Source organism: Pinus tabuliformis, chromosome 1_1, assembly GCF_031772625.1.
Source record: "Pinus tabuliformis cultivar Carrire ecotype Pingquan chromosome 1_1, CPIR1, whole genome shotgun sequence".
NCBI lineage: Eukaryota > Viridiplantae > Streptophyta > Pinopsida > Pinales > Pinaceae > Pinus > Pinus tabuliformis.
The window spans coordinates 243045632-243189810 of record NC_142297.1 but is presented as its reverse complement, the minus strand read 5'-3'; the positions used below and the strand labels follow the sequence as shown (position 1 = coordinate 243189810).

Below are 144179 nucleotides of genomic sequence, written 5' to 3'. Positions count from 1 at the left end.
TCTGTGTCATAGATGTGGGATTCACTAAGGCCCTCCTATGACGGATCACTTCTTGTCGACATCAGCTCATTATCCAGGAAATCGATCTAGGAACAACCCTTTCAATACTTTGAAGCTTGCATGCCTCAATGGCAAGTTTCTCACTTATGGCGACAAGTTTACATCAATGGCCTTTGACCGAAAGATTTTGCATGGTGTTGGACACCAAGTCCCTTATTTACACCACGTGAATTGTACTGTAGTACCTTGAGGGTCATCATCATTATCGGTGATTCCTCTCGCGCTTGTTAACATATTACATTATTGGCTGGTAATCAGGCGATGTCTTTCCATGTTCGACTCCAGAACATCTCTCACATGGATTGACTTGTACTTCGAGTGAAGATCGAACAAGATTGAAGACCCCAGATCTAGTTTCATCCATCCGGGCTGCGATATATATTCAGGAAAATAAAGACATCAAATGTATATCATTGCTGCACAGATAATCATCCAATCTAAGGGATGATGGCTCTACCAGAATCATCAATCTGCACACAAACGATTGTCTGTCTTATGTACATGAAAATGAATTTATAAAGCTGAGCATGGGAATGCCCGCCTCAGCTAGATCATGAAAATATTATGAAGATAATGTATTGTATTATATCTTATTACAGGTCGCCTTCCAGCTCGAAAAAACTTCGGATCCTCATGATAAAGCATTTCACCCGACATCAAAAGAATAACGACCTCATGCTTTAGCGGGCAACTATTATAGACTTTTTTGGGCATTGCAACCCCAATCAAATATGTCCATAAACCGAGGGCTCCTAATTCCCTAAAAGTTTTGTTCCATCCCCTAAAAAAACAAGGTCAGCTGATTACATCATCTCCCAGAAGTTCTCCATGAAAAACTACTCAGAACTGGTCAAAACTGGACCATCTCACCTGCTCCATGGTCAAAGTGCACTGCATCCCACCTAAATGCACACGGGAGTGCGATGCATACTGAAAAGCCCTTCTATGGGGTGCGATGGGCGAGCGTGGACAAATGGCAGAGTCAATTTGCGAGGTGGAAGATCATGGAATCTTCCATAAACTTCTCCTGTGACACTTGCCTCTCTGCATTCACCGAGGGATGAGTAAGAGATCATCAATCTCGAAGTGGAATCAAGAACTATCAGAGAGAGGACACTAATCAAATCTTAGAAGCTGACTCACCCCCCTTACAAACATCTATATATGGATCCTTCATCCCAGAGATCCGGAGGCTGGAATTTTGTATCTTGTAAGAAAATGATGTTGGTTTCTTGGTGTAACATCATAGTGTTGGGTGATCTAAGCTTTTCATGAGGTGAAGAAGGGCTTTCTTGCTGAGAGGATGATGCTAGGTCAGAACAATTGGTTGTAATCCTCTTTGCTTTTCTTGCTATTAATAAAGCTATTCAAGTTTTCCTCCACATTCTTGTATGATTGATGATATATGCATTTGTGTGGTCAATATATATCTAGTCCTATATTGTTTATGATAGTAGATCTTTGTTCTTGGATAGTGTTATGCTGCTTTGATTCCACAGGTGCTCTTTGAAGCTGGGTAGACGAGGAAGCGAGTGGAAAAGATCTATCAGAAGGGAGAGGAATCAAGCAAGGAACCAAGCGCAAGACATAGGTTGGTCTCCTTTGTTCCCCTCTTATCTACTTCTCATAAAGGAAAATGAAAGTAGTTTTAGTTTGTTTGTTTCTAAGATAGCTACCAGTCTTAGTGGGACTAGCAGTGCTGCATAGACACTAGTTTTCCCGATAACATTGGCTTTCCTTCTCTGCTTTGATAGCTCTGCTCTGATAGCTCCTCAGCTTCATATTTCCATTAATGACAATCTAGATCAACAGACTCTAACGAATTACATTTAAAATCTACCTAATAAAATCAATCAGCAACTCTTTTTAGAGTAAACACACATTAGTTTAGGCTAGGATCTTGGGATAGGCAGTGTGAGTTAATTGCCCAAGATCATACACCGAAACTAGTGTCATTAAAGAGAGAAATCCTTCTGCACTCATACTATCTGGGACCACTCCAGTAAAATAGGAGCTAAATACGAGACAACATCGGACTGTAAGTAAAGGTAGCCCGCCTTTGCTTACATCTCCTTTGGGTATTTTGTGTATCGCGGATATCGAAGCTGAATCGGGGACTCGGGTATCCTACCCACACAGCATACTGTCTGCGACTATGTCCCCCTCGGTAGTGTCTGTGATTTGACGTATCCTTAGTGGCCATATTTTTAGCGACGAACACAAGGTGACTCAGGCGAGTTGCCCTACTACCTAACATAAATGAACCTACTATGTCTTCGGTTTTTGGGAGGGTGCTCATCTTCACGAGAGTACTTGGCCCCTTAATCTGAGGTTCAGGCAAAGCTCAAAAGTAATCGTAACTGTACATTTGGCCAACTTTCTATGTTATTCATTGTGATATTGGGTTTGATCTCTAGTGATCGGTGCTCATCAGGCAGGGTCATTTCCCTCTGCTTGTTGATTGTTATCACCGAGACTTTAACAAATATCACTGTAAAATCTATTGATAAAATTTATCGATCTACATCAGGCCCTCATCATCAATCTAAATGGTTGTTAAGTCTTCCCCCACTCATTGTGGAGGATCTAACGAGCCCCAGTGAACCAGATCCTCCGTCTTTGGGCAATCAGTCTCCAAGATCTAACACAGAATAAGTTTTGACATCCCATGATTCAAGCTCACCGGAAGATTTCTTTACTGAAGGATTCCTTCCTCCATAGAATCCTCCAATCGCGAATCCATTGGGACCACTCTTAATTCCTGTTGCATTTGTACCTCCTTTGTCTTATGTTGGAATTGCACCACTCATCCCATCGACGACTAACGGGTTGTGGGATTTTGTGGACACTTTTAGTCCACCACCACCTCCCTAGTCGACAGTAAGTACCGCACCTCTAATGGCAAACCACGCTATCCCATTTGTCCTAGGTTCAAACCCTATCATGACACCCACCACGAGTGGAACCCGGTACATTTCAGGTTCCCCCCTTTTGTGTCAGCTCCCGGACCTTCGACAAGTGCTACATATAACACTCCTTATAACGCTCAATATAGCACGGTTAGCAAGGGTCCCATCAACCACCCCTATGGTTGGCATCCATTCTTTAGTTTTAACCCCCAGGTTTAAATGCCTGGGGGCACAGTTCCCAATATGCATATACCGGTTGGGAATGTAACATTTCCCCCTCCGTTTACAAGACTGCAGGGGCAGTCATTGATTGACATGAACCCTCCTTATGTCAGTCAAGGACCTATAGTTAGTTATGTGGTGAGCGAGAACCCTCAACAAGGTCCCAATCAATCCATATGGGCACCCTACTTTCAACCTCAAATGAGTCAAGGGGGCACTCCTTATCCTGGGGGCACTTACAACCCCCAGTCTAACAACCCCTATGGAAACCCACAGTACACGACTGTACCCCAAGGAAATTACTATTCCACGCAACCTATGTATAATATTGGGAACAACACGATGGGAGGACCACAAGGATCCTCAAGTCATATGTCATCGCCTTGGTCCGATTCGGGGGCATCAAACACCTTGCCTTTCTTGGAAACACTTGATATACCCGACTTGTACAAACTCACAAATGACCCCATCTATCACAACTTACTTTGGCGCCAATCCTGCATAAAATCCCAACAGACATCCCAAAGTTCGAAGGGAAACAAGGGGAGGATCCGGGTACACACATCACCACCTATCATTTATGGTGTGTTTCTAACTCCATGGTGGATGATAGTATCTGGCTATGGCTCTTTCCCCGCACCCTTACTGGCAATGCAGCCAAGTGGTACATTAAGTTACCACGCGCGTCAGTCAATACCTTTGGCGCTTTAGCGATGGAATTCTTAAAGCACTTCCAGCTACCCATCCACTATGAAACTAGGACGAAAATCCTCACTTCATTACGTCAGAACACCACCACCCACATCTATCATCATATACATGAATGGAGACATAGGCGGAGGTTGGTCAAAGCTCCCCTCCCAAACTATCTATTAGCGGATTGGTTCTGCAAGTTTCTACTCCCCCAAATAGCTAAAGATGTCGCCTTAGGTGGTGCGGTCACGGAAGACCAATCCATTTGTCATGCCCAACACTTAGATTTGATATATTTGTAGCCTGACACTTTATACGACATCATTCCCAACGCCCCTTGCAACTCCAATGCTTCGGCTACTCAGCAACCCAGAGCGCACGCCAATGGGATTATCGGCGCTACCTTCGAGGCTACTGTAAAACAACTCAGCGGTCACATTGCCTAGTTTTCAATTGACCCCTCTACCAAATCGACTGCTCTTCCTACCACCGCGATAAACTCTGTGCAATCTACACAAAAACCTGGTGGTAAGAACAAGAAGAATAAGAAAAAGACCGCTCCTTCTGAAGAGCAATCAACAAAGCAGTACAACCCAAAGCAGAAGGTTGTTGCGCCTTTTGACGATGGAAAGGAAAAACCCGCCCAATTCCCTTGCAAAATGTATGCGGAAGACCACATGACATATCGTTGTCCACGTCTTCAGGAATGCACAGATTTCATCGCTAAAAAGGACACCATCAGGACCCCTGCAGTCCTAAATAATCCTTTCCCTGCTCAACAGCAGCAGCACCTTGTTGCAAACCAACCCCAACCCTCGCAAGGGGGCAACGGCGGTTCACATCATCCTTCAGCTGGTGAAGGACCATCTACTGTTTACACCTTTGAAACGGTAGATCTACAAACTAGAGCCAAATCTTATGGAGCTCCAGTCGCTAATGTTGATGAAGCCTCCTCGAGTCAAAACCCATCACCACCTAACGATCTTCATATCGAAAGGTCAGTTGCTCATCTTGTGGTTCACCCACCAAAAGGGGCACTTGGTCACACAACACATAATACATCTGCACGTGCTTCCCAGAACTACAGTATTGTAGAATATTTGGCGCAAGCACCATCAGCTATGTTAATGCTCTAAGTATTACAAACCTGTCCAACACAAAGGAAAGCTCTTCTTTGGGCAATTGGTGGCATCAACCCTCAGGATTCCATGCTTGCAATTTTCAACATGGACAAATATAAACCTCCCCTTTCACACCAGCTTGCATTTCAGGTGCAAATATCTTCGAAAGGGCGAGGCGTACATAGCACTGTCATTGACCAAGGTGCTTCAACCTACGTCATGTCGGCTTCATATTGGCTCGCCTTGGGTTCTCCAACCCTATCTCTGCCATCGAATTCCATCGAGGCATTCGATGGCCACAAATCCATCCCAAAAGGTTACCTTATCGACTACCCCATCACTCTAAGTGGGAAAACGGTAACGGTGGACATTAAAGTCATAGATCGTAGACTTGACTATAATCTTCTTTTGGGCCGCAGTTGGGCTTATGCCATGAATGCCATTATGTCTTCGGTCTTCCATCTCATCCTCTTTCCATTGGATGGGAGAATTTTCACAGTGGACCAGCTGTCCTTCTACACCCCAGATTACTCCTCGTTGCCTAGCAGCACTGTACCTTTAGTGTGTGGCATACCTGACTCTTTTGTCAGTATCGGTATTGGTATCGGTTTATTGAAGGGCTCTTCCCTGATGGGTTGTTTTCCTCTCAAGCCGTTCGCGGTTCCACAGACAGTCTCTATGGTCTCATCTATTCCTCATGAATCGACCAATCCTTGGATCCTCCCAACCCCTTCAGACATTGACTCTTACGAAGAACAACAGTCGTTGTCATCAGCTGAATTGGCCTACTAAGCCATTCAAGCTGCATCTGAATCTCCGGTCACTTTGGTCATGACCAACGTTACCACCTCCTCTCCCATAAATGCTCCTTCTAGCGATCTCCACAATCAAGTCCTACCTTCGGACGACGCTATTCGAGATATCATTTGTTTATAAGAGCGACCTTGGGAGGACTCTCACCATTGTGTTTCAATATCTGATTCGAACACAATGCCCATTCAAATCTTGTCTTATGACCCACCTGAAATCGTTCCCTCGCCTTATACGACTATCCAAACTTTGGATTCAGAATGGAACATGGGAAATCTTACAAAAACATTGCTCATCGATATTTCTGTCAAGATAGGCATTGTGGAAAACATCCAGGTTGGAGCCGATTGCAATCCTGAGGAAATTGCGAGCTACACCTACCCTTTTAAGGACTTCCACGATGTTTTCCCTTGGTCTTATGAGGAAATTCATGGCATAGACCCTTCTATTGTCAAGCATGAGATCAAGAAGTATCGAGCATTTTTTTTATGGTATTTTTCTTGCTCATTAATCCAAAAAATATTTGAGTCTCCTTCTTCAAGCTCGTTAAACTACCATGAAGAAGAGTGTGCATTATTTTTACAGTATTTTTCTTGCTCGTCAATCTGAAAAACCTCGAGTCTCCTTCTTTGGGCTCGTTAAACTATTACAAAGAAGATATGAGCGCTTTCTTTTATCGGATCTTTTCTTGCTCTTACACTGAAAAATCCCCAAGTTTTTCATTGTTAGGCTCGTTAAACACTTACGACGATGGTCTGAGCAACTTGTTTTCTCTCTTTTTCTAGCTCACTAAACTAAAAAAGATCGACTGAGCATTGTTTTTTGGGACTTTTTTTCTCACTCATAAAATTGAAAAAGCCCCAAGTTCCTTCTTCAAGCTCGTTAAAAAGTTATGAAGAAGCTTCGAGCATTCTTTTTAGGAAATTTTCTCGCTCGTTAAATCGAAAAAACCCCGAGTTTTCTTCATCGGGCTTGTTAAAAACCTACAACAACGATATGAGTGCTTTCTTTTTTTGGACTATTTCTTGATCTTAAATCAAAAAATCCCCGAGCTTTTCCCTTCTTTGGGCTCGTTAAATCTACAAAGAAGGAATGAGTAGTTATTTTACCTCTTTTTCCTCACTCATTAAACTGAAAAAGATACCTCGAGTTTTCTTCATTTGACTCATTAAAATTCGATGAAGGTCTATTGAGTTTGTCGTCGCGCGACTCATTAAAATTTCACGACGAATATCGACTTTAATCCGTCTCCTCGTATTCATAACAAAATGAGGCAAACATCTATTGAGCATAGGTTTCTCTTTATTCGGGATCAGTAGATTAACTCACGGAAAAGGAACCTTTCCTTGTATACTATTAAACTTTCGTCACACCCGGTTAACAACTATAACAAAGAGACCACCTTGGAGTTGTTCTTTACAATCTTTTCAGACTCTTGAAATATGAAAAGACCACCGAGTTGTCTTATCTAGACTCATTAAATTACACAAATGAGGAATAGAGTCGCTCTTTTTACGATCCTTTTTAGACTCTTAAAACATGAAAATATCGATGATTTTTCTTGTTTGGACTCATTAAACTAATCAGACAAGGCATAGAGTTGCTCTTTTTACAATCCTTTTTAGACTCTTAAAACATGAAAAGATCGATGAGTTTAACCATCTGGAATCACTAAAATAATTAGATGGGGAAAGTGGACAATACAATTGCTTTGTGTTCAATATTGTAAAAAGAGTTTTTTGCAAAAGCCGCTCCCTTGAACATGGCACTCTCTCAAATAAACCTTCCTTATGACGACCTCTCAATATGAATCTTACCATCCTATGAGTTCAGCCTATATACCCCAATGTTCTTGCATCTCTGTATCCTAACACTCTTTGGTGTTCATGAGTCTAATGCTGCATGGTTAAAACTGTTGTCGTGCATTCTAGTGTTCAAGGGAAAACCTTTATCTTCTGTTTCCTCCATCAAACCATCAAGCATATCCTATCATCATGCCCTTTATAGCTTTGACCCAAAGCTCAAAAGATTCCTAAAAAAACAATCATTCTTGTCATGTTTCGTGTCGATTGATGTAGGACACCTTACTGCCTACATTTTGACAAGTCTCTTCCTATCGACTTCAACACTCTATCTAGGAAGAAGACCCGGAAACAATTCAGTGCCTTGGTACTTGCAGACATCAGTGGCAGGTCACCTTGTGTTTGGTCAGGGGTTGTCATTATTGGCTATTGGTTAAATGATTATATGAGTGTTTGACGACAAAAACACTATTCACACTCGCTAGATTGTACTTTGCATCTTGGAGACCATCACCATTATCGGTGGTCATTCTCGCGTCTATTAACGGTCTCCATTATTGACTGGTAATTAGACGATTTTGTGCATGTTCGACCTCAACGCCTATATTCACATGTATCGATCTATGTTGTTGCGGTGAAGTGGAAATCAAAACCTTGGGTAGAGACTTGCATCACTCAGCCTTGTTTCCTCTCCCAAGTTGTGTTTATTGTTTTTTGGAGACAGCGCATCAAAATGATCTTATTATGACACAGGTCCCACATTGTGCTTATCGGCAGCCAACATTGTCATATCTCTGTATTGAGAAAATCACTCTGACATATCTATTGAGCGTGGGAATGCCTGACTCAGGACATGATTTTAGTTGTTTTATATATATATGTGTGTTGTATCAGGTTTCTCGTACCGCTCGAAGCTGCGATCATCTCTCTCTTTTCCAAAGAAAAGGACAGTTAAATATAAAGTATTTCGGCCATCATCGTAGCCTCTACTATCACACTTTAGGGGGATATGTTATACAGAAAAATGACCTCCTCACCATCCCAGAGGAGAAAGACATCATGACTGAAAGACTAACCAAGCTCACAAGCCCAGTTGTCAAGCTAGCGTTGTCTAAACACTAGCAACCTGCTTTATAAAGCTTCTTAGCAAGCATAAGGTTGTGTTAGTGCCTAGGGTAACTCTATCTGTTATCTCGAGAAGAGAGTTAGTGAACCTTAATGAGTTTCTATGGGTCAAGGGAACAAGTTGACCGAGAAATATCCCAAGATTCTCTCTTATGTCAGCTCATAAAAGCAAGAAAACATTAGAACTCGACATGTTTGGAGGAATTACTAATTCCTAATGGAGTATACAAACAGGAAAGAGCACAAAGGCATGGAAACATCACTACTTTTGCCTAATGGAACTCATGAAGGACTTGGAAACCCTATCCTCACATGCTATATATGCAAGGCTAAGGCCATTGTGAAAGTGGTCGAACCATTTGAAAGTATTGCCTATTTGACTATCGAGCAAAGTCTCAAACAAAGGCATTAGAAGAGGCTAAGAAGGGAGAGAGAGAGAGAGGAGTTGGAGGGGTAAGGGAAGGCTGATACAACCAGTGGTTGTAATCACTCTTTCTACATCAATATAGAACTACAATTGTGTTGTCCACTCCGTGTTGTTGGTAGTATAACTTGTTTATATGTTTATGCAACATCGTTAGCATGAGTGGCTTAGATATATGAAACTAGATATCTTTATATGTTCATGCATTGTTTATCAAGTTTGTATGTTGTGATATTACGCTTGTCTTTTCTATGTGCAGGTTTTGATCTGCAGTTGGCTTGGGGGTCTTCCGCCTAGCTACATTGCGCTCTCTAGCAACACCACATTAAGACTTGAGGTAATAAGTCCTTCTCGTTTTGATATCCATTTGTTAAGCATAGTGTTAGGATATTCCGACACATAGGAAATAGTTAAGTATAACTTGGTCTAGTGTAGAGTTAGGTAAAGTGTGTTTCTTTACTATGTACTTTTGTAACTTACAATCTGACGGTCACGATATGTAGTGATCCGTTGGTTCATTCTCTCCTTGGTATTACTGACACTTGATTCATGGCTTAACACCCGATTGGTCCATGATCTCTATTAAAAGAACATGCAGGGTCATTTGTAGGGTAACCATTCATGAGAGAAGCTTATATAAATTTTCATTCTTTTATTAATAAATTGCCTGAAGTGGCCGTGTTGGCTCAGGACGTGGACTATTTCCCTCTTTGAGAGTTTTAACCATGTAAAGAATATTGGTGCACTGATCTATGATCTGTTTGTGAGTGTTGTCCTTTGGTGTTCTGTCTGAGGAACTTACCCTGTAAATTCCTACATGGTATCAAAGCTATTTGAGGGCCGCATTCGTTGGTGATCCAAATCTGAAGCCGGTAGAACTGCATCCGACTGTCATTTCCTAGATCTATTCTTTCTAACTGCTTTCGGGCCAAGAGGACTGCTCTATTGTGTTAGGATTATCTATTCTAGTAAGGAACCCCTTTCGTTTCACGCGAAAAGGTTTCTAGTAGCCCTAGCAATGTCATTTTTAAGATCTGGAGGTATACATTGTTTATTTGCAATTTTTAGTTATTTTCTCTCTCTTTATTTCGGTTTATTTATCTCTTTGTTTTTAATTACCGGATCTATACCTTTCATTTCTGCGTATGCTCTTTACCCCGCGACTCTATGTGATCTGGGCAAATCCGAAACAGAAAGGAAGGATTTTTCTCATGTGTATGCTCTTTTCCGCCACGCCTTAGTGTGATCTCAGAAAATCAGAAACATTGAGGAAAATTTTTAGTTTTCGGGTAAAGCTAACTTCAAACCATAAGGTTTGTTTTTTTTGTATGACCCTCTTGGATTTTGTGGTTTTTGTTTTGTAAGCAAAAAAAGAGTTTCCTCAAGCAAGCACGCACCCCAAAGCTTTAGTGACTTACAACAATATAAACAAACAAAACAAGAAAACCCTTCCTCTTTTCCAAAAATTACTAACCTTTTAAACTAACTCACTTGTTCCAAAGTTACTTTACGAGAATAGAGGTCTTGGGTTCAAGTCTTTCTTTTTGTTGAGTTACATTTTCAAAAAGCACATGTAGCTTATGTTTTAAAGTTACTTTATGTAAAAGTGTTCTCACCCATTATAAAAAGTGAGTCACTTATAATTTCAAAGTCTCTTTATATTTTATTTAAGTTACAATTTAGTGGGTAGCTCATAAAGTACCATTGTAAAAGTGACTTTCACTTATTTATAAAAGTGAGTCACATATTTTTTTTTTAAATAAGCTAATTAGATTTATGTTTGGAAAGGGCGAGGGGGGAAGGGGTTTTAAATATAACATTATCATTCATTTCGGCACATTCACGCACTTTGTCGGCATCTTCAACAACTTTTCTTCAAAAAGCCATAACTTCTTCATCCAGAAGCCGTTTTTAGAGCCGTTTTTTTTTAATCAGCTTAATTTTTCAAGATCTTTCACTGGAACACTTAGTTTTAGCATCTACAGCTTCAATTTCTGTTAAAATGGAAATTCCATGCCAAGTTATTCTTGACAGCACCAACTACTTCCAATGGTGGTCCTACATTGTGGACTTACTTAGAAGTAAAGGTCTTTACAGAATAGCCTCAGGCCAAGAAACCAAACCTCAAGATGAAGATAAGGCAGCCAAATGGGAAAATAGGCAAGATCAAGCACATGGTTGTTAGGGATGTCTATTTCTCTAGACCTTAAATTCCATATCGCGGAACTTGATACTCCTAATGAAGCAATGAAACAACTCACTAAAGTTTTTGGAATTAAAAATGAAATTAGAGCCCATCAACTCGAAAATGAGTTGCTTACATTGGACCCCAATATTTTTTCTTCCATTGAAGATTTTTTGTCCAAGTTCAAGACCCTTAGACTTCTCTTGGAAGGTGTTAAGGTTAAGAAAGAAGATGGTAGCCTTATCTATTCCATTCTTACTAAGTTGGGACCAGCATACTCCGTGTTTGTTTCCACCTTCCATTATACTAGATAAGCCTTTATTTCTCAAGGACAAGACAACAAGTCCCCCTCTTTTGATGCCTTTTGTGATTCTTTAATAAGAGAACAAAAAAATCTCTTATATCTTGGTCTTCTTAATCATGGAAACTCTTCTAAGAAATCGTTCGCTGCCCAGCAGCAACCAAATTCAAAGAATCCTAAGAAGCAGTATCCTAAAAAGAATGGTCCTAAATCAAACAAGGGTCCTCATCAATTTCAGCGTCAAAATGAAAAATCATTTCAACAAAATGATAAGGCAAATAAAAACAAAGGGAAGAAGACTGACAGACATTGCCACTTTTGTAATCGAGATGGCCACTTAGAATCCAATGCTTTAAAAAGATGGAAGCCTTGGAAGCAGCAATGAAGAAGCATAACATCCATTTGGAGCACTCTTCAACTTCAACTTCATCTTCAAGAATAGCACTTTCTGCATGTGGTTGTCGAGCATCTCAGTCTGGTTATGCACTAAATGTATCTTCTTCTTCTCATTCTCATGAGTGGCTCATTGATTCTAGAGCTTCTTATCACATGGCCAAAAACAAAGCCATGTTTTATTCTTTAAATGATTGTAACACCAAAAATATATATGTTGGTGATGATAGATCTCTTAGTGTTGTAGGGACTGGAACTGTTCTTCTAGGCAATGGTTAATTTAATGATGTATTATGTGTTCCAAGCTTATCTTGCAACCTTCTATCTGTATATCAAATAACTCATTCAGGTGAAGGTAAAATCTTTGAATTTTCACCTCACGATGTTGTAATTAAGGACCTAAGAGATCCTAGACAGATTTCAGCTACTGGCATTGCTGATGATTCTATAAGGTTGTATAAGTTTAACAACTTTGGGTTATCAAATCTTCCCTCTTATCAAATCTTCCCTCGATATTTGTTGTTCATCATGGTGAAGTGAGCAAACTTTGGCATGAGTGATTTTGTCACTTAAACTATCGCTCCCTTCAGAATCTATGTAAAGAAAATATGGTGACAGGTCTTCCAATGGTATCTTGCAAAGATGGTGTTTGTTCCGGATGTGTACTCGGAAAACATCGTCGGGATAGTTTTGAAAAACGTGTCTCTTGGCACGCCTCAACCTCTTTACAGCTTGTGCATAGTGATTTATGTGGTCCACTTCCAGTTGTTTCATTCTCTAGCTACAAGTATTTCTTAACTTTCATTGATGATTTCTCCAGACGCACTTGGGTGTACTTCTTAAAACTCAAGAGTATTTAACATGTTCTTGGCCTTTAAGGCCTTTGTTGAAAAACAATCTAGACATCAAATTCTTAAGCTAAGATCTGATAATGGCGGAGAATATGTTAACAACAAATTCATCAACTTTTGCATTGAGAATGGAATTAAAATGCAACATATTGTTCCATATACTCCACAACAAAATGGTGTAGCTGAAAGGAAAAATCACACCTTAAAGGAAATGGCTAATTATATGCTTCAATCTAAAGGACTTAGTCTTAATTTTTGCGCAGAAGCAATTAACTATGCAAATTACATAGTAAATTGCACTCCTACTAAGGTTTTAAATAATATCACTCCAGAAGAAGCATGGAGCTCAATTAAACCAAATGTAAGTCACTTTCATGTTTTTAGAAGTGAAGCATGGGCCCGTATTCCAGATGAGAAACATAAGTCTTTAGAACCTAAGAGTGAAAAATGTATTTTTGTTGGATATTCTGAAGATGTCAAAGGATATAGACTTATTCCACTTAAGTCCAAAAATGTTATCATTAGAAGAGATGTAAAGTTTGCTGAAAATATATCGGCCTACGAGCCTAGTTCAGCGGATGTGCCACCTCTCTCTATCGCTTCTACTTCTGACAATATTTCTTCTTCAGATGATGACAGCGAGGATGACAATCCTCCCCACCTTATCAAGATCCTCCTTTAGCTCCTCAGCTTCCAAAATGGGTCTGTGCTACTCAGGATGCAGCAGGTGCTCTTGTCGGTGATCCTACAGATCAACGACGTACACGTTCTCAGTTCGATAGAGCCTCTTATTTACTGGCTCAAGATTCAGCGAATTATGATCCTAACACCTTCGCAGAAGCTTCAGGCCATCTATATTGGGATGCAGCTATGAATGAATAATATCATTCATTATTGACAAATGATACATGGGATCTTGTTCCTCTTCCAAAGGGACGAAAACTTGTTAGATGCAAATGGGTTTACAAAACCAATTATGGACTAGATGGAAAAGTTGATAAACATAAAGCTCGTATTGTTGCCAAGGGTTTTTCACAAGTTGAAAGCATTGACTACACTGAAACCTTCTCCCCTGTTGCCAAAATGAACTCTATCCGCCTTGTGCTTTCCTTTATTGCCTCTTTCAAATGGGAAGTCCATCAGATGGATGTTAAATCTACCTTCTTGCATGGGGACTTGCATGAAGAAATCTATATGGAACAACCTATTGGCTTTATACAAACAGACTCCAGTCTTGTATGTCGGCTTAAGAAATCCCTTTATGGTCTCAAGCAAGCCCCCCGGGCTTGGTATGCCAAAATGGATAGCTTTCTTTTAGAAACTGGCTTTTCTAGGTGTCATTCTGACAATACTGTCTACACCAAGAAAGTGGGCAAGTCCCTTATCATTCTTGTTCTTTATGTTGATGATCTTATCCTTACTGGTAGTGATCCCAACCTTATAAACCATGTGAAGTCCAGCGTTAAAAAGAAGTTTGAAATGACAGACTTAGGACACTTGCCTTATTTTCTTGGTCTTCAAGTCTTGCAATCCAAGGAAGGTATTTCCCTTTCCCAGTCCAAGTATGCCTGTGATATTCTACGACATTTTCACATGGAAAACTGTAAGCTAGCCCCTTCTTCCTTTCAGTCTAGAGCCAAACTTTCAGTCACTTGTACTTCCCCTGAAGTTGATGCTACCTTATACCATCAACTTGTAGGAAAAATTTGGTATCTGACGCATACTCTTCCTGACCTTTCCTTTGATGTTGGCCTTATTAATCGGTTTATGCAAAACCCACATGAAATTCATTGGAAAGCAGCTAAAAGAATACTTCATTATGTTTGACGTACAGTTCAATTTGGGATTCATTACAGTGCAGCAGCATCTCCTCTATTGGTTGGTTTCATTGATTCCGATTGGGCTGGTGACCCTGATGATCGGAAGTCTACTACAGGTTATGTGTTTACTCTTGGTTCAGGACTTATTACATGGGCTTGCAAGAAACAAAGTGCCATTTCTCTTTCTTCAACAGAAGCAGAGTATCGTGGTGTCGTAGAATCTAGTAAGGAAGCCCTGTGGCTTCGTCAGATCCTGTCAGAGTTTGGCTTTCAGCAGCAGCATCCGACTACACTTTGGTGTGATAATCAAAGTGCCATTCAACTATGCAAAGATCCAATCAACATCAGCGCAGCAAACACATTGAACTGCACATGCACTTCATCGGAAATCTCATCCATGACCATGTTCTTGAAGTGCAATATTGTTCAACGGATGATCAAGTTGCAGACATCTTTACAAAGGCTCCCACAGAGGCGAAGTTTACTAAACTTCGATTTATGGTTGGAGTTCACTAAGCGGGGATAAGCTCTAATGCCTCCTTCCTTCTCCTATTGTGTCATATTTGTACATCCTTTAATCCTATCCCAAGTTGTTCTTAAGGGGGGATGTTAAGATATTCCGACACATAGGAAATAGTTAAGCATAACTTGGTCTAGTGTAGGGTTAGGTAAAGTGTGTTTCTTTACTCTGTACTTTTGTAACTTACAATCCGACGGTCACGACATGTAGTGATCCGACGGTTCATTCTCTCCTTGGTATTACCAACACTTGATCAGTGGCTTAACACCTGATTGATCCATGATCTTTATTTAAATAGCATGGAGGGTCATTTGTAGGGAAACCGTTCATGAGAGAAGCTTATGTAAATTTTCATTCTTTTATTAATAAATTCTTTGAAGTGGTCGTGTTGGCTCAAGCCGTGGACTGTTTCCCTCTTTCTGGGTTTTAGCCACGTCAAGAATACTGGTGTACTGATCTGTGATCTGTTTATGAGTGGTGTCCTTTGGTGTTGTGTCTGAGGAACTTACCTTGTAAATTCCTACACATAGATATGCATGCATATTTGTGATAGTTGCAGCTAATCTGACTGTCTGCCAAGGATCCCATGAAGACACTTGAGGGTTTCTACATCACCAAACACTCGTGCATTAATCCCTATAGCAGTAACACAGTTCAGAGGCAACTAGTCTCCACGTCGCTTCTCAAAGATAAGCTACCATCACCCGAGCTAGTTTATTTCGATCATGTATGTAAGCATAGTTCAATATTTTTCTATTAATGAAATGAAGTGTTTTTTTGTAACATAAAAACTATGTTGTAGTATGAAGGACTAATACCTTGTAAACTTGAATGTTAAAATACACAGAAGGTATTTAAAAATAATAATTTTTTATTATATATAAAATGTATAAGATGATTTGAATGTACAATGAGGACCCTGCTTTTATACCTCAGCAGGTGACCTTTCGTGAATGGGCATGCCTTTTAGACATGCCTATTCACTTAATTAATGACTTATTTAACCTAACCAATATTTAATTATTTAATATTTAATATTTGTTTTAATTAGCTAATTGTTATTAATTATATTCATAGCATAGCCTCTCCCTTTGGAAGCTTTGTCCTCAAAGCTTTAATACTGGGGTTTTCTTCACTTAGCCGTTGTCAATGTATACAACTTGGTCATTGATTCATCAAGTAGCTTATCAATACTATTTCCTTGGATTTTTTTTAATTTTTTTTAATATATATATATATATATATATATATATATATATATATATTAATAAAAAAAATTAACTCTCTTTTTTTTTTAATAATTCTAACAAAAAAATTTTAGTAACTCTATTAAATTTTATTTTTTTTTAACTTCTAATAAAAAAAATTTCTTTAAATTGATTTTTACGCAATGATAACGTCGTGATGGTTCAACGCTGACCTGTCCCATTGCTTACCCCCATTATGAACGGCCCAAAAAACACTGTGTCCTCGGACGAATTTCATCCAATGTCACAAATCTGAAAAACATCACAACATAATTTGAAACTAATGGGTTCTCCATGGTAAGTCCGTTCTTCCACCTTAAGGTACCACAAATTATAGCCAATAACATCTTCTGATAATTTTAGATTAACTTCACTTAAAACAACATACATAGATGTATTTGAAACATCTTCAAATTGAATCATTGGAGCAATGGGGACCAAATCCTCTGTCAATTGGACATTAGTTCCTGACTGAGATATCCTCAACAGCAGATCATCTGCTTTTTCTATGGCCAAAGCACAAAGTTTCTGCACCTCATGGCTAGAATAAAGTCGACTGACAATACCACGGGCCATCTTGGTAGGCACTCCACTCACTGGTCCCACCTCCTCTTCAAGTTTTCATGTTGCCCTATCCACTATGTCATGCGGTTCTTTGTATTGAACAATACCACTAAGAAGCCTACGGCTGAGAGAAATGCAATAGCAAAGAACATCAACTTGTCGAGCATCTGTCACAATCAGTAACTATTTTCTCCACCATAGGTTAGTGAGGTTACGGTTAACACCAGCATGGTTTTGCTGTTCCAGAACGTGGTTTCCCGCACAGCGTGATTTTGTTGTTCCAGAACGTAGTTTCCCCAACGTGATGTCGAAAGAAATAGCTTTGGGAGAACAAAGCCATCGCATGAGCATAGCGCACCCGAACAGTAAAGTCCCTCCGCGTCTAATTCCTTGATGTGTCGAATGGTCACTTACTGTTTGACCGTCGACCCTTCGTGCGGATATCATCGCAGAGCCCACCGCAATGGAACCGCAGGTCACCACAGATGAAGGAAACGACGTAGGCTTCCCCGGACACGTTGCGTGGTTTAGTTGAAGGCTTAGTGAGCTAGTCGGTGGAAAAGCGATAAGTGATTCATCAAATTTTACAGCGTTGTTTGGTTGAAGACTACGACAGCAGGAGATGCCACACGATGATTTGGACGAGGTTTTAATCACCGTACTTCTTTTTACGAATTGAACACACACAGCCCTCTCTGTATTTACCATCACATCGTACTCATCGTCAACGCCCAAGACAGCTCTGTCTGCGAGTCTGAGAGGTGCAGTCACCTCGTCGGGAAAATTAACCTGGCCCGGAGTCCTTCCGAGATAAGAATTAGCATTGTCGTCTTCCAAAACGAGGGACATGGTATTGGTATACCGCGGTTGCTTCTTGCTGTTAACATAAACTGTCGCAATATGAAGGGTTTGCTCAATCAGCATGTCCATGAACAGGGTTTTTCCATGTTGAAGGTGCCCGACAAGTGCCACACTTTTGACCAGAGTTTCAATGCCCTCGCCATAGACTCCCTCTGTAGTTGGATAGTATTTCTCTGAAAACATTTTCATATATATAAACAGCAATTCTTGATCTGGATCGTACACGAGACTACAGCAATTCACACGGTTGTTAACTTTGGGCCTAACTTCATATATTTCCCTGACTTCATATATTTTTTTTGGTTTCTCGCCGCTGATTTCAGAATTACTCTGCCGAAATTCACTGTCCCACTTTTTCTGGTTGGTCTCAACAAATCGATGAATCGATGATTCATCTTTACCTCTATTTTTCCACCAGTTTGCAAGGATTTTGTGTATGAGTTTTCCACCTCTACATGAACTTTTCTGTCTACTGGTTTCCCCATCTTTAATGGGCTTGGGTATTTCAATTTTATAACTCTTGGTGCTGGTTTGAGATTCTCTAAGTGTGGGCTTTTCATCTCTATAATTATTATGGTTGACATTTGAGTCTCTATTGGTGGGAATTCCATCACTATCCTCATCATTGTCACAGTCGTCACTGTACTCTTGACAATATCCACCTAAGACAGAATTTTTAGACTTCTCATCTCCAGTTTTCATTATCATTCCAATTAAACCCTCAAATGGATTTCCTTCATACTCTACATCATAGGTACTTAGGAGTGTTGAATCATTTGTTATATTTCCCATGAAGGTGTAACCAATGTAACCCAGGTCTTGAGGTAATGAAAGATCAGAATTACAAATCTTCATCCAATTTAATGGTTGAAATGACCTTCCTACTAAAGGCGGCCTTGCTGATTGCTGCTGAAAAGCATCATTACAATTATCTTTACCATTATAATCTTGAAGATCATCTTCATTCTTATCATAATATGAAATTGACATAACCTTTTTCTGATCTTCTGCAGAATGTAGTGATTCTTAATCATCATTAATGTCTTCTTTAGCATCTTCCTCGTTGTTATGATATTGTTCATCTTCTTGTTTTTCGAGATAGTCCTCATCCACATTATCTTCATCCAGATCATTTTCCTCTCGACATGCTTTAACTTCTGCAATTGATTTTTTTAAATGTTGAAATGCTTCTTGAATACTAAATTGTTCAACGTAATCAGGATATGAACGTAATGGCACATTGTGCGGAGAACTACGTTCAAAGGCATGCATGATTATATCGTGTGCCATGGCTCTGATACCACTGTAGCATAAAAACTATGCTGAAGTATGAAGCACTGATAGCTTGTAAACTTGAATGTTAAAATACACAGAAGGTATTTCAAAATAATAATTTATTGTTATATATAAAATGTATAATATGATTTGAATGTACAATGAGGACCCTGCTTTTATACCTCAGCAAGTGACCTTTTGTGAATGGGCATGCCTTTTAGACATGCCTGTTCACTTAATTAATGACTTATTTAACCTAATCAATATTTAATTATTTAATATTTAATATTTATTTTATTTAGCTAATTGTTATGAATTATATTCATAACATTTTTTGCCGCATCTTTGTATTTATGATATATCTGTAATATTTTGCGTTCCTATTTAAGTTCGCATCACTCGGCCTTTTTCTCTCTAAGGCACTTCAAACTTAACTCACAGCGCACAGGCACTTCAGCCTTGACTCACTGCTGCACAGCACTCGGGGTCTTTTTACCTATGCATAGGCAACCTTTGCCTCTCTCTACAGAACAGGCTCTCTCTTAGCCTAACACAACAGTGAACTCACACAAAGCTCTTTTCACTTGGCTCTCTGACAACTATGTTTCTTTCCCCCCACATGCTCATTCGAGCTCCTAGGTTTTGTTCCTATGTTGTCTTTGCGATCAATGTTGTCACATTGTCTTGGGTCAACATTGCGCATTGTACCTTGGCATGGCCCTTCACTCTGTTGTTGCGTCAGTCTTGGTCTTTGTCACTTCATTCACCATGAGAGTGGGCCTCTGACCATTTCAGCGTACTAAGAATTAATTCTTTGTCCACTTGTTTACTCAAACCAGACACACTCCTCTTTTTCTGCAGCTCTCCTATCACTGAGGCTCTTTGCGTGAGGTAGACTCTGCTACCAATCCTCTGGCTCGATTGTCCTTCAGCATGGCTTCTCAACAATACTCAGGCATTTCCTTCCTTTCCTTTGTTGTGTCTGCTCTTTGTTTCTTGTCATAGTGCAGAAAAAGTGATTGGTCTTGCAGTCCTTCATTCCCTGCCTGCATGGACCTCCATACTGAGAAATTAATTCTCAGATGACCTTATGGCAGACCCAACACTCTTTCCCTAAGATCGTGGTCCTTGCCCTTGACGCATCGATCTCTGACAGTCGCCATTCATTCCTGAGATCAATTCCTCCATTCTGCATTCAATCCTGCAGCTGCCGACCCATACACCTTCAATACTCCTTTGTACTTATATATCAAAGCTTTTCCATCACAACTTCACAATGGCGTAATGTTACAAACTACCTATTTCCGACCTCTGATATTCAAGCCCCTTTTGATTTAGCTCCTTCTTGTATCTCCACCATAGGACTGGGTGTTGTGATCAGACGCTTAGCCTTAAGGCACTAAGTCCTTTAACACTCCGTTGGGGACCTTTCTCCTCGTCTTATGCTCTATGTTCTACACCCTTGGTATTCTAAGTTTCTCCTAGACCATGCGCCACCCACATTGAAGCCCCATTAACCACATTTTCAATTGTTTCCCATGTGCCAACAACCAAGTTCCCTTATAATATTTGTGTGGAGGACCACATGACTTACAAATGTCATTGCCTTCAAGAATGCACAAACCTTCTTGCACAAAATGACATTGGTCATACCCCTACGGTCCTCAACAACCCTTTCCCTTATCAGCAGTATAAACACCTTATATCGAACCCACCGCAACCCCTGCATGAGGGAAACGATGGTTCACATCCTCCTTCCTCTAGTGAAGATTCGTCAATTGTTTACACCTTTGAAATGGTTGATCTACAAACACGAGACAATAATTATGGAACTCCAATCACTAATGCTCTGGAAACTGCCTCGAGTTTGAATCCACCGCCACCTAAAGATATTCATATCGAAATGCCTGCCACTGACCTTGTTGTTTGTCCCACCAAATGGAAACTTTTGTCACACGACACACAATACCTATTCATGTGATTCCCAAAACTACAGTATTGTAGAAGATTTAGTGCAAGCATCGTCTGCCATGTCTGCCTTCGAAGTATTACAAACTTGTCTAGCACAGAGTAATTCTTTGCTTTCAGCAATTAGTGGAATTAACCCTCAAGATTCCGCTTTAGTAATTTTTGACATGGAAAAAAGTAAGCCACGCCTTTCCTATCAGCTTGCATTTCAGGTACAACTTATATTGAAAGGCAAAGCTATCCATCGAACTTTCATTCACGAAGGTTCTTCAACCTCTGTAATGTCCACTTCATGTTGGCTCACCCTGGGTTCTCACACTCTGTCACCCTCGTCAAATTCCCTCAAAGCATCCGATGGCCACACTTTCATCCTGAAAGAATACCTTGCCAGCTACTCCATCACTCTGAGTGGGAAAACGGTAATGGTTGATATTGAAGTCATAGATCATCGTCTCGACTATAATCTGATTTTAGGCCATAGTTGGACTTATGCCATGACTGCTCCACACGTGGGGCTAGTCATGGAAATAATTTAACACACACCCAACATTCTCCCACTTGTTTTCTTTCCACTGGGGGCCACAAGATAGTGTAGTCATTGGTCCAACCCTGCAATGCCCATTATTTCTCTACACCAATAAAACTTCTCAGTGCTCACAGACTTCATCAATGCATCTACATAATTCTTCAAAATGTCCACCTTTACCAGCAACACCTTTTTGTACTCAACCATATCCCTCACAAAGTGATATTGAACATCAATGTTCTTTGTCTTTAAATGATAAGCAGTTTTTTTTGCCAAGAAAACTACACTTTGGCTGTCACAGTCTATCCTTATAGCTCATTGTACCAACCCCATACATGAACACAAACTCTACAACCAAACTGCTTCCTTTCTTGCATGAGTGGCGACTATGTATTCTCCCTTTGCAGTTGAAAGTGTCACTACAGACTGTCTCTTGCTAATCCAATTGACTGCACCTCCAAACAGGTTAAATACATGCCCAATTGTAGATCTTCTCTAATCCAGATCTCTAGCCCAATCTACGTCAACAAATCCATGGATGTCCAAAACTCTATCCAATCCTCGTATTCCTTGGTATCACAGACCATAATCACTAATGCCACACAAATACCTGAAAACCCCACTTCACTGTTGTCCAATGCTCCTTCCCTGGTTTTGACATAAACCTGCTAAATACTCCCACTGCATGTGCAATGTCTGGTCTAGTACAGACCATTGCATACATCAGTGTACCGACTGCACTTGCATATGGAACATGGTACATGGCTTCTTCCTCTTGTTGTGTCTTGGGACATTGTTCAGTAGATAACTTTACACCGACAAGAATAGGAACCTTCATCGGTTTACTATCCTGCATTTTAAACCTCTTCAATATTGTCTCGACATACTTCCTCTAGTTTAACCAAAGCTTCATTTTTGCCCAATCTCATTTAATTTCCATGCTCAAAATATAGTTTACAACACCAAGATCTTTCATGTTGAATTTGGAAGACAATTGGGTCTTCAATTCCTAGATAATTTCTTTGTTATACATATCATCCACATACAAGACCAAATAAATAACATGGTCACCAATTAATTTAAAATACAAAGTGATTTTCTTTGCTTCTGGTGAAGCAAAGTCCCCGTATATATGTATCAAATTTTTTATACCACGTCCATAATGACCATTTTAACCCATACACCGACTTTTTTAACCTGCATACCAGTTCTTTCTTACCCTTCACCACAAAGCCTTCAAGTTGCTTCATGTAGATCTCTTTTTCCAAATCCTAGTGACAAAATTTTGTCTTCACATCCATCTATTCTACCTCAAAATCAAAAGCAGCAGCAACAGATAAAAGTAATCTAATAGAAGCTACCTTGGAAATAGGAGAAAAAATATCACCAAAATCAATTTTCAGCGCCTGGGAATAACCTTTTGCTACCAACCGAGCTTTGTATTTCTCCACCTTTTCTTTTACATTCATCTTCTTCTTAAACATCCATGTGCTACCAATGGGTTTCCTTCCATCCGGCAACTCCACTAGATCCCAAGCCTCCATCTTGTGCAAAGATGCCATTTTGTTAACCATGGCCCCTTTCCAGAGTTTTCGATCCTCTAAATCCGTTGCTTCCCTGACAGTTATAGGATCTGTTGGCTTAGGGGATTCTGACCAAGTTTCAAAGTTAGTTGCGCCAACCAATAAATCCCTACACCACTGGCCCTTTCAGCAATAACCCGTGTAGCGCAGGCTGTAATCTCACCCAAAGCAGTATGGGGGGATGCAAGAACCAAGTTTTTGCATCCAAAAACGAATGTGATGTCTTTTAGTGCCTCAGATCTGCCTTTGCGCAGATTGATAAGCCCTTAGGGCTTGGTACTGCAACTCTACTAAAACAGCCTTATGACCTTCACAAAGGTCTACGATCAGCATTTGTGGACCCTTAATAGTAGATTTATCCACTTGCGCGCATTAGAGAACAATCCTAGATTAGTGTTTACGCAGATCTACTAAAGTTATTTAGTAAACATAATAGAATTCATCAGAGTCTTCGCGAAAGTACTTAACATGCATTGTGTACATTTATTAAGAATTATTCAAGAGAAGTGTGTATCATTAGATCAATATTTCATAAACACATTATTCATCCACAACATCTATCGTAAACAGAAGTAAACAGAGATAAACAAATATACACCGTATTTATTCGGTAACTTTCTTTATTTATCTTCAATTCAGCGTTACAGACTTGGAACTACCGTGTACACTCAGCTGCAGGGGTCCGTGCACTCAGCGACGGACTCTACCTAGGCCTCTGCACACTCAACTGCAAAGCCTTTCTCTCATATCTGACCCACCTCTCCGTGCTATCACTTCTAAGACTCCATCCGTGATCCACATAGACCTGCCTTAGACTCTCTAAGACACCTATTTATAGCAATTTTTCATACAATCCCATGGTCCGCGAACCATAGGTGGATCTCAAAACCGACTCAAACTTTACACAAACAAGGGGCTAAATCCCCTTTGACTCCTAATCATTTATGTGCTCCACATCCATAAATCGCAGAGACTTACATTACTTTATAAATATATCAAAACTTTGGTTATTTTAACCCCAAAACTGACCCAAGGGACCCCATCCCAACAGGCCCCCAACACAAAGATAGTGATTGTCCCTCGAGTCACTCCGTTGGTGCGGCAATCTTGCTGCGAAGATCCCCAACTCCACCTGAATCACTACAACCTCGACAGCGCTCTACGTAGCTGTCTGCTTGACCTCCTCAACTAACTCTTTTGTAGCTAGTCCTTCTGCAACCAGCCTCATTGTTCACTGTGTCTGCTGCAACCCCTTTAGCTTATCTTGAATAGTGGTTGTGACCTGATAAGCCTCCTCTAACCAAGGATGTTTCCTAGCCTTCAGCAAGGCCTCCTTCTTTTGTGTTGCCTCTAACTACGCGAGGAGCTGCTTCCCCTCTTGTAACTTAGCTAGGCGTTGCACTGGTGCAATGGAGTGCATTGTTGCCCTAACTTTGTCATACTGCCGCTACAGCGCCCTGATCTTTGTATTCAGTTTCTGCAGGTTTGGATCTTCCTGGAGATTGGTCACCAACTCTATTTCTTGCTCAAATAATTTTGTGCAATTAGCAACTGTGGCATCCAGTGTAGCCATTCCTTCCTTGATCACGGCTTTGCGCTGCTCCTGAACCTCCGGCGGAGTCTTGGGCTACAACTTTAATTGCAGCTCGGTGATCTTCATGTTGAGTTCAAACTGAACTCGGTTAACCTCAGCTTTGGCTTCGCGCACACAAGCAGCGAGTTTTCTGATCTTTGCTTCTGGTTATGCGTCCTTGGGGATATGAAGCTTAAGCACTATCATGCATGCCTCCGCGACTGCTCACTCAAGTTGTGAACTGTGCACTTGGAGCGTCTCCTTTTCCTGCGGAACTTGCATCTCTTTAGCGAACAGTGGTTGATTATTGACTTTGATTTCGCTGACAGCACTAAGTGCTCGTTGTTCCCTGATGCGAAGCTCTTCCACGACTCCTTGTAGTGATGCATGCAATGACTTCAATGATATCGCGGCAAGGTTCAAGCCCATATTTGGGACCTTGTCAAGGAGGGTGTGTTGTTCCTCGGTGTCAGCGCAGACTAAACCTGCAGGCAAGGGGAAGACTCGCACATCTTGCGGTCACAGAACCATCTCCACAGCTGTACTTTTACCTCATGCCAAACTACCTTGTGCGTCGCTCGCCTTCCTGACATCTTCTTGGATCTTGGTTTCTTGGAGTTACAACTCTCAGAGATCCTTCTATACTACTCCCAAATTCTGCATGTATTGTTGTTCAAATTGCTACAGTACTTATGTTGCGGTGTCCCTAACTTTATCACTGATTTCATCCAGATCGCTTTCTGCGAGCACCATGGGATCAACCTGTGTTTTCTCATCTTTCTTCTTCTTCCCCGATCCAGCTTGCTCCTCTAGTTCACGCCTTTTAAGAATGAAGGGGGTGTGCCCTTCCTCACCTCCGCCGCCTTGTCATGTAAGGTCTTCTGTCTGTTTTCAGCGAAGGTGACTTTCCACCTTTCTGGGTCTCGCTCTGCTCCTATTCTGCCTTCTCCTTGGCAGCGCGTTCCTTTTCAACATGGGCCTTCTCCTTGGCAGCATCCTTCTTTTTCTGCACTGCATGGTTCTACGCAACCTGCTTAGCTGCCTCCTTCATTTTCTTCACAGTAGCACTCTTTGCACCTGTGCTTGGCCCAGCAGCGAGATCTGAAGGGGCGCGCCATTCTGTAGGGCATCTTGCTACCACCTCTTGTACATCCGTTTTTGTCACCAAATATGGCAAATCATGCCACTCTTGAGCTGGATCCTTCCGCGCCTGGATATACACCCTATGGAAATCAACCTTGAATGTTGCTCAAGCTGACAGCTGTGTGTACAAGGTTGGGGACAACCTTGGACATTGGTTAGCGGCCATGCGGAGACTTGCTTCCATAAGGACTCAACATATTTTTGTCTCTGTGATCCGTGCAGGGTACTTGGTAGCCCGTAGGGAAGCAAACCACGCTACTTCCGGTAATCCTTCTTCAAGTGGAGGAAATTGGCTATCCTCCGGCAGTTCCCATGCAACCAACACAATAGACAGCAACAGCCAAGCGTAGGGAAGCGACTTGGTTTCATCATGGACCTCTCGAATTTCGCAAGGAACTCCTGATAGAGGTATCTAGACCAATTGAACTACACGCCCTTCGCGCACTGTGCAACTAAGGACACTATGGGCATCGGAACTTCATCCGCGCCACATTTCCTCATCACATTTCCTGCTAATATCTGCGCGGCCAATTGAACTGCAAGGTCTGAGATAGATAAAATTGAGTACCCGCGCGACTTCTTTACGAGTTCGTAATCTTTCTTCATTCTTTCTGCAAGCTCCTTCTACCCCGTCTTTCTACCAAACTCCTTGGCCGAGTTCAAACCTTCATATGGCAGGTTTGTAATCCTGTGAATGAGCATCTCTATGATGGGTATTGGTCCTCCTAGCCATTGGCACCCATCGTGTAGCAATGTAAGCAGTTGGCGTATACAAATTGTGTTAATGAGGGTGCGATAGTAATATGGCACCCATAGCAAGTTAAGCAATCGTGATTGCTCGACACCGTGGACCCATTACTCTGTTTCCAACGCTGTAACACTCGTTTCTTCATTGTAAACTCTCTTCATGTATTTTTTTGTCGCTAAGTGTGGTAATTTAGCGTGGTCTGCGAGGTCCCAATCCTCCATCTTCAATAGTGGGATTCGCGCAAGCCACGAACCTTCAAAAGGAACCTACTCAAGTAGCAGGGGCGTGGAAATGGTGAATTTCTCCGAGTCTGGGTCCTTTGTAATCTTCTCCTTTCCCTTTCTCGGAGGGATATACCCAGGTAGCTTCGTGATAGGTTCCATGCCTTCAGCGTCAATATCTTTTGTTCCCTTGCCTTCTTCCGCCTCCAAGTCTACAACCTTTTGCGTATCTTTTGTTCGTTGCGTATCTTTCTTTTCTGCTGGTGTCGCGGTATGCTTCCTTGGGGAAGCGCATATCTGTACCGGCTTTTTCTGCTTCTCCTTTGCTGCAAGTTTATTTTCTTTCACAACAGGTTGTTTGTCTTTCACCATGCACTGTTTTGGCCTTGGTGACCTCGATGCAGGGGGCACCGCAGGCGTAGCCTCAAAACTAGATATTTCAGGTCCTGGAGCGTCGAACACAGCGGCTTCCAAACTCAAGGCTTCGGCAGGGTTGGCGGCAGTCATCCTCTCCATAAACAACTCACTGGCTTCACGAGAAACATATGTGTGTGCGAAGAATTCCTCCCAAAACGCCCAAAGCATGAGTGACAGACAACAAATTTCAACAACTCCTCTAAGGGCGCAAAGTGTTCATTGTTGGGCCGGCATGCGGAATTTATAGAGGGTTTTGAATTCAAGTCCGACAGTTCCCCCAAAATTTTGACAATTAATGATGTTTTGGCGGCAGATCTTCAAATATTTATGCCTTAAATGTCGCCAATCCACTCCTCTTAACCATCTTTTGGCTATCAAGTCATGAACAGTGACTCTAACGATCACTTTTCTGCTGCGCTGCACAGTGCCTCCCTCCATGGCACAGTTTTCTGCGCACAACTTCTTATGTTGCAACTTCACCATTTTCCACGCAGCCACCTGCTGCGTAGTCCTCCGACCCTAGCAATGTAGTTTATAGTCTCGTGCTACCTTGCAACTGCCTGGAGCACTAAGACTGTCCTGCCTCCATATAGTCATTGCGCAGGATCCCCTGTATACAACTTCAATCAGCTCCTATTCACCCTTCTCGGAAAAGGTTCTCCATTCATCTTCACGCGCTGAATTGCGCCTCCATCTGTAATTTCTTTGATAATATATGGCCCCAGCCAATGCATTTGGAATTTCCCAAGAAATTTAGTGAATTTACTATCATATAATAGGACAAGATCATTTACCTTGAACATGTGAAGCTTGATGTGGCAATCGTGCTGTTATCACTCAAGAAAAAATAGTTTAAATTCTGAACATCAATTTTTTAAATTTGTCAAAGGGTTGGTGTCAGTTTTGGGTCTAGTCTTTTCATCTTGTTTTAGAGTCTTGTTAAGAGTCTTGCTAGTGTGTCAAATGGGGTCAATTCTCTGTTTTAGTCCATCAATGGTCTCACACCACACCTAAGCTCCATATGTCAATCCTATTTCAAAGTTCACAGCGCAGAAACCTCCGTCTAGGTGATTTCGTAGCGCAAAACACCGATTTTGCACTAACTGCGCTATGAAATCGGGAATTCGTGCTGATCCATAGCAAATCTCACCCCAGCTGTCATATATTCTGCAAGAAGTTTACGGGGATAACATGTGCAGGGTCTTACATGTCGGTCTTGACGCGTGTTCTGTAACCTTCAAATTTGATTCTTGCCTGTACCATTCAAATCGGGACTTCCATCCAAAACCAAATCCGAAAATTCTCTATTAAGACCGAAACTTCTTATTCTGGTTTCGATTTGTGATCAATCTGGCAGTATCACTTCTGAGAAGAACGGGCTCTTGCCACCTTCCTTTGTTTCTAATTTGCAAAATGTCTTGAAGAACAGAAAGATAGAAAAACCCCCAGAAGAAGCGAAAGCTGGTCTGTATTTGGAACAGTGTTTTGTCTTTAGAGGCCTAGGTGAAACTAAGTTGCTGCGGCGTAGTTTGCGATCTGCACGCCAGCACGCTTGTCGAGTCCATGAAAAGATAGTATTTTCAGTCTGGCTGAGGTATGAGAAACGTGAAGAAGAACTTGATGATATGTCATTAATGACTTGTAATGGTAGGGCGTTGGAATGCCCTAAAGCTGCGCTGGTTGATGGATATTCACCCGTTACTGTTTTTGATCCTTGTCCTTGTCGAGAAACCTTAGACAACAGGGAAATGGCATCGGAGGAATGTTCTACTTCATCTGTCACTAGAGATGACGTTGTTTTTTGCATAGATGAGGAGGAGGTAGTTTGCAATCGTGAAAACATTGCTGCTCTTTCAAGTCCTTTTCATACTATGCTCTTTGGATGCTTCACTGAATCACAGAGAACAAAAATAGGTTTTTCCCATAATGGGATCTCTGCTTAGGGCATGAGGGCTGTGGATGAGTTTAGCAAAACAGGTTGTTTGGAACCATTTCCACCAGAGGTTGTGTTGGAGCTGCTAATATTTGCCAACAAGTTCTGCTATGAAAAGATGAAATCCGCCTGTGACAAATGTTTGGCAGCCCTGGTTCTAAATGTGAATGATGCAGTGATTTTTATTGAGTATGGTCTCGAGGAGAATGCAGAATTGCTGGTTGCTTCCTGCCTACAGTTTTTTCTCAGGGATCCTCCAAGGTCTTTACACCATCCACAGGTTGCAAGCTTATTATGTAAACCGGAAGGCAGGAAAAGACTGGAAATGATTGGGCATTCATTGTTTGCTTTGTACTCCTTTTAAAGTCAAGTAGCCATGGAGGATGACATGAAGTCAGACACCACAGTGCAGCTTTTAGAAAGATTGAGAGAATGTGCCACTTCTCATAGGCAGAAAGCACTTGTATTGCATCAACTGGGTTGTGTGATGCTAGAAATGCCAGATATCGAGATTTGTTCAAGATTCACATTCTAGGATGCCCTACGGTGATATCGACGGATCCAGCTCTCAACAGATATATCTTATTGAATGAAGGCCGAGGACTAATTCCTGGATACCCGCAGTCTATGCTTGACTTATTGGGAAAATGGAACATTGCTGTTGTTCAAAGCGATCTTCATAAAACCATGAGAGGAGCCATGCTAGCATTGATCAATCCCTCCATGATCAAAGACCACCTGCTTTCTGATATCAACGAGTTCATGGACATATATCTGCAAGACGGAAAAAGGACATCCGAATTTACTACCCTGAAAGAGACCATCCAGAATCTGTTGAAATTTGTCTCTCTGACATGGAATCCCTGGCTCCCTTACAATTTTTGTCTTCAGCAATTATAAACTTCTACATACAGTACCTCCAAAGATCTGAATTTCTACGTACTGAGCACAAGCATGACTATCACTTCTTTAACACTTTCTTTTATAGTAAACTCGAGGAAGCTTTGGATTCTAAGTGTAAGCAAGAAGATGGGAATTCCTTTCCAAAGCTTCGGAGTTGGTTTAAAGGAGTAAACATATTTGAGAAAGCGTATATCTTTTTGCCAATTCATGCTTGTCAGCATTGGAGTTTGGCAATTATCAGTATTCCTGCCAGAGAAGATGAAGATGGTCCCATTATTCTTCATTTGGACTCATTGGGTTTACATACTAGTCGGACCATCTTTGAAAATATTCGGAGCTACTTGAAAGCTGAACGGGAACATTTAAATCAGGCCGATGTCCCTGTACAAGTTCCAATTGCAGAGAAAATATGGAAAGATTTGCCACGCAATATTCAAGAGAAGAAAATTCAGGTACCTCAGCAGGAAAATGATTACGATTGTGGTTTGTTTGTTCTTTTCTTCATGCAACGTTTCATTGAAGTAGCCCCGCCAAGACTAAGAAAGACAAATTTGGATAGGTTTGGTAGAAAGTGGTTCCAACCTGCTGAAGCTTCACATTTGAGAGATTCAATTAGAATCTTGCTTGAGAAGCATTTCAAAGAAGCAGAAAAAAGCATTCAGGATACTATGGATAATGGTTCACTTCCAGTAGTTCTAGAGGACTTGGAGTGAAAGCAAAGTTTATTGAGGATATGGTACAGGATGTTCCTATCAATTCTTTAAAATCCATTTTGAAGAAGCACCTTCATCATTTTATAGATGCCTGTGTGGTGGCTTGAAAGACGGGATGTCAAAATTGCTGTAGAAAGTATTTAGGGCCTTGATAACCGCAGAAGACCATTCTCTTGCATTATTGCAACAAGGTGAAATCGTTTGGAGCAAATTCAAGACACAGCACTCATTCCAATGCTGAAGTTATCTTAGTTCTCAGGTTCTTCAAAAATATTTCAGATAGCTGAGTATGCCCCTAGTGGTACTGAGCTGACAAGTTCTTGATGCTGATTGTTTTCATTTCCAGATCATGCATATCTCTTATCAAATAAGAGAAGTAGATGAGGACCAGGGACCATTAAAGATACAATAGAATATATTATGCATATTACAAGACTGTGTCATGACCAGTGGCGATCATTTAGCTATGAAAGGAAGACTGTGTTTTTGAAATTACACAGCAGTTTCGTAGCGCGCTACGAAACTGCTGTAGCTGCATGTTACAATTGAGTTGATCAATTATGATTGACAAAGCGGCAAATCTTTTTGAAAGGTTTTGTCATCACACAGGTACATGGGAAAGGCTTACAGCACATCAAAGACGTGGCAGTCTGCTCCATTTTGGGGTAATTGAAGGATAAAGGATATACTTCATTGGATCCGGACATGTTAAGGCAGACTAAAGACCGGTACACAGGGGCAGTTTCATATGTTTCAGCGTATTGGAAAACATGTGACATTGAAGACAGACATGAAGCATTAAAGGTCCATCACAGCCACCGCCAGAAGGGAACCAGATGTCAGAGAACAAAAATAATTATAGACCAAGGCTGTTATGGAATTAGAGTCCCATTTGATTATGGAATTAGAGTCCCATTTGATTTAGATGTCTAGAAGATCTAGTGGAAGTTTGTTATATTTAATAGGCAGTTAAAAGCTTAATAGGTGTCATTAGAAGTAGTTTTCGAATTCCCCTCATGCTGGAGGAGGAATCTCGATCAGTTAGAATAAGAGCTCTATATATAGCAGAAGAGCTGATGTACAAAGGGTTGGAAACTTTATAACAGAGCATAGTATTTGGCTTATGTAAAGACTAACTTTTCAGTAATATAATTTTGATTTTACTTCTCAGGATTCACTAAGGATTTCTTATATTCAGAATGTGTGATGTTTTCCTTTTCTTAGTTTTGTCTACAGTAGTATGGATGTATAATCACTCAGAATTCACTGAATGTGCTCTGATTTCCTGTATGCATCTGTAAACTGTGTGGTTCCATATGAGTGTGTGTTCTGAATATTCAAATGCTGAATGCCCTGACTTCTATGTAAGGTCAAGATATTTGTTATTTTGAGGTGTAGTTGACTCCATAGGCCCAATGGATACTTGTTTAATGTATTTCCAACATTCATATTTGTCACAATTGTTCTACAAGAGTTAGCCATCTTATTTTAAATCAAAATCATTATTATACCCAGAGAGAGCCCTCTCAGGTTGAGGAGGCTAAGCCTCAACCTAAAGTAGGTTTGAAATAGTTACTTAGAGTCAACTTGACCAGCAACCTATCAGGGTCTGATTTTGAGATAACATTTTGGTGCGTCTGCCGGGAGTCTGAAGATTACTCATTCCCGAAATCATGAAGCTGAACTTCTGAAGGTAGCAGGAACTCAGAAGGTTTTTGAGGCTGCAAATCTACCTTCGCGACTCCATTGTTGAAGAATTCAAAATTCATACATTCATGGTGATTCCACTGGAGTTATGAAGGACCGAGATGCTACCATTCTTATTTCAAGGGAAATGTAAGCTGTGGATTGAAAGCTTTCCTGCCAAATCCATCAAGTCATTTGAAGACTTTTGGCTTATGTTTTTGGAGGAATGGATAGATAGATCAGATGTGGTGGCAAACTCTCCTTCAATTCAAGGTTTCAAACAATGGAATAATGATCATAGTAATGGAGAAACAAATGAAAATTTTTCTTTGTCCTTGTCCTCGTATCTAAAATCATTTGAGTGTAAGGCAGAGGATAAGATGAAATTTTTGGATGAAGTTGCTGAGGACATTGAGAAAGACATTGAAGGTTTACAAGGTCAAATTCAGGCATATAGTCTTCATAACCATGATCATTATTTTCAGAAGCTCTCTATGGCAGAACACAAGGAGAGACTGTTGCTTCCTTTCTCTTTCACGATTGAGGAACTGTACACTGTTGTTGAAGATCAGTTTGCACAACCAGAAAGTTACGAGAACCATCAAGCTGATCATGTATTCTGGGATCCTATAGCTGACTACATGGAAGAGTTTTACTCTCCAGTGTTTCAGTTTTTTTATGAAGATCAGAGGCAATCTCAATGGCAGCGGTCATCACAATATCATAGTGGCTCTAAACTCTGATGCAGTCAAAAAACTCAAATATCAAATAAGACAAATGATTGGCTACATTGGAAATTTCACATTGATTGAGCTGAAAGAAGTTTGAAATTGGTACGGTAGGTAGGTAGGAAAATGCAAATAAGCTCAAGGTTGACTGAGCATTTTTTTAGTAGTGGTAGATTTCTTTCTCCTACAGTGATCATCAAGCTTAAGCCCGAGGTGAAGGCTCAAGAAGCTTGAAAGGGACGCTTGACAAGAAAATCTATATTTGTTATAAAGAAGACAAAGCACTAGACCTGCATGTTCTTAGTGTACTACAGGGGCACACTATCCCAAGTGGAGCCACCTGTTATCACTCAAGAAAAAATAGTTTAAATTCTGAACATCAATTTTTTAAATTTGTCAAAGGGTTGGTGTCAGTTTTGGGTCTAGTCTTTTCATCTTGTTTTAGAGTCTTGTTAAGAGTCTTGCTAGTGTGTCAAATGGGGTCAATTCTCTGTTTTAGTCCATCAATGGTCTCACACCACACCTAAGCTCCATATGTCAATCCTATTTCAAAGTTCACAGCGCAGAAACCTCCGTCTAGGTGATTTCGTAGCGCAAAACACCGATTTTGCACTAACTGCGCTATGAAATCGGGAATTCGTGCTGATCCATAGCAAATCTCACCCCAGCTGTCATATATTCTGCAAGAAGTTTACGGGGATAACATGTGCAGGGTCTTACATGTCGGTCTTGACGCGTGTTCTGTAACCTTCAAATTTGATTCTTGCCTGTACCATTCAAATCGGGACTTCCATCCAAAACCAAATCCGAAAATTCTCTATTAAGACCGAAACTTCTTATTCTGGTTTCGATTTGTGATCAATCTGGCAGTATCACTTCTGAGAAGAACGGGCTCTTGCCACCTTCCTTTGTTTCTAATTTGCAAAATGTCTTGAAGAACAGAAAGATAGAAAAACCCCCAGAAGAAGCGAAAGCTGGTCTGTATTTGGAACAGTGTTTTGTCTTTAGAGGCCTAGGTGAAACTAAGTTGTTGCGGCGTAGTTTGCGATCTGCACGCCAGCACGCTTGTCGAGTCCATGAAAAGATAGTATTTTCAGCCTGGCTGAGGTATGAGAAACGTGAAGAAGAACTTGATGATATGTCACTAATGACTTGTAATGGTAGGGCGTTGGAATGCCCTAAAGCTGCGCTGGTTGATGGATATTCACCCGTTACTGTTTTTGATCCTTGTCCTTGTCGAGAGCCCTTAGACAACAGGGAAATGGCATCGGAGGAATGTTCTACTTCATCTGTCACTAGAGATGACGTTGTTTTTTGCATAGATGAGGAGGAGGTAGTTTGCAATCGTGAAAACATTGCTGCTCTTTCAAGTCCTTTTCATGCTATGCTCTTTGGATGCTTCACTGAATCACAGAGAACAAAAATAGGTTTTTCCCATAATGGGATCTCTGCTCAGGGCATGAGGGCTGTGGATGAGTTTAGCAAAACAGGTTGTTTGGAACCATTTCCACCAGAGGTTGTGTTGGAGCTGCTAACATTTGCCAACAAGTTCTGCTGTGAAAAGATGAAATCCGCCTGTGACAAATGTTTGGCAGCCCTGGTTCTAAATGTGAATGATGCAGTGATTTTTATTGAGTATGGTCTCGAGGAGAATGCAGAATTGCTGGTTGCTTCCTGCCTACAGTTTTTTCTCAGGGATCTTCCAAGGTCTTTACACCATCCACAGGTTGCAAGCTTATTATGTAAACCGGAAGGCAGGAAAAGACTGGAAATGATTGGGCATTCATCGTTTGCTTTGTACTCCTTTTAAAGTCAAGTAGCCATGGAGGATGACATGAAGTCAGACACCACAGTGCAGCTTTTAGAAAGATTGAGAGAATGTGCCACTTCTCATAGGCAGAAAGCACTTGTATTGCATCAACTGGGTTGTGTGATGCTAGAAAGGCCAGATATCGAGATTTGTTCAAAATTCACATTCTAGGATGCCCTACGGTGATATCGACGGATCCAGCTCTCAACAGATATATCTTATTGAATGAAGGCCGAGGACTAATTCCTGGATACCCGCAGTCTATGCTTGACTTATTGGGAAAATGGAACATTGCTGTTGTTCAAAGCGATCTTCATAAAACCATGAGAGGAGCCATGCTCGCATTGATCAATCCCTCCATGATCAAAGACCACCTGCTTTCTGATATCAACGAGTTCATGGACATATATCTGCAAGACGGAAAAAGGACATCCGAATTTACTACCCTGAAAGAGACCATCCAGAATCTGTTGAAATTTGTCTCTCTGACATGGAATGCTTGGCTCCCTTACAATTTTTGTCTTCAGCAATTATAAACTTCTACATACAGTACCTCCAAAGATCTGAATTTCTACGTACTGAGCACAAGAATGACTATCACTTCTTTAACACTTTCTTTTATAGTAAACTCGAGGAAGCTTTGGATTCTAAGTGTAAGCAAGAAGATGGGAATTCCTTTGCAAAGCTTCGGAGATGGTTTAAAGGAGTAAACATATTTGAGAAAGCATATATCTTTTTGCCAATTCATGCTTGTCAGCATTGGAGTTCGGCAATTATCAATATTCCTGCCAGAGAAGATGAAGATGGTCCCATTATTCTTCATTTGGACTCATTGGGTTTACATACTAGTCGGACCATCTTTGAAAATATTCGGAGCTACTTGAAAGCTGAACGGGAACATTTAAATCAGGCCGATGTCCCTGTACAAGTTCCAATTGCAGAGAAAATATGGAAAGATTTGCCACGCAATATTCAAGAGAAGAAAATTCAGGTACCTCAGCAGGAAAATGATTACGATTGTGGTTTGTTTGTTCTTTTCTTCATGCAACGTTTCATTGAAGTAGCCCCGCCAAGACTAAGAAAGACAAATTTGGATAGGTTTGGTAGAAAGTGGTTCCAACTTGCTGAAGCTTCACATTTGAGAGATTCAATTAGAATCTTGCTTGAGATGCATTTCAAAGAAGCAGAAAAAAGCATTCAGGATACTATGGATAATGGTTCACTTCCAGTAGTTCTAGAGGACTTGGAGTGAAAGCAAAGTTTATTGAGGATATGGTACAGGATGTTCCTATCAATTCTTTAAAATCCATTTTGAAGAAGCACCTTCACCATTTTATAGATGCCTGTGTGGTGGCTTGAAAGACGGGATGTCAAAATTGTTGTAGAAAGTATTTAGGGCCTTGATAACCGCAGAAGACCATTCTCTTGCATTATTGCAACAAGGTGAAATCGTTTGGAGCAAATTCAAGACACAGCACTCATTCCAATGCTGAAGTTATCTTAGTTCTCAGGTTCTTCAAAAATATTTCAGATAGCTGAGTATGCCCCTAGTGGTACTGAGCTGACAAGTTCTTGATGCTGATTGCTTTCATTTCCAGATCATATATATCTCTTATCAAATAAGAGAAGTAGATGAGGACCAGGGACCATTAAAGATACGGTAGAATATATTATGCATATTACAAGACTGTGTCATGACCAGTGGCGATCATTTAGCTATGAAAGGAAGACTGTGTTTTTGAAATTACACAGCAGTTTCGTAGCGCGCTACGAAACTGCTGTAGCTGCATGTTACAATTGAGTCGATCAATTATGATTGACAAAGCGGCAAATCTTTTTGAAAGGTTTTGTCATCACACAGGTACATGGGAAAGGCTTACAGCACATCAAAGACATGGCAGTCTGCTCCATTTTGGGGTAATTAAAGGATAAAGGATATGCTTCATTGGATCCGGACATGTTAAGGCAGACTAAAGACCGGTACACAGGGGCAGTTTCATACGTTTCAGGGTATTGGAAAACATGTGACATTGAAGGCAGACATGAAGCATTAAAGGTCCATCACAGCCACCGCCAGAAGGGAACCAGATGTCAGAGAACGAAAATAATTATAGACCAAGGCTGTTATGGAATTAGACTCCCATTTGATTATGGAATTAGAGTCCCATTTGATTTAGATGTCTAGAAGATCTAGTGGAAGTTTGTTATATTTAATAGGCAGTTAAAAGCTTAATAGATGTCATTAGAAATAGTTTTCGAATTCCCCTCATGTTGGAGGAGGAATCTCGATCAGTTAGAATAAGAGCTCTATATATAGCAGAAGAGCTGATGTACAAAGGGTTGGAAACTTTATAACAGAGCATAGTATTTGGCTTATGTAAAGACTCACTTTTCAGTAATATAATTTTGATTTTACTTCTCAGGATTCACTAAGGATTTCTTATATTCAGAATGTGTGATGTTTTCCTTTTCTTAGTTTTGTCTACAGTAGTATGGATGTATAATCACTCAGAATTCACTGAATGTGCTCTGATTTCCTGTATGCATCTGTAAACTGTGTGGTTCCATATGAGTGTGTGTTCTGAATATTCAAATGCTGAATGCCCTGACTTCTATGTAAGGTCAAGATCTTTGTTATTTTGAGGTGTAGTTGACTCCATAGGCCCAATGGATACTTGTTTAATGTATTTCCAACATTCATATTTGTCACAATTGTTCTACAAGAGTTAGCCATCTTATTTTAAATCAAAATCATTATTATACCCAGAGAGAGCCCTCTCAGGTTGAGGAGGCTAAGCCTCAACCTAAAGTAGGTTTGAAACAGTTACTTAGAGTCAACCTGACCAGCAGCCTATCAGGGTCTGATTTTGAGATAACATTTTGGTGCGTCTGCCGGGAGTCTGAAGATTACTCATTCCCGAAATCATGAAGCTGAACTTCTGAAGGTAGCAGGAGCTCAGAAGGTTTTTGAGGCTGCAAATCTACCTTCGCGACTCCATTGTTGAAGAATTCAAAATTCATACATTCATGGTGATTCCACTGGAGTTATGAAGGACCGAGATGCTGCCATTCTTATTTCAAGGGAAATGTAAGCGGTGGATTGAAAGCTTTCCTGCCAAATCCATCAAGTCAGTTGAAGACTTTTGGCTTATGTTTTTGGAGGAATGGATAGATAGATCAGATGTGGTGGCAAACTCTCCTTCAATTCAAGGTTTCAAACAATGGAATAATGATCATAGTAATGGAGAAACAAATGAAAATTTTTCTTTGTCCTTGTCCTCGTATCTAAAATCATTTGAGTGTAAGGCAGAGGATAAGATGAAATTTTTGGATGAAGTTGCTGAGGACATTGAGAAAGACATTGAAGGTTTACAAGGTCAAATTCAGGCATATAGTCTTCATAATCATGATCATTATTTTCAGAAGCTTTCTATGGCAGAACACAAGGAGAGACTGTTGCTTCCTTTCTCTTTCACGATTGAGGAACTGTACACTGTTGTTGAAGATCAGTTTGCACAACCAGAAAGTTACGAGAACCATCAAGTTGATCATGTATTCTGGGATCCTATAGCTGACTACATGGAAGAGTTTTACTCTCCAGTGTTTCAGTTTTTTTATGAAGATCAGAGGCAATCTCAATGGCAGCGGTCATCACAATATCATAGTGGCTCTAAACTCCGATGCAGTCAAAAAACTCAAATATCAAATAAGACAAATGATTGGCTACATTGGAAATTTCACATTGATTGAGCTGAAAGAAGTTTGAAATTCGTAGGATAGGTAGGTAGGAAAATGCAAATAAGCTCAAGGTTGACTGAGCATTTTTTTAGTAGATGTAGATTTCTTTCTCCTACAGTGATCATCAAGCTTAAGCCCGAGGTGAAGGCTCAAGAAGCTTGAAGGGGACGCTTGACAAGCAAATCTATATTTGTTATAAAGAAGACAAAGCACTGGACCTGCATGTTCTTAGTGTACCACAGGGGCACACTATCCCAAGTGGAGCCACCTGTTATCACTCAAGAAAAAATAGTTTAAATTCTGAACATCAATTTTTTAAATTTGTCAAAGGGTTGGTGTCAGTTTTGGGCCTAGTCTTTTCATCTTGTTTTAGAGTCTTGTTAAGAGTCTTGCTAGTGTGTCAAATGGGGTCAATTCTCTGTTTTAGTCCATCAATGGTCTCACACCACACCTAAGCTCCATATGTCAATCCTATTTCAAAGTTCACAGCACAGAAACCTCCGTCTAGGTGATTTCGTAGCGCAAAACACCGATTTTGCACTAACTGCGCTATGAAATCGGGAATTCGTGCTGATCCATAGCAAATCTCACCCCAGCTGTCATATTTTCTGCAAGAAGTTTACGGGGATAGCATGTGCAAGGTCTTACATGTCGGTCTTGACGCGTGTTCTGTAACCTTCAAATTTGATTCTTGCCTGTACCATTCAAATCAGGACTTCCATCCAAAACCAAATCTGAAAATTCTCTATTAAGACCGAAACTTCTGATTCTGGTTTCGATTTGTGATCAATCTGGCAGTATCACTTCTGAGAAGAACGGGCTCTTGCCACCTTCCTTTGTTTCTAATTTGCAAAATGTCTTGAAGAACAGAAAGATAGAAAAACCCCCAGAAGAAGCGAAAGCTGGTCTGTATTTGGAACAGTGTTTTGTCTTTAGAGGCCTAGGAGAAACTAAGTTGTTGCGGCGTAGTTTGCGATCTGCACGCCAGTACGCTTGTCGAGTCCATGAAAAGATAGTATTTTCAGCCTGGCTGAGGTATGAGAAACGTGAAGAAGAACTTGATGATATGTCATTAATGACTTGTAATGGTAGGGCGTTGGAATGCCCTAAAGCTACGCTGGTTGATGGATATTCACCCGTTACTGTTTTTTATCCTTGTCCTTGTCGAGAGCCCTTAGACAACAGGGAAATGGCATCGGAGGAATGTTCTACTTCATCTGTCACTAGAGATGATGTTGTTTTTTGCATAGATGAGGAGGAGGTAGTTTGCAATCGTGAAAACATTGCTACTCTTTCAAGTCCTTTTCATGCTATGCTCTTTGGATGCTTCACTGAATCACAGAGAACAAAAATAGGTTTTTCCCATAATGGGATCTCTGCTCAGGGCATGAGGGCTGTGGATGAGTTTAGCAAAACAGGTTGTTTGGAACCATTTCCACCAGAGGTTGTGTTGGAGCTGCTAATATTTGCCAACAAGTTCTGCTATGAAAAGATGAAATCCGCCTGTGACGAATGTTTGGCAGCCCTGGTTCTAAATGTGAATGATGCAGTGATTTTTATTGAGTATGGTCTCGAGGAGAATGCAGAATTGCTGGTTGCTTCCTGCCTACAGTTTTTTCTCAGGGATCCTCCAAGGTCTTTACACCATCCACAAGTTGCAAGCTTATTATGTAAACCGGAAGGCAGGAAAAAACTGGAAATGATTGGGCATTCATCGTTTGCTTTGTACTCCTTTTAAAGTCAAGTAGCCATGGAGGATGACATGAAGTCAGACACCACAGTGCAGCTTTTAGAAAGATTGAGAGAATGTGCCACTTCTCATAGGCAGAAAGCACTTGTATTGCATCAACTGGGTTGTGTGATGCTAGAAAGGCCAGATATCGAGATTTGTTCAAGATTCACATTCTAGGATGCCCTACGGTGATATCGACGGATCCAGCTCTCAACAGATATATCTTATTGAATGAAGGCCGAGGACTAATTCCTGGATACCCGCAGTCTATGCTTGACTTATTGGAAAAATGGAACATTGCTGCTATTCAAAGCGATCTTCATAAAACCATGAGAGGAGCCATGCTCGCATTGATCAATCCCTCCATGATCAAAGACCACCTGCTTTCTGATATCAACGAGTTCATAGACATATATCTGCAAGACGGAAAAAGGACATCCGAATTTACTACCCTGAAAGAGACCATCCAGAATCTGTTGAAATTTGTCTCTCTGACATGGAATGCCTGGCTCCCTTACAATTTTTGTCTTCAGCAATTATAAACTTCTACATACAGTACCTCCAAAGATCTGAATTTCTACGTACTGAGCACAAGAATGACTATCACTTCTTTAACACTTTCTTTTATAGTAAACTCGAGGAAGCTTTGGATTCTAAGTGTAAGCAAGAAGATGGGAATTCCTTTGCAAAGCTTCGGAGATGGTTTAAAGGAGTAAACATATTTGAGAAAGCGTATATCTTTTTGCCAATTCATGCTTGTCAGCATTGGAGTTTGGCAATTATCAGTATTCCTGCCAGAGAAGATGAAGATGGTCCCATTATTCTTCATTTGGACTCATTGGGTTTACATACTAGTCGGACCATCTTTGAAAATATTCGGAGCTACTTGAAAGCTGAACGGGAACTTTTAAATCAGGCCGATGTCCCTGTACAAGTTCCAATTGCAGAGAAAATATGGAAAGATTTGCCACGCAATATTCAAGAGAAGAAAATTCAGGTACCTCAGCAGGAAAATGATTACGATTGTGGTTTGTTTGTTCTTTTCTTCATGCAACGTTTCATTGAAGTAGCCCCGCCAAGACTAAGAAAGACAAATTTGGATAGGTTTGGTAGAAAGTGGTTCCAACCTGCTGAAGCTTCACATTTGAGAGATTCAATTAGAATCTTGCTTGAGAAGCATTTCAAAGAAGCAGAAAAAAGCATTCAGGATACTATGGATAATGGTTCACTTCCAGTAGTTCTAGAGGACTTGGAGTGAAAGCAAAGTTTATTGAGGATATGGTACAGGATGTTCCTATCAATTCTTTAAAATCCATTTTGAAGAAGCACCTTCACCATTTTATAGATGCCTGTGTGGTGGCTTGAAAGACGGGATGTCAAAATTGCTGTAGAAATTATTTAGGGCCTTGATAACCGCAGAAGACCATTCTCTTGCATTATTGCAACAAGGTGAAATTGTTTGGAGCAAATTCAAGACACAGCACTCATTCCAATGCTGAAGTTATCTTAGTTCTCAGGTTCTTCAAAAATATTTCAGATAGCTGAGTATGCCCCTAGTGGTACTGAGCTTACAAGTTCTTGATGCTGATTGCTTTCATTTCCAGATCATGCATATCTCTTATCAAATAGGAGAAGTAGATGAGGACCAGGGACCATTAAAGATACAGTAGAATATATTATGCATATTACAAGACTGTGTCATGACCAGTGGCGATCATTTAGCTATGAAAGGAAGACTGTGTTTTTGAAATTACACAGCAGTTTCGTAGCGCGCTACGAAACTGCTGTAGCTGCATGTTACAATTGAGTTGATCAATTATGATTGACAAAGCAGCAAATCTTTTTGAAAGGTTTTGTCATCACACAGGTACATGGGAAAGGCTTACAGCACATCAAAGACGTGGTAGTCTGCTCCATTTTGGGGTAATTAAAGGATAAAGGATATACTTCATTGGATCCGGACATGTTAAGGCAGACTAAAGACCGGTACACAGGGGCAGTTTCATATGTTTCAGGGTATTGGAAAACATGTGACATTGAAGACAGACATGAAGCATTAAAGGTCCATCACAGCCACCGCCAGAAGGGAACCAGATGTCAGAGAACGAAAATAATTATAGACCAAGGCTGTTATGGAATTAGAGTCCCATTTGATTATGGAATTAGAGTCCCATTTGATTTAGATGTCTAGAAGATCTAGTGGAAGTTTGTTATATTTAATAGGCAGTTAAAAGCTTAATAGGTGTCATTAGAAGTAGTTTTCGAATTCCCCTCATGCTGGAGGAGGAATCTCGATCAGTTAGAATAAGAGCTCTATATATAGCAGAAGAGCTGATGTACAAAGGGTTGGAAACTTTATAACAGAGCATAGTATTTGGCTTATGTAAAGACTAACTTTTCAGTAATATAATTTTGATTTTACTTCTCAGGATTCACTAAGGATTTCTTATATTCAGAATGTGTGATGTTTTCCTTTTCTTAGTTTTGTCTACAGTAGTATGGATGTATAATCACTCAGAATTCACTGAATGTGCTCTGATTTCCTGTATGCATCTGTAAACTGTGTGGTTCCATATGAGTGTGTGTTCTGAATATTCAAATGTTGAATGCCCTGACTTCTATGTAAGGTCAAGATCTTTGTTATTTTGAGGTGTAGTTGACTCCATAGGCCCAATGGATACTTGTTTAATGTATTTCCAACATTCATATTTGTCACAATTGTTCTACAAGAGTTAGCCATCTTATTTTAAATCAAAATCATTATTATACCCAGAGAGAGCCCTCTCAGGTTGAGGAGGCTAAGCCTCAACCTAAAGTAGGTTTGAAATAGTTACTTAGAGTCAACCTGACCAGCAGCCTATCAGGGTCTGATTTTGAGATAACACGTGCCATGAATTTTCACATTCCTTATGTACTTGTTGATGGAATCCGTCCAAGAATCAGTGCTCTTCACACTCCATCAGTTGCACGAGCCGTTCCTCCAAGGCTTCACGATCTACCATACCTGTGAGAGATGTTATGCATAGACTAGGCACAATATACTCCATTGTCATTACAGCGTCTACCCCATAGACCAATCTGAATGGTGTTTGTCCTGCCAGCTTCTTGCAAGTGGTCCTATAAGCCCCCATAGTACTGCAGTTACACGCACATCCCAATGATTTCACTGCGCGTTACAAATCTTTGTCAACGCGTTCTCCAAAATTTTGTTGAAGGCTTCAACAGTTCCATTGGCATGTGGGTGATACGGTGTACTCTTCTGATGGTAGACCTGGAATTCTTTTGTCAACGCGCTAATCGTTTCGTTCATAAAGTGTGTACCTTTGTCACTCATCAACACTTTCGGGCAGCCAAATCTAGATAACACATTTTCAAACAAAAACTTTGTTGTTGTAGCCCCTCTACAATACTTAACCAGTTGTGCTTTTTCCCATCTAGTTAGATATTCTGTCGCAGTGATGATATAGCGTGCACCAGTTTTCTTCCCTATGGGCTAAATTGGTCCAACGAAGTCAATCGCCCATTTTTCAAATGGTTGCAAAGATACTTGAGGTTGTAATGGCAATTCATCCCTGCGCAATGGTCTGCCAATTCTTTGACACGCATCGCATGCCTTACAATATGCTTTAGAATCCTTGTGCAACATTGGCCACCATAGACTTGCGCGCAAAATATTCTGTGCAATCGCATTTCCTGCATAATGTCCTCCCGCGGCCCCTCCATGATCTTCAGCGAGAATGTTATTTCTCTCAAAATATGGCACATATCTTCGCAATATTTCATCAGCTTCCATCTTATACAAATGTCCCGCAATAACTGAGAAGTCTGTCGCGCGCACTACTAGTTCCTTCTTTTGCTGACTTGTATACCCTTCTGGTGTCATCCCTATAGTCAAAAAGTGAATAATATCTACAAAATGATTATCCGCTACATGCACCGCGAAGAGTTGCACATCTGGCAACCCTTCCTCCAGATTATTGGGCTCCTCTCTTGTTTCAATCCATGATAGATTGTCAGGCCCTACATTTAACCTCCATGGCTTCACAATTACTTCGAAGTAATACTCTTGGAATAGTAGCAACCATCTGCAGATCTTCCCCCCCAACACAAGCTTATTGACTTGGTATTTCAAGGCAAAATTATCTGTGTACATTTTGAAGTGCCCTTGTAATAGATAGTGCATGAATTTCTACAGCGCGTACACCACTCAGTCATTGAGTAATTCTTCTCGGCCTTCGATAACTTCCTACTCGCGAAGGCTATAGGGTGGTACATTTCTCCTTCACCAGCTTGCGTTAATACTGCACCCAATGCAATACAAGAGGCATCCACATGTACGTGAAATTCCTTCTTCCAATCAGGGAATACCAAGATTGGCATGATGACCATATTTTCTTTCAAAACATCTAAGCCGCGCTCACATTCTTCGTCCCAACAGAACGTGTGTCCTTCTTCAGCAGCTTCTCCATAGGCGTAGTAATTTGAGCATATGCTTTGATAAATTTTTTGTAATATCCCGTATGTCCCAGCGTCGCGCAGTTGCTTAACATTTCTCGGGGCCTCGAGATTCACTATCACCGCAATCTTGGCATAAAATATATGGTTTGACCTACCCATTCAATGCAGACTCTCGAAAGCAACTTGAGTAGATAGACTTTTGGCTGCTACATTAGAAGTTGTAGCCAGACCCTGAAGCATTCTCATGACCTCCACAGTATCATCTAAATAATACTTCGCTTTACTTTGTTCTTGGTAAACGGTACAAGCAAACACTTCGAATATAGAGGCCATAGATGGTTGTGCCATTGCACTTGCAATACTCTCAAACATATCTTCATCAAATCTGTCATCTCCTATGCACAAAACAAAATCTGGTTGCTTTCCTCTTTCAACCATTGTTGACAGAAGTTGTTGTGCTACCAAACGCTTACTAACACCCTGGGGTTTGACTTCAACAATATGTTGGCGACTTTTGACCTCCACAGGCTCATTTGCGAGCACACTCTCTAGATGTTCTAAAAGCTCCTTGGATAAGCATGATCCAAAATTTGGATCAACGTCCTAATGATGCCAAACCAAAGCAATTTCATTAGCTTCTATGGCATAACCATCAGTTGTTTCAGTATATAATTTCATAACAGGGTCTGTTTTTTTCTTCCAGTAAAAGTCTACAGTGGGTAGCATTGTTTCGCATTTAGAATCTTGGTTCCACCTAATGAAATAGCCATGCTCTGCTGCAATCCCTAACTTATGGCAAGGTGAAAACCATTCACTGAGAGATTTCTGACCTCTTCCACTCACAATAAAGACAACGTTTTTAGGGTCATTGCATAAGTTGTTTACAACAGATATTACTTGTGGACTTGGTGTTTTGTTGATAGAAGTCTGAGGCATCATAGTACCATCATAATCCAACAAAATTGCCCTGTTGTAGGTTCTCTTGTATGCAGAGGCAATATGTTCTGTAGAAAGCTTCCTAAAGCTTGGATTAAGTGCTACAACCCTGAAACTCAATCCAAATCCAATACCCCAACACCTTCTCTTAAAGTGATCCTGACATACTCTCTCCAAATCCTGCTCAAAGTTGTGAGCCCAATAATTTACACCATGTGTGCTCACATACTTGTAATGTTTTTCATGCCGTAGTTGTTGCTCAGCCTCAGGAATTGTCAGGGATACATTCATGGCATCAGCAACAGCTTCTATGTTTTAGGGATTGACCCTGATGGCTCCACTGAGAGAAGGAGAGCACCCTATGAACTCACACACAACTAACACACTCTTCTTTGAAGTTCTTGAACTTAATCCCAAGGCTTCATCTACTTTGGAGCTACCCTGTCTACAACCAACATATTCATAAGGAGTGAGATTCATTCCATCCCTCACAGTGTTCACCACACAACAATCTGCAATTGTGTGGAAAGCATATCTCTCAAAAAATGGAATTGCTTTGTCTACTAACATGACAAGGTCACAGCCAAGGTGCCCAAATGTCTCATTGATTCTCTTGGTAATTGAATATGTCTCATTCTGTATTTCCTCAACATCCTTTCCCTTGCCCCTTGCAGGATTTGCAATCTGAACTAATACCACTTTGCCCTTCCACTCAAGATGTTGCTTAAGCAACTGTTCCAATGTTAGTAGCTTCAAACTAATACCCTTGGATATATCCATGTCATCAACACCCAACAGCATTTTATTCCCCTTGAATTGTTCCTTCAAGGTGGGAGACAAAGTATGGTTACAATTAAACAAGGAGAGGCTACAATGTCCCAGTAAGAAAATAAAGCCTTTGTGGTGTGGTCCCTTTAAGATACTAGAAAAAGTGGGTGATAATTCCTATAAACTCAGTGTACCCCCTTACATGTTAGCCTTTGAAACTCTGAGTCTTCCATGTTAGGTCGAGAAGCAAAATAGATCATACCTTCTATAGAGGATTTGGCACCTTTTACTCCAGCAGAGTTCACAGAAGATATAGTTATAGAAGAGGTTCAAAACTATGACACATGGGCAACATGGCCTTTGGCAGACTGGGTTGAAAGGGCAACTTCCAAGAAAAGTTAAATGGTACACCCAAGAGAAGGTGGAGGGAAAATTTCCTCACCTCATTGACTAGAAAATTTTGAGGACCAAACGCCTCCCAAAATGGGGAGGTGTGATCCACATTGGATCATTATATTGTTTGTCATCCATCTCGATGCTTTCGGATTGGAAAAAGTGGAAGAATCGGCTCATAAGACCATTTGTACTAACAGGACTCAAGTTTGGCAAATTAGGGTTTGAAACCTTCCAGGAGAATTTTAAGGCTTCAAACAACGTGTTTCGAGGGAAAAACTTTGTCGCTTTAACACCACACCTTTTTTTCCTATTCTACACACAAATACCTTTCCAATGACACAAAATTGTGTTAGGATATTCTAACACAGAGGAAATAGTTAAGTATAACTTGGTCTAGTGTAGAGTTAGGTAAAGTGTGTTTCTTTACTATTTACTTTTGTAACTTACAATCTGACGGTCAGGATATGTAGTGATCTGACGGTTCATTCCCTCCTCAATATTACCGACACTTGATCTGTGGCTTAACACCTGATTGGTCCATGATCTCTATTTAAATAGCATGGAGTGTTATTTGTAGGGTAACCATTCATGAGAGAAACTTATGTAAATTTTCATTCTTTTATTAATAAATTGCTTGAAGTGGCCGCATTTGCTCAGGTCGTGGACTATTTCCCTCTTTGAGGGTTTTAACCACGTCAACAATACTGGTGTATTGATCTATAATCTGTTTGTAGCAGTGTCTTTTGGTGTTCTGTCTGAAGAACTTACCCTGTAATTCCTACATGGTATTAGAGCTATTTGAAGGCCGCATCCGTTGGTGATCCAAATCTGAAGCCAGTAAAACTGCATCCGACTGTCGTTTCCTAGATCTACTGTTATTGACTGCTTTCAGGCCAAGAGAACTACTCTATTGTGTTAGGAGCATCTGTTCCAATGAGGAACCCCTTTCGTTTGACGCGAAAAGGTTTCTGGTAGCCCTAGCTACGTCATTTTTAAGATCTGGAGATATACAATGTTTATTTGCAGTTTTTAATTATTTTCTCTCTATTTATTTTGATTTTTTTAGCTATGTTCTTTTTATTACCGGATCTGTACCTTTCATTTCTACATAAGTTCTTTGCCCCACGACTCTGTGCGATCTGGGCAAATCAGAAACAGAAATGAAGGATTTTTCTCATGCATAAGCTCTTTTCCACCACGTCTTAGTGTATCTCGGAAAATCAGAAACATTGAGAAAAATATTTAGTTTCCGGCTAAAGCTGACTTCAAGCCGTAAAGTTTGTTTTTTTGTATGTCCGTGTTGGGTTTGTCTTTTTTGTTTTGTAGGCCAAAAAGAGCTTTCTCAAGTAAGCACGCACCCCAAAGCTTCAATGACTTGGAAAACAAAAACCCCTTCCTCTTTTCCAAAAATTACTAACCTTTTAATCTAGCTCACTTGGTCCAAAGCTACTTTATGAGAATAGAAGTCTTGAGTTCAAGTCTTTCTTTTTGTTGAGCTAATTAGATTAAGTTTAGAAAGGGGGCGGATTTTTTTTTAATATAACATTATCATTCATTTCCGCACATTCTCACACTTCGTCGGCATTTTCAACTTTCCTTCAAAAAGCCATAACTTCTTCATTCGGAAGCCGTTTTTTTTTAATAAGCGTAATTTTTCAAGATCTTTCCATTGGAACACTTAGTTTCAGCATCTATAATTTAAGTTTCTGTTAAAATGGAAAGTCCATGCCAAGTTATTCTTAACAGCACCAACTACTTCCAATGATGGTCCTACATTGTGGATTTACTTAGAAGTAAATGTCTTTAAAGAATAGCCTCAAGCCAAGAAACCAAACCGAAAGATGAAGATAAGGCAACCAAATGGGAAAATAGACAAGATCAAGCAAGTGGATTGATAGGGATGTCTATTTCTCCAAACCTTAGATTCCATATCGCAGAACTTGATATTCCTAATGAAGCAATGAAACAGATCCCTAAAATTTTTGGAATTAAAAATGAAATTAGAGCCCATCAACTCGAAAATGAGTTGCTTACATTAAACCCCAATATTTTTTCTTCCATTGAAGATTTTTTTGTCAAAGTTCAAGACCCTTAGACTTCTCTTGAAAGGTGTTAAGGTTAAGAAAAAAGATGGTAGCCTTATCTATTCCATTCTTACTAAGTTGGGACCAGCATACTCTGTGTTTGTTTCCACCTTCCATTATACTAGAGAAGCCTTTATTTCTCACGGACAAGACTACAAGTCCCCCTCTTTTGATGTCTTTTGTGATTCTTTAATAAGAGAACAAAGAAAGCTCTTATATCTTGGTCTTCTTAATCATGGAAACTCTTCTAAGAAAACGTTAACCGCCCGACAACAACCAAATTCAAAGAATCCTAAGAAGCAGTGTCCTAAAAAGAATGGTCCTAAACCAAACAAGGGTCCTCAGCAATTTCAGCCTCAAAATGAAAAATAATTTCAACAAAATGGTAAGGCAAATAAAAACAAAGGGAAGAATACTGATAGACATTGCCACTTTTGTAATCGAGATGGCCACTTTTGTAATCGAGATGGAGGATTGTAAATCGCACTCCTACTAAGGTTTTAAAGAATATCACTCCAGACGAAGCATGTAGCTCAATTAAACCAGATGTAAGTCACTTTCGTGTTTTTGGAAGTGAAGCATGGACCCATATTCCAGATGAGAAACATAAAGCTTTAGAACCTAAGAGTGAAAAATGTATTTTTGTTGGATATTATGAAAATGTCATTGGATACAGACTTATTCCACTTAAGTCCAAAAATGTTATCATTAGAAGAGATGTAAAGTTTGCTGAAAATATATCGGCCTACGAGCCTAGTTTGGCAGATGTGCCACCTCTCTCTATCCCTTCTACTTCTGAAAATGTTTCTTCTTCAGATGATGACAGCGAAGATGACAATCCTCCCCCACCTTCTCAGGATCCTCCTTCAGCTCCTCAGCGTCCAAAATGGGTCTGTGCTACTCTGGATGCAATAGGTGCTCTTGTCGGTGATCCTACAAATTAGCGACGTACACGTCCTCAGTTCGATAGAGCCCCTTCTTTACTAGCTCAAGCTTCAGCTAATTATGATCCTGACACATTTACAGAAGCTTCAGGCCATCCAGATTGGAACGCAGCTATGAATGAAGAATATCGTTCATTATTGGAAAATGATAAATGGGATCTTGTTCCCCTTCCAAAGGGACAAAAACTTGTTAGATGCAAATGGGTTTACAGAACCAAGTATGGACCAGATGGAACAGTTGATAAACATAAAGCTCCTCTTGTTGTTAAGGGTTTTTCACAAGTTGAAGGCATTGACTATACTGAAACATTCTCCCTGTTGCCAAAATGAACTCTATCTGCCTTGTTCTTTCCCTTGATGCCTCTTTCAAATGGGAAGTCCATCAAATGGATGTTAAATCTGCCTTCTTGCATGGGGATTTGCATGAAGAAAGCTATATGGAACAACCTACTGGCTTTATACAAACAGACTCTAGCCTTGTATGTCGGCTTAAGAAATCCCTTTACGGTCTCAAGCAAGCCCCTCGGGCTTGGTATGCCAAAATGGATAACTTTCTTTTAGAAACTGGATTTTCTAGGTGTCATTCTGACAATATTGTCTACACCAAGAAAGTGGGCAAGTAAAGTGGGCAAGTCTCTTATCATTCTTGTTCTTTATGTTGATGATCTTATCCTTATTGGTAGTGATCCCAACCTTATAAACCATGTGAAGTCCAGCTTTAAAAATAAGTTTGAAATAACAGACTTATGACACTCGCATTATTTTCTCGGTCTTAAAGTCTTGCAATCCAAGGGAGGTATTTCCCTTTCCCAGTCCAAGTATGCATGTGATCTTCTACACCATTTTCCCATGGAACACTGTAAGCCAGTGCCTTCTCCCTTTCAGTCTGGAGCCAAACTTTCAATCACTTGTACTTCCCCTAAATTTGATGCTACCTTATACCGTCAACTTGTAGGAAAACTTTTGTATCTGACCCATACTCGTCCTGACCTTTCCTTTGTTGTTGGCATTATTGCTCAGTTAATGCAAAACCCACATGAAAGTCATTGGAAAGCAGCTAAAAGAATACTTCGTTATGTTCGAGGTACAGTTTAGTTTGGGATTCACTACAGTGCAGAAGCATCTCCTTTATTGGTTGGTTTCACTGATTCTGATTGGGCTGGTGACCCTGATGATTGGAAGTCTACTACAAGTTATGTGTTCACTCTTGGTTCAAGACCTATTACATGGGCTTGCAAGAAACAAAGTGCCATTTCTCTTCTTCAACAGAAGCAGAGTATCGTGGTGTCGTAGAAGCTAGTAAGGAAGCCCTGTGGCTTCGTCAGATCCTGTCAAAGACTGGCTTTCAACAGTAGCATCGGACTACACTTTGGTGTGATAATCAAAGTTCCATTCAACTATGCAAGGATCCAGTCCAACATCAGCGCAGCAAACACATTGCGCTGCACATGCACTTCATCAGAAAGCTCATTCACGACCATGTTCTTGAAGTGCAATATTGTTCAACAGATGATCAAGTTACATACATCCTTACAAAGGCTCACACAAAGGCAAAGTTTACTAAACTTCGATTTATGGTAAGTTCAAGAAGTTGTCACTAAGGGGGGATAGGCTCTAATGCCTCCTTCCTTCTCCTATTGTGTCATATTTGTACATCCTTCAATCCTATCCCAAGTTGTTCTTAAGGGGGATGTTAAGATATTCCGACACATAGGAAATAGTTAATTATAACTTGGTCTAGTGTAGAGCTAGGTAAAGTGTGTTTCTTTACTATGTACTTTTGAAACTTACAATCCGACGATCACGATATGTAGTGATCCGATGGTTCATTCTCTCCTCGGTATTACCGACACTTGATCCATGGCTTAACACCCGATTGGTCCATGATCTCTATTTAAAGAGCATAGAGGGTCATTTGTAGGATAACTATTCATGAGAGAAGCTTATGTAAATTTTCATTCTTTTATTAATAAATTGCCTGAAGTGGTCGTGTTGGCTCAGACCGTGGACTGTTTCCCTCTTTGAGGGTTTTAACCACGTCAACAATACTGGTGTATTGATCTGTGATCTGTTTGTGAGCAGTGTCCTGTAGTATTCTGTCTGAGGAACTTACCCTGTAAATTCCTACAAATTGTCTCAATCAAAACCCGTATACAAAAGTTATGCAACTCAAAAGTTGACCACCTTGTTTTGCTCGCAATAATTCAAGAGGATGGCACATCAACCCCTATTATTCTTGGCAAAAGGGAAATCCTCGTGATCATGATGAAGAAGACTCTTGAAGAATCCATATTGTAAATCTGGTTAAGATTTGAGAGAGCCAAACCTAACCATTGGTAAGTTATCGAGCTCTATTATTACCCAAATTTGAGACAGCCAAACCTAACCATTGGTAAGTTAACAAGCTCTATTATTACCAAGATTTGAGACAGCCAAGCCTAACCATTGGTAAGTTATTGAGGGTTCCATTCTTTTCGAGTGCACTTTGTTCCATAGAGAAATAGAGTATCCAAGAGGAATAGAGAGAAACCACACAAGGAAGATATAGGAAGTAAGGTCCGTTACCTATACCCATGCATCCCTTACCTAGACCTTACTTGTACTCTCAACCATTTTCTATTTAAAAAAGAGAGTAGAGTAGTCTCACCTTCCAACTAAGGCTTCTCCCAAAAGGGTTTCCCAAGTTATATCTCGTGTCAAATCGCAATTTGTGAGTTTTATTTTATTTCTTTGTACTCTATTTTATGCAAAATTATAATTTGCATGCATATGCAGTAATTTGGAGATCCAAAAATCTAAAAAGAAACAAACCCTTAGTGTGGGTTTCGGATTTTCATGTGTAATTTATCATATCTAATGTGATAAACTATGCAACGGAATAGCCACAACACTTTACAAATCACCCATCATAGAGGATAATTTCCCTATCATATTCGTAATCAGTCTATCATGCAACATTGATATAAAATTTGGTTTTGTGAAAAGAGTTGGGTTTTTGTTTTTTTTAGTCTCTTTCATACTCAAATGTTGATCAATAGCTCAAGTTGTTGGCTTATCATTGCTCACTATAATGCTCTTATGCATCATTTGTTTTTGTTGCTCCTATCATCACCCTTTAATATACAATTGCTAAAATTGATTGAAAAAAGTGAACATTTTGCATGATTAGCTATAGTATATCAGGCATATATGTTCAAGACTTTTTGGGTTCCAGAGGCATCGAATATGCTCTATGATATCCATGTTATAAAGCAATATTTATAATTGAAAGGTAGTAACTGAGTACAATTCTAAATATATTATTTTCCAATATATATATATATATATATATATCCAATATGTATATATATATATATATATATATTATTTTGGATATGTATATCCTTATCATTTTCCTAATTCCGGAATTGTGCTCTAATTTTTAAGACAAAGAAATGATAAAGACTTCACATCCATGAAGTCTTGGCATTTAGGAATTTCGGATATATCTCACTTTAACTTTAAAGGTCAAACTTCCGTTTTTGTCATTAAAAAAGGTCAAACTTGATAGAATTATTGATTTTTATTCCATAATGGCTCTCATTTAAAGTTTATTGCAATATGAAACATTCACCATCACATAAAAGATATCCAAGACATCCACATTTATTTGTAATTGTATAGATGGAACAACATGTTAAACTCATTCCATTGCTTAGGAAATTTGGCTACTTTAGTCCTCTTGGATGATTTTTTTGTCATCTTATAAGAATAAATCCCACTTCCAAAAGCAAATTTCTATGTATGCAAACCATGTATTTTTTAAAGTTTGCAGTTCAGTTGTAATGAATGTAACAAGCCTCCCTTTGGCATCTTGTGTTGTGATTTTGATTCTCATTCTATTCTTTGCAATTTTTAAATTAGTGTCATATTCACTAAGGAGCAATCCATGTTTAATTTCAAAGTGCCAAAGCCTAGCAAATGTTTTAGACTTAATGCATGAAAATATTTGGCGCAAATATGTTTAATTCAATGGCTGCTAATTATGATACTTAACTGGGATTTTCCTTCAAAAGTGGAAAAGCATTTTGTCATACTACATATAAAAAGATCTTATCAGCAGGGAATTGAACCAAGCAGGGCATCAAAATTCAGAAAATTAATCACCATCTTGAGAAAATAAACCTAAAAAACTAGGTCACCTCTTTAGAACACAGTTTAATTCGCAACACTTTGGTCAATGCAACAAGCTTTTATGTCAGGTTAAACATCCTTTGAAACTCCAATGGTTGCCATTCAATATTCAAATAGAAAATTCATTAATTACTAGACAATGTAGTCAATATGATAAGATATGTATTCTTTCCTCTATTTCCATATATTTCTCCTATATTGATTTATAGTAACAAGAGAATCAACAAGAAATGATTTGGAAGAAAGAGATGGGTAAAAGGGCAAGGTAAAATCTTTGAGCTGTTTTATGAACAAACTGAGTAGCATAAAATTCACCACATATTGCACATCCTCAGGGACATGAACAAAGTTGACTAAGATTACTAAGAAAGCATGAGATCATTATTTCAACTAAATTTTCTACATAAGAATCTATGTGACATCCAAAAAAAAAACTGATGTATACTATTAAGCTACTATTTATAGGAATATTTGGTAGCAAGTTTACAAACAAAAAGTAATATTACTGGATTAGAGGAACTCTCCTTCCTCCCTAAAAACAACTCAAGAATAGGCATATCCAGATTTGGAAAGCCTAGATATTTTCCTTGATCATGGCAACAAATTGACCACTTGAAGAGGGCCCAGAAAATTTCTATTTAGGAACCAAGTCGAGTCATCCACTAATATAGTTTTGATGATCTTTAGTTTACCCTAATATCCTTGGGACCTAGAAAACGCATTGTCTCTATCATTTTGGAATCTTAGGATATAGATGGATGGTAATGTACATATATTAGTTGAATATAAAGATAAGTAGGGGAACCATTGAACTCCAATGAGGATTCAGAATTTGAAACCTGATCCAAATAAGCAAATCAGTAAGTAGGAACACCCACAATTTTTGGCTCTATAGATCCCTGCCACTTTGATATTGTTCTTCTCTACTTCGTTTTCCCTCTATCTCACCTTCACTCTTCTTCAATTTCCTCTACTGTCTTTTCTACCTACTACGATATCATTCAATGCAGTTGGGGAACCAACAAATTAATGAACATTCCCATGTACTTGTGTTCCTAATGAGGATTGCAGACAACTAATGCCGTCCAAATCAGGACACTCGGTTTGACTTAGCTGTTGATCATAATTATATACCAGCATTTTTGGAGTGTGATTGTACTCCATTTCTAGGTGGTGAACAACTGTGTGAAAGATGAGAGTGATACCTTTCAAGCTTGCCATCCCTATAATGTTTGGATTCATGGTTGTTGTAATCCTCTTGTTTACATGATGAAAGAATCCTTTCTCTCTCTCCAACTACAATAGCCTAGTTCTTCTCACTGTCCTTTTCATGTAATCTACTTTCCTGATCTATATCACCAACTTTAGATCTCAACCTAGCAAATTCCATCACCTTTATGCTTTCCAATTCCCTGACATTTTCTACATCTTGTACTTTACTTTTTCCTTTATTAATCTTTGACCGTTGACCTGGTGAATCATGGAAAACATCCCAGATGTAGCACATGAGAGTTAGCTTTTCGATGGAACTTAAAGAAATCTCTAATAGACCAGGAGTGTATCCTGAGTTAAATTTGATCTTCCGTGTTTGAAAAGTTTTATGTGACCTTGAAGCCTCTTTGTTTGTTCATAATTCAATTACCTCCACTTCTATCTTCTTGGATCCTTTTACTATGCATCATTATCTTCATTACTAACGATACACATGAAAAGCCTGCTCAAATTAACAGACACTCCATGCAATTAAAAGACCAAACATTGTGCAATACACAAGAGTATGAAGTAGGCATTGGGAGAAACATTTTCCTGAAACTTGTAGTGGCTAGTTGCAGCTTGTCCTCAAGCTCTGCTACCTGGTTTTCTAAAATAGGAATCTAGCCTACTTTAATCTTCAAATCCTCTAACTTAGCCTAGAGGATAGCCTCCCTTTCATTTGAATTTTTGAATGATATTTCATTCTTCAAAAAGTAGATGCAATCCACATTTCAAATATGTATTCATTACTCAAATGACAAAAGCTTTCTATATAAGCTCATTTCAATGTTGTAAATTCTTCAACACACTTTCCCTCTATGAAAAGTGGATGTAACCAAAATATAATCCTTATAAAATAGCAGTCCATCGTCATAAACCATATTAAAAATCAGATAAAATTAAGAAAAAGACCACCAAACACAATTTGCTTCAGCGCCAACATGTACACAAAGCCAAAGCATGCATTGTATTTTCAAGCCTATCAAAAAGCGGTTTCAAAATAAATACAAGCAAGAAACATGAACAATGAGAGACATTAGGAGGTGCGACATCCTACAAATATACACTAGTCAGATGCAACTTCTACTCAGTTCTTCAACCCATCTTTTTATAGTGGTAGATTGATCAAGTTTACCCTTAAGATTCTCCAGGTCAGCAGTGAGTATTTTCTCCCTTTCAGTTGCTTCTCCCAGTCACTTTCTCTATGTGATAGTAGAACATCAATCTCAATTTTCATGCTTGAATACTGTTCTGTCATACTATTGCTATCTTCCATCAAAGAGGAAATCTATGAAAAGAAAGTACGTTATGGTAGATCCTGGATGACTTCAACAACATAATGTAAGCATGTAGTGAGCATATGCCTTGGCATGATCCAAAGATAGAAATTAGTAATTACAAAAATTAACCTCTGTAAGGGTCTGCCCTCAAAATGTAACATATGTCCTTAAACCTTGAAATCGGACAGAACGGAGTTACTATTTCCAGATAAAATAGCTAGCAGCAATACGCTGAAAAAAACTAGAGGGAAAGTTAGAGAATTTAATCAATAATGTTATTATATTACAACATTTTTGCAGAAAATTGTAGGCCTGACCCGGTTTCAAGTTATAGGAATCACTACAGTTTAATGCCCAACCCAACATAGATCTATGATGCTGTTTTTAAACATTAATATTTGCTAAAGCATGAAACACATAAGCCTACTCTACTTATAATTTTGCTGAGATTAACATCAACAGTCCCACAACTTAAAATAGTGATTTTTTGGTCTAATGACCCTGGAAAAACCCCGAAGGCAAAACCAGTGAGATTTATTTTATTTATTCTCAGAGAATTAATTACAATAGTTAATGACAGTAAGCACAGTGAACTTATCTCCCTGAATTCTCTCAGAATTCCTTGAGAAATGAGCAGACTGCTCCTTGAAGTTTGTGCCAAGCAGCTCTTTGTTTTCTGTCCGGACAGTTCTCAGTTCCTGTGCAAAACCCGCTCAGAAATCCATGCCAAACTCAGCTCTATCAGTCCCTTGAAACCTGTCTGACTGCTCAGAAAATCATGCCCTTCTTCCTAGATTTGTGCACTGCTACAGCAGTCTGACAGCCCACATTTATTGCCTAGCGGACTCCTTAAAAACAGTGCCTGACTCCTCAAAATGTGTGCTGTGTCAGACAGCACTTAATGACTGTCGGTGCCTCCTTGATTTTTGGCCCATCCTACACCAAAAATGGTGCTGGTGCTCAGGCAAATAACTAGGAAGATCCCTTGGGATTCAAGCCTCTTGTCCTTGGACTGTGTGCTGATTTCCTTGCTGTTGTACTGTTGTACGCTGTCCTTTCTCTGTTGTACACTCCTTTCTCCTCTAATTTTGCTCTCTCAGCCTCCTTTGCTTCTCTTCTCCAACTCTCATGAAGAAATGTGCAATTGGTGCCTTTCCCCCTTTGTTTTTTCCCTCTTGTTCTCTCATTGAGAAGAGAGACCTAACCCTAAAATTTAATGGTTGATATTACATCTTAGCCAATTAGATCTAGGGTGGAGATCTAATCTCTCATTGACCCATGAGACACCTTTTCCCTTTGGTCCCCTTTTCATTAATTACTCGAAAGGTACTTGGTGAGAATGTCGGCCACCTACTCATCATTAGATAAACACTCAAGTTGTACTGCTCCTCTCTGAACACAGTCACGAATGAAGTGGTACCTACTACCTGATCCCTATGTGTTTTGACCTGTCATGAAAAACTGGATTCTCCATGAGTTTAATGCAACTCTGATTATCGCAGTAGATCAATATGGGCCTCAACACCTAACCAAATAAACACACCAACATCTTGTGAAGCCAAATGGCCTCACTGATTGGTTGCCATATACTCTGCCTCGACAGAACTCAATGTTACTAACCATTGCTTCCTACTGAACCATGACACTACTGTCGAACCCAACCTAAAGCAACACCCAGAAGTACTCTCTGTCACCAACACATCCTGACCAATTTGAGTCTGTGTAGCTAGTCACTATGATTCCATCCCCCTGAGCATAGTCCAAACCATAATCCACTGTACCCTATAGGCTATGTTACCAGAAACGAGAAACGGGAAACAAAACGAGAAACGACAACGAGACGAGAAACGAAGTTTGGAGGTTTCGCATTCAAGAAACGAGGAGAGAGAAAAAAACAAGAAAAATGTGAAAAACATAAAACAAAGCATACATCATCCGCATTCTCCAATAATGTGCTCACATAGACCATTCTCGAATATTCATAGTGAGAAACAAAGCTTGTGTTGCTTACATAGGTCATTTGCAAATACCCATGTTTGATCCTTTAATAGTGAAGAAACCTTTGGCATTGAATTGAAGCTTGATTTGACCTTTCCATTTCCACTTGATTTGGACCTAGTGAGAGTGGGATTTTTTTGAAGGCCATATCCCTAGAAATTTCTTGATGAGTACATGATTTGGCATATCATGTGTATATTCTCCCATATTATTTGAGCGGACCTCAAATTTGGGCTATATTGTAGTATTTGGTAAGCAACTACTAGGATGTAGTTTCCCTAGTTGGGATTAGGGAACTGAGCCAAAAGTAAAGGGTTGTTTAGAACTACTACTACCTTCAACTATCTTGCTATAGGAAGAAGTGTTGCTCCCTCCACTGACATTTTGCATAGAAAAAGCGGAAGGGTTGAAAACCAGAAATGCTACAACTAGACAAAACCTAAAAAAAATACCATCAAACTTTCAAAACTTTATCGTTAATCCATTATAATAGTAATTAACCTTTATAATTATAATAGTAATTACTTTTTATAATAATAAAAATAATATATAATGTAACCGTGTGGATTTAAATTGATAGTTTTGTGTAAAGAGAATTTTTAAATATTAAATACAATAAAATTATATAAGAAACTCTACACTAAATACACTTTTAAATAAAACCAACAGAAAAATTAAGAAAAAATAATTAAAACATTAAAGCAACACATCCCAATAATATAATTTTAACAAACAAAATCCCTAAATAAACATTGTTAAAGAAATTTTAAGCTAACTACTACAGACCATGAAACCGCCCCTAAAAACTATCTACAAAACCAACTTTCATTTTTTAAATTGGACTCAACGTTATAATGAAACCAACATTACAAACAAACCAGAGCAACGTTTCTCAGAAAACCAACCTTTGCCTTTTTCTTATTCTGCTCAACGTCCAATTGGAACGAGACCAACATTACAAATAAACCAGAACAAACGTTTCTCTGAAAGCCGTGTCAAAAAACCATTCGTTTTTGGAGAACCTAGTTTCATGTATTCAAAAACGAAAACGACCGTACAAAACGGCGTTTTCCGTACCGTTCCGTTTTCTTTGCGTTTTTCTTCTTAAACGAATGCTCCCGTACCGTTTCTAGTAACATAGCCTGCAGGTACCGTAACACATGTTTTGCAGCCACCCAATGCACCCTCCTAGGCTCCACCATGAACTGACTCAATGTATTGACTGTGAAACAAATATGGGGTCTGCTATTGAAAAAATACATCAAGAAGCTGATCAATTGGCGATATAAAGTGGCATCTACCAACTCCAAATCAAAAGTATGCAGCGTCTTCCAGTTGGTAAACATAGGCATAGCCATGGGCCTGCAGTCCTCCATATGACATCACCTCCGGTATGGCGACTGCATACTTGCCTTGTCCCAGGAAGATATGCACATCCTCCTGCCAAACCCGTAGCCCCAAAATATAGTGCATCAGTCATATATTGGTCATCTCGAACTTTAAGGTAAGGTCTCTCTTGCAGTGCCCAATGAGTCTCTCCCCTCCAGTAATAAACACATCATTTACATACGGTACAAGAATGAGCAGATCCTCGCCAACAACAATGTAATATAGGTTTGATTCTGCATCACTCTTCTCGAAACCCATCTACTGCAAGTAGGAATCAGTTTGTGAATACCACACCTTCCTTCTTGTTGTATTGTTGTACTTTGTCCTTTCTCTGTTGTACACTCCTTTCTCCTCTAACTTTGCTCTCGCAGCCTCCTTTGCTTCTCTTCTCCAACTCTCATGAAGAAATGTGCAATTGGTGCCTTTCCCCCTTTGTTTTTTTCCCTCTTGTTCTCTCATTGAGAAGAGAGACCTAACCCTAAAATTTAATGGTTGATATTACATCTTAGCCAATTAGATATAGGGTGGAGATCTAATCTCTCATTGACCCATGAGATACCTTTTCCCTTTAGTCCCCTTTTCATTAATTACTCGAAAGGTACTTGGTGAGAATGTCGGCCACCTACTCATCACTAGATAAATACTCAAGTTGTATTGCTCCTCTCTGAACACAGTCACAGATGAAGTGGTACCTACTACCTGATCCCTATGTGTTTTGACCTGTCATGAAAAACTGGATTCTCCGTGAGTTTAATGCAACTCTGATTATCGCAGTAGATCAATGTGGGCCTCAACACCCGACTAAATAAACACACCAACATCTTATGAAGCCAAATGGCCTCACAACTACCCTGATTGGTTGTCATATACTCTGCCTCGACAGAACTCAATGTTACTAACCGTTGCTTCCTACTGAACCATGACACTACTGCCGAACCCAACCTAAAGAAACACCCAAAAGTACTCTTTCTGTCACCAACACATCCTGCCCAATTTGAGTCTGTGTAGCCAGTCAGTATGATTCCATCCCCCTGAGCATAGTCCAAACCATAATCCATTGTACCCTGCAGGTACCGCAACATGTTTTGCAGCCACCCCAATGCACCCTCCTAGGCACCACCATGAACTGACTCAATGTATTGACTGTGAAACAAATATGTGGTATGCTATTGAAAAAATACATCAAGAAGCTGATCAATTGGCGATATAAAGTGGGATCTACCAACTCCAAATCAAAAGTATGCAGCGTCTTCCAGTTGGTAAACATAGGCATAGCCATGGGCCTACAGTCCTCCATATGAAATCACCTCTGGTATGTCCACTGCATACTTGCCTTGTCCCAGGAAGATATGCACATCCTGCTGCCAAACTCGTAGCCCCAAAAAATAGTGCATCAGTCATATATTGGTCATCTCGAACTCTAAAGCAAGGTCTCTCTTGCAGTGCCCAATGAGTCTCTCCCCTCCAGTAATAAATAGATCATTTACATACGGTACAAGAATGAGCAGATCCTCGCCAACAACAATGTAATATAGGTTTGAATCTACATCACTCTTCTCGAAACCCATCTACTGCAAGTAGGAATCAATTCGTGAATACCACGCCTTCGGTGCCTGCTTCAACCCATACAAGGCCTTCTTCAGTGTACATACATGAGAGTCTCTCCCATGCACCTCAAAGCCTTGTGGCTACTCGATATATAGCTCCTCTTGTATGATCCCATTGTGAAAAGTCGTCTTCACATCCATCTAGTGGATCTTCCAACCCATCTCTACTACTATGGAGATAATTGGTCTAATCAAAGTGTATCGAACGACTAATGCGAAGGTCTCCTCATATTCATTCCCTTTATCTGTGAAAATCACTATGCCACAAATTGAGCTTTATACTTCTCAACGTTGCCATATGCAGCATACTTGATCTTGTAGAGCCACTTGGAAGTCACCAATGACTTCCCCTCAAGTTTCGTCACTATTTCCCACACATATTCTTCATGGTGAAAGCATACTCTTCCACCATGGCACCTCTCCATCCTTGTTTCCTGTTGCCCTATTGCCTCCTCATAGCTAGATGTCTTGGTCTCCACAAAGCTACTCATCATAGCCAAATAGCCACCAAATCTCTTTGGTGGTCTGCTCTCCCTAACTAACCACTTAAGCTTCCCCACTGCCTCCTAGGATTCCTGCAAGGTATCACGAAGCCATCTTGGCTTCCTCTTCCCTGAAGTAGCCTTCAGCACTATGGTGGGAATACCGCCCTCTGAATTTTGAACCTTTAATGATTATACCTTGGGAAACTGTGCCCTACGACCTATAACCTGTGGACCTATCACCCCTGAAGCCTATGATCCTCCAGACCCTTATGAACCTCCAAACCCCTATGAACCTGTACCTGATGATCCCATACCTTGTGATGGACTCTCTCATTGAGGAGTCTGGTGCTCTACCTGATCCATATCTCATGACCTCCTGAAGGCTCTCTCCTCCTCAAATCTCACATCTCATCTCACAACAACCTTCCTCTGCACAGGAATATATCTATGATAGGCCTTGTAGGTCTTGCTCTACCCCACAAAAATGCCCTTCTTGCCTAAGGGTTCTAACTTTGTCCTATGCTCCTCAAAGACATGTGAATTTGTCAGGCCCCAAAAAATCCTAAGGTGCCCAATCTTAGGCTTTTTCCCGGAAAAAGCCTCCTCGAAAGTCTTGCTCCCCAACACTATGTGAAAAATCCTTGAAAATTCTACATTGCTCAGCGAACAATTCTGAAACTAAATTGTAACACCAAGACATAGAATCTCTCTACTCTTTTGCAGTGGAATAGAATAGAATTAAAAACACTTTTACAATACAATAACATAGAGTTTTCTAGGGAACCCAATTGGGAAAACCCTCTACTTGTTTGAGAATTTTATTGACGGAAATTTGAGCAATGGATCACTTACAATACAATTGTTTCAATCATTAAACAATCTTGTTCTCCCTCTGCTTGTCCTAAGATTGAAACACCTTGCAAGAACCTTAATCTGCTTCCTAAATCCTTGCACATAGGGAACTCCTATTATTTAGGAATTAATTCCTAAATCCTTGCGCAGATCCGAAGGAATTCTCTTCTATCAAAAAGCGAACAAGCTTCTCCTTAGTACACCCTTCCCATATGCAAACTCATGCTCTTTGTTGTCTTGTCTCACTAACTCGTGCTCACAAAACAATGATCCAATTATGTGCCTTCGTCCTCCTTATAAGTAATTCGCAGCAGCTAAATCTAGCAAGTTTAATTCTGGAACTCAGTCTTGTGATTGACTAGTTAATTGAGTCTAACTGACTCAAATAACTCGTCCTAGCCACAAATAACAATTGAGACTTCTAACTCCCACTAGGAGACAAACAACTGAGCCTCCAACTATTTGCATGAGTTAAACTACTTCATGCAATCATCTAAAATTTTAGGAACTTGTCCTAACTTTTAGGAACTCGTCCTAACTTTTAGGAACTTGTGCATGCTAAGGACTGCTTGTGGTCTCTCTGACTAAGGCACAAGTCAAAGAAAACCTTCACTTGCTCCTTTTCAATATTGTGTGGACTCTTATTCTGCAGATACACTGCAATGTTGCACGCCTCAACCCTTAAAAAGAATGGTAGCACCTGATCATGGAACATGGCTCTCACTGCCCCAACTATCGCCTTATTCTTCCTCTCTGCAACCCATTTTGTTATGGAGTGTAAGGAACTATCCACTCTCTCTTGATGCCCTCTCTAACATAGAAATCCTTCATCTCATTAGAGGTATACTCGCCCACATTGTCGGACCTCAACACTTTGATCTTCTTCCCTACCTGGTTCTCCACAAGAGCATTAAACTATTGGAACCTCTTGAAGACCTCATCCTTAGTCTTCACAAAGAAGATCTAGGTCTTCCTGAAGTAGTCATCAATGGAAGTGGCATAGTACTCACATTTGCTCAATGATATGAAGGCATCGGACCACACACATTAGAGTGAATCAAGTCAAGTATCCCAACTACCCTGTTATCACTGCTTGGGAAAGTTGTCTTGGTGTACTTCTGCAAAGTGCACCCACTATACTAAATTTTGGTAATCTTGTGATGATATCCCTCATTACTCTCAGATCCCTGTGGTGCAAGTGGGCCATCCTCCAGCGTAGATCACTATTGTTGGTGGTCAAAACCAATGCTCTAGTAGGTTGATACATGAACCTATAAAGTTTCCCATGGCAGACTCTAATCATTGTTAATCAAGGTTGTCATTGATGTCAATATGTCATTGATGAAGATGGTTAAACCTTGGAAGCCATAGCCTAAACAAGTGTTGCTTGTTGATGAAAACCTACTCTAGAAGTCAATCCTAACCCTAGATGTTGTGCAAACCCTAGGTAAGCAAACTCTAGATCCTCAATACATGAGCAAACACTTTGCCCTAATTTTTTTGATGAAACCCTAACCCTAAAATCTTGTCCCTGATGATATCCTAATCCTAACAATTTAAAGAGCTAAACCCTAACCCTAAATCTTATAACAAATTTAATAATTTAATTAAAATTTATAACAAAATGTTCAATTTAATAAAACTTTAATTTTAATATAAAGTTAAAATTTTAACTTTATGTTATAATAAAATAATTTAATCTATGTTCAGCGCCACCAAAGTCGATCTGTAGGATTCGACTCATGATAAACAGCTCCACGCTAGATGTCGGCTCCACCAATTTGAAAGTCGGCTTCAATCAAATAAATGCCATGTTCCTTCACCATATTGACACGATTTTATATATATACGCAGCTCGGTTCTTTGAAAAACTCCGGAGAAGAATAAGACAGATCAAGGATTCGTTCACATCTCGTGAACAGTTAGAAAACAAAGGAATTGAAAGAACAACACCTCGAATAGCGTCGGATTTCATCTCTCTGCCTCCACGAACTGCACAAAAGCTCATCCCTCTGCCTACACAGAAACTCGGACGTGGCTAGCAAACTACGGCATACAAATTACAGCATGAAACGTGGACGTGGCATACAAATTACAGCATGAGTTCATTCAAAGGGTAGTTGATTGGAGCAAAGATATAGAGGAACAGAAAAAAGCGAAAAGTCCACATATCGTGAACTGAGCAACAGAAGGTAAATCTCTGTGAAGCACGCGGATCTCTGTGTACAACATTGCTGACTATTTATAATTGCCGCAATCTCGTTTTTTCTTTATCATGATATGAATGCGAATTAGGGCCATTAAACTAGGTTATAACTTAAACCTCAAAGATCTTGTTCGGATTGTTGGACTGTGTTGTGGACCTGTTTCATACCAACTGGGAAAAAGACTGTGTAATCTGTGCCCTCGTCTACAAATTTACCTTGGAGAAATTTGGTTTATGCTGAACAATGACACTTTCTCTTCTTGGCGTGAAGATTCTTGATATAATTGAAGACATGAAGTGATATTGGAAATGGTTGAACAGTGAAGACAATGAGAATTTCATTAATGATAGTCAAGTTGAACAGTGAAGACAGTGAGAATTTCATTAATGACAGTCAAGTTGAACAGTGAAGATAGTGAAGCATTTCAAGTAAGCTATATTTACATTCTCTATTAAAACAACAGGATTGGTGTCCTTGGAGTTGGTGCTCCTAAACTCAAGGTAGGTGCCTTGGACGAGATAGGATCGAAGCCCTAAAGGTCGGAGTCTCATCAAAAACCAAGTTGGTGCTTGGGAATAATTATCATACATTATATTTATTCTTTTATACTCAATAAAATTATACTTATACATTTCTCTGATTAAATTGTGAAGAATCTAACTGGTAATAATAACAATTAAAATAAAATATTGATTCACCCCCTTCTCAGTATTTCCAACAATCACTCTAGCAAAAGTGATACTAGATCCTCTAGGATACATAATAACCTGTCCATCTCTGAACACCACCTCATATCCTTTATCCTCAATCGTGGACACGGATATCAGGTTCTTCTTCAACCTTGCAATCAGTGTTATCGGAACCAAACCGGTTTCGGCAAAACCGATCTGAACCAAAAATGACCGGTTCGATACCGAACCAGTTTGGATGGGTTCAGTGATCGTTTCCGCCGGTCCGCGGGGCCCACAGCCATGCAGCGAAGCCAGTAAAAAAATCGAACAAAAAAAAAAATTTATTGGTTTCCCTATTTTCTAAACCTAATCTAGCCCCCTCTCCCCCCTCCCCATAAAGCTATTTAAACACCCCCACCCCCTCTATTTTACTCACTATTCATTCGAGTCTCTTGCAATTCTTGAGCTGAGTTCAATGAGGAGAATTTGGAGAGTTTTTTGCAAAGTTGTTCTGAGAGAGATTTTTTGCAGATTTGAAGAGTTGATTGGACTTTGGAGTCTTGGAGAGTTGTTGGGTTGGAAGATTTTTGAGCTATGTTATGAATAAAATATATTAAATATAAATAATTGTAATAACGATTAGTTAATTAGCAATCATTGTTGAAGAGGCATGTCTAAATGGGACATGACCTTCCATGAAAAGGCTGAAAAGGCACCTGCCTATATAAGCAAGCCCCTCAATATCAATTGTATCATCATTCTCATAAATACATTTTAATATATATATAGTATCTCAATGGAGATCTTTATATTCCAAGTCTTCTGGAGTATTTAACCTGAAGAATGAACTTTGTTCGCTTCATTTGGTATCAGAGCAGTTCGATTCTTTGGCCGCTCCACCGCGCAAAGAGCCATGCTCTCTGATCCAGGCCCTTGGCCATCAAGGTTTCATCAACATTGTTGTCGTCAAGATTGAAGCGTTTCGCTACACTTTTGGAGTTTCTCCGTTACTAAGTTCGTCAGAGGCCCTTGGCCATTTTTTTAAAGAAGAGAAAAATAAAATAAAAAGAAAACAAAGAAAAAAAGTAGTAAAAAAAATATAAAAGCAATTTAAAAATATATATATATATATATATATATATATATATATATATATTATTAAAAAAATTTATTAAAAATTCAATTATATAAATAAATTAATAAAAAATCGAAATAAATATTATTTAAAAAAAGCAGCGAAACAAAAGCGGCACTTTCGATACGTCCGACAATCGATCGGCACACTGACTGCACTCCTCTCGAAACCTCAACCGCCATTGTTGTGGGTACACACAACAAGTTTTTTTTTTTGCTCCCTCATAGAGTTGTCGTTGCCTCGATGACGTAACCACCACAATACCATTGCAATGCACAGCCATCGTTGACTATCTGCTGGCCCCCGTATGAACGCAGCTCCAGTTCTAGTTGTCACTTCCATCCGACAAACAACGTTCAATGTCGTTACCATTCCGTTGGCCCCCAAAACACCACAATCACCTTTCTTGCCATCCACATTTCTGCTGCCCTTCTTATGCAACTGCTCATTGACACGGCCACTGTGTTGTTACCGTTGTTATTTTTTTTTACAGTTCTACAATGGCACACAACTAGGTTTTTCTCCGACATTCCAATCACGTTGATGCGATATCATCCATTTCATTGACCAATCCCCTGCCAAACTCACTGTAACAATTGCTTCCTACCATCCACACACCTTATTGCCACTGTCACTCCATCCGACATGTACAGTACCTGTAAAAACTGCATTGTCGAATAATTGCAGTTGTTCTCTACTAAATTCAAATAATACAACCAAAGTTTAATTTAGGTAATGTTGTGGACTCCAAATTTGGAACCATTGCTAAAGAGTTGTTGCAACAAAACATTGCAACAAGGGTTGTGACCATTGAGCACCAAACCCAATTAGAATTAAACCCCATTACATTAAAAAAATAATTTTTCATATTCAAGTCAAAGGGTAAAAAGACATTAAATGTGCAAAATAAAAGGTTATATACTAAGGTCGTTAACATATATTCAAGTTACATTTACAAAATTTAAAAAAAATAATAATAATATTTAATATTCGACAAGCAAAAAAATGTCATCTACTTCAAAATTGAAGGGAGGGAGATTTCTAGGAGCCTCACGCTGCGTTGCTCCAGTGCTATTTAGAATTAAAGGGACTCTTGCAGGAAAAGATGTTATTATTTCTCTCTCTCCCGCTGAAAGGAAAAATTATATAAACTCTAACCTTGCTAACCAATTGGTGATTCTGGAGTCAAATGTAATTGAGAGTTTAGACTACTTGGGTAGAAAACAATATGACATAACCGAATTACAATTAAACATTGGCGAATATACTTTTATATCGCAATTCTCTATTCGATCTCTATGGAATGATCAAGGTGACATTATTCTTGGATAGCCATGGATGGAAACCCTGGGTTCCTTCATCTTGACTACGAAGAAGTTTTCGACATTTTTTTACAAAAAGAAAAAAATAACGGTACAAAATCTTACGGTGAAGCCGAATTCAGTAACACCAGAAGACATAAAAGATATTTCGAAAATAAACTTCAAGAAGGTAAAAAAGTACTACAAAATATGCAAAGAGAAGCTGATAAGATCACCACTGACAAAAATGAAGAAGTTTCTCAACTGAAAGACCATAGTGAAAAATTATTAACACAAATCAAGAAGCTTAAAAGGACAAAAAGTCATTTACAGACAAGTTAGAACAACTTGCTCAAAAAGTATCAAAGTCTCCAGTCGTAATAATCCAAGTTGAAGATAAGGGAGTTGATACCAATCTAATGAATGTCACAACTCAAGAAGAAGACAAGCAAGTTCAAGAGAATACACACTTATATGTTGCAGTTCAGAGGATGAACATCCCAAGTGAAGGTTTTGTAACCAACTCAACAACATCCTCACAAGAAGAAAATCAAAAAAATTCCAAACACCTAATTAGGGAAAATCAAACCAAAAAGTTCCCTATCAACATCTGAATCATGAGAGTAGACAACTCAATAAAGCTATGTATTTGTACCATTCAGAACAGAAACAACAAACCGGTGTTCCGAAGAATATTGAAGTAAATTCAATCCAATCCAGTGATAATAATTCATCACAAATTTCTAGTAATCGAAAGATTCCACAAAAGTTTAATTTAGGATGGTCAGATCCCTTTTCAGTTCGACAGTTTTATTTATTGCTCCACGAATCATATCACCTTATATCAACAAAGATGACATTTCCGAGACAAGAAGACACCCAAAGCAGAAAAAGAGATCAAGCTTTTTCATCAATAAGCTTTGAGGACAAAGCTTTTTTGAGGAAGACAATGTTATGAATAAAATATATTAAATATAAATAATTATAATAATCATTAATTAATTAGCAATCAGTGTTGAAGAGACATGTCTAAATGGGACATGACCTTCCATGAAGAGGCACTTGCCTATAAGCAGGGCCCTCACTATCAATTGTATCATCATTTTTATTCATACATTTTAAAATATATATATTCTTTTATCTCAATGGAGATATTTATATTCGAAGTCTTCTAAAGTATTTAACCTGAAGAACAAACTTTGTTCGCTTCAAGCTACTTCAAAGATCTATTTTTTCCCATAGATTTTTGGGTTTTTTCAGTGGTTTTTGTGGCTAGTGGAAGGAATTTATTTTATTTTGTTGGAGCTGCTACATAGCTGATTTTGGAGCTGATTTTCTCCACAATATTTAGAGGGTACATCAAAGAAATTTCTGCCCTTTTTTATCTATTTTTCTCCCAAAATCAGCAATTTTTTCTCATAAAAACTAAAAACCCCAGAGTTTTTATGCAGATTTGTAGGGGCTACTCCAGAGCTGATTTTGGAGCTGATTTTCTCTAACAAATTAAGAGGGAAATTCAAAGTATTCTTTTCAACAATTAATGTTCTATTTTTCTTCAAAAAGCTATTTTTTTCTTCCCTTCAAATTTTAAAACCCTAGTGTTTTTATGCGAAATTCAGAATTTCAGATTTGTAAGTTTTTGTTTGAAAAGAAATGGTGGCTGTTATTTTCTTCTATTTTTTTCTCAAAAATTATTGTAATTTGCAGGGTTATTTTGAGAGATTTCGTTGGCAAATTTCTGAGGAAGATTTTGGAGCTGATTGAAGATTTTATTTTCAGATTGATTGGAGTTTCTTCTCTTCTCAAAATTTACAGATCTTCTCCAGGTATTTCATTGTTTCTACTCCTCTTTTATTTTTATCTAAAAAAATGTCATAAAATTCTAAAAACCATAAGGTTTTGTATGCAAATTTTTATTTTCTTCCCCATAGCCCCCAAAAACAAGAATGATCCAACTTGGGTTCACTGACATTTAAACGAACAAGGGGTAAAAATCTGCAACTATTGTGGGAAAAAAGTTAAGGGTGGGGGATCCATAGAATCAAAGAACACTTAGCACATTGGAGAGGGCAAGTAAAACCTTATGAAAATGTTTTTGATGATCTCAAAGCAGAGATGCAAAGTTTAATTGAAGCCTACAATGAAGAGACGGGGAAAAACAAAAGACTTAAAAAAAATATAGCCAAAAGTCAAAAGGATGATGCTATGTTTAGTGACACTAATTTTGATGAATATGTGCTCAGTTTTGAAGATTCCTCTAGTTTCCCTCCTAAAGTTGGAGAGGGTAGTTCAAGTAGTTTAAACTTGAATAGGGCAACAGCCCATAAAGGGATTGACTCCTTGTTTGTACCCTGCACCACCCCTAGTTTTCAACCAACCCTTGATGTTAAATGGAAGAAGATAGAGAAAGAGGTTGCATATGAATGCATTGCTAGACGGTGATATGATGCAGACATACATTTTAAGGCTACTAATTCTGCATATTATCGGCCCATGATTGATGCTATAGCTTCTTGTGGAGCAGGCTTCAAGGCCCTAGCTTTCATGATATTAGGGGGCCACTTTTACCAAATTAGGTCCAAAGAATATAAGACTATCTTACAGAGTTCAAGTAATCATGGACCAAAACACGATTCACAATTATGTCCGATGGATGCACTGATGGTAGATCTCGCACCATACTAAATTTCTTAATTGTTTGTCCAAAAGGTACTATGTTTCTCAAATCTGTTGATGCATCTGATCAAGTCAAGGGTGCATAATCGCTATTTCGTCTTTTGGATGAAGTAGTTATGGAAGTAGGGGCTAAAAATGTTGTACAAGTTATCACAGATAATGCCTCTAACTATGTTGCAGTGGGAAAGATGTTGGAAGAAAAACACCCCACCATTTGGTGATCTCCATGTGCAGCCCATTGTTTGGACCTCATGCTTGAGGATATTGGCAAAATTGAGTGGGTGAAGAAGTGTGTGGAAGATGCAAAATCCATAACCAGGTATATCTACAACCACTCATGCGGTTTGAACTTTATGAAAAAGCACATAGGGGGTAAACAGCTTGTTCGATCAATCATCACACGATTTGCAACCAATTTCCTTTCGTTGCAATCCCTTGTTCAACAAAAAGCAAACTTAAGGAAAATGTTTTCATGTGATGAATGGAATTCATCTCAATGGAGCAAAAAGGCAAAAGGGAAATAGATGGTTCACCAAGTATTTGACAAAAGATTTTGGTCAAAGGCAAAGGATATTGTGCTCCTCTTGTCAGAGTTTTGCGGATGGTGGATAGTGCTAATCTACTATGGGTTTTGTTTATGAGGGCATGAATCAGGCCAAAGAACAAATAAATAAAGGCAGTGTATGAAGATAAAAGACAAAAGCACATTCCTCTATGGAGAATCATTGGTGAAAGATGGAACAAACAACTCCATAGACCTTTACACGTAGTTGACTACTAATTATATCCAAAGTATGTAATTTTGGATTTCAATTCTCATTGCTTATAAGTTTCAAGTCTTAACTTTTGGATTTCAATTCTCATTGCTTATAAGTTTCAAGTCTTAACTTTTAGCTTTTAGCTTTTATTTTTGTTGACTTAATGTATATGTTTCTGTTTTCTGAATTTTGAAGGTACCATTACACTACAAATTTTGGGGCTGATGGGGAGGTTTTAGGGGGATTGCATAAATGCATTGAGCGCATGGTCCCAATTCCAAGACTCAAAATCAAATTCATAACAAGCTCTTGAATTTTAGTGAGAGTCTTGGTACCTTTGGAATTTCCATGGCTATAAGAAATAGAGCAAAGAGTCCCCCACGTAAAAACTGTTAAAATTAGCAAATTCTTATATTAATATATTACTCATTTCATTTCAATTTAAATTTTGCAATTGTTGAGTCTAAGTTTCCACTTTCAAATTCATTTGTTAATACTTTTTTTCCTTCCACTCTTTTTGCAACCTATTGGTGGCAACAATTTGGTAGTGAATGCCCTCAATTGCAAAAATTTGCAATTAGAATTTTGAGCCAGACATGTAGTACTTCAGGGTGTGAGCGGAATTGGAGTGTGTTTGAGCATATACACACTAAGAAGAGGAACCATTTGGAGCAAAAGCAGTTGAATGACATGGTTTATGTTCAGTACAACCTTAGGTTGAGGCGCAACCAATTGTTGAATAAAACCCCTGAAACAAGCAACATTGTCTTGGGTGACTTTGATCCAACATTAGAATGGGTTGCAGAGAGTCAAGCACCAGCGTTTCACAATGAAGATCTTTCTTGGTTGGACTTGGACCCACCTCCACAGGATGCAGAGGCAAATATATCAAAAGCACCACTAGCAGCTTCAGGGCCAGGGGAATCAAGCCATAATCCCATTGCAGACTTGGATGCTACTCATTCTTCAAATGAGGATGAGGAGGATGATGATGATTGATGATTTGATCATTGATTTTCTATAGTTGTAGCTTGTAGTATTGTAGGTTCTAGTATAATACTATGATCTAGCATGTTATTTTGGACTATAAAGGTCTTTTAGAGCCTGCTTCTTGATGTTTGTAACATTTTTGGTTCAACAATGTTTTGCACTAAGTGCTATTTTAGTTATATGCACTATTACTTGCTATATAAATGAAAACTTTTGCATATTTGTGTATAAATGGTTTGAATTCATATGGATGTACATGAGTATATCTGTTTTTTCTTTATAATATGAATATTTTATGTGTTTTTGGTAAACCAGTTTTTTTTGCTCTGACCGATTCCTTGTCCACAAGGTTTTTCGGTTCGATGATTCCCTGGAATATATAAGACCTCTATCACTTTCAAAGGAGGTTGTGACTCCCTCTGAAAGGACACAGTCCCAACACCAACTACTCTGACAGTTGACTATGGAGTCATCTCCAAGCACCACCCTTAGATCCACATCCCTCTCTGTAAGACCTGTAAATGCTCCTTGACCTCTGTCATGTGACGTGAAGCTCCACTATCAATGTACCAAAAACTAGAGGATGTGACACGTGTGGCAAGACTGACAACCAAGGAAATCTCCTTGTCAAATATGGTGGAAAATGCATCCAACTCGGTTGACGCTGCAACACCTTTCTTCTTGTTGTTGGGACACATCACTGCATAATTGTTAAATTATGGTATGTTCTATGCTTAGAGCAGTTTACTTCTTTTCTTCTTATTAGCCACGGACTAGCAATCACATATACATTATTTAAAGTGCAGATAGAACATTAAACAATCAACAGAAAACAAGCCAAGACAAGAGACACAAGATGTGGCGACTAGCCAGGGACAAACCCCAATGCGAGGAAACCCTTTGATCAAATCTTCTTTTATCTTCAATAGTTCAACAGAGAGAAATAGTACAAAATCAGAATTCTGTAATTTTATATCACCAGCAGCAAACCCTAGATCAGCAAAGTCAAACTTGGTCAAACGAGTCGAAATTGACCTCCAATATGCTTGGTCAATTTCCAGTCAACTAGCCCTCAAACAACTTGAAGAAACAGCCCTTCAACAGCCCCAAAACAAAGTCAAATTATTGTTGACTGAAGTCAACTTGCTGCCCAAAACTAGAGTAGTCAACGCTAGTCAAACCTGTGGACAAATTGCCTCGACTTTTGTGCCAAAATCTGCAGCCTGCCTAGGAGAGGTAGCCACACCAAAACTGCACCCTTGATGAGTCAACACTTGGTCAACGCAGGTCAAAGAGACCTTCAGCAACTTCTACGTCCTACTTGCCCTAATGCGTCCTCCTCCTTCCAACGTGTGAGCTGCTTCTTGCATAACCCAAAGCTAAGGAGAGAGAGAAGAGTGAGTGAGATGAGATGATGAGAAAATTAATCAACCTCTCTTGTATTTATATGATTCACTAAGCATGTGTGCCACACATTTAACTGTTGGCCGACCTTGATAATTTGTCAAGTAAATACAAATAAATTCATATCTCAATAAATACTTGTCAGAATCGGATGATCTTTAAATCAATCCTACACCTCTCAACAAGAGGAATCTAGGAAAAATATCAGCTGCCATAAATGAGGTGACCCACATGGAGTTTGGCCCTAGTTGCCAATTTTAACACTCCCTCTCAACTAGGAAGAACTCCATCTGCAATCCGTCTGACCATCGCTACTATCCTAGCCATCAAATGCACTACCCTGCACTGCTTGGCCCTACTTTGCTCTGCTCTGCTCGAACTATGAAGAAGAAGAAGAAATGATCGAGGATGTATCATACCATCCTTCACTGGCCTGAAGTCAATCGCAGAGTGTGTCATACCACTCTCACTGATCCCAGATCAATGGAGGTCATCCTAGCATAGGAAGTACAGTAGATACAACGATGTGTCCATCGATAGTACTACTAATGGTCCCTAACCCCATTTCCCTACTCACTGATCAGATGAGAGGTACTTCCCATGAGTCCCAGACTGCATGGGTAGGATGCCTCGACAGGAGAACTAATCAACCTGTCCAACAGTCGCCACAGGAGAACTAATCGTCCTGGACCACAGGAGAACTAATCATCTTGTTCCACGGTCGCCACAGAGAACTAATCATCCTGGCCCACAGGAGAACTAATCATCCTGGCCTACAATTGCCACAGGGTGTCATAGGGGAAGGTTGAACCTTTCCCCTTGTACATAGTGCACCACCAGGGGATGGTGAGTTGCCCTGTGGTCACATGTCGCTCCAAGAAGTACCCCGCGCCCCCCATGGAGCTCCCAAAGCTCAATACATCATACTCGACCCTCATAAGAGGGTCTCTGAACGACACCAAGTCGTTCTCGAAAAGTCAAGAATTTGACCTTTCCCAAGGGCTTCGTCAAAATGTCGGCGACTTGTTCATCTGTACCGATATGTTGGAGCCTTATTGCTCCCCGCTGCACCATATCCCGAATATAGTGGTACCTGATATCGATATGCTTGGAGCGATCATGAAATACGGGATTCTCTGATAAACGAATCCCGCTCTGGTTGTCACACAGGATCACGGTGGTATCCAATGTAAATCCAAACAGCTCACTGAAGAGCTTTTGCAACCAAACCGCCTAACAGGAGGCCATACTAGCAGCAATGTACTCTACCTTGGCAGTGCTCAAAGCCACCCACTTCTGCTTCCTGCTTATCCAGGATATCGAGGCAGATCCCAAAGAGAAACAGCACCCGGAAGTGCTCTTTCGGTCCACCACACTGCCTACCCAATCAGCATCGGTATATCCAAGTAGTCTCACATCTCCGATAGTGTATCTCAACCCACAAGTGATTGTGCCACGCAGATATCTCAATGGATTCTTGGCACCAATCCAATGTGTGTGGTGAGGCTCAACCATATGTTGACTCAACGTGTTGACTGCAAAGCATATATCCGGACGGGAGTTCACCAAGAACATCAATGCTCCGACGAGTTGATGATACTCGGTAGCATTTCGTAAAATAAGTCCGGCAGCACTACCGCTTAACTTCTTGAAGTCAAGCTCCATCGGGGTAGTCACGGGCTTGCAGTCCACCATATCGAATCTCTCCAATATTTTCACCACGTATTTTCCTTGAGATAGGAAAATCTCCCCTGGTTTATGCCAGACTTCCAGTCCTAGGAAATAGTGCATCAGTCCTAGGTCTTTCATCTCGAACTCGAACGCCAAGTCCCTCTTACATTTGAGAATGAGAGGGTCTACCCTTGTTAGAAAGAGGTCGTCAACATACAACACCAGTATGAGAGGTTTGTCATTTTCAACCTTAAAGTAAAGGTTAGGGTCGGCTTCACTCCTAGTGAATCCCAGCTTCATCAGGTAGTTATCGATCCTCTAATACCACACTCGAGATGCCTGCTTTAGCCCATAGAGTGCTTTCTTCAATCAAAACATGTGAGATTCTCGATCATGAATCTCAAATCCTTCGAGTTGCTCCACATAGACCTCCTCTTTGATCGAACCATGTGGCCTTGACCTCTAATGTAGGTTCCATCCTTGCGAAGCAGCAAGGGCTATGATCGAGCGAATGGTGGTATATCGGGCAACAGGTGCAAATATCTCGTCATAGTCTATACCTTCCTTCTAAGAGAAGCCACGAGTGACAAAACGAACCTTATACTTTTCCACACGTCCACCGACTGCATGCTTTATCATGTAAAGCCATTTCGAAGTGACAACTGCTTTGTCATGATGGACTCATATTCCTCAGTTACAGCATCCTTCCATACTTGATGCTTGACAGCTTCTGCGAATGACGAAGGCTCATTTTGGATGATCGTGCTCATGATGATCAAGTATCCCTGATACTTGGTCGGCTTCTTACTTTCCCGGAAGGTTCCCCTGGGTACAACGTGCCTTTCAGCATCATCAAGTGTCCCCCTTAGCCATGAAGGCCTCTTCCTAGAAGAGGAAGGCTCTTACAGAGGGGAATCAATAGGATCCATAGGTCTTCCACATGAGCAGCTTCTCATCTTCCTTTTCCTTTGGTTCCCTGGTGTCAACTTCTTTAGATCCCCTTTGAGTAGGAAGATTGTCAACCTTGCTAAGAGCCATATCTTCGTCAAAGGTGACATCATGGCTAATCTCGATTTCCCTTTGACCAGCCACATAGATTCTATAGCCCTTAGTGTTTTTGCTATAGCCCACGAAGATTCCTTTCTTTCCAGATGCACCCAATTTATTCATCTTCTCCTTCGGCACATGAAAATATACCGGATTTCCAAAAATTCTAAAATGAGATACGTCAGGTTTCTTACCAGTGAACATCTCTTCAGGAGTCTTGGGACCTAATGCTTGATGAGGGCATCGGTTTTGCACATATACAACGGTATTTGCAACTTCGGCCCATAGAAACTTCAGAAGTCTTTGATCGTGAAGCATAGCATGGACAGCTTCCACAATCGTACGATTCTTCCTTTCTGCCACACCATTCTGCTCAGGAGTATATGGTGTTGTAGTCTCCCTCTTAATGCCAGCTTCTTTGCAAAAGTCATGGAACTCATTGGATTCATACTCAATCCCATTATCAGTCCTTAAGATCTTGCTTTTCTTTTCGGTTTGATTCTCAATCAAGGCTTTGAAGTGACGAAACCAAGTGAACACTTCATCCTTCTTTTTCAAGAAGTATATCCATGTCTTGCGAGAATAGTCATATGTAAAAGTGAGGTAATATAAATATCCTCCCAATGAGTTCACAGGCATCATATCGGATATGTCTGAGTGAACCAACTGCAATATATCAGAGGTCTTGCTTAGGCTTGAGGGGAATGGTCCCCTTTTGAGCTTCCCTACGGCATATCCCGAACATACACCTAGCGGACTTCCTCCGACTTGATATAATGAATCAACTCGAAACCCAAGAGTGAAAGCTTCTTTAAAATTCTTTTTCCATACACATACCTTGCCATCGATGAAGGTTACCTTGTAGCCTTTGTCTTCCATTGTCGAAACGAACACCAGGGTCTTTTTTAGATCAGGTACATATAGGACTTCTTGCAAATGGATTGTATTACCCTGATTCAATTGAAGAGTGACATTCCCTACACCTTTCACAGGATATTTTGCGTTGTTCCCAAGAACAATTTCCAGGTTGGTCTCCTTCTTTATCAGATTAGAGAGAGCTTCTTTGAAACTAGTGAAGTGCCTTGAGGCACCACTATCAATAAGCCAATTTCTCAGTGTGTCCGGGGGAGCAGTAGTAGAGACTCGAGAGGGCCACTAGTAGACAATATTTATCTTGCTTATTGTTAGCAACATTAGATTAATACCTGGAGTTTCTTGCCTTCTTGAAGGGTTGTCCTCTTCCTTGATTTTCGACATTTCTTTTACCTCTGCCATTGGACCTGCCATTCCTTTGATTGCCTTGAGAGTGATTTTGGTCATCATCATGGTGTGAGTCCCTTTTATCAGGGCACTCCCTCGCATAGTGGCCCATTTTATTGCAATTGTAACATCGTCCTTTTCTTCCACCCTTCGGTCCAGCCTTTCCTTTGGATTTAGCCCCAAAATTGTTTCTTCTTTTAGCATGAGAAGAAAAGGTAGAGGCATGGCCTTTAAGTGCAAGCATTTATTGCTCTTCCATCCTTATCTCTTCTTGAATACATCTAGCCATCAATTCCTCAAATCCTGAGATGACATTATTGTTGAGAAGGGTAGTCCTAAATATATACCATTCAGGTGGCAGTCCTCCAAGAGTTGTGATAGTCATTTCCCTGTCAGGAACTACTTCCCCAATAGATAGGAGATCATTCTTGATCTAGGTGATCCTTAAGAAATATGCTTGCATACTCTCATCTTTGCCCTTCTTAATTTCCTTCAGCTTATTTCTAAGGAACAGAACTTGATTTGCATCATTAATTTTAAATAAACTCACCAGTCTATCGTAGATTTCCTTGGAGGTTGTCAACTCGGAAACATAGGCCACCAAGCACTTGTCGATAGAGTCCCGAATGATCTTCCTTGCTTTGACTTCTCCCTTGGACCACTTGCTTTTGGCAACAACGGATGCATTTGATGGAGGCGCAACAACATTGCCTCTCACATGGTCCAACACTTCCTAATCTTCTAAAGTCAGATTGAGAGACATCTTCCATCAGTGATAGTCAGACTTCTCACAGAGCTTGTCTTCGGTGGGGAAGACTGTCGAGGACCCCACGAAGTTTTTAGGATAGCCTTGCCAACCTTCTCTTCAGTGATTGCTCTTGCTCTTGCTCTTGCTTGGGCTTTGTCTTCACCTCAGCTCTGATACCATGTTAAATTATGGTATGTTCTATGCTTAGAGCAGTTTACTTCTTTTCTTCTTATTAGCCACAGATTAGCAATCACATATACATTAAGTAAAGTGCAGATAGAACATTAAACGATCAACAGAAAACAAGCCAAGACAAGAGACACAAGATGTGGCAGCTAGCCAAGGACAAACCCCAATGCGGGGAAACCCTTTGATCAAATCTTCTTTTATCTTCAATAGTTCAGCAGAGAGAAATAGTACAAAATCAGAATTCTGTAATTTTATATCAGCAGCAGCAAACCCTAGATTAGCAAAGTCAAACTTGATCAAACGAGTTGAAATTGACCTCCAATATGCTTGGTCAATTTCCGGTCAACTAGCCCTCGAACAGCCTAAAGAAACAGCCCTTGAACAACCCCAAAAACACAGTCAAACTGTTGTTGATTGAATTCAACCTGTTGCCCAAAAATAGGGCAGTCAACGCTGGTCAAACCTGTGGACAGATTGCCTCAGTTTTTGTGCCAAAATCTGCGGCCTGCCTAGGAGAGGCAGCCATACCAAAACCGCACCCCTTGATGAGTCAACACTTGGTCAACGTAGGTAAAAGAGACCTTCAGCAACTTTTGCGTACTCCTTGCCCTAATGCGTCCTCCTTCCTACGTGTGAGTTGCTTCTTGTATAACCCAAAGCTAAGGTGAGAGAGAGAGAAGAATGAGTGAGATGAGATGATGAGAAATGAATCAACCTCTCTTGTATTTATATGATTCATTGGGCATGTGTGCCACACATTTAACTCCTGGCCGACCTTAGCAACTTGTCAAGTAAATACAAATAAATTCATATCTCCATAAATACTTGTCGGAATCGAATGATCTTTAGATCAATCCTACACCTCTCGACAAGAGGAATCTAGGAAAAATATTAGCTGCCATAAATGAAGTGACCCACATGGAGTTTGGCCCTAGTTTCCAATTTTAACAATAATGCCCTGTCTTCTAACAAGCAAAACATCTCACTTTGCTCATATCCTTCTTCTATTTACCCTTTTGCTTGGCCCCACTTATGGAGCCCTCCTTGGCCTTCTTCTTTCCCTTTGCTGCTAGGGCAACATTCTCCTCATCTCCCCCACCTCTCTTGGCAGTCTGCCTTATCCCCTCTTCATGGAAATCATCCCACATTCTTTCCCAATCGAAAATATTCTCCTGCGCAAATATTCCATCAATGAAGTCATCCCAACTCTTAGTAAAACCACTCATTGTTGATCTAACTAGTTGCTCATCAAATATGTTTTCACCCACAGTTGCCAGCTCATCTCTTACTTGGGTGATGTTGGTGAGTTATGAGGATACAGAGTCAGTTTCAGACAACTTGGTTTGTCTTAGTTTCTCCCTCAACACCATCTCCTTGTTCTCATTGGAACTTTGGAAAAGTTTAATTAATTAAGGATGCAAACATCTCAAAGGCATAAGTCTTCCTTGAAACATGGGTAATATGGTGGTCCTTAATAGCATCTACAAGGAGACTCTTGGCCTTAACATTTCCCTTGTTAAAATCATCTAGTAATATGGGATCAATGGGGCGATCTACTGTACTCTCTACAGTATCCCACAGTTCAAACACTTGAAGCACCAACACAAACCTCTCCTTCCATGAGCTAAAGATTTTAGCCCTGTTGACCACTACTGGTCAACTACCCATGTAGTACACCCTCTTTTTCTTTGCGAAAAGGGGCAGCACCTGAACGACATATCCGTGCCATCCTGCCATCATCAGCAACTTGATCATTTTTTATTGTAAACCCAGTCTGCATGTATTAATTGTAAATAATCTAAGCAGGCATGAGTCGTGTATGTGAATTGCCTAGGTGGACCTAACTTTCTAGTGGTAATCTACGTCCCGGAAGGTTTTTCGTCTCACCGATCCATGGATTGGCAGAGTTTTCCTTCAAACCTGACCCCAAAGCCGGGATGGATTTTGTCATTGGAATTTTAGGAGAATCCTAGTGTGTTGATCTGCTAGATTATAGTTGTGTCGCAGAACTGGGTGATTTGTGAGGGTCTGTATTGAAGGGGTTTTCCCCCTTAAGATGTAAATTTGTAAAAGTCATCATGAAATGTGTCTTGAGGGTTGAAAGATGTTTTAATCCCCTCATGAGTCCCAAGTCCTAGGTCCTAGGTGATGTTACCGAAGGCTTAGTTCCATGATCCATTTTAAAATGAAATGAAAAATTAAAAAAAGAATAAAATTAATAAAAAAATAATTAAAAATTAAAAAAAAATTATTAAAATAATAAAAAAATTAAAAAATAAAGCAAAAACCCTAACTAATAAAATAATAATATTTTAAGTGAATGCATGCAAAATATCATTTTTTAATAAATCGACGGATGAGATTAAGAGATGTCTTGATCTTCATCGACGGTCGAGATCATTTCGACATGGATCACTCGAACTAGCCGTTGGGATCATTTCCTTTATATAGGGTGCTAGAGGTCATATCAAAAAAAAAAAAGATCTGTGAGTCTGATACTGAAGAAGCTCTCTTGTAAATCTGTTTCTGGTTAATAAAAGAAGACTTTGGGGTCCATATCTTGTTGGTGTTACTCTCTTGAAATGCTGTGAGATTGTTTAATTTTCTGCATATTTTCTTTTCAGCCATTAATAATAGCTTTTTTGTAGAGTATTGTGGGCACAGGTATCTTGTCCACTTGCTAGGGTTTGAATGCTGTTATGGTTTCTCAAGTAATGGCAGGTATCTCCATTACTGTTTGAGATCTAACAGCATTTTTGCCCTCTTTATTGACGGTTGTTTTGAGCTGTGCAGAAAACATTTTCTGAAGGAATTTTGTGGGCGTTCGGGGAAGTTCTCGGCTGAACCAGCCAACTCCCACAAGCATTTTTTGCTGAGCCCAGTTGGATTTGATCCTGGGTCTATCATTCGGTTTATTTTTCTAATTTGCATGAGAGATTTTCTGAAGTTCTTCACAGTGAAAATCTGAAATCTTTATTGCTGAATCTGGCTATAGAGGGGCCAAAATTTGTAAATTAATTAGCTGTTTTTTTGGGGTTTTGCTTATATATAGGTTTAATTAGGGTCTTCAGTGATCTTGTCTTTTTCAGGCTACCAAAAACAATGACATGAACCTGTGGGAGCCTACGGATCAGCATGCGTTTTATTGATCACCGCTGGAGAAGCATGAATGCAAAGGCGTTTTTGCTGCTGCCTGGTATCGGCAGCGATAATATAGTTAATCTGCGGTTCGAGAATTAAAAGCATTTAGCACATTCATAAATCTGGCGTAATTTTTCTATCTAACACATTGCCGCATAAAGATCCGCCGTCCAGCTTATCAATGTGCTACCATTGAGAATATTCAACCCGCAGATAGAGTTAGGATTTTTGGTTGCCGCTGCAGCATGATCGCAAATCTTGTCCGCTCAAACTGTGCTTCAATCGCTTGAATCCGGCGTCGGTGAGTTTTTCAAGTTTATTCGCTGTCCCTTCCGCCGTCGTCCAGCTTCTCCACGCATCTGAAGCTCCTCCTATCGAAACCGCACATGAACCTGCAAAAAATACGCAAACCAAAATCGATTTTTTTTGTAAGCTGTCCAGGTAATCTGCGGCTCAGGTAAGCTTCAAACCAATCCGCGTTTCAGTCATTCATGATTTCGGGATTAGGTTTCGGTTTTATTTGTAGTATGGGTGAGACTGTTGCGTCGTTCTTCTGCATAAGGTTTTATTTGCGTGTGCGGACAAGTGAAATCGTATTTTGTTTGATTATTTTGGATAGGCTAGCGTAGATGTCTCAGATTTTAATTTGTTTTATATAGTTACGATTTTAGGTTTTTAAGATTTTGATTTAGTTTTTTAGATTATAGTTTAGGTTTATATATTTGCATAATTTACTTTTTAGATTTTAGTTAGATTTTAATAGATTCTTTATTTTTAGTTTGAGATTTAATTTTTTAGGACTTTAAAATTTGCTTTTAATATGAAAAATAAAAATATATATATATATATTTACTTATAAAATTTTAGCCAAGGTTTTATTTTATAGTTAGATTTTAGATTTATCTTTTACGATTTATTTTATTTAGAGTTTAATTTTAATTTTATAAAAAAATAAAAATAAAAAAAATAAAAAAAAAATTGGGCTCACCAATATCCACCTGGATCAATGGCACCCATGGAGATGATGCAAGGCACCCAAAACTAGGTTTTGGACACATGGAGATGTTTTGAGGCTTCATTTGAGGAGCCTTCCTCAAATTGTGGTCAATCATGATAGTTGGAGACACATCTAGCCCTTGTATTGCACTCTTGATGAATTTTTAGACATAACAGGGCATGACATTATGCTTAGAGAGACCTTACAGCTCACACATGTAGGAAAATGATGGCATGTTTTATTTTGTTGAGCTATTGGGTTGGATTGTAACCCATTTACCTATGTCTACTCAAAACTCGTTTGGGCACTTTTAGTTTGATTAATGGATGTGATAAACCTATAAAAGGAGGATCACTACATTCATTTTGTTCATCATCACTTGTGGATTTCAGCCTCCTTAGAGATAGCTTGACTTAGCGTTTTGCTACTTGCTACTTTTAGAGATGTGATATTTTGTGGGGCTATTGCTATTGGAGTCTAGTTTATGTATTGGAGATATCTTTTTGGGATTGAAAGAAGGCAATCTCTTGGAAAATTTGTGAGTATATTTGTCGATTTTTAATGATTTTACATGTGATGAATATTTGTTAAGATTTTTTATTGCTCCTCTAAATGAATACTTTTAATGGAAAATCTTGGTTAATTATTGCACATTAAATCTATTTTCCTTGAATTCCCTAGAAGACCTCCTAGAGAGCTTTCTTCTAGTTAATTTCTCCCCTAATAAAAAGATAGCTAGGGTTTGCAAGTGAAAACCAGGGTTTTCTCCATTGCTCCATGCATAGTTTTGATATCTCTTAAATTTAGTCCTAAAATAATCCATCACCCAAGTAGGGTAAGGCACTCGGATCCTTGTGGTGGTCAAAATTTGCCAAAAACTTTACCTTTTCCTTCTTTTTATTTCCCTAGGCCCTTTGGGGCTAGGGCTAGGGAAAGGGCCAAATTCAACTAGGTTTTTCTCAAAGGAAGTCATTGGAACTTATTCGGCTTATTTTCACCCTGATTGACCTCATACACTCAATCTATCTCTTTCTAAGGTGCAATTTGCCCTAGTAGGGCTAACGTCATCAACACTAGGTAATATGTGCCCTAATAAAACCCTAATCCTATACAAGGCTTCAACTTAGGGCTTATTTGAAGGTTTGCCATCACCTTTTGTTGATTTTATCATTAAGCAAACCTTTTCTTTATGCTTGCATGCCTAGATACTCTTTAGTTGAGCTCCACCTTGAAACCCTAGGTTTTCAAGCATCTTTTAAAGCTTTATCCATGGTATGTTGCTCCTTTACATAGAGAATTGTGATTTAGTCCATTGAAGAAGTGCCTTGCTTAGCCTTTCACATATATCACTTTGAGCCAATTGACTTATAATATCCTTTAGGTGAAAAACTAGAAAGCCTCTCCAGTGGTGAAATTCCACTAAAGAGCAAGAGGTGGAGTGTTGAGGTGAAAGTGGCAATCCACCTCGTTGTTGCATCTTAGCTCTTGCCTTGTGAGGCCCTCACAAGGCCTGCTAGAATTTCAGGCAACACTACTGACGTGATCATTGTCTTGTGACGTGGTCTGCTATCTTTCCCACATTTAGGGCTAGAACAAACCTGTCACCATTAGCAGATAATTTAAATCAATACAAACAAATAATCTGACAATTGCTCAGCCATCTGATAGAACCCCGGCATGGCATAAATCAGTAGCTTGAAAAGTAGTACTTTATCATGGGCACATGCTCAAACTTAAATTGATAAGGATTCCTTGTAATCTCATTAAATTGATGTAAGTCTGTTTCACAATGGAACTGTTTGTTCCAAGAAATTATATAGGATGCATTTCTTTACTAAAATTACAAGGAATTCCTTTGAAAAAAGCCAAAAAAACACTAACATTTGAGCATGTGCCCATAATAAAATATTACTTTGAATGATATTCGACATAAAATATAACTTTCCAATCTCTCTTTTTGGTAATTTGGAATGCAAAATTTTATTATGCTCTAACAGTACTATTGCTATTATTGTCCACAGCAAACTATGCTCTTTCTCATAAATAGTAGGATAGTATAAATTTATAAAAGCTTATCGTGGTCTAGCTGTGAGGATTTCTTCAGTGAGCTTACTATTCTTGCCAATTTTATAACTTGCAAATTTCTTAAAATTGCTCTGGAAGAGACTTGACAACTTTTGCAGGGTGTCTTCATAAGCCACTGCAAAAGAGAGTGTGCATACCTTCAATCTATTTTAAATCTTGAAACCTCAACATCCAATAAAAGAAAATTATAGATTTTGTGGACCATACTAACATCCGAATGCTGAGAAAAGGAAAATAAAACACTGGCGAATGTATAGTTGTATTTTGAAATCCATCATCATGACATACCATGTTCTCAGAGTGCAATATCTATGAGGGAAAGCCCTCAATAGCATCTGGAATATGAAGGCCAAATACAGGTGCTTTTGTGTATTTTGCATCATGAAAATTGCCATTGTTTATAGCATCTATAATTCTACGGGTATAAACAAGCTTGATTCTGTCCTATACCATAGCTGCATCATAATTTGTAAAAGTTAGACATGATTTGACTGTAGATTATAGTAAAAGATATAGTTCAAATCAAAGCAATTAGTTACAAATAAATCTTATCATATAAGTTTGGCTGGCATGCAATGCAGTACCTCCCACCAGATCACCCAGTGTTAACTAGCCATGCCTTGTACCATGCATTTGCATCTTCTCTGCCAGCATTTCTGCAAATTTGGACAGATGCAGCAAAAAAAACACTGCTCTAAAACAAGCATAGAATGTTGCACGTGGCTCCTTAACTCCTTCAATGCTTGCTACCTGAAATCATGAAAACATTCAAGGACCGAGCAATCTCAAGAAGACTGAAAAAAGAATATTTTGTGTAAAGCCAGTCAATCTTACCAAGGCAGTGTAACCACTGATGGAGTGATACATGGTTTGGGCCATTGTACTAGCTCGTTTCTCTGCCATTTAAAGATAAACAAAGCAACAAGAAGACAAATTCATTATAGGTAAACATGTTTGCAATTTGACGAAGGAAACTGGAAACTTAAATTGCTACTCGTTAAATTAAAGACTTTCCAATAATAGATACAAATTTGAATGAATTAGAGACGAAGTCAAAGTAAAACAGGGATAAATTCATTACAGATAATCCTGCTTACTATTTGAAGAAAGAAATAGGAAACTTAAATTGCTACTAGTTATGTTAGGGACTTTCCAATAATAGGTACAAAATTTGAATGTCTTATAAACTTTCTATGTCCCACCAATGTTTTAAAACTCCGACTCCGACTCCAACTTGGCCGAGGGTCGACTCCGACTCGGTCGGCTCGATTTCAATGACTCGATCGTTGTAAAAAATACATTAAATATTTATTTTTTATAAATTTTAAAAACACATAATTTTAAAGATTTTCATTCATGTTTCCAAACACACAGCATTAGAATATTGATAGAAGACAACATATGATCAAAGTAGGCTCATGAATATATCCATTATATCAAAATGGCACCCAGTGCATTGTCCAATACATACACGATGATGATATAGAGATCAAAACAAAAACACATAACCAAGGAGGCTATAAATGGCCTCTACAACAAAAGTCTGTGACCAGTACTACTAGCTACTACTAGAGTTGCCAACATCATCTGGCTCAGTGTTACTTGGGAGCGGGAGCGAATGCAGGGAGCGAGAGCGAAAACGGGAGCGGGAGCGACATTTTCAGAAGCTCCCGGTTTGGGAGCGAATCCCGAAGGAGTTCGACAACCAATGTCACTAACATCAAGGTACATAGAGGGATTGGTGCTCTTGATTAAATACGAGTTCCATACCCTAATACATGACAAAATTCAATAGAAACATTGCAATCCCCCAATCCTGAAAAACTGATAAATCTGCTGGATTTTGAATAAAATCTAAAATTCTACTTTCTCCATATGAAATCCAATGAGGCCGGAATCACTCTCAAACATCCCGAGTCATTTCATGGTAATGTTAAAAATTTAAGTAAAATGATGAAAATGAAGATTAAGGAGAATGTCACTTTTACTTTAAGAATTTAACATTAACATTACCATGAATAGCATATCAATACTAGGAGAGGGGAATGGACCCCAAAGACCAACAAACCAATTAATAAAACCATTTGGAGTCCCCCACAGTCAGAAAAAACATAAAAAAATCAAAAAACTTGCATTTTTGGGGGTTCACTGGCCGCTTTCCTTGACCCGGCCAGGTGGATATGGACTCGGCCGAGTTAATACCGAGTCGGCTGAGTCATGCAATGACTCGGCCGAGCTGGTATTAACTCTGCTAGCCGAACCGATTCAACCATCGAGTTGAAATTTTTTTGGCCGACTCGGACCAACTCGGCCGAGTCGGTTCCGAGCCGGCCGGGTTTAAAAACACTGTGTCCCACTAATCTTTTCAACATGAAAATAAGAATATACTACACAATGAATATTTCATAAGAAGATAGCAAAATGTAATATCTCCTCTTTGATAAAACACCCCACTAGCCCCAGGCTTGAACGCCAAATGGTCTTCCTCAAATGCTCAATTATGATGGATCACTTGAATAAGCAATGTTTGGTCCTGCTACCGCAAAATTAGCAGGCTTAGTGCAAAGCCCCACTAAGCAACCTAGGTCTATGCAACAAGAGATCGGCCACCACCATCAGCTCAGTGTCTTCTCTCCAACAATTTAGTGGTTAATATAATCCCACAAGGGAGACTTCCCTACAAAAGATCACCAAAGGATATTCAGTAACAAAGGCTTAATGGTGATGCAAGGTCTAATGATTGAAGGAAAATTACCAGCAGAGCCTAGAAAGGCTAAGGTAAGCATTGCCCAAAGTTCGAGTATGCTTCCTTAAGACCTATGTAATTTAGGAGAGAGATGCTATGAGTTAGGGTTTGTAAGGTATGCAGATTTAGAGCACAAGATGGCATATACCAACTCTAAAAGATGGCCTATCAAGCATGGATCAACAAAGGAACAAAGCTAGTGCGCGAATGTGCGGGAATGAAAAAAAATCCGCCCCCACAAAATGGAGACTTGAACCCAAGACTTCTACTCTCTTAAAATAGCTTTGAACCAATTGATCTATACAAAAAATTTGAGAGAGAGAGAGAGAGAGGGGGGGGCCTTGGTTTGCGTGCTTGCCTTGAGAAAGCTCTTTTTCCCTACAAAACACAAAACACAAAACCCAACACGAATATGCAAAAAAAAACGAACCTTGCGGCTCGAAGTTAGCTTTAGCCAAAAAACTAGAAATCTTAAAAAAAAATCTCAAAGTTAGCTTTAGCCGAAAAACTAAATATTTTTCTCAATGTTTCTGATTTTCCGAGATCACACTAAGGTGCAGGGAAAAGAGCATACGCATGAGAAAAATCCTTCCTTTCTGTTTCTGATTTGCCCAGATCGCATAGAGTCGCGGGGCAAAGAGCATACGCAGAAATGAAAGGTATAGATCCGGTTAAAAAAAAGGCTAAATAAACTGAGACCGAAATAAGCAGAGAGAAAATAACAGTAAACTGCAAAAAACATTGTATACCTCCCGATCTGAAAAATGACGCAGCTAGGGCTACCGGAAACCTTTTCGCGTGAAACGAAAGGGGTTCCTCACTGGAACAGATGCTCCGAACGCAACAGAGCAGTCCTCTCGGCCCGAAAGCAGTCAGAAACAGCAGATCTAGGAAACGACAGCCGCATGCAATTCTACCGGCTTCAGATTTGGATCACCAACGGACGCGGCCCTCAAATAGCTCTGATACCATGTAGGAATTTACAGGGTAAGTTCCTCAGAAAGAATACCAAAAGGACACCGCTCACAACCAGATCACAGATCAATACACCAGTATTTTTGACGTGGTTAAAACCCTCAAAGTGCAAGGAGGGAAACAGTCCACGGCCTGTCCCAACGTGGGTACTACAGGCAATTTATTAATCAAAGAATGAAAATTTACATAAGCTTCTCTCATGCACGGATTACCCGAACAATGACCCTCCATGCGCTTTAAATAGAACTCATGGACCAATCGGGTGTCAAGCCACGGATCAAGTGTCGGTAATACCGAGGTGAGAGTGAACCGTCGGAGCACTACAAATCGTGACCGTCGGATTGTAAGTTACAAAATGTACAACCGTAAAGAAACACACTTTACCTAACTCTAACCTAACTCTATACTAGACCAAGTTGAACTTAACTATATCCTATGTGTCGGAATATCCTAACAAGGATGAGGGCAAATAAAGTTGTTTTTATCACTGAAACATGCATAAAACAGCAATAAACAAGATGATGTTAGTTCTATTTTAGAGTTTTAACATGCAATTAATGCTAGAGTTTTTCTTTTTTTAATTTTGTTAAATGCAATCCCTTTGCTAGGGCAATGACAAACAATAAATTGTTGAAAATGCAAATTTAACTTAATCTAAACGGTAGTTACCAAGAAAAGAGAGAAAAAACAAAGAAATTAGGGTTTAATTAACACCTACTAGACTAGTACCTTGACTTGATCTAGAATAAGTTTACTTAAACATTCAACAAAGTCAAAGGTCACAAACCAACCTTGAGGTAGCTCTAAAACATAACAAAATGCCAAAAACAACCCATACATATGGGAACAAATGCTCTCCACCATGACATCATCCTCCAAGGACAATCAATAATCCATCAAGCAAGTGACAAAATGGTCCAAGAGTGCTCTTCACTCTAAGAAATCCTCAAAATGCATGGGTACATCTCCAGAGAGCACCTCCTCCACCATGACATCATCCATGAAGAGGCTTATACTATCCTTCCAAGGCATGTACGAATGACGTGGCATTATTTAGGGCAAGTGTTGGCACCAAGGAAGAATGTGCTAGCCCTCTGAAGTCATCTTAGTGACATCCATCATCGTCTGCTTTGAAACAAGGCATCATTTATCAAACAAGGTCAAGACCAACTTGCAAGCATCTTGGGTCCATCTGGCCACATCAACAAGTAGTCCAACACCCAAACTCTCAAGCTCAACATTTTAGCATCTAGAGATACATCAAGAGGTGTAGAATCATGTAGAAGCTTCTCAAGGCCCAACACTCATCTTTAGAGGGGCAACGTTGGAGCCATAAGGTCATATCTAACCTCACAACAAGGAAAAACACCCTTGGAAATGTGTTGGAAAGGAATCAAACCATTCGTTAAGAGATCTTCACTACATGTGCGATACCACCTAAACAAACCTCTCAAGATAAAGTGAGATCAACATCATTAGAGACATAAAACAATTAAAGCATCATAATGGACCATATCTAATGCTCGGGGCACAAAAATACTTCACACAATACTTAACTTCAAATGTCTAACTAGCTCAAGATCTGTAAGCAAGTTACCTCGCTCATGTTAGGGATGATTAGGTCAACAACCCTATTAGGTGTTTTCGGCCTGCAAGGGGAGTGACATGTCCTAGGTAGACCCATCAATCCATAGGTTTATGTGATAAGGTGGTCATAGAATGGAAAAGGCTTCAAGGAAGATGCCAATGCCATGAGACCAGCGAAAAGAGATCCAACATCCTGAGTATAATGAAGCAAGGAGGAGGCAATCATGAAGGCATGAGTTTCACCTTTCCTCAACCTATGTTTTCACCCCACTATTGCCCCTTTTGGTTTGATGATTTATCATTTCTTAGTGCATAGCTTAGGAGACCAAGCTTGCTTTGTGCTCTTCCAATATCCCTTACAGATGTAGCAGTTTATTGCTCATCGAAGTTGGGACATTTAAGAGTTCCATTATGTTAGAAGAAGTAATAAATGCTTGAGGAACTGGGTGATGGCTAATCAAGGGGGTAGAACTCATGTTAGGCTTTTTCCTAGGTATGAAATAAGTCTTGTGACCATTGCGAGTTGTGCATTAAAGAGATGAAATCTCCAAACCACGAATCCTAGTGCAACTTGAGTAGATCACCCACAATCACCTCAGCAACCTATCTTACTTCTTCCAGCTAGCTTTCCTACGGCTTCGAGAGGGCTCCCCTACAAATCACTAGGGCTTAAACAAAACAAGGCAAGGTGATATCACAAGTAACCCCAATGAATGGATTGGTTTTTTAATAGAAAAAGATATAGGGGTGATGGAAGGATACAAAGACCAGAGCCAATGTTCAAGGGCAATAACCAGGTTGTGCAATCACAACACCTTCTTTGTCAGCTCTTCCTTTGGGACTAGAAGGATGAGTAATTCAAGGTGAAACTATCCCACTCAAACCAATCTCAATAGACCTACAAAGAATCTAGCTTCAATAGGAGGACTGAGGAGCCCCTACCACTATACCAACAGTGCCACTATTAACCCACACTAAGGTTGAAGATTCCCTTTAGAGGGCTTGTCCAACACAATAGAATGTCTTCTTGATCGAGGCTAAGGGAAAGATGAAGATCTTGGAACCTAGACTTCCCATTCCAAGTGATTGTTTATCCCTCCAATGGATCGTGCAGCAATATTTAGATCACCAAATTTATACCAGTAAAATTAATCATTTTTAAAGCACAAGTTATAGGCAAGAACTAAGAACAAAAGGCATAAAAGAATCAACTTGAAACACTAATAGACCAAGCAAATCTTTATTAAGTCCCCAACAAGAGGAATACTCCCAATCGCCAACCATAATTCTCAAATGAAGAAGCACCTCTCTTTCTAGGAGGAGTTTTTAACCCTTTACAAATAAATAATTATTCTCTTTATAGACGAGTTTTTAACTCTTTACAATAAAATAATATTATTTTTTAAGAGAAGACTTCATCTAAAAAGGACCAAGTCTCTTTCTAACTTAGAAATAATAATAAAAGAAAAGTGGAGAATGCCACATGTACAATGATATAATCTTAATGGAGACCTACAAACTTATAAGTAATTTATCTCCTTAATACTCGATACCTTCAAATAAAATGCCCACCGACCCCATGACCCACTTGCATTATTAATAAAATATTAAAACACCAGTTGATCAAATCCTTGTATCCATGTGACTTGAACAACGTGTTTGGATTGATGCCATGGAGCCAAACTAAACCCTGGAATAAAGATTCCTGCTAAAAGCCTTGGGAAAAAAGTCATGATTCTGCACCACGCTCAAGAGACAACTGACTGAATTCACCTCGTGGTCAAAGCAACTTCATGCACTAGTATATTCATTGCAAGTTGGACTCATTCAAAGGCGATTCTTGTGCTTCAATAAACCTCGCAAAGAGACAGCCAAAGTTGACGAACAATCACTGGTATACCATTCGACTGTAATAAAGGTATCTTTTGAGCACTATTCCAAAAGACAATAGCGAAACACCCACCAAAAAGTAGACCAACCCAGACCTAATGACATCCACCTAAACCTTCAGCAAAAACATTTTTTTTTAAACGCCAACAACATTGTTACAAAGCCCAACTGCCTCGACACATGTAGCCATGATTACGACAGCCATCATAACCACCACCTTCACGAGATCTGCGTAGATTAATTTATATTGGGGTTAAGCCAAATTAATCACTCGGAACTTACTATTTTATCTTTCCTCAAGTGTTGGACTCAGATTTACCACAAATAGGTTACTCACACAATCCCTACATTTTCAAAGTTTGAGTAATCAGAAGAAAAAAAAAAACCTTTTTCGATTTCACTTTGGCACTCCTTGAAACACAGTTTTTCATTCATTTCCTTCAACATAGAGAAAGAAGCTCACAAACCCATATCTCCTTGCTTTCTTTCCTTTTTTAGTCTGCATGTATCTTATAATTCTAGTCATAATGAAAGATGCATATCTTGAGAACACTTTGGTAAGAACCTCGTCATTGACTTCATTGCGAAGATCTCTACACAACAGGCAGAAATCATTGAAACTTTATAAATGCAGTGCACAAGAGTGGAAATTGATCTTCCCCTGGTACAATCTAGTGTCATAAAGTTGAATGCTTACATAGCCTTGAAATTAACTAAATTGAGTTTTTGTTGTTGCTCATCCCACTATCATACTTCAATTATAATCCATTCCAAAGCTTTTTTATTCATATATTGCTTTAGCCCTTTGAATTGGCATACAATAGACCAAGCATGTTAACTCATATGGTAAATGCCAACCCAATTGAGGAATCGTTGGGCCATAATTTCATTCTTTCCAGTTTGATCAAGATGACACTGAAATCTGAAATAGAACCAATGTTCCCCTACTGACTGGTAATTTCATAATTTCTTGAAGCAATATTAACCTCTTTCTCAAGGGAAGAATACATTGCCCATGTTTTATTTATTAACGCTGATGAATATACCAAAACTATTTCCACCACCAGGTTTTCTTCAGATGGAATTTCAGGATGTTGATTCACCACTGCCTTAACCTGATTTAAATCAAGAGGAATAGCTCCATCATTGCAAGAAACCATCTCCCCAGTCACATTATTTACAAAATCGGTCTGCTCGTTAGATTTCACGTAGTGATTTCAACACAGATATGTTTGCTAGTGAGCTTGACACCTCCACCAATTGACAAAGATGCTACAACTAATGGGTTTGAAATGAGGAGGCTATTTAAACAGTCGCATGAACACATTTTAATACCCTCAGTCATCCAAATATTAGTATCATATGTTTTCATTAAAAATCTCATTTGTTTTCTTGGATAAATTGCATGATAAAGGTTGTAATCACCAATGATAGTTCGTTGCCTGTAAACCGTGCAAATATCCCTGAGATAAATCTTACTCATTAATGCCACCATCTCCAAACAAGCACCAATGAAACTCCAATCTGCTCCATAAACAATTAAATGATCCTCTTGTTGAGCGGCCCTATCATAAACTAGGGAACTGTTTTTATCATAATAGATGTTAGATATTGCATTGTGTTGAAGGATCTAGGGCAATTAGGTATAGTAGGATTCTTCTTGACTTGATAACAATTTACGAAGCTCTTTTACAATTTATCTTGTTAGCTTAATCTTCTTATTATTATTAATGCATGTGTGTTTACTTCATCAAACTGCTACCAAAAATATAGAACAAGAACACAAGATGTTGGCTCTCTATCAGGGCAAATCCTCTCTCTCTTAGAGAGGAAAGCCCTTTCGTAAATTTCTCTTATTGAAGCTTCTTATTGATCAATGCCAAACCCTAGACCCTTGACAAGAATATCCTCCAAGCAAAAATCAAGTCCTTCCTTCTTTCTGCACTTTGTCTCTTGGCACTTCGTCCTCCTCCCAGCACTTCGCTCCCCGACACTTTGATGATGTCGTTGCATGGAGAGGACTTTGACTTTGCTTGGAGAGATATTCTTTGACTCTTATACAAATATATACATGGTGTAACATGCCCTTAAGGTCTTCAACATTTTCTTTTGACTCTTTGACTCACCTATAGCACTTTAACATGTGCTAGACCTATTTCAATGAGCAAGAAACTCATTGATAAATATAACAAAAATAATATTTCTTTTCTTGAATAATTACAAATATCAAAAGTACATTTATAAAGACCGAACATAGTTACACTTTCTTCAACACTCCTTCTTAACTAGGGAGGTATTCATAAATCATTACAAGGTATTTAGCTATTTTTCAATCTTGAAGAATTCACATAAGAGAAACCAGATTGGTAATCCATCTATTATAGCATCATAGTAACCAACATTGTTCATAGCAAGGCCTTTGACTAATAGCTCTGTCTCTCATAAGATCAGAGCACAATGTTGGCGAGACCAATGACTTATAGACACCTTAGTCATTGTCTCTCAAGGTACATACCCACTCGGATGTTCGCTGAGTATGACCTTCTAGGATTGTTCTTGTCTTGGGTTCCCAGGCCTCAAAGAATATCGATCCTCTTGCCTACTCTTGTCTTGGATGCCCTACACATCCTCAAAGAGCATCGAATGCCAAATGATTACTCAATCCTCCCATTCTTTCTTCCCAAGTGAAGACAAGAATGTTGTGTCTATGCCCAAGTTTCCTCTAACAAGGAACTTGCCCAAGTTCCTTTGTAATTGGAAACTTGTTAGAACTCCCTCTTAGCTAGGGACTTGTCCATTCATCAGCAACTTCTTCTTCATGGGTTCTTCAACTGCTTGATCTCCTTCTTTCCTTCAATGTCATAAAGTCCTTGTTCGAACTTCTTCTTGGTAGGGCACAAGCCATCGATCACTTTCCTTCCTAGTTTGTCATGTCATTGCTTCGTTCGTGGAAAGTGGCCTTCTTGATATATATCAGGTCCTATTGTCATCTAGCTACTCCTTTGTCATCTTGTCTATGCTTTAGAATATTTTTCACATGGATGCTTAGTTGTACTTGCTTGTTCACATACTTCGATCTAGTAACCCTTCATGACTTCATCCTAATATTGCTTCAACATCAAATAGTGCTTTTGTTGGATGGCTTCTTCATCATGACATCTTTGTAGAGTTGAATCAATTATCTGCTTCTTCATATCTCCAAGGCCTTCATAGGTGTCAAGGGTCCTTTGATCTTTTTCTTCCTTTGTTAGAGTTGTCATGCCTTCTTTCGGGAGATGTCTTTAATGGATCTTGTCAGATAGTGATTCTTTGTGACCATGATGTTCTTCACATGCTTGATCTCTTTCTTCATTTGCTTCTTCTTGGATAGATTAGTCAACCACCTTATACTCCTTGTGGGAGCACTTCTTCATGTTTAACTTCATTGCATTGTAGTACATGCCTTCGAGCATGTCATTGGTTAAAGAGATCCTTTTATATTTGATCATGTCATACAACTATTCCCATGACTCAATAATATATATGATGGCATGACTTAACTTTGATGCATACATACCTCATCTTGATTCTCCTTTGATCATCTTGACTTCATTTGATTGTCCTTGGTGTGGCCCTTCTTGCTTCATCTTTTCTTGCCTGCATATCATCCTTTTCTTGAATCCCATGAATGGGACTCCCAATGAGACATCTACTCTTGTTTATGAATCTTCTTTTGAAGATTCCATCAGAGGATCTTGAAGACCCTTACCCTGCAAATGTTTCTTCCTTTTGATGATAGAGGCATTCTAAGATTCTTAATCATGATCAATTATTCTTTCATTGTGGATGAGGTCCTATAATAGGTATGCTCCTTCTACATGAATATCTTGAGCTATATCTACCATGTTCCTATATTCTAGAAGATATCTTTAACCATGCATTCTATTCTATTTCTACATGCTCCTATACTACTCAAAACTTTGAAAGAAGACTTTAAGTAAAGAGTTTGACTTAGTCATAGTAGAGATCTGGAGGATCTTCCTTCTTTTGCTTCTTGTCTTCTTCTTTCACCTCTTGAGTTACATGAGCTTCTTCCCTTTTTCTTTTGTTGTTGTTGTCATTCTTAAGTTTAGGACAATCCCTTTTGTAGTGTCCATATTCTTGGCATCCAAAGCATTGGACTTTGGACATATCTCTATTGCTTGTTCTTCGTGAACCAAATTTGCCAAATGTTCCCTTTCTGTTGGCCATGGTTGCAAATGCTTGCTCCTTTGAACCCACATCATCCTTTGCTTTGAGTCTAGTTTCCTCTATCTTGCATAGAGAACATAGTTCACTTAGTGGGGTAGATTCCTTCTTGGCATATATGCTTGATGTGAAGTTGCCCCAATCCTCAGGTTGAGCATTGACTACTATAGTTGTCATTTCTCTGTCAGACATGACTTCACCTAGCTCTTGAAGTTGATCCCTTATCTTAGAGATCCTCGTGAGGTATGGAGCTATTCCTTCCCTTGATATCTTCATCTTGTACAAATCGTTCTGTAGAGATGTCACTTCTCTAGCTGTGCTTACCGAAAATAGCTCTATTAGTTTATCATAGATTTCTTTTGATGTTTCAAGTTTGGAGACATAAAGAATGAGAGAGTCCTTGATAGATTCTATTAGAATCCTTTGAGCTCTTGTCTCATCCTTATTGTACTTGGCTAAGGCTTGAGTTTGTTCCTTAGCGGGGATAGTGATATTCCCTTTGATGTGATCTAGAAGTTCATTCTCTTTGAGAAGTAAATCAGTCTTCTTCTTCCATGCAAGGAAGTTATTGGTCCCAACCAATTTGTTGTTTTCCTTGCAAAAAGACATTGAGGTATATTCAGAAGGGGACATATACTTACTTGATAAAGTTTGAGATGTGGTGGACTTGCTCTCTTCTTGAAGACTTGATGGCTTGCCTTCCTTGGATCTTGATGTTCTTCAAGTTATTGGTCCCAGCGAATTTGTTGCTTTCCTTGCAAAAAGATATTGAGGTATATTCAGAAGGGGAGATATACTTACTTGATAGAGTTTGAGATGTAGTGGACTTGCTCTCTTCTTGAAGACTTGATGGCTTGCCTTCCTTAGATCTTGATGTTCTTCAAGTTGCTTTCTCCAAGTGGACTTGCTTGATGATGAGATTTGCTTGATGACTTGTAGCTTGATGTAGGTCCCTCTTTGATTTGCTCTTCTTGTAGGTGCCTTTATATAAGGCTTTTCTTCTTGCTTCGTAGTCTTCCTTGATGAATGATAGATGGTAGACCTTCTTGTCCTTGATGTGATTGAGACTTCTTGGCTTGATGCTTCAACCTTGTAGATGTTCTTCCTTGATGAGTCACCTTATGAGTGTTCTTGAGATGCCCTTTCCTTGATGTGTCACCTTAGCTCCAATACCATGTTGAAGAATCTAGGGCAATTAGGTATAGTAGGATTCTTCTTGACTTGATAACAATTTGTAAAGCTATTTTACAGTTTATCTTGTTAGCTTAATCTTCTTATTATTATTATTAATGCATGTGTGTTTACTTCATCAAACTGCTACCAAAAACATAAGAACAAGAACACAAGATGTTGGCTCTCTGTCAGGACAAAACCTCTCTCTCTCTTAGAGAGGAAAACCCTTTCGTAAATTTCTCTTATTGAAGCTTTTTATTGATCAATGCCAAACCCTAGACCCCTGACAAGAATACCCTCCAAGCACAATCCAAGTCCTTCCTTCTTCCTGCACTTTGTCTCCCGGCGCTTCATCCTCCTTCCGACACTTCGTTCCTCTGCACTTCGTCCTCCTTCTTCCAGCAACTGGTGATAGACCTTGTTATGTGAGCTCTAGAAGAGAGACTTATCTTTGATCCTTAGTGAGATCCTTCACCTATGAAGATACTTTCCTTCTCTTGTCCAACCGAGCTTCTTCTTGATGTGTAGTTGCAGACTTGATGTGACAGCACTGCAGCCCTAGTTTCTCGCACGTGTGGGAGGTTTCCCTTATACTTTTGGCTCCTTTCTCCTTCGCTTGAGAGACCCTCTTTTTCACTTGAGTAGGAGGCCTTATAGGCCTAAGTTACTAGCCCAAATGATAAGATATGTATGACTGTGATCTTGCTGCTGTTATGACCGCAGACTGCCCTTTTTTTCTCGCACATGTGACTGTTTTTCACCCTAAAAACAGTCCCTTCAACTTCGGTTAGACTTCTCCTTCTTCGCTGCACTAGAGGCTTCTTAAACTCACTTTCCCTTCACCCTTATCTCGTCTTCCTTCTCCCTGATTTCAGAGGTATTGTAGGCTTGTCGTTAGAGGAGTGGACAGCCCCTATATATAGAGGACTGTCCCTCCTTTAGGCCAACTTGAGGCTGACTTGAGGACAATAGGCCGACTTCACTTCTTTTGCATCAGCAATGCTTCTTTGATGATGTCATTGCATGGAGAGGACTTTGAATTTGCTTGGAGAGATATTCTGACTCTTATACAAATATATACATGGTGTAACATGCCCTTAAGGTCTTCAGCATTTTCTTTTGACTCTTTGACTCACCTATAGCACTTTAACATGTGCTAGACCTATTTCAATGAGCAAGAAACTCATTGATAGATATAACAAAAATAATATTTCTTTTCTTGAATAAATATAAATATCAAAAGTATATTTATGAAGACCGAACCTACTTACACTTTCTTCAACACATTGCCTAGCAGATCCTTCCACTGTGATGTACCCCAGTATCAATAAGAAATATCACTAGTGCTGCAGGGATAATAAATGTCCTCATTCTGCCAATGAAATATTGTAACGGGATCTATATTTATCAGATTTGTGAACTGTTCATACTACTCAAGTTACTTCATCAGATGCAAGTGAAAAGATTTGCTATATGTACCCATTCTAGAAGAAAGGGTAACAGCAGGCTCCAACTGCGAGACACATGCTCCATATGGGAGGATGTGAGAACCCCAGAATCTCATCAATGTACATGAACATAAACCAAAAACAAGACAAAATATTGAAACCACTATCCAAGTGGACGTGTTCATCTGCTACTCTAAATTCACTTGAAGTGGCACTTTTCAGTGAATTGAAAGATTTAGTGCAACCACCTCAAGAATGCATCAGTCCATACACTTCTCCCTCTATGCTTGATTACCATATAGAACAAATATATAATATAAATCAGTTGTTCATATGCATGAATCTCTGTGACCAGCGAGCTAACAATGTATCTAGGCACTTGCATAACAGCCATGTCTTCCAATGGACCTGTAAACAAAAAGGAACCGCTACAAGATGTATCAATATACTCCTGGAGTGGGCTGATATAGCTGTTGTCTAGATCTGGAAATTGCATTAAATTGGCATAATTATCAATCTAGTCTACGTTATTTGTCCTTTGGACAGTTGTCCCTTCACCTTGCGGATGGCTGAAAATGCTAATTTTTTCTTCACACAAAGGGCTGCAATCTGTAAAATCAGATCTGAAGTTGTCACTTTCAACCAATTTCTTCACCAGATCTACAATGATTGGGCTTACTGGAAGGCTGAAGATACCAATATTGTTGCTCAGATCTGCAAATTCCAAAGGAGCTTCAATCTCTTCTTTGTTGCCATCTATTTTCAAATCTATAATATTGTCCATTGTTTGGACTAGATCACCATCACCAAGATTGTGCATTGTGAATTCTTCATTGTCCAGCTGCACATTATCATGGATCTGATTCTTTGGACTGAGATCATCATGTGCAAGTTCTATCTTCTAACTAGCTTCACCCAGTTTTGCACAATCTTCAAAACTGAGTGTTTCCCATAAACAGAGCCTTCTCATATATCGAACAATAGGAAACCAATTCTCCTCATCATCATAGCTCCAATGTATAAAAAAATCGATCAAAAATTCTGCAAAAGATGTGAATGTCCCTCTACCAAGGTTGTCAAACCAGTCCCTTGCACGTCCCTCTAACAAGGTTGTCAAACCAGTTCCTTGCACATCTCTCCAAACCAAAGACAGAAAGTTTCATCCTTGTGTCATGCTTGAAGAGGGAATTGTTGTCTATGAATTCATCAAATGCATAGTAATGTTGGATCGCATCACCATATCTACTAAATCTCAGGTTGGCCATTGAGTCTATATAACAATGCTCATGGGAAAAACCCCAACATGTTGAGAAATCAACTGAAGCATAGCATTCTACTAGCCATGTAGGAAGCTCCACCCTTTCTATACATGTAAACTTTTACAGTAAGGCTGAAATATAATCTACAGTAAATACTGATCATACCTCACAAAATACCTTGATGGAGTCGCCAAGATAAGCCTGTTTCTCAAGCCTTCACAATTGCTAGATGTGCTCACCTCTAACCCAACAAAGTCTTCAAAAATTGTAAGGAACAAAGGCCTTGTTCCTTCATGGAGTAGCCATGCAAGAGTGTTGACAAACACACTCACAATGACATTGAATGCCATGTTGATTGAGCTTTATCCTTGCCAATGGCACCAAAAATGTTACCTATGCAAGTTGTGCATTATAGTGATGAAAGTTGTTGAGATTTGTATCTTGGGAAGTACTCCAAACCCTAGGCTAGAGGGTTGTGGAGGAGTTGGCACACAAGTGTGGCTTGTAGGCTTGAAACCCAAGCTTGGGATTTTGTACCTATTGTCACTCAAATTGTACAAGCACGATGTGACAACGACTTAGGTCGGGGGTTGTCACTCTGATCCCCGAGCTCTTCGTTCTCGCTGTCTCCCAACAGCAGGCTATGGGGGTTAGTCCCTAAAAAATGTGAAATGCAAGACCCGTTGGCAACCAACAAGTCCGAGAGACACCACTGAATCGCCTAGCCACTTGGTTGATTTTAGCAAGTTAAAGGATTAGATTGAATTACTTATGAGACCAGTGCCTTATGGAGTCAACTACTCGCTTTAGATCAATTAAATACCAGGTGACCAGATTATTACAAAACATAGTTGGTATTGATTTATCCACTGCGAGAGAAAATTGTCTCGGAGCACATATAGGTGGAAGGGGTCGAGTTATCGACATGAAGTTGTGTAACATATGAACTCTGGATGGATCGTATAGGGGAGGTTTTGACATCTCCATATCTTGTTTACTTATAAGCTTTACTGGTTATGCCCTCTACACCGCCTTTGGGCGAAAATACAACATTTTTGCTACTTGACCAACCATCGAGAGAGGCAAGTGCAACAGCAAAAAAACAAATAGTTGGCTTGAACCCTGTCAAAATAATCTCAACCGTTGATAAATACTTGATCATCTTTTAATATCCACTATCGAATATTTTTATTTTGAGGAAAATCCGAAATATTCTTAAAACTCACTTTTAATTAATCCAAAAATTAATATTTTGGATTAATTTCCTCAAAATTTTGACTTTGACTCAACCACCAAGGTCCAAGGGCTTAATTTTTCTTAAAATATCTATTTTTGCCTTGGTGGGGGGCCTCCAAAAATTAATTTTTCTTTGACCCACGAATTTTTCACATGGAAAAGAATTAATTTAAATGACTCTAAATTAATTAATTTTCTGGCTTAGGATTTAATTTTATTTTTGCCAATTCTCAGGGTCTCGGATAGACAGTGATTAGGTGCTCTGTTAAAACACTCCTTGATGTGAAGTCACTGGTTCAATTCCCCATCCCCAATCAGGGTGAGATATTTGACATGATGAAGATGTAGTCCCACCAAGCTTACAAAAAAAAAAGAATTTGCCAAAACAATTAATTAATTGACACTAGAGGGGATTAATTATTTTTCCACCCTCAAATATTTTAGCCATGGTGTCTAAGTATGAGGGACGATGCACTAAAATATTTTTTACATCAGATATTACAAAATCAACCCTCAAAGGGGGAATACACTTTTACACAAGGACCCTCAAAATAATTACCCAATTCTGTGACACAATATGATCTAGTAGGCCAAATGATATGTAATAAAATAATTTAGCCAAATAGCTTAAATTATTCCCAAACCACTTTTACAAAGACTCGATAACACTAGGACTCACCTAAGAGTTTGACTATGAACTCCACCCTAGTTTTGGCGTTTAAGCTAGAGGGAAAAATCTTTGTCGATTATCCATGTTTAGAAACACACATAATTCGGTGATGTTAAAAATACCTCCTAGGATGAAATTCATCGCCATATTCAAAGGCTTACCTAGGTTGTTACATAATTAAACGGTCATACTAGCATCATTTACATTACAACTTGCAAAATTTGGGTTTACAATGATATAACACTGTGTTGGCTAATGATTCTAAACTTTGAAAAATTTTGTACGATGCTTCCTTGGACTTGTGACAAAATAAGTGCAACAGTACCCACTGATGTTGAGGCCAAAACCATGGAAAGAATTTGACATGTGATGGATGGAGATGATAGAGGACGTTGAGACGAATCCAACGCAAGGAAAATCATCGAAATTCAAGTTCGAGTTGTCTCTGAAGAGATATTAATTTTTGAAGTTAGAGCTTGAGTTTGTGGCTCATGTTTGAGGTTGGATAGAATCATAATAAGCCTTATGACAGTTAAACAACCCCACTAAGGAAGCCACATGAGTTAGTATAAATATAGCCCATGTGTCAGTCTATAAGGGCATATCCTTGAGCACACAAGGAGAGCCTGTATTAGGAGGAGATGATCTCTGAACTAGTCCACAGACCAGGAGCTCTCAAGAGAAGGAGGAAAGGACAAGTTCGTGTACTTTTCAAGATTGTCTTGGGTGTCGAGCAGGAAAGGGTAGCTTTTGGGTTGTTTTGCTAAGAGATGTGGCTTGTCTACCTCAGATTTGAGGGTCACAAAGGATTTGCAGTAATTGCAGGTGGTCCGAACTTGAGATAGGGCATCTTCAAGAGGGTCGAGACCCTTGTTTTGGGAGCAGAACACTCAAATCTGTTGTGGAGACAAGGTCGCAGTCTAGAGGTAAGGTTTTGGGGTTATTTGTGCATGTTTTGTGTATGGTATATCTCTATATAAGGCCGCAGGTCATTGATTGTTGAAGCAGCGTGTGGGAGGAATGATCGAGTGGACCTAACCCAGAAGCAGTTACCTAGAGGAGGTCGCAACCAAAACAGGGGTATTCTCCTCATGTTTGGGATTGTTTTATGTTGTTGGTTGGTACAGGTTGGATGTAGGGTACTTTGAGGAGGAGCCTCATACCCTACAACAGATTTGGGTACCTATTATTGAACAATGGAAGGACTGGACCATTCGGAGAAGGATACACCATGTTTGGAGCAAGGGTTGAGGGTTTTTAAGGGTGCCCTAACCAGAATTGCAAGTGCACAGGAACCCAAGGCAAGGAAGCAGCAACGATGTGTTGTAGATGACTCCTTGATAATGGACGAATGCTCGAGGATGAATGTCCTAGGAGAGGACAGTTTGTGAAGTTTGTTGCCAGCCAAGAGGAAGGGTGATCCTAGTGGTTGGATGCCCCAACTAGGAGTAGATGCTACAGCAAGGATTGGGCACTCATGGTCTGTTGGAGGGAAACTGAGAGTGGACAAAGTATGGACAGTGGATTTGATATTAATGGTCTGTTGGACGATAGCGTGATAGTGCCCAAGTTGGAGACCGGTGTGCAGCACTTTGATGGACAAAAGTAGTTGCTAGAGTGGCAGTTGTTGAGCTCAAGGGTTTGATCATCCAGGAGCAATTTTGAGTAACCCTAGACTTGCTTGTGGAGAAGGACATCTACACCAGAAGATGGGTAGTCATATCCCGTGTTCATTATGAGAGACGAGCATCTTGCAATGATAGGTGACAGCCCTTTGTGCCCTATGTTAGTCTTCATTAGAGCAACACAGGAAGACAATAGTGGGTTGAAGTCCCTAAGTAGTTGAGGAGCAGCAGTGGGCAATTGTGAGATGTTCACAAACGGAGTTGTGAACAACTCGACAAGAGTCTCCATGTGTTGTGCCCTTGATAGACTAAGGCACAACTAGTGAGTAGATTGGATAGCTGAGATTCAGTGGCCATATAGACTTGAAGCGTTGATAGAGGCAGATGCTGCAGATTGGGAGCCGAAGGACCAGGCAGGTGCAGAGTACAACCAAGACGGGTCGTGATTGCATGCTACACTAGCCAGATGGTCAAAGTATCTTATGGAGGGTAGATTGGTTGTCGATGGACTGAGACCAAGCCCCAATTTTGTATATCTTGTGTTGATAGGTGGTTGTCATTGATGTCAACCCAAGCAGCACCTGGAGCTACCTCGATCTTTGTCAGCAAATTTGGCATGAAAATTCATGGTTTCTTGTCTCCTAACCAACCTTATTAGATTCTCCTCGAAGAGATGTTTCTGTTGATATGTGGTACGCCTCGTGGTTCCTCCTAGTTTGAGAGAAAATTGAGTTTGAAGTTGAAGACCTAGTTTTGTGGGCTAAAACCCCAGGGGTAGTGACATGACACCTTATTCACCTACGGTTGTCAATATATGACAGTGATTCTCGCTGCAATCTCATTGTGTATAAGTTAAATAATTTCAAGAATCAAAGACAATAAACCAATCACTGACTTCACAACCTAGGTAGGACCATATGCACTAAGTCAATCACTGATTTCAAAATTTTAGTGGAATTAAAAAACATTCTAGACAAATATTAATAAGGGTTAGTAATTAATTAAATTAAGGGTCACTTAGCATTTTTGCACATCATAAGATATAATTCTTAGGTTGCAAAGCCAACAATTAAGTTGAATAATTTCAAGAATCAAAGACAATAAACCAATCACTGACTTCACAACCTAGGTAGGACCATAGGAACTAAGCCAATCATTGATTTCAAAATTTTAGTGGAATTAAAACACATTCTAGACAAATATTAATAAGGGTTAGTAATTAATTAAATTAAGGGTCACTTAGCATTTTTGCACATCATAAGATATAATTCTTAGGTTGCAAAGCCAACAACTAAATCACATTCCCTCCATTAATTAATCTAAAAACTCTTCTAAGGTCGAATGGTCAAAGGTCCATTGACCTTCCTTGATTCACAAGGAAGTCATGCTTCCATCAATCAAGAAGTTTCCTTCAACATCCATATGAGAAACCCTTTTGCTCATTCTTAGTCTATAAATTGATATATCATGAACCTTTAAAAATAGAGATGAGATCTTAACAAACTATCTAAAAAAATCGAATTTTGTGACCACCCTACGGAGCAAGTCAACACAAAATCTTCACGTAAAGGGTTTGGTTTCTTGTTTTGCTTTAATTGCAAGTTTGAGACCAAGAAATATCCAAGGGAGAATATTTGAACTTCGGTCATCTTACTGTAACATCTATACAAGAACACGAAGGTTACAAGTCTAGCAACTGTGATAGAGGGTTTTCAGTATGCGTTTGAGCAAAGGTCAAAAGGTTTCCGTCCTTCAACAGGACTGCATGTTGAGCGAAGGTCATTAAAGCTCTGCATTATTGAGTGAAGGTCATTACAGGTCTAGCGAAGGTCAATACAAGCACAATTGAGGGTTTTGGTCTTCCATTTGGACTATAGTTGAAGCAAAAATTAAAGCAGGACATCAAGTTGCTTTAGGGATTTTTCGATTCATTTAGTATTTTCATTATCTCTTAGACCTGTCTCACAATAAAAGGACATATCTTTAACTAAGTAACCCTTGCCCTGTTGCGAGAAGATACTTTGGACAAACTGTAGTGGTAAGTATTATTGTTAAAACTCACTTTTAGTTGGCTGGTGTGCTTCTTCTTGTCAATGTTTTAAGGTTTGTATACTAGTTAGGACTGTATCAAGTCAAGTAGAGGGGACTAATAGCTTATTGTTGTTAGAAAATCAGAAAGGCAGAAAGATTTTCTCTATTTGCTAATTAATTGTGATATCTTTGAATTCTTATTATCTTTCTTATGTTCCTTTTTATCTTAATTCACAATCAATTACCAAAATCAAAACACAAAGATTAGGGACACTAGACATAGGAACTCAACCAAGGCCAAAACCCCTTTATAGGGGAAAACCCAGTCAAGAACCCTTCCTTCAATAATTCAAAATGGGATGGATCAAGACCCAAGACCAATAGACCTTCCTCCACCAAGTCAGCCTTTCAATGAGATACAGCAACCTTCAATAGTCACTTCTTGTCCAACAGCGACAACCCAACATCAACCTAGAAATTTTGGCCCTAGCTACTGCAACTGCTGCAGAATTTCGACCTCCCAGCTCTTGCAGATTTTCAGTCCCTCCAGCAACTTCATGGCTTCATTCGTGTGGGAAAAGAGAGATAATTTTGACTTCTTTTGTTTGTGAGAAACCTCCTTCTCCTTCGTTGTCCTTTTCCTCTTCTTCCTTAGAAACTCGCACTTTTTCTTTGCCCAGAACTGCAGATCGAACTTGTTGAGTGTGTGTGACAAAATGAGGTCAAGTTGTTGCCTTTATATATAGTGATTATGCTGCCCAGTTTAGGCCGACTTGTCCAGTTTTGAGGTCGACTTGGTGGAGGAGGCCTAAATGACTTATTTTACAATAAAATAAATTTCTTCTTTGACAAATAAATCCCAAGAAAGGTTCTTTACATTATGACATGGACAAGGGCACTTGAAATAAACCCTAGAAGCCTGCAATGGAGGCGTTGACCTAAAAATAATTGACCCAAGCATGAAACCCATGCTTTAATAAGTCAATTTATTTAATAATGAAATTTATTTTTCTTTCTTTTGATAAATAAATTACATCGTGACTTGAATACAATTATGAAGACTGGACCTAGTTACATTCTTCAACACTCCCTCTTTGTTGATTTGGGGTAGCATCGGATGTGCTCTAACCACAAAATTTGGTGGAGAGGTTGGAGCACATGAGATCTCCAATACCCAGAAAGGTTTTGGGCAGATTCTAAACAGATCAAGATATATTAAAATAATTAAAATATTTTTAATGGAGTCCCTAAGTCTAAACTTAAGAAAAATAAAATATTAATGTGTATTAATATGAATCTGTGTTAGAATGGTCCAAAAAGACATTGATCAAGCCAAATCTAATCTTAGCTGTTGATTAGGGACTTAATCTCGGTCGTTGAGATGTCAACAAAAAAAGTATAAGAGGAGGCTTGAGGGGCACTTACACACTGAGGGAGACCAGTCAGTTCAATTCTGGAGCAGGGTTTGCTGAGAAATTGAACCAGTGGTCTGGAGAGCAGTCAGGAGGCAGAAAGTACGGAACAGAGAGACGGGAGATCAACACAGAAGAGGCAGACGCAGAGCCAAAGGAAGCCACACAGAGGCAGCAGAGACTGCGCAAAGCCAGAAGGGCCTGCATCATCCACGCAGAGGCTGCAAGAGTGACGCAAAAGACCAGAGAGGCTACACAGAGCCTCAATAGGCTGATGCAGAGGGTTTCAGGCTGACGCAAAGGGTTTCAGGCTGACGCAAAGGATTTCAGGCTGTAGTAGAGGTCAGTAAGGCCTACTCTGAGTTTAGGAAAGTGCTGGAAGTTCGTCTATCTATGGGTCAGCCAGTTTGGCACCCTGTTGTACAAGAAAATTGTTGAATAATAAAATCCTCCCTTGCTGCACCAGTTTTCCCACATTGTGTTTTTCCAGAGACATTAGTCCAAAATAACTGTGTCAATGTGTGCATATTTTTGTTTCTATATTACGATGTGATATCTACAGCAGTATTTATTTTAAAGTTTGTTGAAGTAATTTCATGAATAGCTTATGATGAAATAAGTAGGAAAAGTAAATCAGTTGCTACAGTGATAGAATTTTCACATGGTATCAGAGGCAGTAATCAAATACAGAAGGGGAAAATCAGTTATGGGTCGAGACCACGATGCAGAGGCATCCACCTCAGGGGACTCCCGCAGATTTTCAGAAGATTGCACAAGAGAGAGAGATTTCGATTTCTCTATGTTGGCTTCCAGGTTGGAAGAAGAAGTGGCGTGCATGACTAGTACCGCATCATCAGAAATATGGTATATAGACAGTGGAGCCTTGTGGCATATGACGGGAATCAGGGAGTGTTTCTCAGAATATCGAGAAGAGAAGATGAACTTTTAGATCACCATGGGGAACAAGGCAAAGTGTACTCCAGTAGGAAAGGGTACCATAGCTTTTCAGACAAAATCGAGAGAGCGGTTCCGGCCACAAATGTGCTGCATGTGCCAGGATTAGGGAGGAACTTACTTTCCGTGTCACAACTACAAGGCAAGGGCTATGACGTCTACTTCATCAAGGAAAAGGTATACGTCAAACACCCGAGTTGGCAAAAGAAAGTGCAAATCGGGATCAAAAGTAATCGATTGTACAAATTACAACTAGAATCTCCAATGGCACTAATAGGTAGTCATGGGGACAAAGACTTGAACGAACTATGGCGCAGAAGGATGGGTCACTTTCACCATGGAGCTCTGAGAATTCTCGGGAGCACTGTAATAGGAGTTCCAGATCTGAGTACGAAACGAGATGATGTATGTAGGGGATGCACTCTAGGAAAGTATGCCAAGGCGGCATTTCCTAGGAGCAACCACAGGGCCAAGAGTGTACTAGGATTGATACACTCAGATATCTGCGGACCTATGTCCATCAAAGCTCTTAGCAGTGCCGAGTATTTCCTTACTTTCACTGATGACCACTCGAGGAAAACTGGATCTGTTTTTTGAAAACCAAGGATGAGGTTTTCAGTCGATTCAAGGAGTTCAAGGCTCTAGTGGAGAATCTAACAAGTAAGAAAATAAAAGTCTTGTGCTCAGATAATGGTGAAGAATATGTCGATAAAGACTTCACTGATTTTTGTGCTAAGGAGGGCATCAGAAGAGAGTGGACAGCTCCCTACAATCTGGAGCAGAATGGGGTGGCAGAAAAGAAAAACAGGACTATTGTAGAAGCAGCTAGGGCCATGCTATATGATCAGGATATGCCAAAATTCCTGTGGGCAGAAGCATTCAACACAGCGGTCTACGTTCAGAACAAGACTTCCTCATTGGGCATTGGGCAAGATTACTCCAGAGAAAGTCTTCACTAGGAAGACACCTGAAGTCAGTCATTTCAGGATATTTGAGAGTTTGGCATCTTGTTGCATACCCGAAGAAAAGAGGAAGAAGTTGGATCAGACTACAGAAAAGGGGTATCTAGTAGGATATAGCGAGAACGCTAAGGCATATAGGATCTATCTTCCAGGGAGCAGGAAGGTAGTAGTACGACGAGATGTAAAGTTCATGGAGGACAGAGCTTTCAGAAGATCTCGCGAAATGCCTTCCAAGGAGCAGTCGAAAGAGGATCTGTTGGTCATGCCTCTTCAACCAACGGAAGTGAAGAATCCTTCCTCAAATTAGGAAGATTCTCAGGATGAGGAAGAGGAGCAAACAGAAGCACCTGTTGGTAGAGGAAGAACCAGCAGAGAACTTCGTCAGATTCTGCATTATGCAAAGAACTTCATCAGAGAGCCAAGGAACAGTAAAAGGGAGCGAAAACAGCGAGACAGGTATCAGGCGTTAGTAGCTCAGGATGGAGAGCCTGCCAACTTCAAGGAGGCAGCTCAGCATCAGGTCTGGCTAGATGCGATGGTGGAGGAGTATAACTCCATAATGGTAAACGATGTCTGGGAGGTGGTGTCAAGGCCTCAAGACAGATCTGTGGTAGGTTCAAGATGGATCTACAAGATCAAATATGCTGCGGACAACAGTATTGAAAAATACAAGGCCAGGTTTGTGGCTAAGGGGTATGCTCAAAAGGAAGGGATTGACTATGAGGAAACCTTCGCCCCGGTAGCCAAGTATACATCTATTAGGACCGTGATATCTCTTGCATCCCAGATGGGATGGGAGATCCATTAGATGGATGTCAAGATGGCATTTCTGAACGAGGTAATAGAAGAAATATACATTGAACAACCAGAGGGCTTTGAAACTCATGAGAAGAAGCCTCATGAATGCAAATTGAAGAAAGCCTTATATGGGTTGAAGCAAGCACCAAGAGCATGGTATGGTCAAATAGATGGCTACTTGCAGAAGATGGGGTTTGTCAAGAGTGACACGGATCTGAATCTCTACTATCTGGTCGTAGAGAGCGAGCCACTTATCTTAGTATTATATGTGGATGATCTCTTCCTAACAGGATCATCCAAACTCATGACTGCAAGAAGAATCTAGCCACAGAGTTCGATATGAAGGACTTGGGACGAATGCACTATTTTCTAGGGTTGGAAGTTTGGCAACAGAAAGGAGAAATCTTCCTTAGGCAAGGAAGGTATGCTACAGAAATTTTGAAAAATTTCGGGATGGCAGACTATAGACCTATGGCTACACCAATGATCACCAACTGGAAGAAGATTGATGCATCAGAAGACAAGGATGTCGATCCCACCCTATACCGACAACTCATAGGGTCCCTAATGTATCTAGTCAATAACAGGCTAGATATTTGCTACGCTGTCAACACCCTCAGTCATTTCATGGTGGAACCAAAGAGGGCTCACTGGGCAGCAACCAAGCACGTTCTCAGGTATTTACAGGGAACAGTTGATTATGGACTCTTATACAACAAGGGGAAGGATATCAGGTTGAGTGGACTGATGCAAATTGGGCAGGAAATTCAATGGATCGGAAAAGTACCTTTGGGTATTGTTTCAACATTGGATCAGGAATAAACTCTTGGTGCAGTAGGAAACAGAAGTCCGTGGCTCTGAGCTCATCTAAGGCAAAATATATGGCAGCAAGCAAAGCTTCGTGTCAGGCCATATGTCTTAGAAAACAACTGGTAAACCTATTCAGAAGAAATATGGAGGTGACCAGGATCATGTGTGATAATCAGAATTGCATCAAACTCTCTGAGAATCCAGTATTTCATGATAGGTCAAAGCATATTGATATCGGGTGTCACTTTGTCAGAGATTGTGTCCAACGTGGAGCTGTACAGTTGAGCTAAACTCCTACAAGGGAACAAGTGGCAGATATCCTCACCAAGGCCCTTGGAAAGTCAAAATTTGACTACTTCAGGGAAAAGATGGGGACAGTAAAGAACCCCTTTCAGAAGTAGTGTGTTAGCAACACGAATGAAGAGGGAGTTGCAGTGCAGATGCAGTGTTGGGAGAAAGGACCAACAGCAACACAGATGCAGAGGGAGTTGTAGTGCAGATGCAGTGTTGGGAGAAAGGATCAACAACAGCACAGATGCAGAGGAAGGTGCAGTGCAGATGCAATGCTGGGAGAAAGGACCAACAACAGCACGGATGCAAAGGGAGCTGTTGTACAGATGCAGTAGTGGCAGTGGTAGAACCATGGGCAGCAGTGCAAAGGATGTTGGGCAGAGAGGCCTACCATCAGCATAGGTACCCATGCCGGATGATCAGAGTATTACTCAATGAGGAGTATTGCTAGAGCATAGTCCTCGCTAAGAGGGAGTGTTGATTTGGGGTAGTATTGGATGTGCTCTAACCACGAAATTTGGTGGAGAGGTTGGGGCACATGAGATCTCCAATACCCAGAAAGGGTTTGGGCATATTCTAAACAGATCAGGAGATATTAAAATAATTAATATTTTTAATGGAGTCCCTAAATCTAAACTTAGGGAAAATAAAATATTAATGTGTATTAATATGAATCTATGTTAGTCTTTAGAATGGTCCAAAAAGACATGGATCAAGCCAGATCTAATCTTAGCCGTTGATTAGGGACTTAATCTCGGCAGTTGAGATGTCAACAAAAAAAGTATAAGAGGAGGCTTGAGGGGCACTTGGAGAACACACTGAGGGAGACTAATCAGTTCAATTTCTAGAGCAGGGTTTGCTGAGAAATTGAACTAGTGGTCTGGAGAGCAGTCAGGAGGCAGCAAGTACGAAACAGAGAGATGAGAGATCGACGCAGAAGAGGCAGACGCAGAGCCAGAGGAAGCCACGCAGAGGCAGCAAAGACTGCGCAAAGCCAGAAGGGCCTACATCATCCACGCAAAGGCTGCAGGAGTGACGCAGAAGCCCAGAGAGGCTGCACAGAGCCTCAGCGGCACAGTAGGCTGACGCATAGGGTTTCAGGCTGTAGCAGAGGTCAGTAGGGCCTACGCTGGGTTTAGGAAAGTGTTGAAGTTCGTCTATCTGTGGGTAAGCCAGTTTGGCACCCTGTTGTACAAGAAAATTGCTGAATAATAAAATCCTCCATTGTTGCACCAGTTTTCCCACATTGGGTTTTTCCGGAGACATTAGTCCAAAATACCTGTGTCAATGTGTGCATATTTTTGTTTCTGTATTACAATGTGATATCTGCAGCAGTGTTTATTTTAATTTTTGTTGAAGTAATTTCATGAATAACTTATGATGAAATAAGTAGGAAAAGTAAATCAGTTGCTGCAGTGATAGAATTTTCACACTCTTAACTAGGGATGTATTCATAATTACCTATATATAGAGGTACATGGAAGATCTCCAAAATGAACTACGAAGAGTTCTAGCACACTTAGTGTTGTGGACTAGATACCTAACTAGGGTAATCTATACGGGTGGGACTAAGATGGACTCAAGCTTTCAGCCAATCTAAGTACCATCAAGGTTACTTGCTAACCATCAACCCAGGGATCTAGGTGCATATCTGTTAAAATTGGCAACTAGGACCAAACTCCATATGGGTCACCTAATTTATGGCAGCTGATATTTTTCTTGGATTCCTCTCTCTGAGAGGTGTAGGATTGATCTAACAATCACCCGATTCCGACATGTATTCATGGAGATATGAATTTATTTGTATTCTTGACAATTTGCCAAGGTCGGCCAGCAAGCAAAAAGTCATTTTCACCCCCAACTTATCCTCAATGTTGCATATAAAAGTAGACCTTGTGGCATTATTTCACTCATCTCATCTCACATCCCTCTCTCTCCCCTCTTGATTGGGTATGCATAAAGGAGAAGCATCTCTCTCACACGTGTGGCTGGAAGAAGGGTTTTCTGATTAGGGCAACGTTGACCTAGGTTGACCAAAACTGCAAGGTGTCTTTTTGGCCAGCGTTGACCCTTATCATTTGCGGATTGGGTTAGGCTGCCTCTCCTAGGTAGGCTGCAGTTCTGGACAGCAGCGTTGACCTCATTTTGTCCCCACGTTGACCAGCGTTGACTGTCAAAAGGTTGACCACAGGTTTGACCAGAGTTGACTGAAGTTTGATTGGATATTTCGAACTGTTTTGGGCTGCCTCTTCTTGGTGTTGGAGGCCGAGTTGACTGAGCATTGACCAGGATTGTTTAGAGGTCAAACTTGACTTGTTTGACCAGCTTTGACTTTGTTGGTTAGGCTTTCGCAGTTGTTGTCATAAAATTACGGAATTGTATATTTGTACTATCTCTCTCTCTGTTGAATTATTGAAGAATATAAGAAGAATTGATCAAGGGTTTCCCCAAGGCTGGTGCCACATCTTGTGTCCTCTTGTCTTGGCTTGTCTTCTACTGTTTATATTTATGTTCTATCTGCATTTTACTATCATGCTAATGTGATTGCTAATCTGGAAATTGATATTGGGCTAATAAGAAATTTCAAGTAAATTGCTCTCAAGTATAGAACATACCAAAAATTAACATGGTTTAAGAGCTGAGGTGAAGACAAAGCCCAAGCAAGAGTGAAAGAGCAATCACCGAAGACAATTGGAAAGGACAAAAGGCTCAATGGGTTCCTCATCCCACTTCCCCGCCAAAGACAAGCTCTGTGATAAGTCTGACTATCACGGATGGAAGATGTCTCTTGATCTGACATTGGAAGAATAAGAAGTGTTAGACTATATGAAGGGTAAAATCCCAGAGCCTCCATCAAATGCACTGGCTGCTACAAAGAACAAGTACACTAAGGGTGAAGTCAAAGCGAAGAAGATTATAAGAGATTCCATCAACAAGCGTCTGGTGGCCTACATCTCCGATTTGAACACCTCCAAGGAAATCTACGACAGATTGGTAAGCATGTTTAAAGTTAGTGATGCAAATCAAGTTTTGTTCCTCAAAAATAAGTTGAAGGGTATTAAGAAGGGCAAGGACGAGGATATTCAATCCAACTTCTTAAGGATCACTGAGATCAAGAATGATCTTCTATCGATTGGAGAAGTCATTCCTGACAGGGAACTGACTATCACCACCCTTGGAGGGCTCCCATACGAGTGGTATATATTTAGACCCACTCTTCTCAATAATGATAGAATTCTGAGGTTTGAAGAATTAATGTCGAGATGCATTCAAGGAGAGACAAGAATGGTGGAGCAAGAAATGCCTTCAAATAGAGGCAACTCCACTGCTTTCTCCGCTCATGCTAAAAAGAGAAATAATTTTGGGTCTAAAGAACATTTCAAAGGTAAACCCGGATCTAAGGGTGGAAGGAAGGGAAGATGCTTTGTTTGTAATAAATTTGGCCACTATGCGAGGGAGTGTCCAAATAGAAAGGACACATCACATGATGATGACCACAATCACTCCAAGGGCAACTTCAACAACAACAATTAAAGGAATGGCAGGTTCAATGGCAAAGGAAAGAGGAATGCAGGAAATCAGGGAAATGGTCAACCCTCCAAGAAAGCAAGGAACTCCAGGTATGAAGAATCAAATGTTGTTAACAATAAGCAAGATGAGTATTATCTTATATCGGCCCTCTCCACTACCTCTCCTCCAGACTCGTTGGGAAATTGGCTTATTGATAGTGGTGCCTCAAGGCACTTCACTAGTTACAAGGAAGTTGTCTCTGATTTGATAGAGAAGGAGACAAACTTGGAGATTATTCTTGGAGACAATGCCACCTATCCCATAAAGGGTGTAGGGAATGTTACCCTTCAATTGAATCAAGGTAACACAATTCATTTACAAGAAGTTTTATATGTAGCTGATCTCAAGAAGAACATGGTGTCCATTTCGGCAATGGAAAAAGAATTTTAAATATGCTTTTACTTTTGGGTTCCAGGTTGACACATTGTATCAAGTTGGAGGAAGTCCATTAGGGCCCATGATTTGCAACACATCTTTACAATCTGAACTATGGCACCAGAGGTTTGCCCACCTTCATTACAAGGCTCTACCCGATGTAAGAAAGATGGTGACAGGGATGCCTGAGTTCAAAGTAGAGCATGAAGGTGTATGTCCGGGATGTGCCGAAGGAAAACTTAAAAGGGGGCCATTCCCCTCAAGTAATAGCAATACCTCAGATATATTGCAGTTGGTCCACTCCAACATATCTAGTATGATGCCTGTGAACTCTTTGGGAGGATATCTATATTATCTCACTTTTACAGATGATTATTCTCACAAGACTTGGATTTACTTCTTGAAAAAGAAGGATGAACTATGAAGTGTTCACCTGGTTCCGTCACTTCAAAGCCTTGATCGAAAATCAAACCCAAAAGAGAATCAAGATATTAAGGACTGACAATGGGACCGAGTATGAATCCAATGAGTTCCATGACTTTTGTAAAGAAGTTAGCATTAAGAGGGAGACCACTACACAATACACTCCTAGGCAGAATGGTGTGGCTGAGAGGAAGAATCGTACGATTGTGGAAGTTGTTTGTGCCATGCTCCATGATCAAAGACTACTGAAGTTTCTATGGGCCCAAGTTGTGAATACTGTCGTATATGTTCAAAATCAATGCCCTCATCAAGCATTGGACTCCAAGACTCCCGAAGAAATGTTCACTGGTAAAAAACCCTTTGTCTCTCATTTTAGAATTTTTGGAAGTCCCGTATACTTTCATGTGCCAAAAGAGAAGAGAAGCAAATTGGGTGCATCAGGAAAGAAAGGAATCTTTGTGGGCTATAGCGAAAATGCTAAGGGCTATAGAATTTATGTGGTTGGTCAAAGGGAAGTTGAGATATGAATTTATTTGTATTCTTGACAATTTGTCAGCAAGCAAAACAGTGATTTTCACCCCCAGCTTATCCTCAACGTTGCATATAAAAGGAGGAGACCTTGTGGCATTATTTCACTCATCTCATCTCACATCCCTCTCTCTCTTCTTGATTGGGTACGCATAAAGGAGCAGCATCTCTCTCACACGTGTCGCTGGAAGAAGGGTTTTCTGATTAGGGCAACGTTGACCTAGGTTGACCGACACTGCAAGGTGTCTTTTTGGCCAGCATTGACCCTTATCATTTGCGGATTGGGTTAGGCAAGCCACAGTTCTAGATAGCAGCGTTGACCTCATTCTGTCCCCACGTTGACCAACATTAACTGTCAAAACACTGACCGCAGGTTTGACCAGAGTTGGCTGAAGTTTGATTGGATATTTCGAACTGTTTTGGGCTGCCACTTCTTGTTGTTGGAGGCCGAGTTGACTGAGCATTGATTGGGATTGTTTAGAGGTCAAATCTGACCTGTTTGACCATCTTTGACTTTGCTGGTTAGGGTTTTGCAGTTGCTATCATAAAATTACATAATTGTATATTTGTACTATCTCTCTCTCTTTGCTGAATTATTGAAGAATATAAGAAGAATTGATCAAGGGTTTCCCCACATTGGGGTTTGTCCTTGGTTGGTGCCACATCTTGTGTCCCCTTGTCTTGACTTGTCTTCTATTGTTTATATTTATGTTCTATCTGCATTTTACTATCATGCTCATGTGATTGCTAATCTGGAAATTGATATTGGACTAATAAGAAATTTGAAGTAAATTGCTCTTAAGCATAGAACATACCAAAAATTAACAATATCCAAGGTCAAAGCTCCATGACCAATGCCAACCTCCCTCTTCGGGATCTAGACATCAACACATAGGTCGGCCAGATGTCCTCCCAAGAATCTGCCATTAGATGCTTCATCTCTACCTAATAAACTAGATATACCCATTTGTCCAAGCATGCTTCCCAAGTGTTCATCCTTCTTTATGGAGAGATTTTACTTGTTCAAACACAAACCCCAATCAACAATAAACTTTCAAATATGCACACAAGTAAACACAAATATTTGGGGTCTTCATTCATTCAGATGTTGTTTTCATCATCAAGTTCTACATATGAAATATGTCGGAAGCTGTTTTCTTCTTTCAATTCTTTAGCAACACCAAATATATCTTCAATATGTTGCATATTTGTTCATTCTGTGATTCCTTCTACAAGGTATCCATCATTATATGCCCTCCCTTTCAATGTACTCCTTTCTTCTAACCACGTTCCCTCTTTACTTAAGGAGATCAACAACTTTCTTCTTCTATAACATTGGAGAAGCTTCAACCTTTCACGACTTCATCAAGATCATCTTGATCATCATCATCCTTATAGCTTCCTTCATCATGCTCATATGGGCGTCTTTATTATCTTGAAGATTGTGTACCTGCAAAAATTTTCAAGTACAGCCAACTATATATACAGAAGCATGAAGTTAACTATATCAAAGTTATGTCATCAAAACAATCAAATACTTTAGACATCAAATACCTAAACCTAATTAGTTTCATAATCAGCGAGAGACGCATACTAGACTTCAACCACTTGCTGGGGATTAGTCATAAACCTTAGACTATATCAACAACATATTCAAGATATCAATCTTATTATATCTAGGGCTTCAATATGGTTTTCAAAGATATATGACAGACTCTACTATGATTCATTTCAAACCCTAGATTCCATAACAATTTTACTATGTATCTAAGGTTTCAACAATTTTCAGACATTACTAGGGTTTGTTGGAAACCCTATATTTTATCATATCAGAAAACAATATCATCATATCCTAGAATATCAATTTCTTGAAGCACGAGTATCAATAATTAGCTTAGTATACTTGCATATACATATCTAGGAATTCATGCACTAACATCTCGTATCAATATTCACAAACATCAATACATCAAAGTTATATATACAGCAATTACATTCAAACTAGGGTTCCGTCCATACAGACAAATGTACACCTAGGATTTCGATCCTAGGAACTTAATATAGATATTACTAGCAATTGTCCCAAAAGGTACAAAGAGAGGCCGATAGGATTATTAAATTAGAATTGTTGACTTTCTCTAGAAGAGATGTTGGTTCAAGCCTAACGGATGAGCAATTTGAGCTAGCTAAACGCCTTCTAATTGTTTTTTTATTATGGTAAAATTATATTGATAATTCATTGGTTTTGCTTTCAAAAGCTTGAAGGAATTTGAAGAGCAGGTATAGAATTGCTAGAATTGCTTTGTGGGATTTGATCCCAAAATCACTGATTTGTAGATATATACTCAATGAAATGTTAAGCAGCAGACATGCAGAATTCAGAGTAGAATGAAATGGATAGGCCTCCACAATATTTTTTGGATAATTTATACTTATCTGTGCACTCTAGGGTATGTCTGCCTAAAACTATATATTTCTTGTAAACCTACGCTATATGGTTTAGCCACATAGCGTATAGAGTGATGGGGTGATGTGGCATCCTCTTGCAATTGGTCTGCTTGGTCCACTAAAAACCCCTTGCTCCATTGAGAAAATACCACATGTATTTTTATAGACCATAAGCCCTAAGTTATGACATCATACTATTGGAGTAGGGAAAACACTTGCTGAAATAACAATGTGGATACAATGCCAATAATGAGGCTCCTAAGCCTCATTAACCAAACTCTTACATAATCAAGAAAGAATCAATCAACAATATTTTAGATAGGTTTTCACTCAAAACACATTAGAAAATTAATCATTTTCAAAAATAAAACTGTAAATGAAAGCTCCCTCAACATCAAAGTTAGCTCATGATAAATCTTTGGAATCAATTTCTTGGTTACGTTGAATAGTGCCATCACTACAAAAATGGACCAACATTCCTACTCTCAATTCCAATAACAATAAGATCAACAAATCCACCATCAAACAAGGAGAAGACATTTAAGATATTGTGCTAAAGCTGACACCAAAAAGCAGCACAAGTTACTACCAATACAAAAGGACAAGGATCGAGTGCAACAAAGATAGGCTAGATAGCATGCAATCCAACTCAAACCCTTGACCAAACACTAACCAAAGCACCATTCATGTTTGACTTTGACTTGTTTAATAAATAAGGAACAATATTCACACTTAATTTTTGACTCAATTGCAAATATGCCTCAAAACAAAATCATAACCATGCAAAGTATTTACCCTACACATGCGGTATGAATTGCCTACATGCATCACCTAAACAAGGGGCAAAGGTATGACGCTTGTGGATGATGAAAACCAAGTCTGAAGTGGAAAAGTAAGACGTGGACTGCTGGGACAGATACCACAAATAAAATTCAAAGCGGTACCCTGCCACTGAATCAGAAGTAAATGATTTGATGCTTTGTAAACAATGGAAGAGCTGAAACCCAAACGCAAGTAGAATACTAACCAGCAAAATCAACCAATATCAAACAAAATCCATAACCAAAAGACCTTACTATATTACAGTAAATATCCACATTTTAGAAAAGTAGATATGGTGCACAAGTAAATACCATACTTAACATATTCCGGACAGGTAGCCCAATGGGTCGGATCCCCCTCCCAGTCCGCTGGCCCTCTGTTATGAGGAGCAGGTTCAATCCTTGGGGTCCACCCTGGTGAGGCTTCGGTAGTAAAGCCGAATGGTGTGCAGCTCCGGCAGAGCTATGGATCATTACGGTCAGGGGTAAAAAAAAATATACATATATATCATACTAAACATAATCATGAAGCAACACCATATGAAAAGAGACTGCCCTATAAGAATAGGGCACAGTTTAAGTGATAGGCTTTAACTGTCCCCACTCCTCTTTCACTCAACAAGCTCTGATTAAGTTTCTAAGGATGATATTGAGCATACCCAGATTACCAAGCCCGCAACAGAGTTCACAGAAATGACCCATGTGGACCCGCACAACACATTAAGATTTACGAAGAACTCAATGCAGAGTTCTCCGAGTAGTCATGGGACCTCCTTGATCATGGTGAGACTGTGAGTAAGACCAAAGTTGCGTGTGAATACCATGACAATCAGCTTCCAAATTATGTAGATGGCCATGTTCAGAACCAGATTGACTTTAGAAAAGGGTCTTTAAGGATCAGACTAATTGTAAGAGAACTGTCAAGCTCACTAGCAAAATTGGGCTGGGTTTAGATGCAGTTCAAGCAAAGGCTGATTAATTGTAAGTGAACTGTCAAGCTCACTGACAAAATTGAGCTGGGTTTGGATGCAGTTCAAGCGAACTCCAAGGCAAAGTCTTTACAAAAATACTTTTCAAGTTTTCAGGACCCCTACAAAGTCAGGGAACATTTGATAAAATAAATCAACAATATCTAAATCTCTCATTTATAAATGAACAACTTTAATCAGGTAATTATTAAGGCAATACATCTCTACTCAGTGGAACCTATCTTCCTACAGACTCCAGGAAGAGAGCAAAGAACACCAAGGAAATTCAGAGTCATAATGACGTGCAAAATCAGAATCCATTACCTCTAGTTAGATCAAAGGTCAAAAACTTTAAGAGCGGACAAGCCTATGCCTGACGAGTAAGCACCAACCTTACTGATTTAACCAATGTTGTATCTACGAGAAATCATATATACTTTAATATAAAAGGTGATTAACGTTTTTCTTTACGATCCTTTACATTTCCAATCTAATTACTAGAGAAATAAAGACATTCACTGTAATCTATCTTTGTACAGATTCCAGGAAGGAAGAGCAAAGAGTACCCACTAAATTCAGATAGTCAAAATGACATACAAAATCTAGACCCATTACACCTCTAATCAGCTCAAAAGGCAGAAACTTCAAGGGTAGACAAGCCTATACCTGGAGAGTGAGCACCATTCTGCTGCTTTAACCAATGCTGTATCTACAAAGCTTTTCTCTATGTTTCCAATCTGGGTCATAACCAACTCATCGCCAAACAATATTTCTTCAGGATTGAAAATATTAGTTACGAGTAAGGATCAAAATGAACTGCATCTCCAATGCAGTAAGCCCAAATCATTGTATGAAGAGGCAAAAAGAAACACTTAGATTTAGCTTCAATGACAAAAAATCCAATTCCTTCTACTGTTCTCAACGTAGGCAAAAATCTTACAAGGAATAAGTCTAGACACATTATCAGAAGTGCAATCATCATTCTGTTGGATTACCCAATGTTATATCAACAAAAATTTCAAAACCTTCAGCATAAATGCCAAAAAAAGAAGCTTTGCTTTGAGTTTCCCTTGTCCATTACATTCTCTTCATCACTCCAAAAACATTAAATGATGAATGCAAGCAAGAATCGAACCAAAGTTTAACTACAAAAAAAGTTTAAAACTGGCATGAACCAAAACCCATCTATAAAATCTGGTTAATACATAAACGAAAAACACAATCCAAAAGACAAAATAGAGCAACAATATTGTTAAAGATTAAAATTTTCGGTCTTTCAATAGAGTTGCGTAAGTTATGACCACGTGCAACTCCTGTCTCTAAATGTTAATCAGTTCTTTGATCAGTGTTTTCACCAATACATGACGAACGATACTTACGCAAACAAAACATCAACATAATATAGGCTCCATATCATTTGGATTAACCAAAGACAATCAATCGTCGAAAAAGACAACAGAAACTGGCTTAAAACAAACATTTATTCGAAGTACCATCAGAATGATAACTGAAAGATTCACACCTTAGCCAATAATTCAAATATCAGTACTTGTCATGTAAACAGGAAAAGCTTGACAATGCAAAAAGTTCAAATTAATTTCAGCATGACCACCCAAATGTAATATCGAATTGAATGTATATCAGAAGATGTACTATTTAGCTCAACAATTAGCATGCATGTCATTTATTCTCACTACATAGTGAAGTCGATCTGACTTTATTTAGGTGGTCATGTCCGAAATAATAAAGGTACCTTTTGGACTTTCTGTCCCACAGGGGTCTTTGGCTTCTGGCCAGAAAGGCATCATATTCCCCAACTGTATGAAAAAATTCCGGAGATTGTGATCCCTTCGAAATCCGTGAGGGTGGACTTTGGTCAATCAGTTCCTGACATATATCACCGCTGTTAAAAAAAAGAGTATCCCTGTCTGTCTCCTTCTTCCTAGAAACATAATCCAGACCTTCCATGAGCTCCCATGTATTAATAATCTCGGTTTCATTTTCTTCTGATTCTCTCTGTACAGCTTTAACTTCTTCAGATATTTTCTCTTTCAACAAAGTCCCCGATTGCAGATCTAAGTTTACACCTTCACGGTTTTCCAAATTCGTAAACCTTCGACCTATAAATGTTTCAGTTGTCAATGTTCGACAGATTGAATCAGATTATGCTTATGACAAGTTGAATCAGATTAAGAAAGAATTAAAACAGGAAAAAAAATCTAAAAATTTCAAAAGAGGAAATATATCCTTAAAGATGCCAAGCGAAAAATAAAAATGAAAAATTTCAAGAGAAAACAAAGAAAATCATGTCTCGCCAAGCAAAGCAAATGTATGGCTTACCTTCATTATCCTGGAAAGGAAGTACATGTTGCGGCTGAGATGGAACAAATTTCTTGGCAATAACATTGATTTTGCAAACCAGAGCCACGAATTGACTATGGTTGTTTGTAAAAAGCAAGTGCTCTGTTACCGGAGGAAACAGACGATTTAATTTTTTTGGGAGGCTATTTGCCTTAACAACCTTCTTGGAAGATCCGGAACCCATTCCGAAGCTATTAACGCATCTCTGTTTATTCGGCGGTGTAGAGATGTGAGCTCGGAGTTAGAGAAAGCAGGAAGGAAGTTCTCGCCGCGAATAAACAGAAAACAGAAATCACGACAACAACCTTCTTGGAAGATCCGGAACCCATTCCGAAGCTATTAACGCATCTCTGTTTATTCGGCGGTGTAGAGATGTGAGCTCGGAGTTAGAGAAAGCAGGAAGGAAGTTCTCGCCGCGAATAAACAGAAAACAGAAATCACGACAGGACGGAAACACGGAAGTTCACAGCTCGCCGAATATAGATGCCAGGTGTCAATCTGACATTGAAAAGGACGACGAAACCTCTCTTTCAATAGGAAGGCCTATCGGCCTAATAAGGGTTTTGCTATAAACCCTAATTTATCAAACACTAAGAAATTCATAATTTTAGATAGCAAACCCTAAGGGACTAGAGTTTCCATAATCAATACTGAAACACACTTAGGTTAGGGTTTTTACAGTGAACCTTTTTAGGGTTCCATATGAATGATAATATAATGAGGGTAGATTTAATCTAATGATTAATCTCCCTAACAAGAATTTCTTACAATTCAAAACCCTAGACATAATGATGTTAGTAATGTAGAGCAAGACTTAAAAGAAGAATGATTGTATCTTTTATATGAAGAAAACTTTGTAACAAAGCTTATAGTCTAAGACATACCTAGAGAGGTTCCTTAACAAACCTTGTAGGGCATCAACTCTTAAAGGGCAAAACTTCTTCCATGCTTCTATCCTTTGAAGTTTCCTCCATAACTCTTGAGCATTCAGCAAGCTTTCCTAACCAAGGAAAATATAAAGAAAAGATCATTAGCTTACAATACAAACACATTTTGATATGATAGAGAAACCAAATATAAAAGAGGAGACAAGGAATAAAATACTTATCTTTTGTTAAGATGGTGAAGGCTCCCTCTTAATCCAATCTTTGAGGGATACCTACAACTTATCAAAATTCAAAAGAAAGATGTTCTTAACAAGACATGTTAGACCTACAAAAACAAAACCTAAAGGGAAAACTTTAAAATAGAAGGATATTTGAGGGATAGTATTCCCTAAGAATCCTTGGCAAATAGATCTTTGATCTCGAATTCTTTAGTTTTGTTCTTCTTTGGTGGACCTTCATCAACAACATTCACATATTCTCTTTCTCTCTTCTTATTCCTTGGACTCTCTAGACAATTACTTTTGTAATGACCCATCTTGTGGCAATTGTAACATTCGACCTTGGATAGGTCCATTTTCTTCCTTGGTCCTTTGAACTTCATGAAGGTTCCCTTCTTCTTATGGTACGCAGAGTAGGCATTCGAGGTTGTTTTCTTCTTCATCCTCCTCCTTGTTGTTTACTAGATATATGGCTTCTTCTTGACTACATGCATTCCAGACTTGTTCAAATGTTAAAGTATCATTCCAACTATTAAGTCATGATGCAAAGGCACTCCAAGATTTTGGTAGCCCTAGAAGGGCAGTGATTACAAGCTCTTTTTCTAGGACAACTTCATCTATTGCTTGGAGTTCACCTCTAATTCTGGATATCCTTATAAAATATGATGAAACAGTATCATCATTTGTCATCTTAATAGTTCTTAGTTCATTATTGAGGCTTGCTATTTGACCAATGTTCTTGATTGTGAATAACTTGGAGAGAGCCTCATACATTTCTTGAGCGGAATTTATGTTGGATAAGTATGGAATTAAATTATCCTTAACTCCATCCACTATTAGGTTCATAGCCAAGATTTTGGTTTCTATGAACTTTGCTTTCTCTGGAGTCTGCATCACTTGATTCATATGTAGGCTTCTTGATTTTTCCTAGAACGAGATCCAAAACTTTGTTCTTTTCGAGAATGAGGTCTATTCTCTTTTTCCAAGCCTTGTATTTGGAAGCCCCTTCTAATTTGTTCTCTCCATTTAGTTTGACATAGTTCTTATGGATAGTAGACTTTTCACTATATATGATGTCCTTGAATTTTCCTTGATCTCTTTTTCCTCAATAGATCTTTAACCTGCCTTGTTCTTCCTTCTTCACCTTGGCTTTGATATCATGTTAGAAAATCAAAAAAGAAAAAAAAAAAGTCTCTATTTGATAATTACTTGTGATATCTTTGAATTCTTATTATCTTTCTTATGTACCTTTTTATCTTAGTTCGTCAAGAAATTACCAAAATCAAAACACAAAGATCAGGGACACCAGATATAAGCACTCAGTGAGAGCTAAAACCCCTATATAGGGGAAAACCCAGTAATTCAGTAATTCAAAATGAGATGGACCAAGACCCAAGACCTTCCTCCTCCACCAAGTCAGCCTTTCAATGAGATACAACAACCTTCAATAGTCTCTTCTTGTCCACAGCTACAACCCAGCATCAACCTAGAAATTTCAGCCCCGGCTACTGCAACTGCTACAAAATTTCGGCCTTCCAGCTACTGCAGATTTTCAGCCCCGGCTACTACAACTGCTACAAAATTTCGACCTTCCAACTACTGCAGATTTTCAGCCCCTCCAATAGCTTCACGGCTTCACTCATGTGGGATGAAAGAGAAAATTTTGACTTCCTCTGTTCGTGAGAGACCTCCTTCTCCTTCGCTATACTTTTCCTCTTCTTCCTTAGAAACTCGCACTTTTTCTTTGCCCAGAAACTACAAATCGAACTTGTTGACTGTGTGTGACAAATGAGGTCGAGTTGTTGCCTTTATATATAGTGATTTTGCGGCCCAGTTTAGGCCAACTTGTCCAGTTTTGAGGCCAACTTGGTGGAGGAGGCCTGATTGGCTTATGACATGGACAAGGACACTTGACATAAACCCTAGAAGCCTGCAATGGAGGCTTTGACCTAAAAATAATTGACCCATGCTTTATTAAGTTATTTTATTTAATAATAAAATTTATTTTTCTTTCTTTTGATAAATAAATTACGTCATGACTTAAATACAATTATGAAGACTAAACCTAGTTACATTCTTCAACAGTTGTGATGTGTTAAAGTCTGAGTGTTATGTTTGGGCTATTAATTAGGATTGTGTCAAATTAAGTTAAGGATTGCATTTAGTATAGTAGTGTTGTTGCATTTAAGCTAGTATTTAGAACTGTGTCAAGTCAAGGTTAGTCACATTGGTTAGGGTCTATCATAAGTTAGTTCTTGATTAAGATTCTTGTATAGCTTATTTGTTGTAGTATGAAAAGTATTCCTTAGGTCTACCTCAGTTAACAGTCAGTCCAGTCTTAGATTGACTACATTAATTGAAAAAGTCGAGAACTTAAGGGCAATACACAAGGCACACGCTCATTTTGAGTACGCACTGTTACCCACCATTTTGCGAGTGATATCCCTAGGACAAAAATTTCTATGAGATGGTCCTCAGCCAGCAGCCCCTTGCAGCCACCAACTAGATCGTTGTGCCACTTCTTCGCCACCTGAGTCAGCCATGTGGTCCCTCACCCATCTGTCGTGATCGCATGTTTGAAGGTGGGCCTCCCGAACCTAAAGGTATGCCTTGTCATTTGGTAATTGAGTATTGTAGTTTGCTTATCATTGACACTTTTGGGCATGGATTAATGGGGGGATTTGGCAAAACGAATGGGCTAGGTCTATGCGCTTGTCCCCTAAAACCCTTTTTGGATATTAACCTTGGATTCTAGTCATGTGGGATCTCTTTTACTGACCATTTGGCTTTAGGGATAGTATTTCACAAGAAACCCTGATTTTGGTTGTGTGGTCTTGCTCCCCATCCGCACATATTACCACCTTTCCACTTATTATTACCCCATTCATCATTTATCCCACATGGGTCCACATTCCTCCACTGGGTCCACACAGGGCTAGGTCTCCCCTTCCCCTTGCCCACACCTTGGGTCAGGCCTGGAATGATGCCCCAAAGGTTGATGCTGCTAAAAAGAAAAGAAAAAGCATAATTAGCCATATTCAACAAGAAAATGTACCGCAAAATGCAAAAGATGATCGAGACAAACGCATTTAGCACATGGGCAAAAGCCAATACATGAGTTTTACCCCATCATCTTGGCCATCACCCTAGTTCCTACAGGTTCTATGAGCCTCCATCATATAGGAACCCATGATTGTCCCAACCCTTGCGTGGGCAATGAACCACCCTACCTTAAAAGGGGGTATCCACTGCCATATCTCACACATCATGCTCTTACCCCCTGAGCCCTAAGTAGTTAATCAAAGAAAAATCATAAAATGGCAAAAGGCATATAAAGAAGATTCGAAAAATCAAGGTCGAGCCACCTCATGTACCCGATTGCTCCCCCTTATACATTATATACCCAAGTGTGGGCTTCCCTTTTATTAACTACCCTTGTACCCAGCATGTGGCCCAAGGCTGCCCCTTTCCATCCCCTACTTCATTCACCTCTCTATCACATACCACCACCTTTTAAAGGATGTACCTTGAACATTTTATCCCCTTTAGAAGCAAAAACCACCTAATAGGATACTTGGTTAACCCCATTTGGAGTTTGGAGACATTAGCACATGCCAAAGCCCATTATGGAAGGGCAAGCCATTATGAAGTCTCCACCTGTGGTCCATGGTTTTTAAACTCTTTTACTCGATTTCTCTAACGACTTGTTGTACTAGAAGGATAGGGGGCGCATTAGATCTTATGCAAAAATTGCAGATGGTTTCCATCTTGGGTTTGGTCTCCCTATACAAGGTCCTAACTCTCCACAAGGCTACATTGGCACATGTAGGGTGTGCGTTGAGAGCCATGGGCATCCACAGCAGTATACAAGCTCCATGGTTCCCTGAGGATGTTCAGGGATTGCTCGAGATTCACCTATTGCGCGAGAAAGATGCATTTGGTTCACCTTTGCCCAGTCAACCCCATAGATGTACCATGCACTTGGCAACTGACCCAGGGTTTGTAGGATGATGTGGCATCACCTACACCATCATCAAAGCCCTTACAAATGATTTACAGGCATCTTCGACTCATTTGGAGACCCATGAGATTATTATTGTGCCCCCACGCCCACTAGGAGCAGCACCACAGGTTTATTGTTTGGAGAACAAGGGGCCAACCCCTTGTCCATCACTTTTGAGGGTCCTATTTTTCATTATGGCATCTATGGACCTCATCAAGCCTCTTGGAGGGCCCTACAACATGTATTAAGAGGTTTGGTGGGTTTGTCACCAAAAACTAGGTTATTAGCACATTATTTTATTTTGGGGTTTATGTAGGCCTAAGAGACTAATTCGAACTCCTCATTAGTGTATAAATACAAGTGAGATGAGTTCATTTTCTCATCATCACTTTGGATTGGATCTCTCTTCTATTTAGAGAATTTTGCACTTTTTCTGGGATGAAGAATTGGAGCATGGATGAATTTTGATGTTTGGATTGGAGTATTTTATCTTGGAGCTTCCTTATTGTCAAATTGTTGATTGTTGGATATGTTCTATTACATGTAAGTACACACTTTTAATGTTATTCTTGTTTTACTTTTGTCATATGCATTGAATGGGATTTTCGCTATAATAGGGCTAATTGTTGCATTGCATAATTGCAAATTTGTGTGATTATTGTTTCTATATAGCATCTCTCAATGCTTGGGCCACATGTATGTGAATGTAATCTCCCAAGGATAATTCCACTGGAGAATTTATCTTGATAAGCCATCTCTTTTGCCAAGCGAAGTATAAAAGCTTTAAGGTCTCTTCCTCTTGCTCTAAAGGCTAAGAGAAGTATTCGTTAAGGCCTCCTTGACCGAAATACAAGTTCCTTTCTCATTATTCTCCTAGACTCCATTATCCCCAAGGGATTAAGGTACTAGTCCTCCAATAGGTGATCACTCAAAGAATACTTTTCTTGACCTTTCCCTCTCTCTTCTAGGTCTAGCCAAGTTGGATCACCTAGCCCAAGAAAAAGTTCAATTTCCTAGCCTCTACTGCGTTGGTGTGTCCTCAAGGCCTCCTCCAATTTTGAAGCCATTTCGACTGTGGAGTTGTGAGATAACCCAAGCCCTAGCTCTGAGATCAAACTTTGCCCTGGTGTTCCCTAGGCTAGTGCCCTCATAGGATCAATTTGACACCTTTAAGTAGAAATTCTTGTTTTGATCCTTTCCCTTCCCTTGTCTAGGTTGAGATCATCATTGATTGCTAGATTCTCTCTCCTTAACCTAGGCTAGGTCCACTTGGTCTCGTGTGGTCCCACACTTTTGAAAAGTCAAATCTTCAAGAACCATTCGAGAAGTCAAGTCCAATAAGGATTTTAGGATTGGGAAACTCCTTTACAAAGCATATTCCTCTAACCTAACCCTCAAACCCTCACCTCCTTATCCTAGAAACCTATGTACCTTGCTTAACAATAAAGTAAGCTCTATTCTTAACCCCCTTCTAAGAAAAGGATCATTAAGGTCACTTCACATCCATTGGTTGATTCATCCTTTGCAAGTGACTCTCTGTATATTGGGTATCCTCCCATCGGTGAAAATTTGTAGAGAGTAGGGAGTGTTAGCCAAAGTGACAGTGGGTTAAGCCTCCATCGTTGCCCTCTGCTCTAGCAATTGTCCCTTTGGGAGTCCCTTTTATGCAACCTACTAGGTTGAGCGGTAACATTTTCGCGTCGTTGTCAAGGACACGAAACATGTGTTTTGTTCCCCATACGACATATTGACATATTATTATTGGCAACTCCATTGGAAGAACGAAGCCCTGGTTCTTCATTCAACTTCAAAGTTAATGCTTGTAGGGTGAAGCAAGCATCTATCAAGGCACCTACATTCACCCTGGCGACTCCATTTTCAATTCTAATGTGTAAAAATCCTAAGAAATGGACCATTTCGAGCTCCCTCCTTCTCCCTATGATGACCTTAGTCCTGAAGAAGCTCTAGAGCACCCTGAAATCAAGAAATGGATGAGAGGTTGGATGCCTAAATTCAAAGGAAGTCCTAATCAAGATCCCAATGTCCATCTTGACGAATTCTCTTGGGCTTTAGCCCTGACAGGGATTGAAAATGAGGACACAATCATGAGATTGTTGGCCTTATCATTTGTAGGCCAAGCTAAAGATTGGTATGATAGCCTCCCCCATGAGATTGCCACTGAATATGAATATTTTGAAGATGTCTTCTTAGAAATATGGGGTGGCACCCCTCATGAAGAATGGATAGCTCATAGATACCCCTCTGAGGCAAAGCTACGTGATGAAAGGAATAATCTTGAAAAGAGTCTTGGTAAAGGTGTGGAAGACGCCTCAGGTTCCCCTTTAATGTCTGAAGAGAACCCTCCTCTCATTACATGTGACAAGACCTTGGAAAGGGGGTTGGTGAAAGCTTTGGTAATCTAGGTGATGATCAATCTTCATCAGGTCCACATGATGAACCGAATGACTTTGAGAACATGTGTGTTGAGAAAAATGAGTCTATGGAAAGTGAAGTTGAGACTAACCTTACCTTTCTCAAGGATAGTACTCCTGATGATTCTCCTTTTGAGAACCTTGAGGAAGGTGGTCCCATTAGCCCCTTAGAGGATGACATTGAAGATTATTTCCATATTGAAAAAGAGAAATGGGAAGTTGTTGGTCCTCAATTTGATTGTGCTCCTGTTTATGACACCGACAAGGAGGATGAGGTTGAGAGTGGTCCTCCCTTCCTCCCGGCATTATTTATGAGGACATATCCATCGATACCTTTGGGAAGGAGAATTATCATTTTCCCTTGCATGAAAAGGAGCAATTGGGGATGGTTGATTCTCCGTTTTGGGAAGACCCTGTCTTTGGTACCAGCAATGATAGGATCGATAAGGCCCTTGCTCATACCTACCTTCCTTGTGATTCTAGGAACATATTCAAATCACTTGAGCCTCTAGGGTTGGATTTTCAAGAAAATGATCCTGTTGAGACTTCACCTTCTCCTTTGCCCTTTTCTGTTGTTCATCATCTTGAGTCTTCATCAAGTGATTCCCTCACCCCTTGTCATATGATCTCAAGTAACCATCAGCCCAAGTATAGTGTCAAGGAAGAGCCCTTCATTGATCATACTTTACTTCCTCAGACAAACCATCGGGGTTTTGATCACTCCATGACCTCCCCTCTCCAAAGTGACCATCACCTTGAGAAACCCATTTGTTGCACTCCTTTCCCTAACCCTTCGTTCCCCTCTCATCACAACCTTGTGGCATCTACAAAGCATAATATTATAGACAATGATTGTGATAAGGAGTTCTTGAGAGTGATCATTCATTCCACCATTGTGTACCTAGAAGGAAAGCCTGGGACCTCTAGATTGACCTATTTTCTTTCTCCTAGGACTTCCCTTTACCTCAGATGGAGATCATATTTTCCCATCTCCCACCCTCTTCATCTACCATGTGACTATGTCCACATTCAATTTGGGAGTTGCTACATGACTAATCATACTCGCAAGCATATGTATATTGATGTGATCATATGTTGGTTGCATTGGCTTTATTATTACACTTAGTATTAGCCTTACTATATGTATGTTAGGATAGGATGCATTGCATGCTCATTAAAACTAACATCATATGATATTTCTCGTGGTAGATTATTAGATGCATCTAAATTAAAATTTGTATATTTACCTTTTTGTTGATTTTACGTCCTAACATTAAGCATGTGCGATCATGAGACGTCGCGAAAGCATGTTGCCCCATGTTTTTCATCTATTATATGTGCAGGTAACAAATCTATGGTAACCAAGAGATTGTAGGAGTTCTCGAGACCTCCCATTCGAGTAGCTTCGTCCACTTCTTCGAGAGATCACGTCCCAATTGGAGCCAGATATTACCCACCATTTTGTGGGTGATATCCCTAGGAGAAAAAAATTTAGCAGATGGTCCTTAGCTGACGCAGCCCCTTGCAGCCACCAACTAGCTCATTATGCCACTTCTCCGCCACCTGAGCCAGCCATGTGGTCCCTCACCCATCTATTATGATCGTATGTTTGAAGGTGGGCCTCCTGAACCTAAAGGTATGCCTTGTAATTTTGTAATTGAGTATTGTAGTTTGCTTATCATGGACACTTTTGGGCATGGATTAATGGGGGCATTCGGCAGAAAGAATGGGCTAGGTTTGTGCTCTTGTCCCCTAGACCTCTTTTTGGATATTAACCTTGGATTCTAGTCTCGTGGGATCTCTTTTACTGACCCTTTACGGATGGTATTTCATGGGAAACTCTGATTTTGGTTGCGTGGTCCCACTCCCTCATACGTACATATTACCCCCTTTCCACTCATTATTACCCCATTCATCATTTCTCCCACCTAGGTCCACATTCCTCCACTATGTCCACACAAGGTTAGTTCTCCCCTTCCCCTTGCCCACACCTTGGGTCAAGCCTAGAATGATGCCCCAGTGGTTGATGCAGCTAAAAAGAAAAGAAAAAGCATAATTGGCCACATTCAACAGGAAAATGTACCACAAAATGCAAAATATGGTCGGGACAAACGCATTTAGCACGTGGGCAAAAGTCAGTACATGAGTTCTACCCCATCATCATGGCCATCAACCTAATTCCTACAAGTTCTATGAGCCTCCTTAATCATATAGGAACCCATGATTGTCCCAACCCTTGCGTGGGCAATGAACTGCCCTACCTTAAAAGGGGATATCCACTGCCATATCTCATGCATCATGCTCTTACTCCCTAAGCCTCGAGCAGTTAATCAACGAAAAAACATAAAAAGGCAAAAGACATATAGAGAAGGGTGGAAAAATCAAGGTCGGGGCACCTCATGTATCACGATTTCTCCCTCATACACATTATATACCCAAGTGTGGGCTTCCCTTTTATTAACTACCTTTGTACCCAGCATGTGGCCCAAGGCTGCCCCTTTCCATCCCCTACTTCATTCACCTCTCTATCACATACCACCACCTTTTAAAGGATGTACCTTGAACGTATTATACCCTTTAGAAGTAGAAACCACCTAATAGGATACTTAGTTAACCCCACATTAGCACATGCCAAAGCCCATTATGGAAGGGCAGGCCATTATGAAGTCCCCACCTATGGTCCATGGTTTGTAAGCTCTTTTACTCGATTTCTCTAATGACTTGTTGTACTGGAAGGCTAGGGGACGCATTGGATCTTATGCAAGATTGCAAATGGTCTCCATCTTGGGTTTGGTCTCCCTATACGGGGTCCTAACCCTCCAGAGGGCTACATTGACACATGTAGGGTGTGTGTTGAGAGCCATGGGCCTCCATAGCAGTAGACAACACTCCATGGATCCCTAAGCATGTTCAGAGATTGCTCGAGATTCACCTATTGGACGAGGAAGATGCACCTGGTTCACCTTTGCCCAGCCAGCCCCACAAATGTACCATGCACTTGGCAGCTGACCCAAGATTTGTAGGATGATGTGGCATCACCTACACCATCATCGGAGCCCTTATAGATGATCTACATGAATCTTCGACTCATTTGGAGACCCATGAGGTTATTATTGTGCCCCCACACCCACTGGGAGCACCGCAGTTTTATTGTTTGGAGAACAAAGGACCAACCCCTTGTCCATCACTTTTGAGGGTCCTATTCTTCATTATGGCACCTATGGATCTCATCAGGCATCATGGAGGACCCTACGACATGTATTAAGAGGCTTATTATTTCATTCATGAGCTAGTTTGGTGGGCTTGTCACCATAAGTTAGGTTATTAGCACATTATTTTATTTTTGGGGCTTATGTAGGCATAAGAGACTAATTTGAACTCCTCATTAGTGTATAAATACAAGTGAGATGGGTTCATTTTCTCATCATCACTTTGGATTGGATCTCTCTTCTCTTTAGAGAATTTCACACTTTTTATGGGATGAAGAACTTTGATGTTGTCTCGGATTCCAATGGAGCTTTCTTTTATCCTTATATGTTATTATAATAGGATTGGGACTTGTCTCTTCTATGTTCAAATGATTGTCTGGCTTCTGAGGTTGCTATTTTCCCCCCACTACAGCTCTTAAACTTCTGTTATAATTTGTCGTAAACTGATAAGCATCTCCTAACCTGTTGATAGTTGGAAATTCTATTTCTTCATGTAATGCAACAAACATGCTTTTCATTCTAGAATCCTGAAGCATTGATAGCTTCTATCATCCACCTTATTTGACATTTTATGGTATTCTAAAATTAAGTCTGGAACACGTTGACCTTGCTTATCATGTAACTATTGCCATTACATGTGTTTATCAGCAAAGCATCCTATGGAGTAAAAGTACTCTTACAACTTTCTTGAATTCTTCCCACATGATTATGAGTTGTTGTGCTTCCTCTCTCTACTGACTGAAGGATTCCCACCAAGAAAGTGCGTCTGGAAAAGATTTGAGATTGGAGAATACAATCTTTTCTTCATTAGAAAAATGATTTAAATCAAAGTACAATTCTAGTTGTTGCAAACATTCACGTAGAGCTTTGGCATTGATATATCCTTTGAACAATGTGATTTCAAATATATATCTTTACACTTAATGGGTTCCTTCCTTTGAATGGTACATCTACTCCATAATGGCATTTTCACTGTAGTTGTCTGTAGGTGCAAATTGTCTCATCAATTCTACGAACTACTCATAGATCTCTACTCTTTGTCAACACATATTTTTCCATGACACTCTATACCACCTCTGCAGAGACACTTATTTCATCTCCCGTAGGTATTTTTAATTCAACATGAGGAACATAGCCAAGGCAAATGATGGCACCACCTTGAAATTTCAATATGTCAAATGTAGCCATAATGGTATATGATTCATAAGGTATTGTAGCATAATGGTGGAGAGAACTTGGTGCAAATTGCTCAAAGGACTTGTTAAGAGGGCTTTGAAATCTGAGAAAGGAGATGCATGCTAGAAAATTTTGACTTTGAAACTAATTGAGGTGAAAACTTAAGAGGGATCATAGGACACAGTATCAAAGAACAAACAACCTATAATGTAGATTGGGCAAACTTAGAAAATAAAATAAAATAACCTCTATTAAATGCAATGGAATTTACAAAGAAATCTCTATCAAGGATTAAAATCCTAAACATGAATACAATAAATTCACGATTACCAAATTGTTCACACTTTCCAAGCCCAAACTTACAGTGGCAAGATCGACTACAAATGGACAACCATCCTTGACTTAATTGTAGATTCAAGCCATTAGAGAGCCCAGCAGCAAAGTCAAAGGTTGACTTTGTAGTTGGACATTATGATGACTAGAATCTACAATAAGGTTAAGCTCAAGCCAAATGAACATGATCTAAAGTGATTAAATTACTGATTGGTATAATTAAATCAAAGCGTTCTTACTTAAAGGGCTAACCCAAGTTGCATGGTGATCATTTATGCATTAATGATTATTAGAATGGTTAAAATTGAAGTACAATGATTTTTAACCTTTTCTTAACATGCAATTTTAATTTTCACACCGTATGTTACTATACAAAATCAATCTCGAAAATTTAAATGAGATGATTTGTAACTAATTATCAAGTAAAACTGCATCTCCTCTAATGATATGCTTTAAAAATTATATACTGTTAACATCTGAGAATAGAAAAGGCAAATCACTCATTTGGCACATTCTACAGAAACTAGGCTAAAAGGACTTTTATGTGTTGGAAACAAACAAGCAACTATTAAGTGTATACAAATACAAACACCGAGACTAGTGTAAGCCGTGGAAGGCGTGTAAACTAACTACAACCACATCATCACTAAGGCCAGGAAACACTGTGATTATTAAATTACGCTTTCATTGAAAGATTACCTCCTTCGCTGCTTTGCCTCTCATACAAAACAATGAAAGATGAATCTGGAGGATACTCCCTCGCCCAGCTGCAGTTTGGGACATTCATAAACATCAAGCCATTCCAGCGATTTCAAGCGTTCAACACCTACAAGCTCTTCTAGCTCAGTACACCCAGAAACATACAGTCTTCGAAGATTTGTGAGATGGGCCAATCCCCGTATGTTCCTCAGCTTCACACATCCAGATGCGTCAAGCACTTCTAAAGATACCAGTCTTTCAATACTTGGCAACTGCTCCACATTTATACAATTCCATACATTCAGCGTTTGAAGGTTTGTAAGACGACTTAGCCCTTCTATTGCCCTGAATTCAGGACAGCCAACCATTTCCAGTGTTATTAGTGCATCTGGCAATGTTCTAACCTCCACCAGATATTGACAATTGGAGATGTGAAGACGTTGAAGGTTTGGGCAAATACTTTCTCCTTCTCCTTCAATCCTTTGAAATGACACCCGGCCTAACGAACAATTGTGTATCGTCAAGTCGGTCAGCCGATTCAACCACCCAAGAGAATCCGGCAAACCTTTCAATTTCCGGCAGTTCCGCAGTTTCAACATCTTCAAGTTCCTTAGCTCTCCAATGTCACTTGGCAATTCTATCAAGTTTGCAAGGTCCAGGTCCAAAGTTTCCAGGGACTGTTGGTGTGCAAGTTGGGAAGGCAATACTTCAATTCCGTCGCAACCTGCAACAGATATGTGCTCGAGCGTGCTGATGTTTCCAAACGTTTCGCTCGACATAGTCAAATCCATGCAATAACTTAGATCAAGATATTTAAGTCCTGTTAGATTCCTGAAGGAATCTGGAAGCCTCTCTAATTTTAGGGAGCACGAGAGGTCAATGTGTTGCAGGTTAATTAGATTCCCAAAGGATTCTGGAAGCCTCTGTAAGTTCGTGTCTGACAATTTGACGTGTTGCAGGTTTGTTAGATTCCCGAAGGAGTCTGGAAGCCTCTCTAGGCTAGAGGCTAACAGGTCGATATGTCGCAGGTTTGTCAGATTCCCGAAGGAGTCTGGAAGCCTATTAAATTTCGTGGAGACCATCAAGAATATGTATTGCAGGTTTATTAGACTTCCGAAGGAGTCTGGAAGCCTCTCCAAGTTTGTGCTTCTTAGGACGATGTCTTGTAGATTTGTTAGATTACCGAAGGAATCCGGAAGCGTCCTTAATTTCGTGCTTCTCAGGACGATGTGTCGCAGGTTTGTTAGGTTCCCGAAGGAATCTGGAAGCCCCTCTAAGCGCGGGCTTAACAGGTCGATGTGTTGCAGGTTTTTTAGATTCCCAAAGGAGTCTGGAAGACTCTCTAAGTCGGGACTTGACAGGTTGATGTGTGGCAGATTTTTTAAATTCCCGAAGGAATATGGAAGCGTCTGCAACCCTGTGGCGGACAGGTCAATGTATTGCAGGTTTGTTAGACTTCCGAAGGAATCTGGAAGCCTCTCTAAATCATAGCAGTTCGACAGGTTGATGTGTTGCAGGTTTATTAGATTCCCGAAGGATTCTGGCAGCCATTGTGTTTCCGAGTATGATAAGTCGATGTGTTGCAGGTTTGTTAGATCACCAAAGAAATCTGGAAGCCTCTTTAATTTCAAGAAAGACAGGTTGATGTGTTGCAGGTTCGCTAGATTGCGAAAGGACTCTGGAAGCCTCTCTAAGAACGGGCCTTGCAGATTGATGTGCTGCAGGTGCGTTAAATTCCCGAATGAGTCTGGAAGCCTCTTTAATCTCGTGCCTGACAGGTTGATGCGTTGCAGGCTTGTTAGATTCCCGAATGAGTCTGGAAGCCTCTCTAATCTCGTGCCTGAGAGATTTAAATGTTGCAGGTTTGTTAGATTCCCAAAGGAATCCGGCAAAGATTTTATTGTGGAGGAGAAAAACTGTAATTCCTGCAACTGCAAAGGTGCCTGCAAAAACGTTAAGATGTTTAAACTTTCAATTATTCTAAAGATAGAGATGCAATGGTGCCCGAAATATTCTTTACATGTTTTAAATTAATGTAAGGATAGATGATTATCATCTAAAAACCCTTGAATTTGTTCCCTAGGGTAGTATATTGAAACATTTAAAAACCCTTTGGAATTCATTGGAGACACTTGCTGTCATATTATGAAAGAAAATATCAAATTACCTGCGATTCTTCTTGCCACAACGTTTCCCAGTTCGCCCCGTACACTTCTAAAACCCTTAACTTCTTCAACGGAATCCAAGACGGCAGGGAGGAGCGACCACAGTTGCGAAAGCGAAGCCATATGAGATTTGGTGACTGCAACGATTTCAAAATGCTTTCCAAGTGATTATTTGTAAGGCAGGGATAGTCAATATCAAGAAGTTGCAGGTTCATTTTGCAGCCTGAAAATGATGTATCTTCGTTTTCAGCGGTGTAGGTGGAGATAGAAGCCATTGCAAATTGGTATATATAGAGACAGAAAGAGACCAAAGGGAAAGGGTGCAGATTGCGAAAGATTAGCTGAGCTTAGGAGTTTCAGAAACGCGGGAAGCTGTCGAGAGACTGATCCAAAGTATTGGAGTGATGAAGAGGACGATCCAAAGTACTGGAGTGGAGATAAATTGCATACGATTAAAGATCAATATCTCCGGCTGTCCTTTTGATGCCCGATAAAATAATTGTTGATGGGGAAGGCATATGGTATACAACTTGACGCAGATAATATATAAAATATGTCCACTGAGGGTATCGGCATTTTATTTTGGCATACCTAGGGTTTATGAAAGTTTAAATAGGTTTTCATAAAAAAAAAAAATTTGGGAAACTTTGTTATAATTCACTTGTTAAATTAACAAATTCAAATTTAGTTGTCACATTCAGTTGAAACTATCATTACTTTAATTCAAATTTAGTTGTCAAATTCGCAGTTGTCTATAATGCGACTTTTTGGAAGCCTTTTCGGTGGGTTTTTCCGGTCAAAATCCAGTAGCAATCTATTGGAATCGCAAGTTTGATAGCTAGTTTCTGCACAATCAAATCGTCCCAGGGGTTTTTCAGGGTGCTGAATCCAAATATGCAGTTAAAAAACCATTTTAACTGCAACAAATCAAGATTTAACCTCAATTTCTTCCGCCAGATTCCGTCACCGGAATCTCCAAAAAGTCTCATTATATACAACTCCATCAAATTCAGTTGAAACTATCATTACTTTAATGCAGTTGAAACTATCATAACTTAAAGTTATCTCAAAGTGAATCTTCCCATTAATTAAAAAATATAGAATTTTAATTTAATTATTAATAATTATTAAATTAAATAGATGGTGTAGATTTCATTTTGATTCAATATTTTAATATTAAATAGAAATAAATAATTTAAATTTATTTAAAAGGTAATTATATTATTTTTACTTTTTAATTTAATTAAAAAATGTCATCTTAACTAGTATCAAATTTCTTTTTCATTAAAATTTTACTTATAACTTTAAATTCTTAACGTTTATTGTTAATTACTATATTATTTGTATTATATAGGTCTAGTCTGACTTATAGAAGAAAATGCTCTTCATTACATTTTTTCTAGTTAAGTTTAACTAAAATCTCACGTAGATTTTTAAAACCTTGAGCGTAAGTAGTTTAATTTCTAGAACGCAAGTGCCCTGGGGTTTTTCAATGTGTTAAACCAAGATGTTGTAAGGTTATGTTGTGTTATGTGATGTTATGTAAACATTTTGAATTGGTCAAATTACATAACAATAAAAATAAAAATAAAATACAATTAAAAAATAAATAAAATGTAAAGTGAAATTAATAATTATAGTTACTAATTAAAACATTTTGACTAAGTCAAATTACATAAAAATATTGAAAAATGCACCAAGAAATTCCTAATTTGATTTTGCCTTGATTAAATTAGGAAAAATTAAAATTCAATATCGACATAACTTGGAGTAGTTAACTGAGGTGACATAGCACTTGTCACTCAGTTAACTCAGTTAATTCGAGTTATGGGCATGAAGTTCACTTGTGTGTGCAGTGATTCCTAATTTTAGGAGCCTGGGTTGAGTTAATTTCAGTTGTAGCAATTTAATTCAATTAAATTGAGTTATGGTCAGTGAAACTAGTTCTAATTGTTGGAGGAATTAGTGGAAGGTCAAGTTGTGGAAGCGTAACTTTAGCTCACTCAATGATCAACGAGTTAACTAATCAATGAGCCTAAATTAGCTCATGCATGCAAAGAATTTGAGTTACCCAATTGCGTTGGAGATTCCAAGGCAGTGTACTATCAGTTCTAGACTATTTTGAAGTGTAGAGGTGGTGCATGCAGTCAGAGGAAGAGCCTAAAGGAACTGCGCAATTCAATTGAGGAAAATGTTGAAAAGCGTAACTAGGTTCGGTCTTCATAATGACATGTGTAGTTATGTTTTTATGTAATTGATGTAAAGAAAAAAATAAAATTACTTTTGTAATGTTTGTTTCGTGGGTTTCATGAACAAGGAATTTTATTTTTAGTTAAGGCTCTCATGATGAGCCTTTAGGGTTAGTCATCAAGTCATAAAATTCATTGATTCAGTGTCAAAGTTTGAAGACCTTTGTTGGGCATGTTACATATGTAAATGAGTCATTAAGAAACCCTCCAAGACTAAGCTCAAGCACCTCCTTCAAGTCAGCCTAAAGATGTTTCTGGAATGACAAGTCGACCTAGGCTCCAGTTCAAGTCAGCTTATTATGGATGCACAAACCACTATAAATAGGCAACTCGGCCTCCAATTGAAAGACAAAAATTCGGTCAAGATCAGTTTGCAATAAGAAGTGTGAAAATCACTAGGAAAGGAGCCTCATAACCAACAAAGAGAAGGAATGGAAGAGCGAAGTTGTTTGGGTATGTTTTAGGGTTGATATCTCCACACATGCGAAGGAAAGGAGGATCATCTGCTTCAAAAAAGGGGTCGAAGGTATCATTGTTGTCCTAGAAGTTGAATCAAGGAGAAAGAGAAGTAAATACTCAAGTCGAGTTGAGGAAGGCTAATCTCCCTCTCAAGCGAAGAAAATTGAAGGTGAAGGTTTCTCAAGGAACGAATTTAGGGCTTCTAAAGTAGGGCCAAAAAGTTGCAGGTTTGATTCAAGAAGCTGAGAAAAGGAAGTCGAGATTTGAAGAGTTGTCAAGGAAGAAGGAAGAAGCAGGCAGTTGATCATTGTTGACTCAAGGAAGGAAAGGTCAAGCTAAGAAGCCTTGTGACTTGGTCTTGGAAAGCTGAATAGGTCAAGCTAAGAAGCCTTGTGTCTTAGTATTGGAGAGGTGAATAGGTCAAGGGTCTTGGTCTTGGTATTCGTTAATTAAAGTCTCTATAGGAAGAAGAATTTATTTGGGTTTTCCTCTCAAGTGGGAGAGGTTTTGGCCCTGCCTGGTCATCTACATTTTGTGTCTCTTATCTCTTTATTGTTTATGCATTAGTAGTTATTTGATGGAGAATACAATAATAAGCTAAGTAGAGAGAATATCATAATCTAAAGAAGTAAAAAGCATTCACGAGCAATTATCGTAAGAAGAGAAATCACCTAATCTTAATGCCCTAGATTTCTCAACATGGTATCAGAGCTAAGGTGATAAAGTCAATGAAGGGCATCTCATTAAGAGACACACAAGCAATCAAGGATCAAATCTCGAGGATATCAAAGTGAAGTCAAGAAGAGTCAAAACCCTAGATCGAAAAGGAAAGTCTACACCAACAAGAAATCTTAGAATCCTCAAGTCATCTCAAGAGACCAAGAAGACCCTACTCAAGTTGAAGGACTTATACATCAAATTTCTTACTAGAGAAGCAAGATCAAGGCAGTTGTCATCATCTTCAGAAATTCTAAGGCAATTTCCTCTCATTGAAGCAATGACCTTACCATTAGAGAAGATCATCCAAGAAGCATCAAGAAGTCATCATTGATCATCATCAACAAGGACATCTCCATCAAAGGATCTAAAGTGATCTCCTTCTTTGTGAAGTCAAGGATCACTCTTGAAGAGATCTATCTTCATCAAGGAGAAGTTCTCTATCATCTATATTATCATCAAATTCAAGGAGGCAGTGAGTGGAAGAAGCATCTTCACAAGTAAGTATATTTATGTCTGAATCTGTCAAAATGTCTTTTTGCAAGGAAAGCAACAAATTGGTTGGGGCTTCAAACTATCTTGCATGGAAGAAGAGGATAGATCTGAATCTCATTGAAAATGAGGTTATGGATCATGTCAAAGGATCTATCACCAAACCAGCGAAAGAAGATGCTCAAGCACTTGCAAAGTTTATGAAAGGGGAAGTGTGGGCTCAAAGAATTCTCATAGAATCCATCAAGTATCCCTTCATTCCATATGTATCTAAACTCAACACCTCAAAAGAAATATATGACAAATTGGTAGAGTTGTTTTTTGTAAGCACTGCAAGAGAAGTTATCTCTCTAAGGCAAGAAATATACAAGCTAAGGATATCAAAAGAAGGGATAGCCTCATACTTTATGAGGATATCTGAAATAAGGGATCAACTTCAAGATCTAGGAGAAATAATGTCTGACAAGGAGATGACCATTGTAATACTAAATGCGTTACCAGAGGAATGGGGTAAATTTACTTCAAGTATTTATGGGAAGAAAGAAGCTACTCCATTCCAAGATCTATGGTCTCTATGCAAAATTGAAGAAACCATACTGAAAGAAAAAACTGATGTGGGATCAAGTGATCAAAATCAAGCATATGTTGCTATGACAAGGAGAAGAGGAAAATCTGGGAAATTTGATCCTCAAAAAAATAAAAGGAACATGGCTAAGATTCAATGTTATGGATGTCAAGAATATGGACATTACAAAAGAGATTGTCCTAAGCTCAAGAAGGACAATAATAAAAGATGTAGAGAAGAAGCCCATTTCAACGAAGAAGTGGTGAAATCTAAAAAGAAGAAGTCCAAGAAAGAGGAAGTAAAAGATCTCTACTATGATTGAGATAACCTTCCTCACCTAGTTCTTTTCAAGTTCTTGTTTTCAAGTTTTCTATTATAATATATGGCCATCATGATTCACTAAGGAAAAATTATAGGATGCATCATGGCATAATAGAAGCATTAAAAGAAAGAGCTCGTGATCATAGAGAAACATGAAATATGGCAGGAATAAAAATCTATAGAAGTCATTGATGGAAGGATATAGCTCTTAGTAACCTCATTAGAAGCAAAAGCCATCTAGTACCAAGCTCATCATACATCAGTCAAAAGGAAACATTTTTGGATGAGGATACTCAAGATCCTCTATTGGAATCTTCGTCAAATGGTTCACCAACCAAAAGGAAGCAAGGATTTCATCAAGAATTCCAACATGTTGAATTCATGGGATGATGGTATGATGACAAAAGAGGTGAATCAAATTAAAGGATTTAAGTTCTTTCAATCAAGGAAGTTGTTGAAAGAAAGCCTAAGATGACCTAAAGGAAAATGAGGTATGTATGCTTGTATTTGATATTATAGACTCATGTCATATGGTTGCAGGTAGCATGGATAAATGTTCTAACTCGAGAGCATGATGAAAAGAAAGGATCTCCTCCTTTGAAAGGATGTGGGAAGACATGGGTAACACATTGTTTGGATGGAATCAACATAATATGTCCTCATATGGAATATGAGGTGGTTGACAAATTGGAGGAACTACGAGTGAAAGTTCCTAGAAGGAAATGTGTGAAGAGAGAAAGGAATATATCATGAAATATACAACTATGGAAAAGGCAATCAACATCCAAGGATTAAGAGATTTGACTAGGATATCTCCATCAAAGATATGAAGACTTTGATGAAGTTTGAAAAAGAAAGAGACCCTTGACAGTACATATCTTTTGGAGATGTGTCAATGTGTATGCAGGTTGTTGATGTGAACTAGAAGATGTCATGTTGAAAGACCATCACAAAGGTAATTTTGATTTAATGTTCATTCCTTTATTTTTTAATGGTATCTAGATGGGCTTCTGCAGGGCTGCCAAGGAAAGATCTATGGATATATTCCACCCATGATGTCCATGTAGTATGATGAAAGATCCTTAATGAAACCTAGCATGAAGAAGGCAACATGGCATGAAGGAAGGCCAGATATGAACCGATGGATCACTTTCCGA

The 144179-nt window shown here is 39.4% G+C and overlaps 3 protein-coding genes and 6 pseudogenes across 4 annotated transcripts; 6 read left to right on the top strand and 3 right to left on the bottom strand.

Annotated features, from left to right (window-relative positions):
- The first annotated feature begins 28569 nt into the window (after positions 1–28569).
- On the top strand, positions 28570–29830 carry LOC149212429 (ethylene-overproduction protein 1 pseudogene; annotated as a pseudogene).
- Positions 29831–29942: 112 nt separating this feature from the next.
- On the top strand, positions 29943–30981 carry LOC149212428 (ubiquitin-like-specific protease 1D pseudogene; annotated as a pseudogene).
- A 3064-nt stretch (positions 30982–34045) lies between these two features.
- LOC149212427 (ethylene-overproduction protein 1 pseudogene) lies at positions 34046–35150 on the top strand (annotated as a pseudogene).
- Positions 35148–36461, top strand: LOC149212426 (ubiquitin-like-specific protease 1D pseudogene; annotated as a pseudogene).
- Positions 36462–39521: 3060 nt separating this feature from the next.
- Positions 39522–40782, top strand: LOC149212425 (ethylene-overproduction protein 1 pseudogene; annotated as a pseudogene).
- Positions 40783–41023: 241 nt separating this feature from the next.
- On the top strand, positions 41024–41938 carry LOC149212424 (ubiquitin-like-specific protease 1D). The gene has a single exon (XM_089390609.1). It carries the CDS (start codon positions 41102–41104, stop codon positions 41861–41863), a length of 762 nt encoding a protein of 253 aa, XP_089246735.1. The 5' UTR covers positions 41024–41101; the 3' UTR covers positions 41864–41938.
- A 3271-nt stretch (positions 41939–45209) lies between these two features.
- On the bottom strand, positions 45210–46800 carry LOC149212423 (alpha,alpha-trehalose-phosphate synthase [UDP-forming] 6 pseudogene; annotated as a pseudogene).
- A 39052-nt stretch (positions 46801–85852) lies between these two features.
- LOC149212421 (uncharacterized) lies at positions 85853–138753 on the bottom strand. Of its 2 annotated transcripts, XM_089391841.1 has the most exons (5): positions 138222–138753; positions 136055–137997; positions 86344–86405; positions 86094–86259; positions 85853–85964 (listed from the first exon to the last, which is right to left on the bottom strand). In XM_089391841.1, the coding sequence occupies exons 1-2, from the start codon at positions 138492–138494 to the stop codon at positions 136075–136077; spliced, it is 2196 nt and encodes a 731-aa protein (XP_089247967.1). In that variant the 5' UTR covers positions 138495–138753; the 3' UTR covers positions 85853–85964; positions 86094–86259; positions 86344–86405; positions 136055–136074. The 2 variants fall into 2 exon arrangements, with proteins under 2 accessions (XP_089247967.1, XP_089247966.1); XM_089391840.1 differs by having other exon boundaries at positions 85853–86259.
- LOC149212422 (uncharacterized) lies at positions 122260–123507 on the bottom strand. The gene is made up of 2 exons (XM_089391842.1): positions 123077–123507; positions 122260–122856 (listed from the first exon to the last, which is right to left on the bottom strand). The coding sequence occupies exons 1-2, from the start codon at positions 123279–123281 to the stop codon at positions 122417–122419; spliced, it is 645 nt and encodes a 214-aa protein (XP_089247968.1). The 5' UTR covers positions 123282–123507; the 3' UTR covers positions 122260–122416.
- Positions 138754–144179: the final 5426 nt, after the last annotated feature.

Bases quoted from the DNA above. Each gene is read 5' to 3' on its own strand.
- LOC149212424 (XM_089390609.1), top strand. From the start codon at position 41,102: ATGGAATGCCTGGCTCCCTTACAATTTTTGTCTTCAGCAATTATAAAC.
- LOC149212422 (XM_089391842.1), bottom strand. From the start codon at position 123,281: ATGGGTTCCGGATCTTCCAAGAAGGTTGTTAAGGCAAATAGCCTCCCA. The intron at 122,857-123,076 runs GTAAGCCATACA...AAACATTTATAG, and splicing joins TCCTTTCCAGGATAATGAAG to GTCGAAGGTTTACGAATTTG.
- LOC149212421 (XM_089391840.1), bottom strand. From the start codon at position 138,494: ATGGCTTCTATCTCCACCTACACCGCTGAAAACGAAGATACATCATTT. The intron at 137,998-138,221 runs GTAATTTGATAT...ACGTTTTTGCAG, and splicing joins TGTGGCAAGAAGAATCGCAG to GCACCTTTGCAGTTGCAGGA.